This window comes from Mirounga angustirostris, unplaced genomic scaffold (assembly GCF_029215605.1).
Source record: "Mirounga angustirostris isolate CCGP_5_RB_7025 unplaced genomic scaffold, mMirAng1.0.hap1 SCAF_8, whole genome shotgun sequence".
NCBI lineage: Eukaryota > Metazoa > Chordata > Mammalia > Carnivora > Phocidae > Mirounga > Mirounga angustirostris.
In genome coordinates, this window is record NW_026991716.1 from 48,314,744 (window position 1) to 48,458,922 (window position 144,179).

The window sequence follows — 144,179 nt, forward strand, 5'->3', positions numbered from 1 at the left end:
CAGACACGAGTATCTAAATTTCATCCTATAAATTCATTTGTCATGATTTGAAAAATCCTTTAGAACAGCATCTTTTAAAAAATCTAGATTCCTATAATATTGTAAAGGGTTGATGTCATGTTTCATGCACATTATGTGTACACACACATTTGAGAGTAACATGAGCCGTTTGTGAATATTGTGCTAATTCCCGAGAAACCGTAGAACCATACACTGGAACAAGAAGAACAAGAATCCATGGGCGACAAAGGTCTGGAGAGCTAAGTTATCTTTCCTCCCCGCCCCCCGCCCCAGGAGCTTCTGCTGCCCCGATCGTCCTCCCTCTCCAAGGCAGTGCCTGTATCTGAGGTCAGCAGTAACACCCCCTACAGACGTCTGCAGCTTTGGGTGTGCTTACCTGTAGTTTGGAGAACACAGGGCAAACGATGGAGGTCTGCAGGGAGCCGAATGGTGTTAGCCAACTGCCGACGTTCAGGGTTACAGGTGGGACTGAGCCAGTGCTCAGAGCCACGTGACAGAGAGCCTTTTAAAGGGCCAGGCCCCGGAACCCCCAGCATGGGTCTGTGGCCAGCACTGTGGTACTTGCTAAGTCACCGTACAGATATTACTGTAGTGGGTTGAATGGTTGCCCCCAACAGATACGCTCATATCCTCATCCCTAGAACCTGTGAATGTGGCCTTCTTTGGAAAAAGGGTCTCAACAGATGTGTTAAATTAGGGATCTCAAGATAAATCATTCTGGATGATCCAGGTGGGCCCTCCGTACCATGACAAGTGTCCTTGGAGGCGACAAATAGAGGAAAGTCAGAAGGAGAAGAGAAGGTCATGTGAACACGGAGGCGGAGAGGGGAGTGCTATGGCCACAAGCCAAGGAGAGCTGACAGCCACCAGAAGCTGGGGGAGGCAGGGAAGATTTCTCCCCTAGGGCCTTCAGAGGGAGCACTGCCCTGCCGAAAACTTGATTTCAGACTTCTGGCCCCTAGAGTTCTGAGAGGATCATTTCTCTTGTTTTCAGCCACCAAATTTATGGTGATTAGTTATGGCAGCCTTAGGAGTTTAGGCTAATTACAACAATTACTAATAATGTTGAACATTTATTAGGACTGATTACATGCCAGGCCCTTTACTAAACCCCTTTCACAAGCATTATCTCACTTAAACCTCACGACAGTCTCAAGAGATAGGTGCTATTATCATCCCCATTTTATAGATGAGCAAACTGAGGTTCAAAGGGGTCAAGTAGCTTGCCCAAGGCCACATGGCTGGTAAGTTGGGATTTGAACCCAGGTCTCTCTGATTCCAAAGACCTCTTTTAAGCACACACAGAAACCTCCCTGCTGTGTCATGGACCCAGCTGTAAAGGAGACACACCCTACACTTGGTGGTTTTGTCTGTGCAATGTGGTCTTTGTCCTCCTTCTTAAAAAGGGGCCTGATTGGGGTGCCTGGGTGGCTCAGTCAGTTAAGCGTTTTCCTTCAGCTCAGGTCACGATCCCAGGGTCCTGGGATCGAGTCCCGCATCAGGCTCCTTGCTCAGAGGAGAGCCTCCTTCTCCCTCTGCCTGCCACTCCCCCTGCTTGTTCTCTCTCTCTCTCTCTGACAAATAAATAAATAAAATCTTAAAAAGAATCTTAAAAAGATTCTTTGAGCACCCTCTCCCCAACCCTGGGCTCTTTACCACCGCCTCAGAAATGAGATATAAATTACAATGGGCCACTCTTCTAACTCAGTGGATCATGGGAACACTGTTTCTGTGTCATAAAGAAACATTTTAGGCATACACAATCACTCATAGTTCTTTGCATCTATTTAGCCTCGGGGTCATTCGGGTTTATTTGAAGATGTTGCCAAGATGAATCAAAAATCTGGGGAAACTCTTTGTCCTTGGAGAAGGACAGCAGTAGGGATGGATTCTTGTTACTTTCTTTTTGCTGATTTTGCATTTGTGTTAAGACTATCTCACTGTCCCAGGAAAAACAGAAAGAAAAGTTTGTGTTCTTGAGACTTAAAATATATTCTCTGAGCTCGTGTAAGCTAGCTATCAGAACTTCAACACTGGACTCTGGTGATGGTGTGATTTTGGAAACAAGCATTTCTTTCCTTCTCTACTTTTGTCCTGTCTTTTGGGGATTAGAAGGGACTTCTTCGTCTACTGACAAACCCAAATACTGTGTGTGTGTGTGTGTGGTAGTTGGGGGAAGAAGGTCTGGTTGAGGTGGTTACTTTTATTTTGTTACCCTTTATTTCTTTTCTTTCAAACAAAATCTACCCCATTTTACAGGTGGAAACGTTGAGTCTTGGTGCCTCGAAAGGATTTTCTCCAAGATAATTCAACCAGATAGACTTAATTACAAATGCTCTGCTTGTCTTCTCAAGAAGCCCTTCCATTTAGTGAACACCAGAGCTGTTATACAATGAGTTCTGAGGCTAATTTTAAAGCAAGTCATGTGTCTCTCCCGTTGCTCTGACCCAAATATGAGACAGAGATTCAAAGTTGCGCACAAAGAAAACCAAAATCAATAAGGAGGCCCTATATGAGCACTTTGGTTGATTCAGGGAATGTGCGCCTCATCTTTCAGCCACTGCAATGCTTCCTCACTTGGGAATCATTCGCTGTTTCACTCAGGACCCTGCCCCCCGCCCCCCCGAGACTGTGTGGAAGGGGACCTGAGTCCAGAGCCAGGCCCAGGGACGACTTGGGGTCACTGCTCTCTCCAAACAGCAAGAGATGCTCATCTAACCTCGCTCCCAGAGATGGCTTTGCACTGGGCTAAGCAACAATAGCTAAGAGGTTAGAAACCCTTGTTCTCTCTTTTTTTTTTTTTTTATTCTTATGTTAATCCCCATACATTACAACATTAGTTTTAAATGAAGTGTTCCATGATTCATTGTTTGTGCATAACACCCAGTGCTCCATGCAGAATGTGCCCTCCTCAATACCCACCACCAGGCTAACCCGTCCTCCCACCCCCCTCCCCTCTAGAACCCTGTTTGTTTTTCAGAGTCCATCGTCTCTCATGGTTCGTCTACCCCTCCGATTTCCCCGGCTTCATTCTTCCCCTCCCGCTACCTTCTTCTTCTTCTTCTTTTTTTTTTTTCTTAACATATATTGCATTATTTGTTTCAGAGGTACAGATCTGAGATTCAACAGTCTTGCACAATTCACAGCGCTTACCAGAGCACATACCCTCCCCAGTGTCTATCACCCAGTCCCCTCATCCCTCCACCCCACCCCCCACTCCAACAACACTCAGTTTGTTTCCTGCGATTAAGAATTCCTCATATCAGTGAGATCATGTGATACATGTCTTTCTCTTTTTGACTTATTTCACTCAATATAATACCCTCCAGTTCCATCCACGTCGTTGCAAATGGCAAGATCTCATTCCTTTTGATGGCTGCATAATATTCCATTGTATATATATACCACATCTTCTTTATCCATTCATCTGTCGATGGACATCTTGGCTCTTTCCACAGTTTGGCTATTGTGGACATTGCTGCTATAAACATCGGGGTGCACGTACCCCTTCGGATCCCTACTTTTGTATCTTTGGGGTAAATACCCAGTAGTGCAATTGCTGGATCATATGGTAGCTCTATTTTCAACTTTTTGAGGAAACTCCATACAGTTTTCCAGAGTGGCTGCACCAGTTTGCATTCCCACCAACAGTGTAGGAGGGTTCCCCTTTCTCCGCATCCCCGCCAACATCTGTCGTTTCCTGACTTGTTAATTTTAGCCATTCTGACTGGTGTGAGGTGGTATCTCATTGAGGATTTGATTTGGATTTCCCTGATGCCGAGCGATATTGAGCACTTTTTCATGTGTCTGTTGGCCATTTGGATGTCTTCTTTGGAAAAATGTCTGTTCATGTCTTCTGCCCATTTCTTGATTGGATTCTTTGTTCTTTGGGTGTTGAGTTTGATGAGTTCTTTATAGATTTTGGATACTAGCCCTTTATCTGATATGTCATTTGCAAATATCTTCTCCCATTCTGTCGGTTGTCTTTTGGTTTTGTTGACTGTTTCCTTTGCTTTGCAAAAGCTTTTTATCTTGATGAAGTCCCAATAGTTCATTTTTGCCCTTGCTTCCCTTGCCTTTGGCGATGTTTCTAGGAAGAAGTTGCTTCGGCTGAGGTCAAAGAGGTTGCTGCCTGTGTTCTCCTTTAGAAACCCTTGTTCTCTTGAGGGGCTGGCGGTGGAAGGACAGGAGAGGCGGGCAGCTGACAGGCCGGCGCTAGGAGGCGCTAGTGCGGACAGAAGGTGCTGGCCTCATCCAATGGAAGGTCACTCCCGGTCTCACTTTTCTGAGTCCCTGCCTTCTGTCCAGGTGTCCTGCACACAGTCTCCCCCCGGAGCTTCTCTCCTTTCTCCTTTCTCTAAACCAAAACATGCTCCCAGGGAAGGATCTGATCAATTCTTTCGCATCAGGAGAAGGGACAAACTCGTATCTTCCCAGGGGCATATGCATTTTGAGGACCTAAAGCAAAACTAATGAGTCTCTGTGCAATTTCTGAGGTCAGGGAAGTCAGGTAAGAGGGGCGCGGCCCGCTCTGGGGGGCAGGCAATGGTGCAGGTGTGCAGGAAGGTCAGGGTGCGAGCAGGACAGGCATTTCCAGAGACGAAGACTTTCATCCTACCATAAGACAGGGCTCCGGGGGCAGGTGGAGGCGGCCATGGGAGCTAAGGAGGCAAAGAGTAGAAAACCTTGAGCTCAAAACTCTGTGCTGGAAGTTATCTGCTTTTTCCTACAGAAAATAGAGGTAAAACTCACTCATTTATTTATACTTTCATTCATTCATTCATTCATTCATTCATTCATTCAAATGAAATGGTATTTGCTATCAGAGAGGCAGTAGAGAGAGCCATGAACGAGATACAGAAGGCCTCTCTCTACCTGCAACAATGGAACTTTCTCTCCAACTAGCAGGGTGAGGCTAATAACATATAATTTCACGTGGTTCGAAGTGCTTTGAAAAGACAAAACAGGGTAAGGAGATAAGAGAGCGGCAAGAAGGGTGCATGGGGTGGGGGTGTTTAGATGAGGAGGCAGGTCAGGCTTCCTAGGTCAGGTTTCCAGATTTCGCAAATAAAAATACAGGACACCCAGGGCGCCTGGGTGGCTCAGTTGAGCGACTGCCTTCAGCTCAGGTCATGCATGATCCTGGAATCCCAGGATCGAGTCCCACATAGGTCTCCCTGCTCGGTGGGGAGCCTGCTTCTCCCTCTGACCCTTCCCGTTCTCATGCGCTCTCTCTCTTTCCCACTCCCTCTCAAATAAATAAAATAAAATCTTTAAAAAAAAATACAGGACACCCAATTGCATTTGAGTTTGAGAGAAGCGATGACAACTTTTTCAGCCTAAGTGTGTCCCATGCAATATTTGGGACATACAAGTACTAAAAAATTATGCATCATTTATCTGGAGTTCACATTTAACTGGGTGTCCTGCATTTTGTCTTGTAACTCTAGCCCATGAGACCCCCATGAATGAGGTGAGGGAGAGTTCCAGGAGAGAAAACAGGAAGGGCAGAGATTTCCAGGCAGAAATGAGCTTGCTTTGTTCAGGGAGGCCCATGTGGTTGGAATAGGGGGGACCCCAGGGAGGTGGGCAGGGGCCAGATCATGTGGAGCCACAGGCACATGTGAAAAGTTTGCATTTTATTCTCACCTGTGGGATTTTTAAAAAGATTTATTTATTTATTTGAGAGAGAGAGAGAGCATGCGCGCACGTATGGGAGAGGGAGCGCAGACTCCCCGCTGAGCACCCGACCTGGGGCTCCATCCCAGGACCCTCAGCACTGCAATTACTCGTTTCCATGAATATTTCAGTTGAGTATTGTGTTTCCCAAAGCAAACACCACTGGCATTGCTAAGACCAGACTAGGAGAGTAGGAGAGTAGGTGAACAGGAGAGTTGGTGCTTCTGCCCTGGGGGAAAGTGAGCAATGTTTCCCCTAAATTTGCTTGACCTCACCCTTCTTCCTCATTCACTACTGCCTTCAGTTTTCCTAGCACAGGACAAAGTCTTTCATCCTACCATAAGGAATGAGCTGAAACACTACCGAGGGAAGGGATTTAGGGACTCAAATTCTGACTAGTCTGTAAATGACTACCAGGAAGTGTTTGGAAAGTGACGAACGGGAGAGCGTGTAGCAGGAGTCAGGGGAGGACGGCAAGAATATGAACAGGGGGAATGTGAGGGTGCTCACGTCAAGCACTGGCAGGGTGAGTAGCTTGCCTAGCTCTGACCCTGAGTACCGGCCGAGTAGTATTGGAACCAAACTGTCACCCCTTCTCTGTATCTAGATGGCCAAGAATCTCTCGTGGAAGAGATACTCAGAGCCAGGCTGGCGGCAAACCAATACTGCCAGATGGCAGAGCAGTCAAAATATTGTGCTGTGACGCCCACACTGTGTTTGGGTAAAGGCTGAACTTACATTCCTGCAGCAGACCTCGGTGGGCTCCGGTCTGAGAACGTTTCCTGCCGCCTCTGCCATTTTCCTCCGCGACTCACTGAGTGACTCATGGCTCATCTCCAGCAGTTCGTTCCTTGCAGAGATTTCTCTCTCCCAACCAGCCTCTTCTCTGGCCTTCTAGTAAAAGAGGCCCTATGCTGAAGAAGGAGGCTTGGCTGTATTTCTGTGAGAACAGAAGAGCCCTACCTAACTTTCCATGGAATGCGGGGTTTGGGACCCAAAAATAATCTTGTGAGGTAAACAGAAAAGCAGCCTCAGGTCCAAGTGACAGAGTGTGGACTTCTGTCTTGTATCTTTTCTCACGTATGACGGACTGTTAATTCATTTGAAAATGATTTAATGACTTGTGCAAGATCTCATAGCTGCTTGCTGCCCTCTAAAACAAAAATGTTAGGGGTGCCTGGCTCAGTTGGAAGAGTGTGTGGCTCTTGATCTCGAAGTCATGAGTTCGAGCCCCACGTTGGGCATCGAGATTACTTAAATAAATAAAACTTTAAAATAAACATGTTCTTTTTCTAGAAAACCATGGTTTAGAAAACAAGACAGTATCTTCAAGAGGGAAGGGGGTTTCTCCCATTGTTGCAAAAGCATTTCTTTCAGACAGGTTGAATCACTTGCTGGTGGACTGGTCGATTCTTCCCCCAAAATGTAATGACTCCCCCATTATACGAATGATAAATGTTTACTGCAGGAACTTTGGAAAAGTTAGAAAAACACAAAGGGGACCATAAATATCACCTGTAATCCTCCCACTGAGATATAATTGCTGTTGACATTTTGATGTTTCCTTCCTGTCTTTTTCCGTATACAGATGACTGTATTTTAACAAATTGGAAGAAAATGTGGTATAAGCTGATTGATAACTTGTTTTTTTTTTAACTTGTTTTTTCATTTAATATTATTTCCGTGATTATTTTCTCACATCAAAAAATGTTTTCATCATCCTAGGGGTCCCTCAGTCTACTCATTTGGACTTTTAGGTTGTCACCTTTTTTTAAAATTATACACACCATCACAATGGGTATGCTTGGTCTTATAAAAACACAGTGATGTTTCCACCCTGTGGTCTGTCTGGGCCTTGGTTTGAGAAAAGATTGAAAAAAGGAAAGAAACAGAGGACGTTGATAGGCTTTAGCTTGATTTCCCTCCGTCTGCTGGAGAAGGGAAAGAAGTGAAGCCAGGATTTCCAGAGTCCCACCCTAAAGGCTGTTTCCCTCCCCTGCGCTCTTAATTCTGTTCCTCCAACTTATCACCTCCCTGTCTCTGTAGCTCCTCGGCCTTCTCTCTGCCCTGCCCTGCCGCCCCTCATGGCCACCCCAGAACTGGACTCAAAAGACCCTCCCTGGTCCCTCTGGCTGCAGCTGAGTGTTTGCTGCATCTTGACTCAGTGTCTAAAAGTTCTTTCTAGGAGCAGCGAATGAAGGATCAGCGTTCGAATATCTGAAGTTGTGCCTATAAAACTCTTCGGTTTGCACCTGCTTTGCCTGTGGGTGCACCCCACCGCCTGGCTCTGCCTGACCAGGGAAGTGGTAAGAAGCTCAAAGAAAATTAACAATAGTGTGACCTCTGGATTTCTTTAATTTCTTTGCTGGACAAACCCACCATCCCTCCATTCCTTTCTCATCAGGCACTAAGTGTGTGTGAGTTCTAATAACTAGAAAAATCGGGATGATCATAATTCCCAAGCTAGAATTTGAGAAGCAGATGAGAAAGGTCATAAAATCAAATCATGCTCAACTGAGTGCTTTAAAAACAAAAAAAACACCTTTGTTGCAGGATTCCAAAAATAGTTCCCAATGCTGCCCTTCACCTTCACAATTATTTTAGTCTTCTGTTCTAAATCTGAATGGCACAGAGCAGCAGAATTTGTACATTAAGTTCATAAGGGAACAGTCAGCTCATTAATTCTTAACATTGGTGGTATTTGACTATTCGCTGTCATATGCTCCGTTCCAAAATCTATCTGGCCCGCTTTTCTGAGATGATTAAGATGTCGTATTGAGGGCGCCTGGGTGGCTCAGATGGTTAAGCGTCTGCCTTCGGCTCAGGTCATGATCCCAGGGTCCTGGGATCGAGTCCCGCATCGGGCTCTCTGCTCCTTGGGAGCCTGCTTCTCCCTCTGCCTCTCTCTCTCTCTGTCTGTCATGAATAAATAAATAAAAAATCTTAAAAAAAAAAAAAGATGTCGTATTGATAACCTGAGGGCTATCAACAACACAGTGCCCTTCCTATGTGAGACAAGGTTATAGCCCCCCCACGGGAGGGTGTGGTTGACAACGACACTAATCATCTCAGGTTCATTCGTTCACAAGTTCATTTATTCAAACATGTGAGACTTTCCTAGGTGCCCGGCAAGAGAAAAAGTGCCTTCCAGGAGGGAGACAAATAAATATTTAATATAAATGAAAATGTTACAAAGCAAAATAAAGCCAAGTAAGAGAATGGAGTATGTGTGTCAGAGGGGAGGAGTGGGGGGCAGTGATATTTTAGACCTGGTAGTTAGAGAAGGCCTCTTTGGGGAGGTGGTATTTAAGTGCAGGAACCAGTCATGGAAAGAACTATGTGGGGATGAGCAGCAAGGACAAAGACCTCAAGATGGGAGAGGATCCATCAGAGAGCTAGCAAAGACTCGAGGGTGGCTGAATGCATTGTTGGAGGGTGGGGGAAGATCCGAGGAGGCTGGGGGCCAGCTCAGGGAGGGCCTATAGGTCATTGGGAAGACTTAGCATTTTATTCACTGTGAAGCTATTGTCCAGAGGTGGCCCGAAGGCAGGGGGAAGTTAGTGACCCTTAGTCTGCTCTTCTGTGCTCTTTCCCACGTGCTGATTGACTTCAGACTCTCCTGGTCCCTGAGCCCAGCAGACTACTTCAGGTCCCAGCAGGCTGGAAGCATTGAGGGATTCTGGGGAGAGTCTCTGTGTCCTGGTCACTACGGCTGTCAGGTCCACTGTCTTGGTGGTTTTATAATTCAGATGAGCTGCTCTGGCATCCTAGGTCTATTGGAAACAGATTCGGGAGTCCTGGGTGGCTCAGTCGGTTAAACGTCTGCCTTGGGCTCAGGTCATGGTCCCAGGGTCCTGGGATCAAGCCCTATTTTGCTCCCCTTGCTTAGCGGGGAACCTGTTTCTTCCTCTCCCTCTGCCTGCTGCTCCCCCTGCTTGTGCTCTCTCTCTGAGAAACAAATAAATAAAATCTTTAAAAAAAAATAAATTCAATCAATTAACGTATAATGTATTATTAGTTTCAGAGGTAGGTCAGTGATTCACCAGTCTTATATAACACCCAGTGCTCATTACATCATGTGACCTCCTTAATGTCCATCACCCAGTTCCCCATCCCCCCACTCACCTCCTCTTCAGCAACCCTCAGTTTGTTTCCTATGATTAAGAGTCTCGGGGTGCCTGGGTGGCTCACTGGTTAAGCGTCTGCCTTCGGCTCAGGTCATGATTCCAGGGTCCTGGGATCGAGTCCCGCATGGGGCTCCCTGCTCGGTGGGAAGCCTGCTTCTCCCTCTCCCACTCCCCCTGCTTGTGTTCCTGCTCTCGCTATCTCTCTCTCTGTCAAATAAATAAAATCTTAAAAAAAAAAAAAAAGAGTCTCTTATGGGGGCGCCTGGGTGGCTCAGTCGTTAAGCGTCTGCCTTCGTCTCAGGTCATGATTCCAGGGTCCTGGGATCGAGTCCCGCATGGGGTTCCCTGCTCGGCGGGAAGCCTGCTTCTCCCTCCCCCACTCCCCCTGCTTGCGTTCCCTCTCTCACTGTCTCTTTCTCTGTGTCGAAAAAAAAAAGAGTCTCTTATGGTTTGTCTCCCTCCCTGATTTCATCTTGTTTTATTTTTTCCTCTCTTCGCCTATGATCCTCTGTTTTGTTTCTTAAATTCCACGTATGAGTGAGATCATATGATAATTGTCTTTCTCTGATTGACTTATTTCACTTAGCATTATACCCTCTAGTTCCATCCACGTTGTTGTAAATGGCAAGCTTTCATTTTTTTGATGGCTGAGTAATATTCCACTGTGTATATATGTATATATATATGTGTGTGTTTATATATACCACATCTTCTTTATCCATTCATCTGACGATGGACATCTGGGCTCTTTCCATAGTTTGGCGACTGTGGACATCGCTGCTATGAACATCGGGGTGCAGGTGCCCCTTCGGATCACTACATTTGCATCTTTGGAATAAATACCCAGTAGTGCAATTGCTGGGTTGTAGGGTAGCTCTATTTTCAACTCTGAGGAACCTTCCTACTGTTTTCCAGAGTGGCTGCACCAGCTTGCCTTCCCACCAACAGTGGAGGAGGGTTCCCCTTTCTCCGCATCCCCGCCAACATCTGTCGTTTCCTGACTTGTTAATTTTAGCCATTCTGACTGGTGTGAGGTGGTATCTCATTGAGGATTTGATTTGGATTTCCCTGATGCCGAGTGATGTGGAACATCTTTTCATGTGTCTGTTGGCCATTTGGATGTCTTCTTTGGAGAAATGTTTGTTCATGTCTTCTGCCCATTTCTTGATTGGATAATTTGGGTGTTGACTTTGAAAAGTTCTTTATAGATTTTGGGTACTAGCTCTTTATCTGAGAAGACATTTGCAAATATCTTCTCCCATTCCGTCGGTTGCCTTTTGGCTTTGTAGACTGTGGAAACAGATGAGATTTTTAAGGAAAGCAGACTTTATTTCTGCTACATTGCCATTCACATAACCATCAACTATTTTGTGGGGATAATTCCTTCTGAGTCCCCCCCTATAGACCATGTGAACAATATGTATTTTCTCCAACCCCAGAGAACCATGCTGAGTTTTAGAGGAGGTTAGATAATTTGACAAGGTCACATTGTGTTTTAATTCAGGCTGCTGTACCAAGGTACCATACACTAGGTGGCTTACAGACAGCCATTTCTTTCTTATAGTTCTGGAGGCTGGAAGTCTGGGACCAGAGTGCCAGCATGGTCAGCTTCTCGTTGCAGACCCTCTTCTGGGTTGCACAACGTCTTGGTGTATCCTCATGTGGCAGACAGCAGAGAGACGTGACTCTTCTAAGGACACTAATCCCATTCATGAGGGCTCCACCCGTGACCTCCTCTACTCCTAATTACCTCCCAAAGCCCATCTCTTAATACCATCATATTGGGGGGCAGGGTTTCAACATGAATTTGGGGGGCCCCAAACATTCAATCCATGACACATGATTATTGAGTGGTGGTGGGATTTAAATTCAGATCCAGCTGGCTGGAAAGCCTGTTTTTACTATCTATCGCACTGGCTAATCCTTCCTGAGTACTTTCATTCATCACGACATTTATCAAACATCTCCTGTGTTTGGAGCTGTACTGGGGATGTAGACATGGATAAGAGGCAGTTTCTGCCCTCAAGTGTCTTAGAAACGAGTGGGCTGTCTGGAATCTATACTGTGTCTCCCAGAACGGAGATCACACAGGCACCCCCACTGCAAATACAGACACCGTTCTGGACTTTCTGACATGGAGATTTGTCTTATTCTTCTCATTAAAGAAACCTGCCAGTGGCCAAGCAGGTTGTGACGTGGATGAATAGCACCTGTTGACCCATTTATCATTGGCTCACATTAGCACTACCTGTTCACATTGGATTTCACTTTAATTTGGATCCTAAACTGTCACTTTATTATTATTATTATTATTATTTTAAAGATTTTATTTATTTGACAGAGAGAGACAGCAAGAGAAGGAACACAAGCAGGGGGAGTGGGAGAGGGAGAAGCAGGCTTCCCGCCCAGCAGGGAGCCCGATGCGGGGCTCGACCCCAGGACCCTGGGATCACGACCTGAGCCGAAGGCAGACACTTAATGACTGAGCCACCCAGGCGCCCTCCTAAATTGTCACTTTAAAAAGTCTTCAGGGGGAGGGCGACTGGGTGGCTCAGTCGGATAAGCATCTGGCTCTTGGTTTCGGCTCAGGTCATGATCTCAGGGTTGTGCGATCAAGCCCCGCATTGGGCTCTGCACTCAGCCGGCACTCTGCTTGAGATTCTCTCCCCCTCTCCCTCTGCTTCTCCCTGCCACTGAAATAAAGAAATAAATCTTAAAAAAAAAAATCTTCAGAGAGATCAGCCTGGGATGCAGGGCTAAAATGACACGTTGTCAATGTAGAAGCCCACCGGTCACTCAGCGGCAATGCAACTGAGGGCAGCAAGAATTGGCCAGTCTTGGAGTGAGTGCTTACAGAATCATCAGAGCCCGGCGTCGGACTCACGCATGTGCGGGGAAGGACTACCGCTCAGGGGAACACATAGTGCTATCAGAAGCTTCCAGATGACTTTCTAGAGAAGGCGTGAAACTTCCAGTGATAGCTTATTCAGCTCAGGAAAATACGAGTCACCGATTTAAACACATAGGTAAATATGCCAATATTCTTCCATATGCCTCAAAATGATCTCAGTTATAACAGAGATTAGTCTCAATGACAGTACCTTGGTTGTTTCCTTCAGAAGAATCACCACAATTTGTAATTATTTTCTCTTTGTCTTTCTTCCAGAATGAGGTGATCTTTTCATTGTTGTTTCCCCAGCAATGGGCAAAATGCCTAGAGCAGAGTGGGCACGTGCAGAGGAAGAATCTGGAGGGGTTGGAGGAAGCAGGAGTCCATGGCCAAGATGCTGTATACCTACCTGTGGCCAGAATGATTTGGAACTGTCTTTCTTCAGTGTCCGGGAGAAGCTTAGACTCAAAAGTTTTACTGTGATGCTGAAAAAGATAAATGCTATGTAGTTGCCTAAGGAAATATATGTTACTGTTAGTTTTTTAAAAAAGGTTTTATGAACAGGGCACACCTAGGTGCTGCAGTCGGTTAAGCGGCTGACTCTTGATTTCAGCTCAGGTCATGATCTCAGGGTTGTGGGATCGAGCCCCACATTAGGCTCCACTCTCAGGGAGGAGTCAACTTGTCCCTCTTCCTCCCCTTCCCCCTCCCCCCTGCTCTCTCTCTCTCTCAAATAAATAAATAAAATCTTAAAAAAGGTTTTATGAACATATTTTTTTTTAAAGATTTTATTTATTTATTTGAGAGAGAGAATGAGAGACAGCACAAGAGGGAAGAGGGTCAGAGGGAGAAGCAGACTCCCCGCTGAGCAGGGAGCCCGATGCGGGACTCGATCCCGGGACTCCAGGATCATGACCTGAGCCGAAGGCAGTCACTTAACCAACTGAGCCACCCAGGCGCCCCATGAACATATTTTTTTTGGAAAAAAATGTATTAAATTTACAGATGTTACTTGGTGTTAACTTTTATGACTTGGTGGTTTCTTTTATTAAATGGCATCCCAGAATGAAGGAAATGGTATAAATAAGTAAAAGCCCTTTAACTATTCCAAAGCTTTAAATGAGACATTTTAATATTTGGGGATCTTTCTGAGTGACTCTCCCAACGTTCTAATCCATTAACTGAAAACCCTCACTAGACAATGGGTATTTTCCAAATAATATAAACCACATGGGTATAACTTGTGGGCAAATTCTCACCTGGTTGGAAAGGAAGTAGCCAGCACCATTTGAATACATGCAGCCGTTAATCGTGGCTGAGAAGAGCTGGTCCTTGGGGCTGCTGTTGGGCAGGGGCCTCTCCCTGCATAGTGAGCTCTAAGGGCCAGCATCCGTTTGGGAACGGGAGAGCCCATTCCTATGGAGGGAAGCCGGGCCTATCCTCTCTGGGACTCTGCTTCATCTGGAGAATGATGGCTGTCAATGCCTCGACAGAGGGAGGAAAGCGCCTCTGGCCTCACTCAGTCACTGCTTGGTGCTCGGCATGTGACCTAGGTCGTTCAGGCTGGGGTTAACAGAACACAGCAGACTGGGTGGCTTTTAAACAATAAACATGTATTGCTCACAGTTTTGGAGGCTGGGTAATCCACAACCAAGGCACCAGCAGATGTGGTGTCCGGGGAGGGTCTACTTCCTCACGGATGGTCATTTTCTCGCTGTCCACGTGGCAGAAGGGAGATGCTAGCTCCCCGGGGTCTCTTGCACAAGGCAGTCATCCCAATCCCAGGAGCTGTCCCTCCTGACAATATCACCTCCAAAAGGCCCGACCTCCTAGTACCATCATATTGGGCATTAGGCTTCAACGTAGGAATTTGGCAGGGACGGGGGTAGGGGCAGGGAGAGGGGACACGCACATTCAGACCATGGCCCTGTCCCCACTTGACTCCCTTCCAGGACACCTGAACCAGCAGGGAATGCTCTCAGGGATTTGGAAGGCTGGTGAGAGCACCACTTCTACTTCACTCTGATCAGAAGAAAAACTGCTGTCTCCAGAACAGTGTTCCTTCTCTGGTGCTTTCCTTGTACCCATGGTTCACTTTTATTTATTTATTTACTTGTTTGTTTGTTTGTTTTAAAGATTTTTTAAAAATTTTTATTGTTATGTTAATCACCATACATTACATCATTAGTTTTCCATGTAGTGTGCCATGATTCATTGTTTGCGTATAACACCCAGTGCTCCATTCAGTACGTGCCCTCTTTAATACCCATCACCAGGCTAACCCATCCTCCCACCCCCCTATTTTAAAGATTTTATTTATTTGACAGAAATAGAGCGAGAGAGGGAACACAAGCAGGGGGAGAGGGAGAGGGAGAAGCAGGCTTCCTGCTGAGCAGGGAGCCCGATGCGGGGCTCAATCCCAGGACCCCAAGCCCGATGCGGGGCTCGATCCCAGGACCCCGAGATCATGACCTGAGCCGAAGACAGCCGCTTAACGACAGCCACGCAGGCGCCATGGTTCACTTTTAATCCTTTTATCTGAACTTTGTGCTTTCTCCTCATCTTTCCCTGCCTCTGCTTCTTCAGAAACCTCACTGCAAATCCCACCGCAGGTCCAGGGACACAGTCGGCGCCCACTTGGGTCTGGGGCCAGAGAGTTTGCCAAATTCCTTGATCTCATTTCATAAAAAGCCACATTTAAATCATGAATTACTTTCAGTATTGTGGTAAATTTAAAACATGCTGTAAAAGACAATTTTCCTATTTAATATCGTTTTGTGACGCCACTAAATTTAAATGTCCAATTCATCTACTTTTTAAAGAAATTTGAGTTTCCTTACCAAAAGCTATTATTAACTGAGCTTCAACCAAGGATAACTTAGTGCAAATAATTTGTGTTGAATAGATTTAAAATCTGATACAAAATTGATCGGCGTGCACCTTCTTCCTGTTTACTTACCTGTGTGGTCTTTCATCCTTGATAATAAGTGACTATTACTGTAAAGCTCTGTGCTAGAACCTCATATTTCATCTCTGCATTTCACCTCAGCCATCTGTGCTAAGCATCTCTCTCTCTCTTTACAGTGCAGGAAACGGAAGTTCAGGGGAGTGAGGTCACTTGCTTACAATCCCACACTAAATGGCAAAGCCTGGATTCCCACACATCCGCCGTGCGGCTTCCAAGGACACACGGACCCCTTCCAGCACAGGCAAGAGTGCCTTCTGTGCTCTAAGACATGTGTCCTACTGCACCCAGTTCTAAAATAAGGGTGGGGTTTAGGGTGTAGCTTGGGGCCACCACAATTCCCTCTTCCCAATCCCTTAGGAAAGCTGAAGATTTGGATCTGACCGCTCTCTTGTAAGGGCATCACATGACTTCTGGCCTTGGTCTTCTCATCCGTTTTACCCAGCGCCCCGAGAGCAGAGGGCACCCCTGGGCAGGCAGGAGGGGCTCTGACACGCCTGATCACATAGGCTTACAAAGGACCACCAGCCAGAGCACTTCATGAGGGGGTGCAGGAGGGCATGAGGTTGTGGGAACCTGGTTTTGATGGTTTGTTCCCAATAGGTACCTGTTTCACTGGGAACACTGTCAAGGGGAGGGCATACAAATTGCTGGAAAGTGCTAGCTTGGCTGAAACATCGTCACGTTCATCAGTCACAGGAAACCCTCATCTATGCTTGTTATTTGAACATAGAATGCCAGTCGTAATATGTGCTGACATAATCACTTAAGAATTTGTTTCCAAGCCAACATGGAATCCCGCCTGTGGTCCATTCCTTTAGGTATCCCAAGTTTTCAGACTTCAAATGCCAGTTCTTTGGCTAGAAGGACTTTTCACAAGGGCGGAGGCCCCCTTTGAATCTGCTCGACAGACTCCCATAGGTTTCTTTTTTTTTTTTTTTTAAAGATTTTATTTTATTTATTTATTTGAAAGAGAGAATGAGAGAGAGAGAGAGAGCACATGAGAGGGGGGAGGGTCAGAGGGAGAAGCAGACCCCCTGCCGAGCAGGGAGCCCGATGCGGGACTCGATCCCGGGACTCCAGGATCATGACCTGAGCCGAAGGCAGTCGCTTAACCAACTGAGCCACCCAGGCGCCCTTCCATAGGTTTCTAACTAACAGGTGAGTCCCAAGGCTCCTTACAAGCACTTCGGGCTCCTCCTCAGTGCTGGTAAGGGAGAGCAGGAGGGCAGGTGGGCAGGAGGCATAGTGAGGGATAATCCTTAGAAGGCCTAGTTACTACCCCCCCCTGGGAGCTCTTAGCCACATGCTACACATTTCATCCATGGGAACACCCAAATTCCACCCTCTTCACCCTTGACCTCACTGGAAGAATAAGCACTTTCTCTCACACAGCCACTGGTTCCATCAGCAGTGCCCTTTAGCCGCGTCAGCCATGGACTCCTGTACTTTCCTACAGACGCAACGCTGTCTCCCAGATGACCCTGTCACCACCTCCTGAAATCTCGATGGTCCGCGAAGGCTCGGATGGAGCCCCCACCCTCCCAGAGCGCTTCTCGGTCACTCTGCTAGAAGAGTTCTCTCTCCGTGGACTATCACAGTAGTTGGGTACATCCACCTCATGGAACTCACCACAGAGCCCCCTGTGAAATCATCTGTGTGGGTGTCTGATCCCAAGCTAACAGAGGCTCCTTTAGGAACGGAAGCCTTATCTCACAGATCCCTGCGTACCAAGCACTCTCCCGGTGAGCCAGGTAACATTCTTCAGAGGTCTGGTCAACACAAGAACACGAACGGGCAACAGAGGGGGCAGTAAGCACCATTCATGAGAGTCTGGACGATCCGAAAAAGGGGACAACCCCTGACGACCGTGTGATTGGTTCTCTGCCATCACTACCTCATCAGGCACAGGGCTCCACCCTGCTTGTCCCTACAACGTCCACCGCAGAGCCTGAGCCATCTGCCACAACCTTAGACCACAGGCCGGGGCCAGACATCATTCGAAAACGACAGCAAAAATCGGTCCCGGGGAAATTTCTCCCTTTGGGTGAGTGCCATCCCTATGCTGGAAAAGAGGGAATGAAGCTCACAAAAATGTCAAAGATGACAAAAAATGCGCTTTAAGTTGGTGTCTAGAATGAGAACTAGTGCTATGAAAGCAGAGAGCAAACGACTAAGGTAACCACTATCTTGGTCCTGTTTTCTCCAATGAGGGCAGGATCTTCCAAATTGAGAGTGCAGAGAAACACCTGCTTAGTACTTGAAGTCTAAGACTGATGTGGGGATAGTGGGAGACACCTGTTTCAAAGCAGATCACATGGCAGGACTGCTGTCAGGACTCGGGAGAAACCATGAACAACAGAGGACCAGATCCTGAGAAGCACTGCCCTACCTTCCCAAGGGGGAAATAAAGTAGCTTCTAGAAACTCCAGAATGGTGAACTTCATGTAAAACGCTGGCAAAATCTGGAATGATACAGACGATAAACATTCTGACTGCTAACAACTGCTGGTTTCTTTCCAGCTCTTGATTCAACGTCGTGTCACACCAAAGTAACCTCCTTTTTTGTTTTTCTTGATAGGATTACTACAGCAGCCAACCCAGGAAATAACGAAACAATAGCTGAGAGTTTTAAGAGACCAGTGGGGTGGATTGAACAGAACATAATCTTTTTTTTTTTTTTTTTTTTAAGATTTATTTATTTATTTGAGAGAGCGAGAATGAGAGAGAGTACATGAGAGGGGGGAGAAGCAGGCTCCTCGCCGAGCAGGGAGCCCGATGCGGGACTCGATCCCGGGACTCCAGGATCATGACCTGAGCCGAAGGCAGTCGCTCAACCGACTGAGCCACCCAGGCGCCCCTGAACAGAACATAATCTTTTTTTTTTTTTTTTTAAGATTTATTTATTTATTTGAGAGAGAGAGAATGAGAGGGAGAGAGCACATGAGAGGGGGTAGGGTCAGAGGGAGAAGCAGACTCCCCGCCGAGCAGGGAGCCCGATGTGGGACTCGATCCCGGGACTCCGGGATCATGACCTGAGCCGAAGGCAGTCGCTCAACCGACTGGGCCACCCAGGCGCCCCTGAACAGAACATAATCTTGAAGGCGATAGCTAACACTGAGACTTTACTCTGCGCTTGATGTGCCTCCAAGGGCTTCTGTCCTGTATTTGCCCGCAAGTTACACAGGTAGAAGTCCAACCAGGCAACCAGGCCCCCAGGTTGTGCTTTTCGCATTAGGCTACAGTGCCTTTCCGCATGCATGGTAAGGCTGCTAAAAAGAGGGGAGATGTGAACCCTGCCCTTCCCATACAGGGGGGCCAACCTGCCCTTCCGCTTCCCTGTAAGAGGGCGAGAAGGATGGGAACGCATCTGGCCTTGCTCTGCCCTCGACCCACTTACTTCTCTGAGAGGAGGAGGGTGACCTTCTGGTTGCCAAGATGGGGAGATACAGTGAGTATATTTTCCTGGCACGGCAACGTCATCAGGACAGAATACGACACTGCAAGGGGACCTTGTAGTTTATGGTGGGTCCATTACTGGGCTGATAATCAAAATATTTGAATAACCAGTTCATCACCAGACCAACAAACGCCACAAACCACTGGTGTGCGAGGGCCAGCCCTGGTCAGTTTGCGTCAATAGGGTTATTGGCCAGGGTAATAAACCCCGTTGTGGTATTAGCATCACCAATCCAGTCTTTCCAGTAAGAGATGAACTGTTTTGATTTTCATTTATCTGATTTCTAGGTCCTGTTTTTTCTTTCTTTTTTTTAGGTCCTGTTTTTTCAATATGTGCTGGACTTGGAGGGAAGGGCAAGTATATGACTAACTATCACCACCAAAACCCCAGGAGTCCTCTGTACTTTTCAGACAGTATCCCCAAAATTAAATGCAGTTTCACATGACATTTTTAAGGTGATACTGACAAATTAGAAGGCACTCAAAAGGTAAGATCCAGCCTACACTGGGGACCACGTGTTATGCAGGAGATGGAAAGACGGGGGCCATTCAGGTCATGGCTCATGCATACGTGGTTGGACCTGTAAGTCGGACTGTGGCAGGCTGGGGGAGGGGGGGGGCAGAAAACAATCTTTGGCAAAGAAAGTGGTAGAGCTTTGGGAATAAGGTGGGCTCCCGTTACTCTAGAGAAGGGTCAGCAAATTATGGCTACAGCCCTTCTGTTTTGTGAGTAAAGCTTTATTGGAACCCAGCCATGCCCATCCATACACATATGGTCTATGGCTGATTTGCACTTGACAATGGCACAGTCGAAAGTGGGGTAGAGACTGTAGGGACTGCAAAGCCTAAAACACGTACTATCTGGCTTTTTACAGACCTCTGGTCTAGACCTAGGAAAGGAAAGCAACTAACAGCCTGAAGGTGTGTGTGTGGGAGGAGGGGTGGGGGGAAGAAAAGAGGAAGAGGGAGTATGTTTGGAAAGCCGGGACCTTTGGCTGGGGCGCCAGAAAAAGGCAGAGAGGAAACAATTAGGGTGGAACCACCACCATGTTTTACTCTGTGGGGGTCCCTCCTCATGTGAGCTGAGCTACAGAATACCCTTTCCAACTGAATTACCTACATCTATTGGGGTGAGTTCCAATTTTAGTATATGTGCTGCCGAAGCGAGCACTGGGGGGAGTTCCTAGAAGGTGGAGAGAGTGGATTTTTCTCCTGCCTGTCCGAATTGGCAGCATATAAACAGTAACATTATAAACACATGAGCACAGGTAATCAAAAACGTTTTAATGATTAATGTTTAGACATTATTTAACAGTGTGGGTATATTCAGATGAGCTAAAGCACACTTCGACAGCACACTACTGAATGTTATAGTTTCTGTATTGAAATATGTAAAGACATTTGCAAACTAGTACCTAGGAAGACATACATTTACAAATATACACATTCTAGATTTGATAAGGTAAATGTAAACAGATGCTGTGACTCCCTCCAAACAGAAAACCCGCAAAACTAATAAGAGAACCAATCAGCTCCCTGTAATATGAATGTGCAAAATTAAAGCATGGTAAACTGATATTTACATAAATATCAAACCAACAATTAGTTTATACATTGTCAATGACCTTCTAAGATGTGTCACGAGTGGTTCAATGACTGTTTTTTCTCCCAGTGGAGAAGGTATTCAGAGACTAAATTCCAACACTTTAAAATGACACGCACAATAGTCCTTATCTGTTTGACCACTGCCTCCAGGGTGAGAGACATGATTTTATGATAAGCAGTCTCATTTTTAAATAAGCAGTTCTACACAGGTCTTTAGATCCTAAGCAGAAAAAGAAAATTACAGGTACTATTAGATTTACACTAAACAAATGATCTCTATGCAATTTCCCAGTTCTCTTACATTGTAGCTATCTGTTTAATTTTACCTTAAATTTTTTTTAAGGTCCCTTTTTCCCCCTTCATTCATTTTTATAAGCTAGGCACATTTTAAAAGAAGTTTGTGTCAAAACAGAGAGCAGTACAGAAACCAATCCAAATTTGGACCCATTGCTCATCTATGGAATTCTGTCAAATGGTAAATATTCAATTATCTCTTTTGAAAAGTATACATCCTCTCTTTCACGAGTGGAAAGCAAAGTGGGCATTGTTTCCTGTATAAAAACACTTAGCACTTCAGAAATTTTAAATGTCCTACTCATCCTACATACTTTCCAAAATCTTGAAGACAAAGAATATATATTTAGGTTTCATCAAGACTGCTTTAGAGCCCCCCCCTTACATTATCAATAATGGCACTCAAAATAAAAAAATAAGATCTGTTAAAAAGTTAAACTGACCTTCCACTAGATTTGAGCCTGCCTGATTTAAAGCCAATATTATAAAACTGAAGGTGCCGTTTCTGATTTCACACGTACAAGTCACTTGAAATTATGTGTCACACGCTAGTTTCACAAATCACGGTCTTTGATTTTTTTCTGAACAGAGCTATTAAAAACGAATAAAAACTTGAAACATACCTAATTTAAATTAATAAGCTTTGGGCCCTGCTTTTTAAATTTTAAGGCATGTGTGTTTGTCTACTGTAACAACATTGTACAAATTTACAATCACATGCATGATCTACAGTAAAAAAAAAAAGTGTGGATTACAGTGTTTTTAAACTGTGAATCACAATTCAGCACCTATCATGTTATAACTAATAAGGCAACAGCAGTGTTGTATACTACAATAATACGCCCTCCACAGTTTAGCGCAGTGGTCGGTGAGAGCCCAGAAATGTTAAAAATCTTATGCCTACGTGTCTAATCTGTATACATTTTCTAGGGGTTTTGAACTGATGAAAAGAGGTCCTACATGAATCGCGCTATTGTAGGCCGGACTAGTTACAGCAGCTGTTAACAAGCATCGGGCACAACTCATACTGTGCTTACAATCAGACGATGGGTTTTGGAGGTTTTTCAACTCTTCGGCGTCAATCCTTCCGTTGCTTCCTCGGCTTCACGTTGTTTTCCAGGGAAGAAAAGCTGTTGGTGTGTCCGTTCACAGCAGCCACGGACCCGTTCTGGTGGTCCTTCAGGTGCTCTTTCCTCCGAGAGGCCCCCTTCTTGTTGTAAGTCTGAAATGCATCAGGGCAGATGGGCCGTGTGACTGGGTGCTCTGCTGGGGGTTGGGGGGCACCCCGCTTCCCTAACTCTAAGCCTAGACTCCTGGCACCGAGATGTAAGGTCCGCCATCAAGCAACCCTGGGAACATTTTTTGCCACTGGTTTCAATCACTCCTCTTTTGAGGCGTAGCCTGAGGTAAGTTCACAGGGGAATGCGCTGCAATGTAAGGGCTATTCTACAAACGAAGTAGAAAATTCAAATTATCCTTCACTTGGCTGTGCCCTCTCTGTATCTGGATGGCAGAGGATAGGGGCTACATGGCCATACCAGTTTCCCCCCCTCTGTGGTACCTCTTCCCATCACTCACATCTCTCACCTTCAGAATTTGCCCGTGAGTTCAGCAACTGCTTTGGCCCGTATGTACAAAGTGCTACGCTGCCAAAGCAGTTAAAATAGTATGATTTCAGTTTTGTTGGGTCCCATCCCGTAGCCTCCCTCACGCCTGATGAATGTCCCAAGGTAGGGCATACACCGTCCGCGCGGCAGTCCAGGAGCTCCCTCGACCGTGCCACCACACCCAGGGGTGTGGGGCCTAAGGTGCAGGTGGGCACAAGGATGGCAATGTGGTGACGCCCCCAGGTGGCTGCTCAACCAACTGGACTTCACTGCCGCCACGTCCCTGGCCTCTGCCCAGGCTCCTGACCTCTGGTGCCTGCCCAGAACCAGGCACTGCCCACGGGAGCAGGAACACACCTCATCCAGAGGTAATGGGGAGCTGCAAAGTGACCCATGGGAATAATCGGCCCACTTGGACCCTTCTGTGAGTAAAACTGACCTTACATCATGCACTTGGGAATGAACGGAGCCCCCAGTCCTGAACAGTGGAGGTGTGACGGAACTACAGCTGAGGGCTGTGATGGACATGTCTTTGGACATTTAATGTAGCCCCAGAGTTCAGGGCAGCAGGGCTGTGGGCCTGCTGGTGGAACTCACCCATCACATGTCTGCACTAGGCTGTGAGCAAAGCACCACGGAGCTTGCCGAACAGCTCTGCTTTCCCACATGAATCCCAAGCTCCCCTGCCAAAGGTCTAGAACCCCGGAAGTTTGGGACAGACTTCAGCATCTCCTATGTTGGCAGTAGTCCCCCTCCCAAAGGTAGGGGCTGACCTGTCACTGTGACTAAATTAGAGCCCGCTGCCTGGCACGCAGCAGGGGTTCTACAGGTCGTCCCCCTTAAACGAACAGAGGAGGGCCTTTGCTGGAAAGGCCACGAGTCCCAACTGCCACGGAAGAGTGAGACTTACCTGAACGTAGAAGTTTGTGAAGAGAGTGATCAGAGAGATCATGTATCCGATCTGGAAGTAGAGCCACCCAAGAGGGAATGTGCACGGCCAGAGGACCCCGCAGCTGGTCTGGATGATTGTCAGCACAAACTGCAGCTGGTGGGAGAGAGGGCCACAGCTGAGCAGCACGGCCACAGCCCATGGACAGGGCGCCACGCCAGATGGGCTCTCCATCCAGCACGACGAGTCCGTGAACGAACACTCACGGGCCCTTCTGGAGGCGAAGTCCCTTCACAAACACTAAGCAGACATTTATGCATAAAGTTCTCCTAAACTATATATGAGCCTTTGTCATATACATTTTTCTCCGCTTCCTACTACTTAAACCACCTTCTCTAAAATTCCGAGAAGAGTTAACAATACTACATGGTATACATGAAAGTTGCAGAGAGTAGATCTTAAAAGTTCTCATTGTAAGGAAAAACCCTATAGCTAGGTAGAGCGACTGTGGCTGTGACCTGAGCTTACTGTCACAATCCCTACACACACCTGATCAGTACGCCATACACTTCACAGAATGTTACAGGGCTAGTACAGCTCAGGGAAGCTGGGGAACAAAGGAAAACTTATCTAAACCTCCCCAAACACATAAACTTTAGGGACCCTGTATAGAGATGCAAAGTATTTTTTTGTATGCTTTATATTTTTAAGGGAGAAAGGAAGGGTGTGGAGTATATGTTTATTTTATTTTATTTTTTTAATTTTATTTATTTATTTGACAGAGAGAGACACAGCGAGAGAGGGAACACAAGCAGGGGGAGTGGGAGAGGGAGAAGCAGGCTTCCCGCCGAGCAGGGAGCCCGATGCAGGGCTCGATCCCAGGAGCCGAAGGCAGACGCTTAACGATTGAGCCACCCAGGGGTCCCTGGAGTATATGTTTAAAGAGAACCAGTGATGTCGCTGTGGGATGTGCAATTCCTATTTCTCCCTTTTTTTTTTTTTTAAAGATTTATTTATTTGAGAGAGAGTGTGAGCAGGGAGAGGGGTGCAGAGGAAGCAGGAGAGAGTTCTCAAAAAGAACCCCCGCTGAGCATGGAGCCCAACGCAGGGCTGGACCCCACAACCCTGAGATCATGACCTGAGCTGAAACCAAGAGCCGTACGCTTAACTGACTGAGCCACCCAGGTGCCCCAACTTTTCCTATTTCTTATCCATATGCCCTTTTGGTTTGAAGAAGGCTGGTCAACAGATTTAAACTTCTATCAAGATATAATGCTAAGTCCAGATTATTTCTGATGAATAAATCTTTTTTTTTTTTGGATGACAGATCACAGAACAACTGCTTGGAGAAACAGGGGAAAAGTGTTAAAATGAAGTGTGGCTACTGAAGGGTGAGTCTTCAAGAGGAATAACAATACTAGGGGGGGAAGGGTTCTGCCCACTGGATTTCTGGCCCAGCCCCCAGGGTTTCTCTGTAGAACTGTTCTTTTCCCCCCTTCTTCTCTTTTTTAAGGTAAGTATTCTAAGCTAAGGAATAACTAGGAGGGGTGCTTAAAATAAATCTAGGCAAACTGGGTGCAATCTTCTACCTCAAAGGGAAGAGCTTAATGGGAAACCAACTTCCCCAGTCTGTTCTTGTAAATTCTGCTTTTGCAGGCCCACAGCCGTGTGGTATAAATCAATCTCCACATCACTTCTCAAGCGTAACAAGAAGGTTAGAGAACAATTTTCCTGCCTCACAGGTGGGTGGAAAAAAATTAACAAGGACTAGAGAGCAGCTGGCAAAGAGGTGATAATGAAATGTCAAACACGTAAGTAGCTCAGAGGATCTTCTCAGATTTTTTTTCCCAGACTGTTATTTTTAAATATTGAAAAATCACAGTTGACTTGGAAAGACTGGAATCAGCTTGGTTTCTTTAGAGAAATACGCTGATAAGGCAAGGCTAGGGCTAAGGCTTTACTGCCTAAACCCCTCAGTCAGCTGGCTTTGGACTACTGCCTCAGTGTCCTCATCCATAGAGTGGGGATAACAACATGAGATGCGGCTACTGGAATAGTCCACGTAAACCTGCTTTCTTAGCATGAGTGCCTGACACAGAGTACACTCAACCAAGGTCAGTGTTTCACATCTGTAGTAATAGTAATTAGTTCACGAAAGAATTCACAAGGGGAGAGAAACAGGCGTCCGTCATATCCTGACAATTCAGGGAAGCTTCCGAAAGGACGTAGGACATGATCACTGGGTGCCAACAGCTGCTGGGTGGCCCTGGCACGGCCAACCTCGGGAAGCACAGCAGGTGCCATCCTAGCCAACAGGTGCTTTGCTGCAGGGGGCTGAGAGGTCACCGGGCACCTATCTTACTGACATCCTCGCTGCCTAATGGCTACAAGCATCCGGGACTCTGCTACCCCACAGCTCCTTCTAAAACTCCCGGAAACACGGGTCACAGTGGTCACTCTGGATTCTGGATTATAATTAGGAAACACACAGGCAACACATACTTTGTGCACAAACTAAGGACGAAGGACTGAACTTGAAGTCAGGAAATCAGCTTCTTGTCCTCATTCTACAGCCCAACTAGCTGTGTGCTCACAGGCATAGTTTCCTCCTCAACTGAAAGAAAATTCTCTGCTCAGCCTGTTGCAAGTAGTTTAATTGGATCAAAAGAGAAAGGGTGGGAAAGGCACATATTAGATACTATTAAAGAACAAAGCCAGGAAGAGGGGTCTGCCAGGCAGCAAGTCCTGGACAAAGAGGCTGAGTCACTTACCAGTTGCCCCTGAGTGATATACTTCTTCCACCAGAGGTATGGGCGCACGGAAGGGACGGACGACAGACCGTAGTACGAGTACATGAGGACATGGATGAAGCTATTCAGTGTGGCACCGAAGTAAGCTGAAAAACAGAGGGGATTTGGGAAGGAGAATGCATCAGTGTTTTACACATAACAAGATTCTGTTCAAATCTGAAAAACAGATGCATTCAAACAGGGGCTGGCAAGCACTGTGTGAACCAGTACTCGGAATTCCGTTTCCACTGGGGCAGGCAGACTGGGATGCTTTAAGGCCAGGGTCAGCTGGGGCTGCCAGGCAGGCATCTAACATAAGAGTCAGGAGACCACCTCACAGCTTTGTTGCCAGACCCCCCATCAACTCCCAGCGCAAGGTGCTTTTCTTTATGTGCCGAGTGCTTCAGGCCTGGGGAAGATAGCTGATGGGCAGGAAGTTCAAAGCTGGCTGTCTAACACACCTGCTGAAGTTGGAAGAGGTCTTGGAGGCCTCGGCCTCCTTATTATTCCCCAGGACTGCAGGGCTGAGACCACATATTTTTTCAATAATACAATCCAGAGTCCAGTTCCTTGGAGATAAAAGACTCCTCTTTTATTGCATGCTTTGAATTTCCAGTAGAACCACCAGTTCTTTTTTTAGCCTCTCTGTCCTCCTCCCCCACAGCGGGCAACCCGACAGAGCTCGCCAGTTCTCCCACACACAGTCGGAGGTGCATACGGCTGGGGTCAGGGAGGGAGGTTCTACCTCTGGCTATCACAGTAACTGACTGTGTGACCTTGGACAAGTCACATCCAGGTCCTGGTTGTTTCTCTTGGGCCCAGTGCGGCTAGTTAAAATCTGCCATCCTGTGAGTTCTTTGAAAATGTAAAGAGACACTGTTTCTATTATAAAGTTAAGTCAGATAATCCAGAGCCATGAGGTGTGACGGTGGGAAGAAAACATGAGAGGGCCGGGGCCTGTAACCTGAGCGCTACCAAACCTTTTACTATCTCAAGTTTCCTCCCAAACCACAGGGAGCTGGGTTTGGTGAGTCACCTTTCTGGTTCTAAAATTCTATGACTGTGTGAATCTTGGTGGGCCGGGTTAATCCAGGGCAAAATCCTAGGGAAAAAACCCACATGAGCAGACCCAGAGGTTCTCATATTCGTCAGTGCTAGATGGCAGAAATTTTGATCAGGACATTTGTTAGAACTCCCAAGCTAAACCTAGAGGAGACAACTTAATCTCTGAAAATTATGAGAGACCTCAGACCATAAGCTTTCTAAAAACGACACACATCCGTCTTTGGGAATTTACTTCAAATTTCGGTGCTTGCCATTGAAGATGCCCTGCTAACTGTGCTTCATGGAACATGGCAGGCTCATATGTGCAGACTTCCTCCTGTGCTCTTCAGCTAAAGCTGCGTTTCATCATTAGTCTTGTTTCCTGGGACTCCCTCAGTGGTGTGGTTCTATCTATCTGGCCTGCCCCTCTCAGTCAAATATCTTCCAAATTGTAGAGAAACAAGGACTAGAAATAACCTAGAACACCTACCCTCTATGACAGAGGACACTGTCCCTATTTCCCTATAAGCCCCAGGCTGGGGATTTGGTATCTCCCTCACCTTGCCAAGTCAGCCAGAAATAGGTTTCGTCAGCTTACTGAGTGCACAGGCCACACAATCATTAAAGCAACTCGGACACAAAGTTCCAGTGTTTGACCTAGAAATCCACAGAAAGAGCACCTCCTCTAAAAGCCTTGGTTTCAATTCAGCCTCTCTGCTCACACCTGTCCCCAGCAACCCCCCCCCCCCATGTAAGACTTACAGTGGCCGCAGGGGACCCAGTTCATCACAAACCACCATATGTTCAGCATGGAGGCGTGGTGGTAGACGTGCAGGACTGTGATCTGGTGGTTGTTCTTCCGTAAGATGAAGAAGAAGGTGTCCATGAATTCAATGAGCTTGGAGAAATAGTACCACCAGAGGACACGGATAATCTAAGAGGAAGAGATCATCAATGTTTCTCTGGACCATCACCCCGGACGTGTTTTACTAACATCCCAGAATCCCAGGTTCACTTGAAGCCTGAGCACCCCACTGGCTCCTAAAGTCCTTCAGCAGCTGGGAGCTCTGGTCATTCTGAGAGTGTCTCTAACCAAAGGATACTGGGGGGGTGGGGGGGGGAGGTGTGGAATGATGACAGGGAAAGTTTTAAAAGCAGCACGGCCATCTTTCAAGACTAACAAAAACAGGAGGATCAAGGTTCAAAAAACCCCTGAAGCCTGCCTAGTCCCTTTGGAAGGACCTGTGAAGCCATCGGTATAAAAAACCCTCCCGAGAGGCGCTTCTGATTTCAGGGGCTGGCGTGGGGGCAGGTGCCAGGATACAAGGCGAAGAAGAAAAGGAATCAGAACTTTGTGTGTCAGGTCCCTGCCCAGTTAAATACGTCACACAGTTCTAAGGAAACAACTGCCCATCTGAACTTAAAGCAGCAGCTTTTTATTTAGAACAAAACACCCAGAGTGGAAGTCGGAATCTCAAGACCACCCTCAGCACTTTAAGGAATGATTACAGCATTTAAGACGTTATTCTTATGATCCTGTTTATATGAATGCTGACAAATGCATGTAGTGTTTTTTTTTTTTTTCTGGAAACCTAAAAAAAATTTTTTTTTCAAGATTTTATTTTTAAGTAATCTCTACACCCGATGTGGGCCTCCAACTCACAATCCTGAGATTAAGAGTTGCACGCTCCACTGACTGAGCCAGCCAGGCGCCTTTTCCTAGAAACTGTTAACAGGAGTTACTTTTACTAAATGAAACTTTAGTTTTCATCTTATATCTCTCGTGTTGTTCAACTTTTCATACCATGTGGACATAGGTTTTTAAAAATTTTTTTTAAAAATGTCAACAGGAATTATCTTGGGCAGTGAGGATATGAACCATTTTGTCTTTTGTACAATTTATTTTAAAAAAAAAAACCTACTTAAAAAAGAGAGACCATACCTTCATATCTGCTTCTCCCGCGCTGCGAGTGCCTTGACAGAAGAAGTTGTACCTGCCTTCCCATACTCCTTTCACTAACTAAAAAAAAAGGATAAAAAAGGAAAAAGCCCATCACCAACAAGATCAGAAATATGGAAAGCCCTATTCAATTAAACTTCATCTGTTTCAGAATCTATGACAATTGACCTTGGGCTGGCTGAGGCAAGTCTGGTCTTTGCTCCTCAGCAAAAAGCATGACGATGGGGAGTGTGAACACCAGGAAGTCTCCATTTCACGAGGGGTGGCCTGGAAGTCAGTCACTCCAGGGTGCCGCCTTACCAAGCTGGCAGTCTCCACAGTTCTCCATTCCCTAGGCTGTCCCAAGACCCGGACCAACCTGATGGCAGGCTCCAGTCCCACACGCAGTCTCCAGGGAGATCACACCTTCACAAATTCAGCCCTTCCCTAAACCAGCACTTCTCAAACTTTGAGCATGGCGTACCGCCAGAATCCCCTCAGGGGCATGTAAAAACAGGATCACTGGGGAGTGTTTCTGATCCAATAGGCCTGGGGTGGGGTCCAAGAATTCATATTTCTAACAAGTTTCCAGATGATCCTGATGCTGCTGGTCCAGAGACCACACTCCAAGAATCACTGCTGTAAAACCTAGAATGATTTAGTCAGCCTCGCCTTCGTTATCTCCTGTTGCCGTGTCATCCGCTGGGCCCAGGAAGCAGAACTCTGCAGTGTCACAGAAAGGACCCCAGAATCAGGGGGTATGCAAGCTCTAGGTTACAGGCCTGCAGTATCACCAGTTCTCTATGGTTTCCTCATTTATCCATAGCGAGGACAACTGGCTAGATGAGATTTAAGGACCCATTGTAACAGTCCAGAGGGAAGGTTTACTTAGAACACTTGTGCACGTCCACACTATTTTCTAAACAAACACCTAGGACAAGGTGCTATTCCTTGTTCATGTGAACTGTAGCTTCCTGCTTCCCAAAGCCTATGGTGATCTTGATTTTTCCTGTTGACCTTCTCTCTGGGGGCCAATTGGCACTCTATAAATGGGGAGAATTCTGAGGTGGCCTGACTTGTGCCTGATCTCATCTGGTATCCAACATAAAAAACTGGCCCTGGGTCTCAAAGTGTGTTCCCCAGTCCAGCTCCATTAACACCACATAGGAACTTCTAAGACATGGAAGTTCTTGAGCCCACCCCAGAATCAAAACTCTAGGGGTAGACCATCAAGGTAGGGCCTTAGAGTCATAATCAGAGAGCTTTTGAAAATGGAATACTGTGGTTTCCAAAGTGTGGTTCCCAACCCAGCAGCATCAGAATCACCCAGGAATTTGTCAGAAACACAAAATCTCAAGCCCTACCCTAGACCTTCTGAATCAGAAATTTCTGAGCGCGAAGCCCAGAGGCGTGGCAACAGGCTGTTTCACAGGGGACTTTGACGCAGCTAAAGTTTGCAAACCACCGGCTGAAAGCCTTGGTTCCCACTCTAGTTACATAACAGGACCACCTGGGAGCTTCTAAAACCTGCTAATGCCTGGCCTCGCCCCAGATCATGAAACCAGAATCTTGAGGGGCCTTCACAAAGCTCTTAGAGTACTTCCAACCTGCAACTAGGAATGGGAATCACGGGTTTCATGCTGGGTAAGCAGCAAAGGGATTACAAGGGCCTGAAGACAAACGGTTAAACTTGAACCCAGTTTGACCTCAGAAATGCCAGAGTGGGCATGGCAATTGCACTCTGAATGCCCTTCTTAGAAACTGCTTTTTCTTCTACTAACTTCCTTTCTGTGGTTTGCCTTCTGGCTTTGTCATCTTCTATACATTAAAAAGTATTAAGCATTAACATGGTTTTCAAGGCCAAAGACCAACACAGGCGTTTGGAGTACACATGGGGGAGGCATTGTTTTTCGATGAAGAGTTCGCATTAGGAAGCAGAAGGCCAGGGAGCCGGGACGAGTTAGGCTGCCGTCCACCGAGGCCCAAGATCTGAAGCGAGCCCGCTAAGTTCCTCGGGCCCTGGGTGTTTTTATGTAAAAAGGTGAGGTTGGACTAAATGATCTCTAAAGGTTCTAATTTTCTACAATTCCTATGTTAGGACTTTTAAAAAACAGACCACACACAAACTATGCTATACTTCACTATCTTTGAAAGACCAACATCTGCAAGGTAATTTACTAGAAGGTATGTCGTCCTTTTGGACAATATTCTGCTCTCAAGTCACGGCAGGTTAAGCACCCCACATGCAGACCCATCCCGAGTTCCAAGGATCGAGATAAAAAGCCTGAACCTCAAGTGGGATCGGGAGCTGGGGGTGCAGGCTTGTGTGCCCTCAGAAGACCTGAGGTGGAGAGAAGAGACTGGAGTCTCCCCGCCCTTCCTTCTACCCCATGAGGGAACCAGTGAATTATCTTCTGTGGCTGGAGGTTACGGAAAGGGAATGAACGGTTCTTGAAAAAATTTTCACACGACTACTGCAAATGATAAAAAGGATAACACAGCAAAGTGCTCCATGAAGATAAATTTATGCAATTTAAAAGATGCCTTTATTTAAAACGATAGCCTTACTTGGCAAAATTAAAAACTTATTAACCATGATTGCCTCACTAGACATGCTTTTTGAAATGTTAACATCTTGTCAATTTAAAATTCTAGAACCTACCATCACTGTTTTCCAGATATTTTGGTCTATCGTGTCCTGAGACACTCTGGGTTGGTTTGCTTTTGCCAATTTTAGAACAGGATGGCTGGTTGAGGTACAGATCACTGCATTCATGAATGCCTACCTTGGTAGGGGAGGAGACAGGCAAGGGAGCTGAGGAAGAATAGAGCTAATCCTTCCTTGTATTCCTGTAGGCACCTTGACCTCAAGGGTAGGCACAGATTGAGGAAGGACCTGTTAACTCTAGCAGAGGGGACGAACACATCCCTTTCTTTTAAAATGTCTTTCAGAAGGCATCCAGGTTGGATTGCTTTGCTCCTTAAGCTAATTACTTTAAAATTCCATTTGTCCCTCTTCCTATAATAGGAAAAAAAAAAAAGACATGTGTATCTAAAACACCCAGCATCTCTGGAGACTAAAGAACTCCAGGTCTTGGGGGGTGAACTTCCCCCAAACTGAAGCATTAAAACAGGTACACAAACCAGAAGCTTTCATCCAGCTTCAGGGCCCTGAACCCACCGTCCCCTTCTCCCAGGAGGGGCTAACTACAGCCCCCAGGGCACCACTGCCACTCGGCACTTCCACTGGGGCCAACCACTGAATTCTGTGTTTAAGACCCTTCAGTGACTCCCAGTGCCTTTAGAACCAAATCCCAAACCCTAGGTGCAGCATTCAGTCTTCCACTGCTCTCGGACCTACAGTCAGATGGGCCCTCTTTCGTTCCTTGCCCACTGTACAGCGGCCAAGGGCAAAGTGCACAGGTTTGGGCACTAGTCAGGAGGACTTTAATTCCTAGCATCCCACATTTAGCTAGGTGACCTTAGACAAAGGTCTGTACACCTCTCTATACACCTCAGTTTCTTCACTCCCCAAATAGGATAAAAATAGCAACCCCGCCTCTTCAGGCTGCCATGAAAAGTAAATGAGATGGCTGGAGTGTACAAATGCTTACCCTACCCAACCTGGTACATAGGATAAACACAACAAATGTTAGCAGTGACCATTCGCTTATTCTTTTCAACTGGAATGCTGTCTACACCCAGGTACTTCCATCTCTAGCTCTTAAAATCCTAACTATCCTTCGAAGTTTGCTTAGCTATTTTTTGTTTTTTAAATATTTATTTATTTATTTTAGGTACAGAGATAAGAGAGAGAGTGGGAAGAGGGAGAGAGAATCCTCAAGCAGACTCCTGGATGAGCACAGAGCCTGACATGGGGCATGATCTCACAACCCTGAGATCATGACTTGGGCCAAAATCAAGAGTCAGATGCTTCACCAAATGGACAACCCAAGAGCCCCTAAAATCCTCTTTTCTTCATGATTGCTCACTTGGGCCTCCAGTCTGAAGTCTGTCCTTCCTCTAAGCTCACCCTGCCATGGCTTATAGTTACCTGCTCATATGCTCCCTTTCAACCCTTTGTTAAAGGGTCTATTTTAAGCTCTTTGGGAAGCTCACACAGGTGGGGACTGTGGCTCCTGCATCCACAGAACCCAGCACAGGAACCTGCACACAAGACGTGCTGAATAGTTGCTAAACTGATGACAAAGTTTGAGGCCCTACTTTTCACCTCCCTCCGCCAAAATCAAGGCCGAATATATTATTCATAGCCAAAAAAACAGCCCCAAACCAAAAAGATGTCATTTCTGCTTTGCAAATGGAGAAACTGAAACACAAGAAAGTATTTTGGTGAAACTTGGACTTGACAATATTCATCTGAATTCTGTTCACAAGACGGAAGAACCCGTCCCCATCAAATGTCATAATGCGGGAATATGGGAAGTTGAATTCTCAAATATCCTTGGCTTCAGAAGGGATAGAATAATTTCACACACGAGGACCAAGCCCCTGAGTTAAAGTTTATTCATCTAAGACTCTCATCAATTCTCTATAAAATGGGCCTCTATCAGAAAGTTCTACTCCCTCCATCCCCCATAAGAGGGAAACAGCATGGGCCCTGCTGTTCCAGCGCCCCTCTAGGAACACATCAGTGGACACAATGCTCCAGTCAAAGTCACCTTGGCTACCGTTTCCCTTCAGGGCTTGGGCCTGGCTTCCTTTCAGAGAGCTGCTCTGGTCAGTTCCCCAGAAATTCAACACACTGCTGCAGGCACTGCAAAGCGAGAGGGAGGAGGCTGGACAAAGGTGAGGAACTGAGAGTAGGGATAGGTCTCTCTATCTTGGGCTCCTGGGAATCAGCTCAAGAGCGCACAGGACTATACCTCAGTGAAAACGGGGGCCACGACGAACAGCTTGCCACCATCCGCACAGTTCCGTACACCACCAGCTACTCCAAGAGCAACCAAGTGTGCATTATTTACTCTACCTGGCTTTTCCCAAGTAATCAAAATACAAACAGCACCACTGCAAACCATATGTGCTTTCTCCTTCCTGGAGTAAAGCAAACTTTAATTAGGCAAGGAGCATGGAAAGAGCTAGAATTAAAGCCGAGCTAGAAGCTTTCTCTTCTTATAGGACAAATTCAATAACCAAAGGTTGTTTCATGCATCTTTTCATTTAAAGAAGAGAAGTTAGGCGAGTATCACAGCTAGGTCTGGATGATGCAGCTCATGGAGTGAATCATTTTTTTTTTTTAATTTAATTTTATCTTATGTTAGTCACCATACATCATTAGTTTTGATGTAGTGTTCCACCAGTCATTTTTGTGTAACACCCAGTGCTCCATGCAGTACATGCCCTCAATACCCATCCCCTACCCCCCTCCCCTCTAGAACCCTCAGTTTGTTTCTCAGAGTCCATAGTCTCTCATGGTTCATCTCTCCCTCCAATTCCCCTCCTTCATTTTTCCCTTCCTTCTCCTAACATCCTCCATGCTATTCTTTATGTTCCACAAATAAGTGAAACCATATGATAATTGACGTTCTCTGCTTGACTTATTTCACTTAGCACAATCTCCTCCAGTCCCATCCATGTTGATGTAAAAGTTGGGTATTCATCCTTTCTGATGGCTGAGTAATATTCCATTGTATATATGAACCACATCTTCTTTATTTTTTCATCTGTTGAAGGGCATATCGGCTCTTTCCACAGTTTGGCTATTGCGGACATTGCTGCTATGAACATTGGGGTGCATATGGCCTTTCTTTTCACTACATCTGTGTCTTTGGGGTAAATACCCAGGAGTGCAATTGCTAGGTCATAGGGTAGCTCTATTTGTAATTTTTTGAGGCACCTCCACACTGTTTTCCAAAGTGGCTGTACCAACTTGCATTCCCACCAACGGTGTAAGAGGGTTCCCCTTTCTCCACAACCTCTCTGTTTGTGGCCTCTTGCCTTGTCCATTTTTGCCATTCTAACTTGTGTAAGGTGGTATCTCAATGCAGTTTTGGTTTGAATTTCCCTGATCTAATGATGATGAACATTTTTTCATGTGTCTGTTAGCCATTTGTATGTCTTCTTTGGAGAAGTGTCTTTCATGTCTTCTGCCCTTTTTTTGACTTATTTGTTTTTTGGGTGTTAAATTTGAGAAGTTCTTTATAGATCTTGGATACCTGCCCTTTATCTGGTGTCATTTGCAAATATCTTCTCCCGTTCTTGGGTTGTCTCTTTGTTTTGTTGACTGTTTCCTTTGCTGTGCAGAAGCTTTTTATCTTGATGAAGTCCCAAAAGTTCATTTTTGCTTTTGTTTCACTAGCCTTTGGAGATGTATCTTGAAAGAAGTTGCTGTGGCCAATGTCAAAGAGGTTACTGCCTATGTTCTCCTCTAGGATTTCGGTGGATTCCTGTCTCACATGGAGGTTTTCATCCATTTTGAGTTTATCTTTGTGTATGGTGTTAGAGAATGGTTGAGTTTCATTCTTCTGTATATAGCTGTTCAATTTTCCCAACACATTTATTGAAGAGACTGTCTTTTTTTCATTGCATATTTTTCCCAGCTTTGTCGAAGATTATTTGACCATAGAGTTGAGGGTCCATATCTGGGCTCTCTTTTCTGTTCCATTGGTCTATATGTCTGTTTTTGTGTCAGTACCATGCTGTCTTGGTGATCACTGCTCTGTAATATAGCTTGAAATCAGGCAATGTGATGCCCCCAGCTTTGTTTTTTCAACATTTCCTTGGCAATTCGGGGTCTTTTCTCATTCCATACAAATTTTAGGATTGTTTTATTCCAGCACTTCGAAAAATATCATTGGAATTTTGATCAGGATGGCATTGAAGGTATAGATTACTCTGGGTAGCATAGACATTTTAACAATGTTTATTCTTCCGATCCATGAGCATGGAATGTTTTTTCATCTTTTTGTGTCTTCTTCAATTTCTTTCATGAGTGTTCTGTAGTTCCTAGAGTATAGATCCTTTACCTCTTTGGTTAGGTTTATTCTGAGGTATCTTATGGTTTTTGGTGCTATTGTAAATGGAACCGTTTCTCTAATTTCTCTTCTACAGTTGCATTGTTAGTGTATAAGAAAGCAACAGATTTCTGTGCACTGATTTTGTATCCTGCCACATTACTGAATTGCTGTAGAAGTTCTAGTAATTTGGGGGTGGAGTCTTTTGGGTTTTCCTCATAAAGTATCATGTCGTCTGTGAAAAGAGAGTTTGACTTCTTCTTTGCCAATTTGAATACCGTTTATTTCTTTTTGTTGTCTGACTCCTGTGGCTAGGATTTCTAGTACTATGTTGAACAATAGTGGTGAGAGTGGGCATCCTTGACGTGTTCCTGATCTTAAGGGAAAGGCTCTCAGCTTTTCCCCATTGAGGATGATATTTGCTGTGGGTTTTTCATAGATGGATTTTATGAACTTGAGGTTCATAACATATAGGTTCCCTCTATCCCTGTACTCTGAAGAGTTTTAATCAGGAAAGGATACTGTGTTTTGTCAAATACTTTTTCTACATCTATTGAGAGGACCATATGGTTCTTCTCTCTCTTCTCTCTTATTATTGTGTTCTATCATATTAATTGATTTGCAAATGTTGAACCACCCTTGCATCCTGGGGATAAATCCCACTTAGTCGTGGTGGATGATCCCTTTTTTTTTTTTTTAAAGATTTTATTTATTTGACAGAGAGAGACACAGCAAGAGAGGGGACACAAGCAGGGGGAGTGTGAGAGGGAGAAGCAGGCTTCCCGCACAGCGGGGAGCCCAATGCAGGGCTCAGTCGAAGGCAGACGCTTAACAACTGAGCCTCCCAGGCACCCCGTGGATGATCCTTTTAATGTATTGTTGGATCCTATTAGCTAGGATTTTGTTGAGGATTTTGAATCCATATTCATCAGGGATATCAGTCTGAAATTCTCCTTTTTGATGGGGTCTTTGCCTGGTTTGGGGATTAAGGTAATGCTGGCCTCACAGAATGAGTCTGGAAGCTTTCCTTCTGTTTCTATTTTTTTTTTTTTTTTTAAAGATTTTATTTATTAGACAGAGAGAGACAGCAAGAGCAGGAACACAAGCAGGGGGAGTGGGAGAGGGAGAAGCAGGCTTCCCGCCGAGCAGGGAGCCCGATGTGGGACTTGATCCCGGGACCTGGGGATCATGACCTGAGCCGAAGGCAGACGCTTAACGACTGAGCCACCCAGGCGCCCTGTTTCTATTTTTTGAAACAGCTTTAGGAGAATAGGTATTAGTTCTTCTTTGAATGTTTGGTAGAATTCCCCAGGGAATCCATCAGGCCCTGGACTAGTTTTTTGGGAGGTTTTTGATCACTGCTTCAATCTCGTAACTGGTTATTGACCTATTCAGGTTGTCAATTTCGTCCTGTTTCAGTCTGGGCAGCTTATAGGTTTCTAGGAAGGCCTCCATTTCATCCAGATTGCTCAGTTTATTGGCATATAGTTGTTGATAATAATTTCTAATAATTGTTTCTATTTCCTTGTTGTTAGTCGTGATCTCTCCCCTTTCATTCATAATTTTATTAATTTGGGTCCTTTCTCTTCTTTTGGATAAGTCTGGCCAGTGGTTTATTGATCTTATTAATTTTTCAAAGAACCAACTTCTAGTTTTGTTGATCTGATCTACTATGTTTCTGGTTTCTAATTCATTGATCTCTGCTCTAATCTTTATTTCTCTTCTAATGCATGACTTAGGCATTGTTTGTTGCTTTTTCTCTAGTTCTTTAAGGTGTAGAGTTAGTTGGTGAATTTAGGATTTTTCTATTTTTCTGAGTGAAGCTTGGATGGCTATGTATTTCCCCCTTAGGACCGCCTTTGCAGTATCCCATAGGTTTTGGACTGATGTGTTTTTGTTCTCATTGGTTTCCATGAATTGTTTAAGTTCTTCTTTGATTTCCTGGTTGATCCAAACATTCTTGAGCATAGTGGTCTTTAGCTTCCAAGTGCTTGAATTTCTGCCAATATTTTTCTCGTGATTGAGTTCCAGTTTTAACACACTATGGTCTGAGAATATGCAGGGAATAATCTCAGTCTTTTGGTATTGGTTGAGACCTGATTTGTGACCCAGTATGTGGTCTATTCTGGAGAAACTTCCATGTGCACTCGAGAAGAATGAGTATTCTGTTGTTTTAGGGTGGAATGTTCTGTATGTATCTATGAGGTTCATCTGGTCCAGTGTGTCATTCAAAGCTCTTGTTTCTTTGTTGATTTTGGGCTTAGATGATCTGTCTATTGCTGAGAGTGGAGTATTGAGGTCTCCTACAATTAACGTATTGTTATCAATATGACTCTTTATTTTGGTTAACAGTTGGCTTATGTAGGTGGCTGCTCCCATGTTGGGGGCATAGATATTTACAATTGTTAGTGCTTCTTGTTGGATAGACCCTTTAAGAATGATATTGTGTCCTTCTGTGTCTCTAACTACAGTCTTTAGTTTAAAATCTAATTTGTCTGATATAAGAATTGCTACCCCAGTTTTATTTTGAGGTCCGCTGGCATGGAAGATGGATCTCCATCCCTTCACTTTCAGTCTAGATGTATCTTTAGGTTCAAAATGAGTCTCTTGTAGACAGCATATAGATGGGTCCTGTCTTTTTATTCAATCTGCAACCCTGTGCTGTTTTATGGGAGCATTTAGGCCATTTACGTTGAGAGTGATTATTGAAAGATATGAATTAATTGTCATCATGTTGCCTGTGAAGACCTTGTTTTATAGATTGTCCCTATAAATTTCTGTTGTATATCACTCTTGGGGTCTTTCTCCTTTTATAGAAGTCCCCTTAATATTTCGTGCAGGGCCAGCTTAGTGGTCACATATTCTTTCAGTTTCTGCCGGTCGTGGAAGCTCTGCATCTCTCCATCCATTCTAAATGAAAGCCTTGCTGGATAAAGTATTTTTGGATGCATGTTCTTCTCATTTAGTACCCTGAATATGTCTTGCCAGCCCTTTCTGGCTTGCCAGGTCTCTGTGGATAGGTCTGACGTTATTCTGATGTTCCTCCCTCTGTATGTAAGGAATCTCTTCCCCCAACTGCCCTTAAGATGGTTTCCTTGGTTCTAAGATTTGCGAGTTTTACTATTACATGCCGGGGTGTTGGCCTGTTTTCCTTGATCTTGGGGGGGGTCCTCTCTGCCTCTGGGACACAAATGTTTGTTTCATTCCCCAGATTGGGGGAATCTCAGCTATGATGTGCTCCAACATATCTTCTAGTTCCCTCTCTCTCTCCACCCACTCAGGGATTCCAATAATTCTGACATTGGAACGTTTCATGGTGTCACTTATTTCTCTGATTCTATTTTCATGGATTCTGAGTTGTTTTTCCCTGGCCTCCTCTTTTCCCTTTTTATCTATTAAGTCGTCTGCCAGGTCACTAATTTGTTCTTCTGCCTCGCTTACCCTAGCTGTTACATTATCTAGATTAGACTGGATCTCACTGATAGCATTTTTAAGTTCTGCCAATTCAGCTTTCATTTCTGCCCTTAGAGACTCTGTGTTGCCATTAATCGATTTCTCCATTCTAGCTACTGTCTTCACAATTGCTAGCCTGAATTCCATCTCCGACATCTTTGTTATATCTGAATCCATTTGTAAATTTGTGGCATAAGTCATAATCTCTGAGTCTTTTCTGTTTTGGGGGTTCCTCCTCCCAGTCATTCTGTTGAGGGGTGGTTGAGGAAGCATAAGTCCAAATTACTGACCACCACCCAAGCAAGATGCACCTGTTTTCTAGGGACCTTAGGGTTGCTGGCCTCTTGTTTTCCCAGCCTATCTTCTGGGGGAGGGGCCTGCCGTGTTGTTACTCAGGAAACCCTGTTTGGGCAGAGTTGCCCTGCCCCCTGTGGTGGCGGATGGGCTCAGTGGAAACCAGTTTTTGGGGGCTTTTGTTCTCTGGGAGCTTTCCCTGGTGGCTTTCCGCATCTCTTCCGAGAGTCAGAGCAGAAGAGACCGTTTCCAACCCTCTGCCTCAGAGCAGAGAGATCGCAGTCTGTTCTTCAGTGAGCTCTCCAGGCCACACTGTCTCTGTTTTTGTCTGTGCTGCTATAAACTGCAGCGTCCTGGGCTGTGCGCCCCTCAGCAGCGCTCCCAGTCCTGCCTCCAGGTTGGGGCACGTGTCTGCCCTTTGTGCTTCTAAAACCGCCAGCTTCCCCCAGTTCGCATGTGCGGCCCCGCCGCTCCGGGTTTCCATCTGGGGGGCTGCCCTAAAGTCCTTTCCCTGCCGCTACCAGTCTGCGAACCTGTGCCCGGTCCCCAGCATGGCAGGCTATCACTCACCGGCAGTGTAGGATCTCCATGGCCAGGCTCCCTCCCGCTGCCATTTATCGTCCAATATCTGCCTGCGGAATCACGGCTCCCTGCTTTGTACCTTGAAACCAACCGCCTGCAATATTCTGTTTGTAGAGATCCAGATCTTCTTACACCTCAGGCTAATTTCGTGGGTGTTCAGAGCGCTCTGGTAGATATCCAGTTCAATTCTGGGGACTGGTTGGAATGGGGTCCCCTACTCCTCCGCCATCTTTTCCCAGGACTCTGAAATCAATCATTTCTAATGGTGAGAGGTGACTTCTCATCTAACACCACATTTAGCCACAAATGTGGTATAACCTTTAGCATGACAACCATTTCCAGGGCACCTTCTGGAATTCTACCAAAGCATCTCAAGAAACAAGGTCATTTAGCATTTAAAGAATAAGCAGAAGAATGTCATCTTGGGTGGCCATTATCAGCTTTTCACCCCAATATCTCAAGATGTCAGAGCCACAAAATAACCCTTTTTGAAAAGGGCTGGCTGGTTTTAGTGATAAGGGCCTGGTGAGCTGTGTGGTTAGTACCCCCAAGCAGACCTCCATCCAATAAAAGATAAGAAGAGACTGTCTATACTGGAATTCAAACTATATCTAGAAGAGGACCCAGGGACATTTCCACATAACACCAAGTGTGTGGGGTTGACATCTGCACAGCCCTTATTGTTTCTATGTGGATGCTCAAGTGTGTATTTTTTAGAGTTGGTACAAGCCACGTTTTTAATAAGGAAACGGAGATGAGAAATGATACAGATGCCCCAGAGTCACATAGCTTTTTGGTGGAACCACTAGGACCAGCAACCAGGAATTCTGGCTCTCAGTTTAACTGCAATCTCAAACAGGAGTTCCATGTTCCTCTGACCTTCCTTGCTTGTTTTTGAATCCTTAATAATTCAAGAGCACAATGGGGGTACTCTACCAATGAAGCAATCTGAGGAAAAGTAGACTTTTACCTGCATCTTTACTTCAGCAGATGTTTGGTTTAAAATTAACCACCAGCTGCTCCAAAACTGAAAGTATCTAGTTCTTCCAGGGTTTAGCTAGCCGCTCTTGGCTGTGCTATTATGGAACAGGGTCAGGTCAAAGCATGTGGCTTTGCATTTCAAATCTTTCATGTCCAGACCATAAGGATGCCCATTAAAATAACTGCACACTCATAACCTCCCAAAGTGTTTTGTTTTGTTTTCCTTATGACCAGGAATACCCTTGGGTTACTGCTGAATGGGATACTTTCAGTTAAGTCATAAGGACAGGCTCTGTACACTAGAGAAGGCTTTAGAACAAAGCACAAAGGACCAGCTTGTCCTCAGCCCAAGCTGAAACAGGGATGTCTGGCATTTTCCCCTGGACCCTAGACCCTGTCCTCTTATGCTGGCAGTCCTATTCTCTCATCTCTCAGGCCTCCTGAGGAGTGGCTTCTGCTAAGTAGCTGCCATGCATCCAGCAAGAAATGCTCATTTTTCAGTTCATGGGGTGTTAGTGGTTAAGGAGAGGAAAACATCAAGCCAAGACTCAGCATCTCGAGATAGTACTGTACAATGGTTTGAGGCACAGACCTGAATTCCTGGCCTACCCAGGAACTCTCCCTCAGCAGAAAGGGCAGTGACAGTCCAAGGAACAGTAAAGGAGTTAGCCCAGTATCTGGCATAGGAGGCACTATGTAAGTCTTTGCTATGATTTTAGCCAGATGTTTGCTATTTCTGCTGCCCACTAATGAAGGCCCATGACTAGGTCTGAAGTGGTGTTGCTCCTATTGTGTACTGAGGCCCCGGCCAGGGCATCCTTTGCATAATTTAAAGAGACTTCTCCAGCCCACCTACTGACTCTTGTTTTGCAGATTAATTCTGCTTTGGTTGAGGATTTGTCCAGTGACATGTTCCTTGTTATACCAGCTGCCAGTGGCCCAGTTACCAAAGGTTTGCAGAGTCAGTTTATAGAAGTCAGGCCTGGCTTTGGACCAACTCCGAAGCTTGCACTCTAATGGAAGGTAATCCTCCCTTTTCTGCTGGGTGTGAGGAGTGAGGGGATGGCTGTTCGGGTTGTACCCTTTCTCCATTTGCCCAATATAAGGCATTCTCTCAGGGCATTGCCAGATAAACTGAGATGAACATAACTGAATGGGTGCTTCCACTCCCTGACAAAAGTTTCCTTCTGAGTAAGGAATTTCAGTGGCAAGGGAACAAAGAGCAAGAAGTATTTTAAGGCAATGATCAGGCCTTTCTGAGAAGTATTAATCTCACCAGATGTTTCAATTTCTCTATACCTCTTTAAATGAAAAAAAGCAGAATAGTAAATATTTTTTTTTGGAAGTACTTTGGTAAACATAATCTTTTTTTTTTTTTTTAACGAAATTCAATATTCAACTACCAGGTCTTTTAAGTGTTTTTCCAAATCCTATTTCCCCACAATAACATTTCTATTTTAGGAAAGCCTGAAGGGAAAGAAAAACAACAAGACAGTTTAGAATATAATGTTTCCAAATCAACTGCTCTGTGGTTCTATTAGGACCTTCAAAGCCAGAGCCCAGGGAGGAACAGGCTGTCAGGTGCCTGGGGAGATGCTTCAACTGTATTAACCCACAGTTACAGAGGAGGGTTAGAAGGCACAAGCAAAACACCCATGCCAGCAAATGTCTTTCATCTTTCCAATAAAGCAGCATCAGAAATCTTCAAAAGAAGACTCAAAGAAAAAAAGTACTGATGTCTGGTTCTGGCAATGCAGCAAACTGACCAAAAGCAGAACCAACTCCCCCACTATAAAGACACACAGAAATGCTACATGAAACATACCAAGTCCATCATCACTGATGCCTAACTATACGGTGAGGCCCCCTCCCCAAAACATTATGCAGAAAGGAGGACGTTAGCTTACATTTAAGTCCTTTTAGAATCTTTCTTTTATTTGAGGAAGACACCTTACCTGAGATGACCCCACCCAGCAATACTAGCTCGGGATGCTTATCCAGGACACCAGACAAACCATTTTGTTTTTAAAGAAGAGATTTAGTGTAGATTTAATAATTATTCCCAGAGGAATAATGTGGCTGAAAGCAAATGGTTAAGTTTGGAGATAACTGTCATATCTAGATCACAGAGGGGGAAAAAAAAACACAAAAAACCCCCATGATGTTCCTATGTTATGTAATGAGGAAAAAAAAGAAAAGAAGTAAACCTTCAGAAATAAATGACATATAGTCATTCACAGTAAAAACTCAATAGATGGATGGAACAGCAGAGTACACACAAGTGAAAGTGTGAGTGAATCAGATGAATGCAGAGGAGAGAGATAAAGGGGCACATATATGAAAGAGAGGCTATGTGGAGTCAGGGACTGTCTAACACGGGTCTAATAGTAGAGGGGGGAGGAGAGGCCAGAGTTGAGCAGAGGATGGCCGAGTACTTTCCTGAACTAATGAAGTCTGTTAGACCAAAGGCTCCAAAGTCCTGAATGAGATCAATAAAAATAGATGGCTACCCAGCCACACAACTGTTTTATTTTCAAACGCAACTTAAAAATTATCCAGAACAAAAATGATTGCCTACGAATGAACAAAAACAGGACTGCAGTGACTTCTCTGGAATGAATCTTCAAAGTGCTGAAGAAAAATAATCCAGAATTCTTTGCCCCACTTAAATACTATTCAAGCTTAAAGACCAACAAAATGATGCTCAAGAGTTGAGCCTTCACAGCGAACTACTCCAAGAGAAGGAAACGGAGCCTCAAAGGGAAAAATGGATTTCACAGATCAAGAGTGAGCACAGCAAAGAGCAAGGCCTGAATAAAGATGATGACAGTGTAGGATGTTAGCAAACGCTGGGATGACGGAACATGATGGAGACATACAGGAAAGGGGGATCAGCACGCAAACTTCCAAGGTCCTGTGTGACTCAGGAGGGTGGAAATAAGAATTCACTGTAGACTTTATGAAGTTGAGGAGGCATATTAAAAACTTACGGTCAACACTATAATACAGAATTAGAATGAATGACTATTCAATCAGTAAAATGAAAAAAAAAAAATTCAATAGAAAAGAGGAGTGAAAAAAGAAAACACACCTACACACCAAAAAAAGGTGATAGAAATTATTCCAAAATAATCACTATGCTAAATGAAAATGGGTTACATTTCCCCACTAAAAGACAAGAGACTATGAGATTCAGTCGTTAGAGTCCTAGATGTATATCTAGTTTAAAAAAAAGGAATCACATTTGCACAAGGAGACCAAGAGTACTCCATACAACACTATGAACGGGAAACCTGTACGTCCATGCAAAGAAAGCTGCATAAAATGGTATAATAAATTCTAACACTGAAGTAATACAGAAATTAAATTAACTAAATCTCTATGATTCAACATGGATTCATCTCAAAATATAATACTGACTAAAAGAAAGCTATCGAAAGAGTATAAACAGTAAACCATTAACATAAATTTAAAAAATTTCTCAGAATATACTATATATTGTCATGTATACATACACATGTATTGAAAGTATAAAAACATATCCAGAGAAGAAACACATGAACTTCAGAAGAAAGTTGTATCTGGGAAGGGGCTGTACTTCAGATGCATTTTTATATTTTTTTAAATTAAATTCAATTAGCCAACATATAGTTCATCATTAATTTCTGATTTAGTGTTCAATAATTTACCAGTTGCATATAACACCCAGTACTCATCACATGCATTTTTATAATATTTCCTTTTTTTAAGATTTTATTTATTTATGAGAGAGAGAGAGAAAGCGTAGGGAGAGGGGCAGAGGGAGAAGCAGACTCCCCACTGAGCAGGGGGCCTGATGTGGGGGTTTAACAGATTGAACCACCTAGGCACCCCTAGTATTTTCTTGACCAATAATAAAAGGTCAATATTTGTGAGGTATATAGATATTATTTATGTGATTTTACTTTCCATATTTTGAAGTAGTTCTGAAATTACAATTTAAAATAAGAAATGCAAAGGGGAAGAAAGAGGGAGTTTTGGATCTATGCCAATCCAGATCCATCTATCCAGTCAGATAGCAATCATGGTTTTAAAATTGCATTTTAAATGTTCTGAATGAGACTGTTCTCTCACTCTATTCACAAAAGACAGTTCTAACTGCAACGTAATAAACATAAACAAGTACTCAAAAAAAAATCTTATTTGTAATCTGTGATTTTGTTTAAAGTAAAACCGTGGGCCAGGCATTTGCTTTCTCTTTTTCTTTTGGCATTTGCTTTTTTCTACCCTAGTGCTCACGATACATGTGATGGAGCCATATTAACAGAGGGAAGAAACACTAAAATCACAGCCATCTTCTATGTCAGTGATGTGTGCGCGAGGGACAGGATGCTGAGGCCACACCCAGCGGAACACCTGAGTGGAAAGCAATGTGTCATGTTCCTTGGGAATAGTGGGAAGGCAAAAGAGGCTTAAGAATCACTTCTCCGTAGGGGTGCCTGGGTGGCTCAGTCATTAAGCGTCTGCCTTCGGCTTGGGTCATGATCTCAGGGTCCTGGGATCAAACCCCGCATCGGGCTCCCTGCTCTGCAGGAAGCCTGCTTCTCCCTCTCCCACTCCCCCTGCTTGTGTTCCTGCTCTCACTGTATCTCTGTCAATAAATAAAACTTTTTTAAATTTTATTTTATTATGTTATGTCAGTCACCATACATCATTAGTTTTTGACGTAGTGATCCACGCTTCATTGTTTTTAAGAAATCATCACTGCTCCGTAGAGCTTGGGTCCTGACTCCGTGTGCTTCTGGCTTCACAGGAGAATTGATTCTTGCGTAGAGTCCTTAAGAAGGAGATGGAGACTGTCAAACGGAGGTGGCCTTAGGTCTAAAAGAAGAGGGAGTTTCTTGGGGGTAGAGACCAGAGGAACGAAATACACTGGTGTTGGGGGGTTTGAGTAGAACTATGCATAACATGCAGGCTGACAGCTCAAAGTGCCTCCTCCTGAGGAAAGGGGCCAGCAGTTCTTAAAGTTCAAAGCCTCGTGTCCTGTACAATACTGACCCTGTTTCCCCTGCAGGTACCACTGAGATCAGTGCACAACACCCAGGCCGATCAACAGGGATGCTCCCTTTTGGACTGTAACAAACCAAGCAATTCGATCCTCTCAGCTGAGGGGACACAAGAAGCCAGAAGCAGGAGGAGAGCAGACACACCAAAACGGTTACACGTCGGGAGACAGCAGGTGCCTGCGTGGGACTCCCACGTCTGACATGTTAACAAAGGAGTTAGAAGTGTCTCAGACAGCTTGCTGGGGGGCGGGGGGCAGTGGGAACGAGTCCAGCTTGGACATCTACCGCATCACGAGGAAAAGCCACATCGGGCATTGTGTGGTTGGGGATTCTCAAGCTGGAGCTCAGGGACTTAAGGTAGCTTGGGGAAACGGGGGCTTCAATGAAGACGACATATGCCCTCCATCTCAGAGGGTAGAAAGGCACCCAAGAATTTTACATTTGCTACGAAGGGCACAGATTTACAATGCTGAGTAACTAACACAAACTAAGCTTTTTTAAAAAAATTTTTTAAATCTTTTTTATTTTTATTTTTAAAGAATTTATTTATTTGACAGAGAGAAACACAGCAAAAGAGGGAACACGAACAGGGGGAGTGGGAGAGGGAGAAGCAGACTCCCTGCCAAGCAGGGAGCCTGATGCGGGATCAGTCTCAGGACCCTGGGATCATGACCTGAGCCGAAGGCAGACACTTAATGACTGAGCCATCCAGACGCCCCAAAGCTGTTTCTCTTCTACTAACTGAAATTTTATTTGAGCCTTCACCACTGATTGTGATTTTATTTTTTTTAAAGATTGCATTTATTTATTTGACAGAGAGAGCGAGAGCACAAGCAGGGGGAGCGGCAGGCAAAAGGAGAAGCAGACACCCTTTTGAGCAAGAAGCCTAATGCCGGCCTTGATCCCAGGACCCTGGGATCATGACCTGAGTGGAACGCAGACGCTTAACCGACTGAGCCACCCAGGCGTCCCCCTGACTGTGATTTTAGATAGCACCTCATTTACTAAGTAAAAGCCAAAAGGCTTGCCATAAAGTCCTGTACTTTTTTTTTTTTTTTTTAAAGATTTCATTTTTATTTATTTGACAGAGAGAGACACAGCGAAGAGGGAACACAAGTTGGGGGAGCGGGAGAGGGAGAAGCCGGCTTCCCGCGGAGCAGGGAGCCTAATGCGGGGTTCGATCCCAGGACCCTGGGATCATGACCTGAGCCGAAGGCAGACGCCTAACGACTGAGCCACCCAGGTGTCCCAAAGTCCTGTACTTTCAATCTAAAACACACCACTGTTCAAAAACACTTCTAATCAGGGATCTACAATCATTTTCCCGAAAATAAACACTAAGTTTTGTTTGAGATAACTACAAGTAATGCCAAGTCTCTCCTTGGGGAATTAAAGCCACAATAAAAGGTTACAATTCTAAATGGGAGTGCTTGCAAATGTTTATACATGGCTTAATTCTCCACCCAGAGATTTAACAAGAGTTTAGTGCTGCGAGACATTTGTACTGTAAGCCTGAAAGGTGGTCCCTCCCCTAAAAACGTATACAAACTGTGCTTACCCTTGGAGGGCAGCTTTCCTCCCCTGTTTAGCTTTAAAGCCTATATTACGTAACAGCAAAAAATAGGGAGGATGTAAGTTTTGATTTCCATTTCAGCTACAAATGTAATAACTATGAACAAGTCTAAACTTTTTCTAGATTTTAAACTCTGTTTCACAGTTTTCAAATCGTCATTTATTTATTTTCCTTCTTCTGGTAATTTTAAAGTTATAGTGACTCTCCCCCTTTCACTTCCTTGTTATCTCCCTTCTTTCAAGACTTCTCTTTGTCTCCTTTAAGTGACAGTTAATTTTATTTGTATTAGCCTAGAACTTGCCAAGGCAGCTGTGAATTCACACAGGATAAAATAAACACAACTATCCATGACTACTTATTTATTTTTTAAATTCCTTACAGACCCAAATATGTAGATAAGCAGAAGGGTAAATAAAGACTAATAATCAAGACTCTGCCAACTGTGTGACCAAAGGCAAACAGCTCCAGGTCTTGGGACATTTGGCTGAAATGAGAGGCCCAACTGGGATCCATGACCTCCTCAGTTTGTTCTGTCACAAAACTCCATGATTGCCGTCCTAGGTTTTACTCATCAATGGAATATAAATGCCAATTAAAAGAAAATAACAGCTAAGATGAAATGAAAAGCTTGACAAAGGATAGGTTATAATGGTATTACTGATGGGTTTATGTAAATACAGGAAAAAAAGTCACAAAAATCTAATGTAAATACCACGTAACAAGTAGTAAAATGTAGGGCTTATTTTCAACTCTGGAATACCTGATGTGGGCATATTTTTAGAAAGTGGATTTAATTTAAGGAATTACTGCTGTATGTACTCTAAATCATCAGTTAAAAATGTTTTCCTCCACTGTATATTTCTTGAGTCTCTTCATCCAGTGCTCAGACGGCTCAACCTCACCTCTAGTTCTCACTAAGCTGTCAGAGGAAAATCTGTATTTCCTCCTACAGTGCTTCTGGAACCCTCCCAATTCAGTCCTATGACACAGCAGCAATTTATACAGCACTGTTCTTCCCCTCTTTACCCAAGAATGACCTGTTTGAGAGAGGTTAAATTCTGACGTTCTAGCTCTATCTCCAGGGCTTGAGAAACCTGTTAGGCAGATCCTTAAGTTCTAGAAGACTTAATAATTTAAATATTTTTTCTCTAGAATAGTGCTATGCATAACAATAAACTCTATAAAAGCTTTCTTTCCTTTTTTTTTTTTAAGATTTTATTTATTTCTTTGACAGAGAGATTGAGAGAGAGCACAAGTAGGCAGAGCGGCAGGCGGAGGGAGAGGGAGAAGCAGGCTCTCTGCGGAGCAGGGAGCCCGATGTAGGGCTCGATCCCAGGACCCTGGGATCATGACCTGAGCCGAAGGCAGATGCTTAACGACTGAGCCACCCAGGCACCCCTATAAAAGTTTTCTTAAGGAAAGGGCTGTATCATCTATCAATTATGGGAAAATAAACCGTTCACTCTGAAAAACCTGACACCTTGCTGCAGTTTGTCCCTTGAACACAGAGATGTGCACAGTGCTGGGCCCAGGAGTCACTCCTGTGCTCTGCCCCTGCCTCCAGTCCTGCAATATCCATCTGGGAGGCTAATTAAACTGCCTTCATTCTAGAATAGGACAGAAAAAAGCGAAAAAAGGGGTTGTAAGCATTTCACAGAGTATCAAGCATAAAAGTCTACTACTCTAATCATAAACTCTTTAGCTGGCTTATGCAACATACACGCAGAACAAGCCACAGACCTCCCACAGGTGCAATCAATACCTCCCACGATCGAACAGTGTTTTGCACCGGTGTGACCACCCAGACACCCTCTCGCACACAACCACACGCAGACAGGGAGACAGGATGGAGAGGCCTGAGGCTGACGGAGAATTCATTCTTCCCTCTAAACACCAATTTTAAGATTCATTTTGATTTCTCCCCTCCTCCCCTTATCTTCTTTACTACTCCTTGGGGAATTAAAGCCACAATAAAAGGTTACAATTCTAAATGGGAGTGCTTGCAAATGTTTATACATGGCTTAATTCTCCACCCAGAGATTTAACAAGAGTTTAGTGCTGCGAGACATTTGTACTGTAAGCCTGAAAGGTGGTCCCTCCCCTAAAAACGTATACAAACTGTGCTTACCCTTGGAGGGCAGCTTTCCAGCCGTTTAGCTTTAAAGCCTATATTACGTAACAGCAAAAAATAGGGAGGATGTAAGTTTTGATTTCCATTTCTTTCATTTTTATTTCAGCTACAACGTTTGCCTTTGAGATCATCAAATATGGTTTCCAACCTCCCAGTTATACAGATAAAATAATTTGGCCCAAACTTACAGACCATTCAGATCTTAAACACAGATCTCACCATCCACTCGTCTTAGCTTTTAAAAATGCACTTGTCAAATCTCAAAGCTATTTACAGTTATCAGATCAGGTGAGAGGCTTGCCAAAAAACACACCCAAACACAACTGCTACCCACTTCCTTCCTCCCCCACCTCCAAACCAGAATCCTGCATTTATTAAATGCTTAATAATAAAATGTTCACAGATCTGTTTTTCACACTTTGTTCATTTTCCACCCTGTGTTCTGCTTGCATAAAAGTATTTCTAGAAAATGATATGAAACATCACAAATCAATAGCAAAGGCTTCTATTTTAGATATTCTAGAAGGCATATTTATACAAACAACTCTGGCATTTTGGCAAATCAATTTTAAAACATACTCAAAATGGATTAATGTATTTGTTCTCCCAGTCCCCCCATCCCACCCCGCAATGCAGCTGCCCTTATTTAGGAACACCATTGAGGACGGTGATCAGAGCACATTTAAGGGACAGACCTACCTCACAGAACATATAGAGAGACAGCAATGTGAGGCCAAGGTTATACACCACTAAAATTCCCCGGCAAGAGAACGGCTGCCTATTCTTCATGTATTTTGGTCCCAGCCATACAATTAGTAAGTATATGACAGAGCAGATAAAAGTAGGTATATAATTGTCCAGAAGAAACCATCCTTTTACTCTGGTATCTGGAAAATAATAAAAGAAAAATATTTAGTGATTAATAACACTGATAAAAAAACAACCACAACTTTTTTTTTTTCAAACACTAAAAATCTTCCCTCCCCATAATTTTTTAACAGTCATCTAATACTCAAGTTCCTAATCCCAACAAGGCCAACTGGAAGAGGAAGCAGGAATTTTCAATACTTGTCATCCAAGGTGAAGCTCCTTATAACATGTTCTGAATAACATGTATATCATATGTGGTTTTTGCTAAGTAAAAAAAATATATATATATATATTTTTTCCAAAGAATCTTAAATAAGCAAGGAGAAAGCTAAATTTTCCACTAACTGTATTTACTGACCAGATGTGCTGAATGCTGCACAGGATAATAAAACTCCAGAAATGACAGGCTTTTTGAACTCCAGAGTTCTCACCTGATGTCAAGTGCCTGCCAGCCTGCCCGGCATGTGCAGACTCAGAGAAAATGGGCTATTCATCCAGCTTAACGACAGTCACTGATGAGAGAGGAGGCATCTGCTCTGAGTGCAATGGTCAACAGCAGAGGGGAAAATAAGAAGGGGTGAGGTAGTAATGACCAGGGAAGTGATTATTTAAGGAACCACGGGAGCAGCAGCGGCTTGAGAGAGTAGACCTGCACAGATTCAAGGGAGCTACAGAGGGAGGAGAACTCTCCCCTGTGCTCCCATCCTCTTTCCCCTGCAGGGATGAGGAGAATTAGCTCCAAGTAGCTGCTGGGAGCAATCTGCCAGCCTCTCCTTGAAAGGGGGTAAACGCCCTGGCAGCCAACCCCCCCTAGGTGTTAACCTGTCCCCTGCAAGTCAACTTCATCCTGTGGCCGACTCCCAGGAAGCCACCTCTGCAGCATGTTCCCCTCAGCATGCTGCTTTGATGAACCCCCAAAACCTATCGCTCCTCAATCTTCTCTACCGTCCAAGGTCACCTACTCTGGAGCTCAGAGGCACATGCAGGTTTTGCCTCTGCCATCTTCAGAGAGGCAGCAGCGAGCAGGGACAGGCTCTGTCCCCTCTTCAACCTCCCGACTGGGCCCCGCTGCTACTTTCTCCAATGCTTTTTCTCTTGATCTTGCAGGAAAAGCACCCATCCACTTGGGGAACAGGTTGTCCGTCTCCTTTCTTGCAGACATTCTAAATTCTCCTGGTGTTTCTCTGTAGTGCTCCTCCCCTGGCTTCAGAGGGAGATGCCCTCCACCCTCTCCCCACTACTTATGCTAAGGTGGCTCCAGTGGACCTAAGGGGGAGGTTCTTAATGCCTTGTGTTCTCAACTCTGGGCCCTGGCTATCAACTGTGAGAAAACAAGTTCCCATTTAGCAACTAACATTAGGCGGTTACATACGTTTGTGTGCACACATAGATCACAAACGTAGTAACTGCACACACAGAAACCTCCCATTTCCTTTCACTTAATGAAACAACTGTGGCCGTGGAGCTCTGAGGAAATGACAGTGGGGCAAAAGGTGCTGGGGAAGTTTCCTTGTTCTTAAATCCATGCAAATGAACAGATTTTTTTCCTCCTCTTCAGCAGGTGATGTCTGGAGCTTCTGCAGTCATGAAAGGTGGAGGGACTTTTCTGAGGACAGAACTGCTGATATACTGAGAATACAAAGTAGAAAATGACAAGAACAAGTGTACTTGGTCCCTGAAATAACTCAGGGGTTGCTCAATCTTGGTAATGTAAACTGATCATTATTGTTTCAGCCATTCAAAATTGGATTCTTTTGTCCCATAAGGTTGAAATAAGGCATCATCTCAACACAAGTAAATACAAGATGATCTAACTTGTTTTTCTCATTTGGCTGTATGCTAATTTACTTAACCTTTCGCCTCTTGATGGGCACCTAGATTATTCCCAGTCTTGACAAGCAATGCTGTAGGGAACACCCTTATTCCTATCTTTGCATAAATGATCAAGATAAGCTCTAGGATAAAGCCTCAGGAGTCAAACAGCCGAATCAAAGGGCATGTGCTTTTCGATTTCAATGGAAGACACAATTACCCTCCAAAGAGGTCATACCAATTAGACTCTTTCCCCACATCATCACTGTTCTCAAACACATTTCATTTCTACCACACTAAGAGATGAATTCCTTTTGCTATTTTCTTTTGTACTTTAAAAATCATAAGTGAAACTGAAAATCTTTTCATCTGTCTAAAAGCTTCTTGCAATTTTTTAATGACTCTGTGAACCTATAAAGTTCCTTTTTTATAGATACATCAGGAGACATTACAGACGATATTCAAAGAGAGCAATATGGAGCTGATTTACTTCCTACAAGGAAACAAATGATGAAGTATAAAAAAGTGAGGTCAGGTGTATATATTTACCCACTGATGTGACACAACACAAAAGGCCATTAACAAGCCGTTAAAACTGTAAGAGGGGAAAAGTTTTAAACTACTCCAGCAGTGCATTTTGGAAACTGGTCTCAGCTGCAGACTCGCAACAACTGAGGAAAACATACCACGAGGTGAAAGGCGCAGCATTCTCAGGCTGCAAGCTTTCCAGCATAATCTGAACCCCAGCTACAGCCAACAGAGGGTCACAGCAGCTGTATCTCTGTGCCGATAGCCAGGGACACTGCACCACCTCAAGACCATTGTCACAGGACTTCTCCAAGCCCCTTGTTATCCAGGACAAAGTGTTAGTCTTATCATAGAAGACGCTAATGTTTTCTAGAATCTCTTCATGCAATATTTATAAGTGTCTATAAGGGGAGGGGAGCAAAACCAAAACCACCTTACCTCGGGGGCCTAGCAATGCCTTGAAATAGGTACTAAGTGATGCATCAAAATTTTCCATTTTAAAACCTATTAAGAAAAACAGACATTGATTAATCTCTACTCAAAATGCTTTTATACAGTGCTTTTTCATAAAAGAACAAGAACAAATCCTTTTCAAAGAATATGCTACGGACAAGGTTATGCTGAAACTTTTTTTTAATTCCCAAAGTAACTTGTGTGCTAGGTCTAATTTGAAAATCAAAAGGAAAGACAGAATCCCGTGAATTCACTTTATAAATGAAGTGCCAGTTTTCTGAACTTCTTTTCGCAGTTCCATAAAAATGCTTTCTGTGAAGCTGGAATCTCAGTGGGGAGAAGAGTGGAACTGGATGGAAAAAGGTGGCAGACGGGAGAAGATTCCATCTGGGCAAGAACCAAAGCTTGAGGTAAGCCTGTAGCCAAGATAGGAAGAGCCATGTTGGAGAAAGGAAGGCCCCGGTGAATAGATGGTTTCCTCTGCTTGCTATTTTCATTAATTATTATTTAAAAATATTTCATGTCAGTGGTAAAAAAAATATTTAAATATTAAAAATGAAAAGAGGTGCCCCCCCCCCCAAATAATCTCATCACTTCACTCCAACCACAATCCTAAAGCCTCACTGTCAGAAGGAGCCTATGGTAACATTTCTTGGACATACCTCGAGACTTTTCTCTTCTGAGCACAAAAGGGGTCATGCCAACGGGTTTTTTTTTTATAATTGTGGATTTCAACCCATTAATAGATGATTAGGTCAACTTAGCATTAAAAAGTAGTTACAATAATATTAATCAGAGTGCTTTGCCCCTAGTGAGAATGAATATTTTCATAAATCTTTAGTGTTACTGTATCACATAAGTATGATGATATATACCTAAGTACCGTGTGCTGTGCTGAGATATAAAATATATTCTTACTGTGGAGGTTACAGTGAACAAACAAACAGAAAACAATGTTATATCAAGAAGAGTACATATTACTTGCTTTCACTTAATATAGTCTCCTATCAGTAGTTACAGATTTACCTTCATCTTCTAAGATTTTATAGCTCCCCACAACTCCCCCCCTATTTAAGATTTACATTTACAGTATAGCTAAGCATCTTTTCATATGCAATATCAACTAGATTTTCTATATTAAAGTTAGAAGGCATACATTTACTCTTCACAGAAATAACCACAAATATTTTACTTTCCAGGGCAAAGGCAAAATTGGTTTTATTAACTAAGTAAGCTGTTAATCATTTAATGATATTTTTCTTCCTTGGCTTACCACACTGAAGTATTATGTATTCTTTGGCTAATTTCATGGATAAACTTTCCTTCATCCATGGACTAGTTACATCTGTGTCAATCCAGCCGGCAGTGAGACAGAGACAGGTGGAGCCACCAAGAACACTTAGAAGGAAGTAGTTACCAGGGTTCTGTTCTGACATCTGCCCCAGCCCTCCGGGGCGGGGAGTGGAGTGCGCAGGGAAGGTACTGACTCCCTCAACCCATGGCTGGAAACCAGGAAGCCACCAACTTCCACACATCCAAGTGCCAACAATTATACACAATCACAGTACTAGGTCACCTCTGAAATTCTGAAATTAAACAGTTTTTTTTTAACATACTGTACTCCTAAGACCATTCTGGTCCTGATCCATTTTCCTGCCCCAGACTGAACCTCTTCATGGGACAGAAATTCTAGAAAATCTTGAGAATTGGTTAAGCTTTACATTTCCTAAGCAGAATTCCTCTTAAAAAGAATGCCATCCATTTCAGGATGCTTTATCTATTCAAAGTCCTGCAGTTGGGAAATAATTTTATTGTATCTATTTTTTCGTCATCTACCGAAAATCATCTAGAACACATAAGTTTTAGAAGACAAACATGATGTTTTTGTGAAATCGAAATCATTCTAATACAATTTAACTTTATCTGTGAGGGATGGTAGGCCATGTATATGGAGGTCACGGGGTTCCCTTTACCCCCAATCAAAAGCAAACAGGCACCAGGAGGAACAAGGTTGTGAATACCTTGACTACTGGACTGAATTACTGATGGACAAGCTGCCCACCGGGGACAAATCCACCTTCTTCCAAAACATTTTAAATCTAAGTCCTGCTTTTACTTAATGAATATAGAGCTTACTAATGGATCATATTACACATACAAAAATCAGGTATTAAGGCTGAGAGCAGGTATACAGGCCTAACAGGCTGGCAGGTGATTAGGTGGCTAAGTGCTGGGCTCTTTATCAGACCACTTGGGTTTTTTTTTTTTTTTTAAGATTTTATTTATTTATTTGAGAGAGAGAGGGAGTACGTGCTCATGCATGAGCCGGGGGAGTGGCAGAGGGAGAGAGAGAAGCAGACTCCCTGCTGAGCAGAAAGCCAGACACGGGGCTCAATCCCAGGACCCCGGGATCATGAGTGAGCTGAAGGCAGATGCTTACCCGACTGAGCCACCCAGGCGCCACAAGACCACCTGGGTTTGAAATCCTTTTTGTCCACTACTAGCAATGTGACTTTGGACAACTTATTTAACCTCTTATCTGTAATATGGTGGCAAATGTAAAGTAATTGCCTCAGAGGTTAAGAAGCTCAAATGATTTAATACACATAAGATCCCTAGAGCAGTGCCAGGCATGCAGTAAGCCCTTGATAAAGGTTTCCTACTGCATGTCTGCAACAGGTTCAACTCCATGAGGAATACTGCCAACCATCAGTGGCCACTCGTGCTTCTCAGCAAGGGCACTGCTGGCCTTCTGTCCCCGGCCCCTATGTATCCCTAATGCCATCAGTGAGCCCCCGGTCATCATGACAACCCACCCACAATGTCCCCTTCAAGTGCTAACACCCCCAGGGGGACAGCAATGGAAGGTGGGTGAGTTGATAGCATCACATGAGAGAGGAGCGGTTAATATGAGGCATTAAACATGGAAGATAAGGCTAAAATGAACACAGTGATTAGATATACAAATATCAAGCACCTACTGTGTACAAAGGATGGCTGAGCAGGGATAAACACAAAGGAGCATACCTAGACACCTAGAACAAACTAGACATTCATAGCGCGGAAAGAAGCCAGAGGTTATAAACCAAAAACAAAATAAAACTCATCCCGCGAATGAGCAGATGTTAGAATGATGCATACTACAACAAGCTGTATACTTAATACTATGCTGTCAAGATACCCTTCAAATAACAGTATTCTGGGATCATTAGGAAAATACCTGACAAAGCCATAAGGCAATCATTCTAAATTTTAACCAAGAGGCCTCCCAGAGGGGCTGTAACCAGTTGCGCTGTGTTTTGTAAATGTAAGGAGGATATAGAAAAGGTGGACACAAGTAAAAAAAAAAAAAAAAAGTCAACTATGACAGGGAACAGACCTGTGGGAGAAAGTTGGGAGGTGGGGAGAACATGAGTGGTCTTGGAAAAAATGAGGCCCAGGAACTGGTATAATGACCTATCAGTGTAAGAACAATGCCTAGGACATCGTTCAATTTGGGAATCTAGGCTAACATCACAGCAACAAAGAGCAGCTTGATTAAATGTAAGGTAAAATTTCAGCCCAAGCATCCTGAAGTCAGCAGCAGGTTACCAGAAGCAACTGTGAAATTTAGTATTTGGAGATATTAAAGAACTCTGTTACAAGCCATCTGTCTGGCGCAATCCCCGCCTAACCCCATCTTGGACAGAGGCCCCGAGCAAGCTGGCAGGCGAGAGTACTCCTGTGACTCTAAGATGGGACAGCTCTACAAAAGCGCACACAACACGTGATTTTCTCAGTCACAGCACTTCTCTTCTTGGACTGCATTTCTTCACGCGAGAATTCTTAGCTTGGGTTGGTAGAACTTCTCACAGTCAAACTTAGGAACACGTGAAACAGCGAGCAAAACATTCTCTGCAAGAACATACGTGGAGAATAACAAGAGAGAGGCGGCTTACTCCTGAAAGGTCCACGGGGATGGGGGAGAAAGGATGGGCAGAGGTGGCCCCTGGCACGCAGGTCCTTACTCAGTGGAGTCCTGTCTGTGAACCACAAGGCCTGCTTCCGGGCTGGACTTGGCCTTGTGCAATGATTCCCCCAAACTCTCCCTCTCCCATGCTCACAGCTGGATGTGGATGGTAACCCTGTCAGACGCAGGTGTTTTGTTTTTACACAGGTTACCAAGGGACTGTCGCCAAAGGTTTACTTTCATCGTTTACTCAGCATCAGCTCACATTTCTGTCTGACCAGCCACGTTATCCGGCATCCCTCCATACCATGTATTCACTTTCTCATTCATGCCGTACGCTTACCAAGTGCCTACTACGTGCCAGGCACATGGGCCCTGACGGATGCCGCAGGGAACAAGATGAAATTCCAGGCTGGCAGAGAAACACACACGTATAGAATCTGTTATGTAAAGGGACTGTTAGCAAGAAAGTAATACAGCAGGGGAAAGGGGGTGGGATCATGGGGCAGGATCTACTTCGGAAGATGTACTTAGAGAAGGCCGCCCCGAGGAGGTGACAAGACAGCAGACACCTGGATGGACAGAGCACCAAGGCAAAGGGCATTCCAGTTAGAGGGACAGGTGAATGCAAGCGCCCCAAGGCCAGGGTGTGTGTGGCATGTTCAAAGACCACAGGCTAGTGGATGACAGCAATGCAGGAGGCCTCCTGTCCTCCACTCCCTGCCTGGCACCCGGAGCTTGCTCAGTGGCTGTCCACAGACAGCAACCACATGGCACAGCTTGCGAGAGCACGTGGCCAAAAAGGTTGGGAGCAGAAGATGCCAAACCTTAATTGCTCTCACCACCACCGTCTCCTCATCCTCCTGGCTGCAGGCTGCTTGCCAGCACCATGCCCTTTTCCTCCTCATCTCCCTTGCTGAGCCACAGGAACAGTACAAAAGGTCTCAGCAAATGAATTCTCCACGGCCAGGCAGGGCAGGCCGCCCTGCTGGGTGAATTGGGCACTTGCCGAGTGGACGGTGGGCCCAACTCTACTCTTTGGTATTTTTCTCAAGGAATAGGAGAGACAAAGGGCCCTGGACAAACCCCTGACGCTCTGCAGAAGACACTCAACTATGCTGCCAGGTCTGCGCACTGCCTGACGGTTGCAGTCCCCCTTCTCCCAGGCTGCCCAGGGGCCAGAGACATCCCTCCTCGGTAATCCGAGTCACCCTACGGGCAGCTTGGGCAAGCTGGGCCAAGTGGGAACACAGCTGCTCCGTACAATTGTACTAGCAGGGACCAAGCCCAGGCACAGGGCCCATGGTAGAGGAGCTTTGGTCCGAAATGAAGCAAAAGAATAAGCCATTCTTTGATCTGGCTGGTTCCCCACACAGACAGGAAAAGGGGTGGTCAGCACCTCCCAGGAACCAGGCCACACTGACATCAGGCCAAGCATCGCTTCCCCATCCTCTGTAACCCCAAATCTCTGATGCCCACTCAACCTATAGGGTTTCTCAGAATTACAGGTCATGATGGAAAGCAACAGGGTCTGTTAAAAAAAAAAATTCTAACCGTAACAGTATTCAAAGTATTCACTAGTTCATTCATAGGCCACACAGAAAAAATAATGACAATAAAAATGGGATAAGGGTAGAAATCAGAGGCAAGTAAATTAGAATAGATTTTATAGGGGCACCTGGATGGCTCAGTCGGTTCAGTGTCCCGCTCTTGATTTCTGCTCAGGTCATGATCTCAGGGTTGCGATATCGAACCCTGTGTTGGGCTCCACGCTGAGCGTGGAGTCTGCTTAAGATTCTCTCTCTCCCTCTGCCCCCCCCCCCAAAAAAGAAAAAGAATAGATTTTAAAGAATTCCTCTTTTATGCACATTTTCCAAAAGATCCTCTTAGTTGCAAGCCACTTCCCATTATCAAGTTCTGGGGTGTGGTAACCATGCGACTGTATTATAATTGTGCCTCACTGTAAGTATCTCACTAAAAAAATTAATTAATGGGGGCTGGTCACTCCTATAAATTACCCTAGATTATAAGAAGGTGTGAGACAGTTCAGCATACCTGCACCTGAATCAATTATTTTAATTTTATTTTATTATGTTGTGTTAATCACCATACATTACATCATTAGTTTCTGATGTAGTGTTCCATGATTCATGGTTTGTGTATAACACCCGGTGCTCCATTCAATATGTGCCCTCTTTAATACCCATCACCAGGCTAACCCATCCCCCTCCCCGCCTCCCCTATCAATTATTTTTTTAAAAGATTTTATTTACTCACTTTGAAAGAGAGAGAGAGAGAGAGCACACACACAAGCGGAGGGAAGGGCAGACGGAGAGGGAGAAGCAGACTCTCCACTGAGCAGAGAGCCCCAATGATGCGGGACTCGATCCCAGGACCCTGAGATCATGACCGAGCTGAAGGCACACGCTTAACCGACTGAGCTACCCAGGTCCCCTGAATCAAGTATTAATTCTGTGTCCTGGAGCAAGTTCCTGCCACACATACTAACAGTTACAGGAGTGAGGTGCACCTCAGGCCTGAATGCAAGAAAACATCGGCACTACCACAGCACGAAATGCAGAAACCTGAACATACTGATGCAAGCAGAACACAAAAGGGCAAAAACAGCATCCTCCAAAGAGAGCCCTGCTCATGTGGAAAACCCATCTGTCAGCTCCCTCCAGGAGCAGTATGCCCAGGTGAATCATCTGCGTGAGGTTAAATAAGCATTAGTGTGCTCTTTGATCTATTACAAAAAGAGTTTACTGGAGGCTTGTCTGAGAAAAGATACCACACTAAGCTTTAAGCAAATCAGTTGCACCCCCCTCCTTTCCATTTGGCTCCCAAGAGGGACCACAGAATGTGAGAGAATGGCGGGGTGGGGGTGGTGACAACAGAGGGTGCTGGGGTTAATGAGAGATGGCGTTGAAAGTTCTTCCATCATAGCTCTCAAGATGAGTTTTCGGTCTCACCATGCTCAGCAACTGAAAAGTATTAAGATCTTAGGGCAAATCTGTTTTAAAAGACATCAAGATTTTTTAAAAATTTACTATAGTAAAGAATGTTAATTTCCTAAACTCACAGGTAAGTAGTAAAGATCTCTAGGGTCAAGTCTTGGCTCTTCTTGCTGCTAAGGTGATGGTAGTAGGCAGCAGTCAGTTTGCTGTGAAAACTCCCTTTCCTACAAAATCAGTCGAGTCAGACATGGCTTTTGGCTTACAGATGTGTTTACTGCAGACATTTAACAACTGTTCAACATAACCTCCTCATCATACCCGGTTTTATTTATTCTTTGAATTGTCACAGTTCACCTAAACCCGAGCCAATTGAGTTGACGAGCTACAAGGGGTCAGGATGAACTCTCCCTTCACTTTCTCTTCTACCCATTCATCTCTTTAACAGTCAACTTGTGTTAGGCAGGCATGGGAACTTTCTTCAAGCTGACTGCCAATAACACGAAAAATTAAATAGTGCTTTAATTTGGTAGTCACAACACTCTTTCCTGCATTTAGAAAGGTTTTTCTAAGGTTGGAAAAAAATCAGCCCCACAATGAGAGAAGGAACATAAACCATACCTTGCTCAAAAATGTTAAAATATAAAATATAAAAACACTGTCATAAAGACCATAAGGGGAAGAATGTCTAAGTACTAGCAAGCTTCCAGATATGAAAGTAGACTGACAAGAGAGGGCGCCTGGGTGGCTCAGTTGGTTAAGCAACTGCCTTCGGCTCAGGTCATGATCCTGGAGTCCCGGGATCGAGTCCCGCATCAGGCTCCCTGCTCGGCAGGGAGTCTGCTTCTCCCTCTGACCCTCCCCCCTCTCCTGCTCTCTCTCTCATTCTCTCAAATAAATAAATAAAATCTTAAAAAAAAACCAAAAAAGTGACAAGAGAATTCCTTTAGAATTCTCGAATTTAAATAGATAACTCCAGATTAAATCTTGGCTCAAGAGAACTTATCTGCCACATCAACAGTGGTATTGTCACTCTGCCAACCCACGAATCTATGCTTATTCTTTTTCCTGTAGAATTCCCATACTTTCTAACTTCCATTCTAAGGGCGTAACAAACTCTTAATACTCTGATACAATCATGTTGCTTACCATACACCACACATGTAGGGAGAGAACGCAGTCCTATTCAGGGCTTTGGATAAGTAACTGCAAAATTAGGGCACTAATACGCACTACAAAGGATAGCTTCAGGTTAGCTCTATGGTTAAAGAAATCTCAACAGCCTCACTCTGGTATAGTGTCCAACGTGGGGGTGGGGTGGATTTTAAATGTTGCAATAATCAATTTTCCTTACTACAAAGATTAGATAGGTTAAAAGAGAAGTGCCTATCTCTCACTCCTTGGTTGCCACCAGTTAATTAAGAAGTACTATTTTTTTTTTAAAGATTTTATTTATTTATTTGAGAGAGAGAGAATGAGAGACAGAGAGCACGAGAGGGAAGAGGGTTAGAGGGAGAAGCAGACCCCCCGCTGAGCAGGGAGCCCGATGCAGGACTCAATCCTGGGACTCCAGGATCATGACCTGAGCGAAGGCAGTCGCTTAACCAACTGAGCCACCCAGGTGCCCCAAGAAGTACTATTTTAACTACTGCTAGAGAAGGACAGTCTTCTAAACCAGTGGAGTCACCCCCCTGTGGCTTTGTTTTCAAGTGAATTATCTGTGGGTCTTTCCTCCATGCTCTCCCTTAGTCTTCACTTCCAACCCCTTCTCCCAGGCCCAGATTAGATGTTACAAAGACTCCCCGTTGGCCTCTTGTAGCTTTGCAGGTCTTGACAACTCATTTAGCATATATCAACTTCAACTTTGAGAGGGCTTGGATACTTACGTTTTCAGGTATTATGGGAACACACTCTGTACCTCCTTAGGTAAGCCCAAATCCCTCAAAGGGCAAGTACTCCAATTTGTTCTATGCATGCAACAATTATCTATTGGTGATACTATAAATGAGGAGATAAACCTATTATGAAATAAAAGAGGGAAAACAGCATCATGCAGTGATACACAGGAGCCCCCAACGGCAGCTTCCTAAAACACAGACTAAGTCCTACTTACAGAGGTGTTCCCCAGAGAAGAGCTCTAAAGGAGTTGTTCTCCTCATAAGGTGTGAAAGAAACTATAACAAAACACCAAAAATGATTAACACACACGCTCCCCTCTTAAATAGTCGAGGGAATTTCTTCCCCACTCGGGAGAGATGTATTTTTCTAATTTTGGAAGGCAAGACATAAATATAATCAATCTGAGAAATTCAGGTGTAGATGATTTTTTTCAGCAGTGGGAAGAGGGAGAGTAACAAAACCTTCAAACTTTTTTCTAGGGGAATCCTTATTCACAGCTAAAGAACAGCACATGCCATCAAATTCAAAGCTCTTTCCGCAGTTCCAGGAGGGGGAGAAAAGGGCCCCACACGCCATCCCACTTACCCAACAAACATTTGGAGAGGGGTTCACTGAACGAAGTTACTCTTGTAGGACAACTTGGTCACAGAAGAACAAGAAGGGGTAATGACTTTTGCTTAGGTAAAGCACACTGTCATGTGGAAAAAGACAATGCTAATCTACACACACAACTCCCCTTGCCAGTGGATGAAGGCCAGATTGCTGCAGATGGACTTGGAACTCTGCTCTCACAGAGTTCTGCTGACAAGAACTAGTTAATCACCACAAGGCTGCAGTGCGAAACAAGGCAAAAGATCAAGCCCTGGGACTGGGTCATCCCTGGGACTGGTTTTATTTCTGTGCTCCCAATAATTCTCAGAGAATGACTGCCCTTCTCTCTACCAGTCATCTGAAAGGTGGCTGACTCACTGAATTAACAAATACTTAACAAGTGCCTACCATAATGCCAACCAGCATACTGCTTGACTGGGAGATCAACAGATACAGATACAGATACAGACACTACAGATCTACTACTGACCCCCCCCTTCTTGAAAGTAGTATACAGTGTGCAAAGACACCTGTTGAGTCTGTCACTTCTGGGTAGCAGTGGTTAGGAGCACACACCCTGGAGCTGTACAGCTTGCGTTCAAATCCCTGCTCCACCACTCACTAGCCATGTGATCTTGGGCAAGTGACTCACCCTTTTATGCCCTGGTTTTTTTATAAAATAAATGTAATTACAGGGGCATGTGGCTGGCTCAGTCAGTAGAGCATATGACTTTTGATCTTGGGATTGTGAGTTCAAGCCCCATGTTGGGCATAGAGGTTACTTAAAAAAAAATTTTTTTTTTAAAGTAATTTAAAGTAATTTTAAAGTAATTTTTTTAAAGTAATACCTTCCCTCATGTTATTAAATAAATACATACCAAATACTCAGGATGGTGAATGCCTGGCACACAATATAGGTTGCAAACATGTTTGTATTATTATCATCTTACAAAGACCTTTGCCATTACCAAATTCACATTCAATAGTTACGAAAAAGTTTTGCTAAGCCACGAATCAGAGTTCCCTGGAAAGGCCATGGGCAATGAAATGTGCCCACATCCACCACTCACAGCTCTGATATTCTCTATTTTGGATGAATCACATGCCATAATGATTCCTGTGAATATGGAGATTTTTGAGTCTCTAGATAAATTCCTCTGGAATGTTAAGGGGATATTGTCATTGACTCCTCTGTGGATGGAAGAGAAAATCAGTATGGTTCATACCATCTTTAGCACAGTGGAAGGAGGTCTGTACCTGAGATGCTTTTTTTGTCCTCCTAGCAACTAACACGTAGAAGATGCCCAATAAATTTATTCATTTACTACAACTGGGGAGGTGGCTGAGTTGACGAAGGTCACAGGACTTGGGTAGAGACAAAATGTGAGGCCAAGTCTCCTACCCTATGATCTACTGCTCTTAAAACAGCCCATGTAGGGGCACCAGTTAAGCATCCAACTCTTGCTTTCAGCTCAGGTCATGATCTCATGGGTCGTGAGATCCAGCCTCACGTCAGGCTCAACGCTCAGTGGGGAGTCTGCTGGAAGATTCTCTCCTTCTGTCCCTCCACCTACTCGTGTGAGTGCTCTCTCTCTAAAATAAATAAATCTTTAAAACAAAAACAAAACAGCCCATGTAAACTTTCACAGAAGCATCTTCATATACTTATTAAAAGGATGGTGACAATATGTATCAACATCCATGAGAGTAAGATAATTAATTTTATGTTAAATAACATTATCAAAAAATAACATTATCAAGTTAAAAAACCAAAAACCAGTTGTATCCACCTATGCTGCTCAGTAACAGAAGCCAAAGAAATCTTCCCTAGAGGGGAAGATGATGGAAAAAGGGGCAGCAAAATCCTCCTTGCCTCCTTTTCATATGCCTGTCACCACTTCCACTGTATCTCAATCAGTGATTAAAATTACAGGCTTATTGTTTAAATGATGTGATTATCAGTTATACTGTAATTATCTGTTCATTTGTTCACAATCCCAATTAAGCTCTAAGCTCTTTAAGGGCAAACCTCTGATGTTCCCATTTGCAGCTCCAGAGAGCCTAGATCCGATGCCTGACAGGTGGCTGATTACTGGTTGAAACTACGAATGAATGAGGGAATGAATGCATGCCTCCATGCCTTTTAGAGTTTCCTATCAAAGAGTTCTCAATTTTGTCTGCATCGAGAATCACCTAGAAGCTTTAAAAAACAGACACTGTGATCCCACCCCTAGAAATTCCGATTCAGTAGTCTAGAGGCTGAGAAATTCATCTTTTTGAAACGTTACTTGGTTAATTTAGATGAACAGCCTTCTCTGGGAACCACTGCTATATATATATATATGTGTGTGTATATACGTATATATGTATATATGTGTGTGTGTGTATGTACATATAGATTAATAAATTGGGCTTTTGGATGCTAATAAATCCCCTGCAGTTCTTGAAGTTCTGTTGCCCAGACGGTATCCATATATTGCATTACACTGACAGAGTCTAGACAAGGACTATGGTCTCAAGGACAAACTATTTTTCCTTCTAACAAATTTTGTTACAATTCCCTGTTTGCTCTAACTCCACCACGACTGCTCTCTGAAGCTGTTAAATCTTGCAGTAATTTGTTCCTCAGCAACAGAGGCAAGGCTTAGAAACTCACAGGTCAGTGACACTGAGAGGGGAGGTTCTTCAAAGTCAACTCTCCCTTCTCTTGCTGGCTTTCCATTTGGTTCCAACACATGACCAAGGCACCAAGTGGAGCTCGGCCCTAAAGCATAAATGCTGCCTCTACCCCGATTAAATTGGAACTGGGAAGGAAATGAAAAGGTCTGTTTTAGTTATGAAATTGGTTATGAAATTTGGTTAGAAAAAAATATGACACTTTTATTTATTTATTTATTTTTAAGATTATTTATTTATTTATTTGAGAGAGAGAGAATGAGAGAGAGAACATGAGAGGGAGGAGGGTCAGAGGGAGAAGCAGACTCCCTGCCGAGCAGGGAGCCCGATGCGGGACTCGATCCTGGGACTCCAGGATCATGACCTGAGCCGAAGGCAGTCGCTCAACCAACTGAGCCACCCAGGCGCCCAAAATATGACACTTTTATTACCAGAGTGAGGCTTAACGAACAAGGAAGCTAAAACTTATTGATTACTGCAAATCCAGCTTTTCAAAGACTCAGTAAGGTATTATCCTCATTTTTAGATGAGGAAACAAAAGTTCGGAGAGTTCAGATAACTTGGTCAAACAACAAAAAGGGCCATTTACTTATTCCGCAGGTTATAGACTTGGGGTGGCCAACTGTCCTGGTTTATTGGAACTTAAGGGTTTCCCAGGTTACAAAATAAGTAGGGGGGGGGAAACAAAAACAAAGCAACCCCAGGAAAACCCCAGGCACACTGAGAAGAGCTGCTTACTCTACTCTGTCCACATCTTGGGCTCTTTGCAATTCACCATGCAGCTGATTTTTTTTAAAGTACATCTTCAGGCTATCATTTTGTCAGTTTATGTATTTCAAAATGCCACCTATGAAAATGAAAACCACAAACCTTTCTATATCTCACAGTACCCAAGACTGGTTTTTTTCCTGTAAAAAAAGTAAAACTGCTTTTATGATACAATATAGCATGGAAATTTTTCTACATAAGAATTTCTGCAAACTTTTGTTTCAAAATAGCAGTCGAGCCCAGGAATGGGTAGGTACTGACCCCTGGGCCTCTCTGCACGCCCTCGAGCCCATTGGCACAGCTCAAAGGGCTGCCAGCCGGCTGGGATGGGCTCCTCCCAGAGCTGCACACCAGGTCAAGTGCTCTGGCCGGAAGGGAAGGCAGTTTCACAATTTTACAACTTCCTCCTTTTGTATAGAAGCCCAGAGACAGCCAGTTGGCACCACTGAGAAGTAGTGCGCAAAGGGTTTTCATATGTCAGGAGGACCACCTAGCAGAAAGTCAGCATTGCTCAAATAGCTCTGGCCCTGTCTCTTGACAAGATCCACTAACACTCACTAGGATGGCTATAAACATAGACAACTGCAAATGCTGGTGAGAATAGGGAGAAACTGGAACACGCAGACATTGCTGGTAGGACTGTCACCTGATTCCTCAAAAAGTGAAACACAGAGCTACCTTAACATCAGCAATTCTACCTCTAGGTAGATACCCAAGAGAAATGAAAATATATGTCCACATAAAAACCTGCACACAAATATTCACAGTGGCATCATTTACAATAGCCAAAAAATGGGAACAATCCAAAAATCCATCCACTGATGAACAAAACACATCCACACAATGGAATGTTCTTTAGCCATTAAAGGAAGGAAGTATTGATACATACATGCCACAACCTGAATGAACCTTGAAAACATTATGCTAAGTAAAAGTATCCAGACACAAAAGGTCACATATTGTATGACTCCACTTACATGAAATGTCCACAATGGGCAAATCCATACAAAGAACACTAGTTAGTGGTTGCCTGGAGCTGGGGGAAGGATGGGGGTGGGGGGAGTGTAAAGTGCTGACCTATGTGGTGTTTTTGAGGTAATAAAAATGCTTTGAAATTAGATGCACTTCAAATAAAAACTTTAAAAAAGTAGAACTACTTTTAAAAAAAAGTTTAAAAATTTTGCATACTCAAGCCTACTTCTAGAAATCCTTATACTAAGGAAATAAAAGCTGAAGTGCATTACAATTTACCTATAGGACTGTCATCAATGACATATGTAACAGAAGAAAAATGAGGGGTGGGGGTGGTTTAAATATCCATCTAGAAGTACCAGCTAAATAAACTGTGGTACAAATATGTAATATTAAGCTACCATTAAAACAAAATTATTGGTTATTTAGAGAAATGAAAACCTATGCTTACACAAAAACCTGTACCTGGTTCACAGCAGCTTTATCTGTAATAGCCAAAAACTGGAAACAATCATACCATGAAACATTACTCAGCAATAAAAAAGAGCACTCTATTGATAGACATTAACAACCTGGAAGTTCCAGAGAATTATGCTGAGTGAAAAAACCCAATCCATTTATATAGCAATTTTGAAATGACAAACTTACAGAGGTGAAGAAGAGAGGAGTGGCTGCCTGCGGTTAGAGATGGTGCGAAGGCAGGAGGGAAGAGATGTGGCTAGAAAAGTCTGTAGCTTGAGGGTAACAATGTAAGTATCCTGCTTGTGACACAGAACTACAGTTCTGCAGGGGGAAACTGGGAAAAAGGCACTTGAGATCTCTATTAATCTCAAAATAAAAAGTTTAATTAAAAAAAAGATCCGGGTGCCTGGGTGGCTCAGTTGGTTGAGCGACTGCCTTCGGCTCAGGTCATGATCCTGGAGTCCCTGGATCGAGTCCCGCATCGGGCTCCCTGCTCGGCGGGGAGTCTGCTTTGCCCTCTGACCCTATCCCCTCTCATGTGTTCTCTCTCATTCTCTCTCTCTCAAAATAAATAAATAAAATCTTTAAAAAAAAAAAAAAAAGATCCATATGGGGCACCTAGGTAGCTCAGTTGGTTAAGCGTCTGCCTTCAGCTCAGGTCATGATCCCAGGGTCCTGGGATTGAGCCCCGTGTTGGGTTCCTTGTTCAGAGGGGTGTCTACTTCTCCCTCTGCTCCTCCCCCACCCCACTACTCATGCTCACTCTCTCAAATAAATAAAATCTTTTTAAAAAAATCCACAAAAGTGAGGAAAACAAACCAATAAGAAAGATTAAACATTTGATTTTTTTTTAATTAACAAATAATATATTATTTGTTTCAGGGGTACCGGTCTGTGATTCATCAGTCTTACACAGTTCACAGCACTCACCATAGTACATACCCTTCCCAATGTCCATCACCCAGCCACCGCATCCATCCCTCCCCCTCCACTCCAGCAACTCTCAGTTTGTTTCCTGAGATTAAGAGTCTCCTATGGTTTGTCTCCCTCTCTGGTTTTGTCTTGTTTCATTTTTCCTCCCTTCCCCTATGATTCTCTGTCTTGTTTCTCAAATTCCTCTATCAGTGAGATCATTTGATACTTGTCTTTCTCTGATGGACTTATTTCGCTTAGCATAATACCCTCTAGTTCCATCCACGTCATTGCAAATGCAAGATTTCAATTTTTTGATAGCTGCATAATATTCCATTGTGTATATATATACACCACATCTTCTTTATCCATTCATCTGTCGATGGATATCTAGGCTCTTTCCATAGTTTGGCTATTGTGGACATTGCTGCTATAAACATTGGGGTGCAGGTGCCCCTTCAGATCACCACATTTGCATCTTTGGAGTAAATACCCGGTAGTGCAATTGTTGGGTCGTAGGGTAGCTCTATTTTCAACTTTTTGAGGAACCTCCATACGGTTTTCCAGAGTGGCTGCACCAGCTTGCATTCCCACCAACAGTGTAGGAGGGTTCCCCTTTCTCCACATCCTCACCAACATCTGTCATTTCCTGACTTGTTAATTTTAGCCATTCTGACTGGTGTGAGGTGGTATCTCATTGAGGTTTTGATTTGGATTTCCCTGATGCCGAGGGATATTGAGCACTTTTTCATGTGTCTGTTGGCCATTTGGATGTCTTCTTTGGAAAAATGTCTGTTCATGTCTTCTGCCCACTTCTTGATTGGATTATTTGTTCTTTGGATGTTGAGTTTGAAAAGTTCTTTATAGATTTTGGATACTAGCCCTTTATCTGATATGTCATTTGCAATTATCTTCTCCCATTCTGTCGGTTGTCTTTTGGTTTTGACTGTTTCCTTTGTTGTTAAGCATTTGACTTTAAAAAAATTCAAATACCATCCCCTACATCCCCACTCCAATCCAATGACACATGGCTGTGACTTTCTGGCATGTGTAACCGTAAAGGAAGGTTTGTGCTGGAAAGGAACTCTCTGAACTAGGACTCCATTCGTGAAAGCTTAACCCCTGACCAAAGTGCTGGTATTTTAATTAAGTTTAATTTTCAGTCTAATGTAGCTTCTTGGTAAATGCTTATTTATATCCAGACTACTCAGGCTATGGGGAATACTGTTTTGATTAGTGTCATGTTCTGATTCACTTTAAGGGATCACAGAGCTCACATGGACCAGTTTTCATAGAATAAGAAAATCACTAAATATATCAAATAAAATCTTCCTTGGGGCACCTGGCTGGCTGAGTCGGTAGGGCATGTGACTCTTGATCTCAGGGTTTTGAGTTCAAGCCCCACACTGGGTATAGAGCTTACTTAAAAACAACAACAACAAAAAAACCCAAACACTAATAAAATCTTCCTAAATAACACTTATGATTTTATGATTTTATTTAATAAAATTTATGATGATTCAGAGGCATTCTGTGATGTTTGAGTGTTTCAGAGTCAGAATTATGAATGCCAAATCCCATTTTTCAGGCCTGCAGATGAGAAGGCATAGATAATTTGGATAAATCTGTAAATACACTATGCCTCTATGGTTTAAATAAGTTCCTGCAATCGGTCATTTCCTTGCCACTTTCCATTCTCATAAATGGAATGTAGAAAACTTTAGATAGCAATCGTTGAGAGATGTCAGATTCTAGATGTTAGATATTAAGAAAAGCTTACTGCACTGTGAAAAATAAAAACTGTGCTTTCTTCTATTTTTTGGATCATTTTCTTGTCAATCCACTGAGAAACAAGGTGGTTCAGAAGCACTTTTATAACGTGGACGAGTCCCATCATTGTGCTTTTGCGGTTCAGTGGGGTAAGCGCTGTGCATCCGTCACACATGTGCTCAGCAGTGGCCCTTCTTGCTGCTGACAGGAGAGAGTTGTTCAACTCCCACAGCTCTCCAGAGGACATGGGCACTCCAGAAAAGGCTGAGATGACTTCTCCTGTAACCCTCTCTGGAAATTCCCCGGCAAGATTAGATCTCTTCCTAGCAATGCTTTTCTTCTTTTTACGAAGTGCTACTTTCAACAAATGCACCATGGTGTTTAAAACCCCCTCGACAACCATTAAAAGTGAAATGCTGAGAATCAGGCCCTACAGTGATTACACTTTAGTGGAACTACAAGTATTTTAGCACGTCATATTAATGTAACTGAATATTCTGACTGGCTAATAACAAGATTTCCCCCTTCATTTCAATTCTCCCCAAGTACCAGTATTCAACTCTGAGCTGTCATAAAAGCCATATTGCTGTAACAAAATGAAAAAAGGGAAGCCAGCGATCAAATTAACATGAAGTCAATTAGGTGCCCACCTACAGCCAGAACACCAAGGGACAAATGCTAACAAGTCCCAAAATGAAAATTAAGAACATAGTTAAGGAGGAAAAAACAAACACCTACTTGTGTATAGAACTTGTAAAAATTCTTTCCTGGAGAAGCCTGTCAGGTGAAAATTTTAGGAAAAGAATTTAGGTTGCAAAATGCCTTGTATCATTGTTTAACAACATGCCTTTACAGAGCACCAAATGTGTTTATGGCCTTGTAGTAGCTGGTAGAGAGAACATGGTCCTTTCCCTGAAGTTCAGAGATCTAGCTGTCATCCAGTTGGAATCCACATCTTTTAGTTCATTTCAAAACACAAATTTAGCACAAATCAACAACAACTCAACACCCTCCCCCCTCCCCCCGCCACCTCTGAAAGGCAAGAATATTTAATTGGTGGGGAGGGGAACACATATAAAATGATATAAAATATCCCACTTTGATCTGGAAAAGCTATCACATTTTCCTACAAGGAACCAAATGAAAACAACTAGAAGAAAATGTGATTACAGAAGCAGTGACATGTTTAAAATGTACTATGGTTTTTTCCACTGATTTTTTTCACAGACATGAACAATTTAATATATGCCACCAGGGAGGAGAAGGGAAGGGAGAGGGTCCCAGGCCAGGCTGCTATAACAAAATACCATAGGCAGGTGGTTTAAATAACAGACATTTATTTCTCACAGTTCTGGAGGCTGAGACATCCAAAATGAGATGCCAGCAGATTAAGTTCCTGGTGAGGGCACTCATTCTAGCTTGCCGACAGCCTCCTTTGAACTGTATCCTCACAAGATAGTCCAGTGCTCCTTGGTCTCTTCTCTTCTCACAACGGTACTAATCCCATAATGGGCATACTCATGACCTCATCTAGACCTAATTACCTCCCAAAGGCGGGTGGGTGGGCGTGTGTGTGTGTGTGTGTGTTAGAACTTCAATATATGAATTTGTTGGTGGGGGGCATACACAAACACTCAGTCTATAACAATTTGTTGGTGGGGGGCATACACAAACACTCAGTCTATAACAAAGAGGCAATTTTCCATTTAAGACCTAACAGGAATGATTTCATTACAGTGTCTAAAGAAAACTGCTACTTTTTAAAAACCTGGTCTCTAAGGTGAATCTTTTTCATTCATTCAAGTTATCAAAACACATAATCTCTATTGACAAAAGGGCTGTGTTCTAGAAGTTAATTTATAAACTCATCTTCTGGTCTTCGGAAAATCTATTTTCTATAGAAATAACGTTATATTAGTAGTTATTAACCTTTTGTAGATCTCATAACAACTGTAAAAATCTGATTAAAGCAAAAGAGAGGGGCGCCTGGGTGGCTCAGTTGGTTAAGCGACTGCCTTTGGCTCAGGTCGTGATCCTGGAGTCCCGGGATCGAGTCCCGCATCGGGCTCCCTGCTCGGCGGGGAGTCTGCTTCTCCCTCTGACCCTCCTCCCTCTCATGCTCTCTGTCTCTCATTCTCTCTGTCTCAAATAAATAAATAAAATCTTTAAAAAAAAAAAAAAAAGCAAAAGAGACCTTTTCTCTATCCACAAATGATAAAACAGACATTTAGAGTCTTCCAAATCCTCGAGATCCCAGTCCCCAAATTAGGAACGCTACATGTAAGTGGTTGATAGATCTCCAGATGGGCACTATGCCACTTAACTCATAATGAAGTGGCCCCTATAGGACTCTAGATTCTCACTATTTCTAGGAGAATATAAAATCTGTAATATGTATAATTTGGGTTACAATCCTGTGCTCTGACACAACACTGTAACTTATGATGCTTGAAAAGCTGCTTGCCTGTACAGACCTCAGTTTCCCGATCTGTAAACACTGTGCAAAGTAATGCCCAATACTCATGGGGTTGTTGTGAGGATTAAGTGAGGTTATCTAAAACACCCGCACAGTGCATCAGCACCTTCATTCCTGGCAGCTATTTTTAAGATCAGCAGCAAACATCCATCAAACATACATTTAATGCATTGTGACAGAGAAATCCACAAGACAATAAACCTGCCTCCAGAGATGTCAGAGTCTAGCAAAGGGAGAGAGAAGTGATAAATAACTGTAATAGTGATAGAGGTGCCTGACAAAGGATGTATGGGGGAAATGGGAGGATAAAAAAAGAACAGTCAATTTTACATAGGGACAAGTGGGTCAGGTGAGGCTTCAGTGTCATGTCTGGGTTAAGGCTTGCCAGTGGAGGATGGGACCGAGGGGAGGGGAGGGGAGAGAAAAATGAAAGATGATGCTGGAGCAGCAAAGAAGGGCTCTAGTGTTTATTTTAAACTGGGGAGGTGGAGTGAGAGTGGGGGTGTGCAGGAGGCTGGAAAGGTGGTGCGGTGAAGGTCACGTCACTTTAGAAGACCACTGCTGTAGCCCACATCAGAGGCGGAGGACATCGTCGGGCCAAGTTGGGGAGGGAATGCAGGGGCCAGAGAGAAGAGATGTCCAGAGGTGGGCCTGGTGAGGAGAGGCAGGAGTCCAAGCTTCTGGCTTCCCACTCTGCACCCTGGACTACTCAAGGAGTCAGGGAGCACAGGGGCAAGCAGGCCATGAGAAAGGAACAGGGAAAGTTCTGACCATCTAGAAATGTACTGGTCCACTAATCTTATTAATCACAGATCGATTATACAGTTTCATATGTGCCTGCTGAGTTAGGAGGCTCACCATACAATCTGAATGCCTGGAGTGCAAATTACTGAAAATTCACTGAACTGATATGTTCTCTTATAAGGGCACCATTTGGAAGGTGAGCTGTGCATTGAGTTCAAGACGTTAAGCATAAGAAGGTTGACGCTTATGCTGAGACCTATGCTACACATTTGTTTAGGGATTTACATACTCGTGTCCAAAAAAAAAAAAAAAGCCAGTTATGCTCTAAGATGAATTACAACACACTTCTTGAGGCTGATTTATTTAGCAAACTGCTAGTTCCCTTTACTAAATGGTTTGCTAACGACTGCTCCAAGGGAGTTTCTCAAGTCACTTTCCCATCACATCAACATCCAAGAGAAGCTAACAACCATGGAGAACCTAACTAGCCCACCATTTCAAATGATTTTTTCCTTATTTTCAAGGCCACTTTTTTGAAGATCATAATGATTATAACAATAGCAACACTCAGTCCCTACTATGTGCCAGTAGTTTTTCTGCTATAAATTTACAAGGATAAACTCAATTCTATCATTTTTCACACATCCCCTCTGCACAGAGTACACTGAGGCAGAGGGCAGTTGAGTCATTTATCCAAGCTCACACCAATAGCAGACAGAGGGACTCCAGAGCCTGCTCTTTTAAGAACCACACCTACTCCCTCCCCAGTGTTACAGGAAAAATAAAAGGATGTTTACTGCAGGAAATCTGTAAGGTTTTTCTGTATCATTTTAAAGTAAAAACAAAAAGCAACCAAGAATGTGGCAGAATCCATGTTCCCGTTGTACCATTTATTAGCAGAGTGATGGTGGGCAAGTTGACCTCTGACAGCCTCAGTCTCCTCACCTGGCATATTCCCTTCAAATGGGACTAAAAATAATACCTTCAGATGAGATGGTTCATGTAGAGCATTTAGCATGGAGCTATGCTAAAATTTTTTAATAAACATACAAATATTTAAAATATGAATCTATGGGGCGCCTGGGTGGCTCGGTTGTTAAGCATCTGCCTTTGGCTCAGGTCATGATCTCAGGGTCCTGGGATCGAGCCCCGCATCGGGCTTCCTGCTCTGCGGGGAGCCTGCTTCTCCCTCTCCCACTCCCCCTGCTTGTGTTCCCTCTCTCGCTGTGTCTCTGTCAAATAAATAAAATCTTTAAAAAAATAAAGTAAAATAAAATATGAATCTATTTCTTTTTTCTATGCTTTAAAAAAGCACATCTTGCAATCCTGCATTTTTACACTTTAGCAATAATTTCCATCAGAAATCTGAGTTCTCCAATATTTATATAAATGCTTTAATTATTCCCCCTATTATCAGTCATTTAATCTGTTTCCAATTTTTACTATTCTTAAATAATATTGCAATGAACATCTTTGCACATAAAACTTTAGCTGTATGTTATTTCCTTGGGTGAGATCCCCAGAAATTGGTCAATATATTGCAAAATTTCTTTCCAAAACATTTTTACCTGTAACGTTCCCACCAGCATTGTCTACAGAAGCAGCCTACATAACTGAATCCTGACCAGGACTAGGTAATCAATCTCAAGGAAAAAAGATTTTTTTCCCTAATTTAGTCTAATATAAAATTTTCTGTGTATATATCAAAAATATAAATCCTACAGAAATTCCAATGGTTGAATAAATACTGAATTATACACTGAAAATATGGATAAATAAAGAGCCATTTCTGGGTAATGCTCAAAACAGAAAAAGGAATAATAAATACTGTGTATCCTCCACTTTCTAAAGGATTAATCTGTGAATATAATAAGCTGGTATTTGTTAAGTGGTCACTTATGTAAGGAATCTTTATTTCTCTCAGGTTATTAGTAAGTGGAATTGGCTGCATTCCACAAAAACTCCCCCTCAAACCAAGGAACTAAGTCTAATTACCAATTTGTAAAACCCCCTCTAGGAGAAGCATTATATCTTACATAAACAACAGTGATCCTCAAGAACAAGCGTGGATTTTAAAAAGCATAGTTAAAGCATTTGTTAAGTGTCTATTTTGTCTAGGGACATGGACCATTTTTTAATTTTATTATTTTATTTTATTATGTTATGTTAATCACTATACATTACATAATTAGTTTTTGATGTAGTGTTCCATGATTCATTGTTTGTGTATAACACCCAGTGCTCCATTCAGTATGTGCCCTCTTTAATACCCATCACCAGACTAACCCATCCCCCAAGCCCCCTCCCCTCTAGAACCCTGTTTGTTTCTCAGAGTCCATAGTCTCTCATGGTTCGTCTCCCCCTCCGATTCCCTCCCCTTTATTCTCCCCTTCCTACTATCTTCTTCTTTTTTTTTTTTTTAACATATAATGTATTATTTGTTTCAGAGGTACAGGTCTGTGATCAACAGTCTTACACAATTCACAGCGCTCACCATAGCACATACCCTCCCCAGTGTCTATCACCCAGTCACCCCATCCCTCCCACCCCCCACCACTCCAGCAACCCTCAGTTTGTTTCCTGAGATTAAGAATTCCTCAAATCAGTGAGATCATATGATACACGTCTTTCTCTGATTGACTTACTTCGCTTAGCATAATACCCTCTAGTTCCATCACGTTGTTGCAAATGGCAAGATTTCAATTTTTTGATGGCTGCATAATATTCCATTGTATATATATACCTCATCTCCTTTATCCATTCATTTGTCGATGGACATCTTGGCTCTTTACACAGTTTGGCTATTGTGGACATCGCTGCTATAAACACTGGGGTGCAGGTGCCTCTTCGGATCACTACATTTGCATCTTTGGGGTAAATACCCAGTAATGCAATTGCTGGGTCGTAGGGTAGCTCTATTTTCAACATTTTGAGGAACCTCCATACGGTTTTCCAGAGTGGCTACACCAGCTTGCATTCCCACCAACAGTGTAGAAGGGTACCCCTTTCTCCGCATCCCCGCCAACATCTGTCGTTTCCTGACTTGTTAATTTTAGCCATTCTGACTGGTGTGAGGTGGTATCTCACTGAGGTTTTGATTTGGATTTCCCTGATGCTGAGCGATGTTGAGCACCTTTTCATGTGTCTGTTGGCCATTTGGATGTCTTCTTTGAAAAAATGTCTGTTCATGTCTTCTGCCCATTTCTTGATTGGACCATTTGTTCTTTGGGTGTTGAGTTTGATAAGTTCTTTATAGATTTTGGATACTAGCCCTTTATCTGATATGTCATTTGCAAATATCTTCTCCCATTCTGTCAGGTGTCTTTTGGTTTCATTGACTGTTTCTTTTGCTGTGCAAAAGCTTTGTATCTTGATGAAGTCCCAATAGTTCATCTTTGCCCTTGCTTCCCTTGCCTTTGGCGATGTTTCTAGGAAGAAGTTGCTGCACCTGAGGTCAAAGAGGTTGCTGCCTGTGTTCTCCTTTAGGATTTTGATGGACTCCTGCCTCACAGTTAGGTCTTTCAACCATTTTGAGTCTGTTTTTGTGTGTGGTAAGGAAATGGTCCAGTTTCATTCTTCTGCATGTGGCTGTCCAATATTCCCAACACCATTTGTTGAAGAGACTCTCTTTTTTCCATTGGACATTCTTTCCTGCTTTGTTGAAGATTAGTTGACCATAGAGTTGAGGGTCCATTTCTGGGCTCTCTATTCTGTTCCATTCATCTGTGTCTGTTTTTGTGCCAGTACCATACTGTCTTGATGATGACAGCTTTGTAATAGAGCTTGAAGCCCTGAATTGTGATGCCATCAGGTTTGCTTTTCTTTTTCAACATTCCTCTGGCTATTTGGGGTCTCTTCTGGTTCCATACAAATTTTAGGATTATTTGTTCCATTTCTTTGAAAAAAATGGATGGTATTTTGATAGGGATTGCACTGAATGTGTAGACTGCTCTAGGTAGCATTGACATCTTCACAATATTTGTTCTTCCAATCCATGAGCATGGAACGTTTTTCCATTTCTTTGTGTCTTTCTCAATTTCTTTTATGAGTATTTTATAGTTTTCTGAGTACAGATTCTTTACCACTTTGGTTAGATTTATTCCTAGGTATCTTATGGTTTTGGGTGCAATTGTAAATGGGATCAACTCCTTAATTTCTCTTTCTTCTGACTTCTTGTTGGTGTATAGGAATGTCACTGATTTCTGTGCATTGATTTTATATCCTGACACTTTACTGAATTCCTGTTATGAGTTCTAGCAGTTTTGGGATGGAGTCTTTTGGGTTTTCCACATAAAGTATCATATCATCTGCAAAGAGTGAGAGTTTGACTTCTTTGCCGATCTAGATGCCTTTTATTTCTTTTTGTTGTCTGATTGCTGTGGCTAGGACTTCTAATACTATGTTGAATAGCAGTGGTGAAAGTGGACATCCCTGCCGTGTTCCTGACCTTAGGGGAGAAGCTCTCAGTTTTTCCCCATTGAGAATGATATTCGCTGTGGGTTTTTCATACATGGCTTTTATGATATTGAGGCATGTACCCGCTATCCCTATACTCTGAAGAGTTTTGATCAAGAAAGGATGCTGTACTTTGTCAAATGCTTTTCCTGCATCTATTGAGAGGATCATATGATTCTTGTTATTTTATTAATGTACTGTATCACACTGATTGATTTGTGGATGTTGAACTAACCTTGCAGCCCAGGAATAAATCCCACTTGGTTGTGGTGAATAATCCTTTTAATGTACTGTTGGATCCTATTGGCTAGTATTTTGGTGAGAATTTTTGCATCCATGTTCATCAGGGATATTGGTCTGTAATTCTCCTTTTTGATGGGGTCTTTGTCTGGTTTTGGGATCAAGGTAATGGCCTCATAAAACAAACCTGGAAGTTTTCCTTCCATTTCTATTTTTTGGAACAGTTTCAGAAGAATAGGTATTAATTCCTCTTTAAATGTTTGGTAGAATTCCCCTGGGAAGCCATCTGGCCCTGGGCTTTTGTTTGTTGGGAGATTTTTGATGACTGCTTCAATTTCCTTAGTGGTTAAAAGTCTGTTCATGTTTTCTATTTCTTCCTGGTTCAGTTCTGGTAGTTGATACATCTCTAGGAATGCATCCATTTCTTCCAGGTTATCTAATTTGCTGGCATAGAGTTGCTCATAATTTGTTCTTATAATTGTTTGTATTTCTTTGGTGTTGGTTGTGATTTCTCCTCTTTCATTCATGATTTTATTTATTTGAGTCCTTTCTCTTTCCCTTTTGATAAGTCTGGCCAGGGGTTTATCAATCTTGTTAATTCTTTCAAAGAACCAGCTCCTAGTTTTGTTGATCTATTTTACTGTTCTTTTGGTTTCTGTTTCATTGATTTCTGCTCTGATCTTCTCCTCCTGGGTTTAGGCTTTATTTGCTGTTCTTTCTCCAGCTCCTTTAGGTGGAGGGTTAGGTTGTGTATTTGAGACCTTGTTTCTTGAGAAAGGCTGGTATTGCTATATACTTTCCTCTTAGCACTGCCTTTGCTGCATCCCAAAGATTTTGAACAGCTGTATTTTCATTTTCATTTGTTTCCATGAATTTTTTAAATTCTTCTTTAACTTCCTGGTTGACCCATTCATTCTTTCCTAGGATGCTCTTTAGCCTCCAGGTATTTGAGTTCTTTCCGACTTTCCCCTTGTGACTGAGTTCTAGTTTCAAAGCATTGTGGTCTGAAAATATGCAGGGAATGATCCCAATCTTTTGGTACCAGTTGAGACCTGATTTGTGACCTAGGATGTGATCTATTCTGGAGAATGTTCCATGGGCGCTAGAGAAGAATGTGTATTCTGTTGCTTTGGGATGGAATGTTCTAAATATATCTGTGAAGTCCATTCGGTCCAGTGTGTCATTTAAAGTCTTTATTTCCTTGTTGATCTTTTGCTTAGATGGTCTGTCCATTTCAGTGAGGGAGGTGTTAAAGTCCCCTACTATTATTGTATTGTTGTCGATGTGTTTGCTTTTGTTATTAATTGGCTTATATAATTGGCTGCTCCCATGTTAGGGGCATAGATATTTACAACTGTTAGATCTTCTTGTTGGACAGATCCTTTAAGTATGATATAGTGTCCTTCCTCATCTCTTATCACAGTCTTTGGTTTAAAATCTAATTTGTCTGATATAAGGGTTGCCACCCCAGCTTTCTTTTGGTGTCCATTAGCATGGTAAATGGATTTCCACCACCTCACTTTCAATCTGGGGGTGTCTTTGGGTCTAAAATGAGTCTCTTGCAGACAGCATATCGATGGGTCTTGTTTTTTTATCCAATCTGATACCCTGCGTCTTTTGATTGAGGCATTTAGCCTATTTACATTCAGGGTAACTACTGAAAGATATGAATTTAGTGCCACTGTATTGCCTGTAAGGTGACTGTTACTGTATATTGTCTCTGTTCCTTTCTGGTCTATGTTACTTTTAGGCTCTCTCTTTGCTTAGAGGACCCCTGTCAATATTTCTTGTAGGGCTGGTTTTGTGTTTGCAAACTCCTTTAGTCTTTGTTTGTCCTGGGAGCTTTTTATCTCTCCTTCTATTTTCAAAGACAGCCTAGCTGGATATAGTATTCTTGGCTGCATATTTTTCTCATTTAGTGCTCTGAATATATCATGCCAGTCCTTTCTGGCCTGCCAGGTCTCTGTGGATAGGTCTGCTGCCAAGTTAATGTTTCTACCATTGTAGGTTACAGATCTCTTGTCCCAAGCTGCTTTCAGGATTTTCTCTTTGTCTCTGAGACTCATAAGTTTTACTATTAGATATTGGGGTGTTGACCTATTTTTATTGATTTTGAGGGGGGTTCTCTGTGCCTCCTGGATTTTGATGCCTGTTTCCTTCCCCAAATTAGGGAAGTTCTCTGCTATAATTTGCTCCAATATACCTTTTGCCCCTCTCTCTCTTTCTTCTTCTGGGATCCCAATTATTCTAATATTGTTTCATCTTATGGTATCACTTATCTCTCGAATTCTGCCCTTGTGATCCAGTAGTTGTTTATCTCTTTTTCTCAGCTTCTTTATTTTCCATCATTTGGTCTTCTATATCATTAATTCTTTCTTCTGCCTCATTTATCCTAGCAGTTAGAGCCTCCATTTTTGATTGCACCTCACTAATAGCCTTTTTTGATTTCGACTTGGTTAGATTTTAGTTCTTTTATTTCTCCAGAAAGGGTTTCTTTAATATCTTTCATGCTTTTTTCAAGCCCAGCTAGTATCTTTAAAATCGTCATTCTGAACTCTAGTTTCGACATCTTACTAATGTCCGTATTGATTAGGTCCCTGGCAGTCGGTACTGCCTCTTGTTCTTTTTTTTTTTTTTAAAGGTTTTATTTATTTATTTGACAGAGAGAGAGATAGCGAGAGCAGGAACACAAGCAGTGGGAGTGGGGGAGGGAGAAGCAGGCTTCCCGCCGAGCAGGGAGCCCGATGCGGGGCTTGATCCCAGGACCCTGGGATCACGACCCAAGCCGAAGGCAGACGCTCAATGACTGAGCCACCCAGGCGCCCTCTTGTTCTTTTTTTTTGAGGTTGATTTTTTCCATCTTGTCATTTTTGGACCGTTTTTTTTTTTTAAGAAACTCAATCTCCTAACCCAACCACAAGGGAACCCTTGTAAAATAGTAAATTTGATTCTAGTAAGATAGGCTCATTGAGCACTTGTCAGACGCTCAATGACTGAGCCACCCAGGCGCCCTCTTGTTCTTTTTTTTGAGGTTGATTTTTTCCATCTTGTCATTTTTGGACCGTTTTTTTTTAAGAAACTCAATCTCCTAACCCAACCACTAGGGAACCCTTGTAAAATAGTAAATTTGATTCTAGTAAGATAGGCTCATAAAACTAGCTTTAAAATAACTAAATGTTTAAAAAAACCCAAGCCCCAAAACACCCCAAATGTTTATGTATTTAACAACTTGAGGTATGAAGACTCTCAGTTGGGTTTTTTTTACCTGTGTACACAACATTTTGCAGAAGATAGGCCATTTTTGCTAATCAGTAGCAGAGTGAGCCAAATTCAGTTTATGTCATTACTAGTTTTGTCAATAAAGTATCATAAAACAGCCTTATTTTTCTAATCCCATGTGGAGACACTGAGTGAGCACTCAGAAAAATATTTTGACTTGCTCACAGAGAAATTTCATATGCATTTCATGGGACACAAATTAGAAACCCCAAAGAGTCTCCTTGCTTGCACTTTTCAGCTCAATCACCACATCCAGAATAAATAAGTGGCATAGGACCCAACAGCTTCAATTTAGAATGAATCAACTCCTACTTGGGTCACAAAAATCCTCATGATGACAAGTGGCACACTATCTAAGAATTAAGTCACAATGAAAGGAAAACTTGATCAGCAAAATGTTGGGCAGGCACTAGGATAAGCTATCCAAGGTCTAATAGGATGAAATGGCATTAACTCTGGCCTAATTTTTCCCAGCATCAAACAAATCTCCCATCATTATAGATTTTAATGCCTCAGTAATGAGTTAAGAGGATTTCATTATGAAACCATAGTATTCTTCCTTTAGAGAGTCCCTGGTTTCAGGATGGTAACATTAAAAACAGAAAACACGACAATGATAATCATAATTGTAACTAACACTGAACACTTAGTACTGCTAAGCAGGATACCATGCACTTCACATGCACCATTTAATCTTCTCATTAACCTTGTAAAGGGTTATTTTTCTCAAGTCACAGGAAAGGAAATGGAGGCTCACATACCAGACGTGCTCTGCACACTACCCCTGAGCCTGTGCCTGCTTTAGGGCCGTCAAACCGTGGCCCTCTGTTTCCACAACTTGAGCTCTTAACTGCCTCTTGTAAGTGACAAAGTTTAACTTTGCTAGGAAATTAAGCAAGTGCATTAAAATAGCAACCCACAAATACCTGTAACACACTGCTGGGTCCTAAGTAATAATGTATTGTGAGGAACAATTTATACCCAAGGCAACCTAACACCAAGACAATGGTGTACAATAGTGTCAGTAAGCAGATGGTTATTACTGATAGCAATGCTTCTGTGACACACATTTGATTTGGGTTTTCTTTCCCATATAAATGAATCATCATAAAGACTTTGTTGTCCTATAGACAGCATAAATGATGTCATATTAACCTCAGGTAGCAGGCCTGCTTAGAAATGACATAAAAGCAAGTAATAATGAAGTGAATAAAGTGAAAACTTCTGGTAAGGGTGTTCTGGAGGATAACATGATAGGGAATGAGGAATGTGTCCATCATGTTTAGCACTTGTCAGTTTTCTAGAGCCAGGATGAATAATGAGCTTTTCCCATATCCCTTTAAAATATGGATGTGCAGGCATATAAAAAGATTATAGATATATCTCATCTCTAGATATTAATTACATAAATTTGTTATTAAAATACATATTAAAAAACATGGATATAAAAAAAACACATGGATATGTACAGTTAAAAGATTTAAAAAGAAAAAGAAAAACCAGGCCTATGGCAGTGAGTTTGAAATAACTAGGTTTTGGCAAGACAAAAAGTTGAGGGATGAGCTATCATAACAACAAACAAAACATCAAAATTTATCTCCAAAGAAAATAAAAAAGAAGTATTAGCTTGGGTGCCTGGGTGGCTCAGTTGGTTAAGCGACTGCCTTCGGCTCAGGTCATGATCCTGGAGTCCTGGGATCGAGTCCCACATCGGGCTCCCTGTTCAGCGGGGAGTCTGCTTCTCCCTCTGACCCTCCCCCTCTCGTGCTCTCTCATTCTCTCTCTCTCAAATAAATAAATAAAATCTTAAAAAAAAAAAAAAAGAAGTATTAGCTTGAGGTTTGACATATGGAAGAACTTCCAGATATGTGCAAACATTAGAAAAGGCCTGCATGAATAAACCCCCACCTCCCTGGGGGTACAAATTAACCTGCATAAATAACCCCCACCCCTCTGGGGGTACAAATTAACCTGAGGCCAAGGACTTTTTTCAGACACCGATAACCCAACTCCACACAGACTGAGAAAAGGTAGGAAAACACTGTGCTAAAGATCACCTAAGTCTCCCGACTTTGCCCCACCCTACAGGCCTACTTTGTAGCATGAAAATCCCATCCCACGGTTAAGTTCTTTCAGGAAGGTCAGTGTACAACTTCTCTTCCAAAATGCCATTTGTTTCCCATTCAATTTACTACTGCCCAACTTTTCACATGTTTAGATGTCCTACCCAAGCACAAAACAATTGATGGAAAGATACAGCAAAGTAGAATCATCTGGGCATTATTCTTCAATCTGAAACAAATTCTAGGCTGCTACCCCTTACACTGTCATAAGCCAAATGTATGATATTTATATCCAAATGCTGGTTTTTTTCCCTTTTAAAGTGCCCATACCTTATCTATCACTCGTGGAAATTTACAAAGATCATAAGCCACGTGTAGATACTTATGCATGCCATCTGTTTCCGGGCACTCTCTTGGATGGAGTGGACCTTAAGAGTCTCTAATTGTCTAATCTAACTGGAATCACATACACGTGAAAAGTTAACACCACAAAAGCACCAGGTAGGAGGAGAGCTAAAGGGGTGAGGGCTACGGTGAGGAAGCAGAGATCTGGGGCTGGGAGGTTTCCCCAGAGCAGTGCCTTGGCCTGACATAAGATTAGTAGGTGTGCATAGGCCAAGGAATGAGGGAAGGGTATTCCAAATATGAAGGCACAGAGAAGTGGGGTGCCATACTCTGGAAGAACTACGATACTGGGTGAGCCTGAGGAACATCTCTAATTTTACCTCTACTATATCAGGCCCATAGCTGACCTGCAGGTGATAACACCACCTTCACTAGAAAATCATGTCAGCAATGAGTTAAAGCACTTTAAAACATGTGAGAGCCCCACAAATATTTGTTAAGTGGATTGCTTCTGAACAGGATGCCGGGGAAGCCTTCACACAAGTGGCATATGACCAGGTTAATAAGGATCCTTATTAAGGATTTTTCAAGGCGGTAGGTAGGTCCAGGAGGCGGAGTGTGGATGGGTATTTCACACTGAAGGCAAAGCACAGAACGAGGCACGGAGGCATGAAAGGACAGACTAGGAAGAAGGCTCAGGGTACCAGAGCACTTCAGTCACCTCCTCACCTGTTGATACCATCCCCCGCGTTCCTTATCAACATCCTCTTCCCATCTGTACGACAAATCCAGACTGAGGACTTCCAGGCATCCACTCCTGTCCCCTCCCATCCATCCCCACACTGCAACAGAGTATTTGTAAGCCACCAAATTTGATCAGGCCACTCCTGCCTGAAGCATCTCAACTGTGCCCTTTGATCTTGGATACAATCTACAGTCCCTCACTTTGCTTAGTGCCCTCTTCATGCACTAGCTCACACCAGCTTCTAGCTCAGCTTCTGCGTCCCCTCCAGTGCTCCACCCCCCAACCATACCCGCTTCCTTCCCCCTTCCCCACTGCAACCTTTACTCTGGCAGATCCTATGCATGGAAGCACCCTCGTCCACCTGTCCCACTTCCTGCTTCTCTTTATTTATGCCGCAACCCTCCTAGAACAGATTGGTCACTCCAGAGAAATCTCCCCTGACTCCTCCCCTTAAAGCCCAAGTCTAGGTTAGGACTTTCAGTTTACTTTCCAATCACACCCCAAACACCATTTAACAGTTAGTATGTAAGTCCTTGAGGGCTGTGCCTAGCCTGGTACACCAGGTACCATCAGCTCAGTGCGCGGCACACAGGAGGTGTGTGGAACAGGTGGTATGCTGGGTTGTGAGGCTGGACAGCAGACTGGGGACAAGATGGGGAAAACTTTGGAAGCCAGTAAGTCCTTAGAACTTTATTCTGGAGACAATCAGGAGAAGACAGCTGAGCCCTGCGGTGGCCTTGCTTGTCAACACCGCTGGACTCCATCACTAATCTCAGCACCAACCAGAATGGCTGACTCAACTTCAAAGAAGCAGAAAGAAACTCCACATCTGCTTCCCACCTCCCCCTGCTTCCACCTGAGTGAGCAGGTCCTCAGAGCAGCAATGCTGCATCATTACCCAGCAGGCCACAATTACAGAGCCTTCCACCTCACTTGCCTCCTTAGAAACTTGGGTCTGCCCACCTGCTCACTGCAGCGAGCAGTTCTGGGTGACACTGACTTATGACCATAAGAGATTACCCCCACTTTAGATGGGCTCCTGTTTCCACATCTATTCTCTAACTTGGGACCTCAAATTTACCCCACTTTGAAAGAGGACATTCCTCCCCCTCTTTAAAGCAAGTTCCTTCCCACCCACTCCCCCTCCCCATTCCCCCCACGGCAGTCATTTTGCTTCTGGTGATGACCACCACCAGATTCAGACCTCTGATCCGCCCCCCTGCCCCCAGCTCTGGCCCCTGGGAGTGCACTTCCCTGCTCAGAATGGACATCACAGTCAGCCATTCCATAAATACTCTTGATGCTGTGTCCACCTCTGTGGAACCTTAATCCTAGGGAACTCCAACTGGAGGAACTGTTGATTTTGCTGAGACTCGAAATGTCAAGATGAATTCCTAAAAACTCCCTCTCCTTAAGTCATGTCACTTTTTACATGCTACTACCTGGATGAACCTCGAAAACATTATGCTAAATGAAACAGGCCAGATACAAAAGGTTACATATGTTGTATAATTCTACTTATATGAAATATGCAGAACAGGCAAATGCATCAAGATAGAAAGATTAGTGGTGGCCTAGAGGCTGTGGGGGCAGGGGGAAAAGAGTGACCCCTAATGGGCCAGGGTCTCCTTAGGGGGCGACAACAATGTTCTGGAATTAGAAGTGATGGGAGCACAACATTGTGGTTGAACTAAACGCCACCGAATTGTCCACTTTAAAATGGGTAATACTATGTGGTTTTCACTTCAAAAAAAAAATTCAAATGCTTAAAAAAAAAAATCATTCTTTTCCCTTCAAATTCACAAAAAGTAGCTTTCCATCTTCCCACCTGCACTCTGGATCCTTTCCTGCCGCTTTCAAGAATTTATTTAACTCCAATTTTCTTTTACCTTCAATTTCCTCTGTCTATAAGATTCTTTTTTCTGCTGACAAATCTGTTCAAGTCTCCCCAACCTAAAAATCCTTCCCTTAACCTTGTTTTCTTCTTAAATCTCATCTAGAAGCAACTCAAAATCTCATAAAAAGCAGCCAGTATCAACAGCCTCCATTTCTTCAGCTCCAACATTCCCTCTAGTTCCCTCCCCAGTGATAAGGCAGTCTACAGACAGTGAAATCTACCTGCTACAACACTTCTAAAACTGACAAAATACACCAAAAAACTCCTAAAAATGAATGGAAGAGACTGCAAGAAACTGAGGTCAAGAAAGAGCCAGGCATGAGTCATTAAAAAGAAGCTGCCAGACACCCTTGGAGCTGCACTGCCCAATAAGAGGGACATGAGCCCCATGTAGCTATTTAAAAGTAAATTAATTAAAATTAAACTAAAAACTCAGCTCCTCAGTTGCACTAGTGATATTTCAAGTGCTGAATAACTGCCTGTGGCTACTACTGACTATTATATTGGACAGTGCAAAATATACCTCCTGGAAAAATCTTGGTATGTAGAAATAGTGCTGTTCACTATGTACCTGATGTAGAGATCACAGAACCAGAGGCTATGAACATTTTGAAAGAATCCTCTAGAGTAAAATCAAGGAGAGGTGCATGCAGTGCTTACTAAACGCCAACTAGAGTTCTACGTCATCAGACATTACAAAAAAAAGGTCAGAAGAACCTTTCTTTGACACATGAAATTACAAAGGTTAAATGGAGTAAACAGAACAAGATGGAGAAGTGGGACAGGATGCAACAAATTTTTATTAAAGCAAAAGCATTGTCCAAAATCAACAGTTAAAGAAAAAGTCAAATAGGCAAATAATATCAAATAGGCATGAACAAAAAAATAAATCAGCTATTTTAAAAACTATTCCAAAAAACAGTCAATTTAAAGGCCCAAATATTAATGTATAAATAGCAAACAGAATGGGACAAATAAAAAAATAAAATGAACATCTAAAAAGCTATTTATGCAATTGAGACCTTAGTTTCTTAATTTAGTCCTTTCTGCTTTGGATTTTAAAAAAACTGACCACTACAGTCTTCCATGAGCATCCACACAAGCAACCAGTATTGTCAGAAGGCATGGATTTACTTCTAAATATTATCCTAAATAGGGTACCCCACACATTTATTTGATAAAATGACCTAAACCAGCCTACCTAATGATGTTCAAATATGAAGGTGACATTCAGGAGGTAATAGCTGCTGAAATAAGAAAAGAAGAAAAAAAAAGATGTTTTCATAGCTAAGTAGAAAGGCAGTCCTTATTTTAAAATTAAATAAATAGGATCTGATTAGAACAGGTTTCTCAAAGTATAGGCCAGACACCCCTGAGGGTCCTTGGGCCCTTTTTCAGGGGTTCCACAGGACCCAAACTATTTGTGCTATATTATTAAGAGATTATGTGTTTAATCTCATCTCTCTCATCATTGTAAAGTGTCTTAGAGACTACATGATGTGTGATATGCCAAAACATTGAATGCAGAAGCAGATTAAAGAACCCAGATGTCTTTCATTAAGCCAGATGCATAATATGTTGGTAAAAATGTCAAAACAATGCCTACTTGCACTAATTTTTTTGTTTTGGAAAATATAGGTTATTTATGTTATCATGTAATGGACTCATTATTATTTTTAGATGTATTACCATTTAAATTATTTAAAAATAATTTAAAAATAATTTCTAATAGAGTAAATACCAAGATATAACCCACATAAATGAAAGCTCTCTGAAGTTCTTAATTTTTAAAAGTTGTAGGTCCTAAGACCAAAGGTTTTGAGAGCTGATGTATTAACAATTGTGTATAGAATCTTTCCCTCTCTACAAGGTTTTACTACTAAAAAGATATTATAAATTTAGCTTCCCAATTTAACAGTGAATATCCCAAATATACTTCAAAAAGAATGTCTTTATACTTTAGTGGGAGTTAAATTTCACTTGGAGTACAGAGTTTAAAAACTGCACCCTCAAATACTTGAAGCTCATTTAAATGTAGTCATTCTGAAAGCAAGCTAACGATAATGAATGAAACATAATAAATATATTTTAAAGTACCCCATGAGATTAGAGGCTCTTAACTATAGGAAACAAACTAAGGGTTGCTGGAGGGGAGGTTGGGGGGGGGTTGGGTAACTGGGAGATGGACATTAAGGAGGGCACATCATGTAGTGAGCACTGGGTGTTATATAAGGCTGATGAATCACTGACCTCTACCTCTGAAACCAATAATACGCTATATGTTAATTAATTAAATTTAAATTAAAAAAAATAAAGTACCCCATGAGATAATTAAGTTCTTACTGATTCCTCACCAGCTCATCAAGTTATATATAGTATGGTATGATGAGAAACTCAACACCAATCAGACAGGATGAGCTGATTTTCACATTACTATGTGGGCATAAAAACTCTGAAAGTTTCTTTAGTCAAAGAATGATACTGACTCCCCCTCCAAATGAGGCTACTCCTCGTGGACGCTCTAACTCACCAAAAACTAAAATTTAAAGTCATAACTAACAAGAGCTGCAAGTTTCCTGTGGCTCAATCACATTAGGCAGCTCTGCAAGGAGAATATGTCCATTCATCAACCACGACACAAAAGCTGAAGTACTTATATATTCTTTTTATAGAAAGAGAAAAGGCTAGCTTAGAATGAAAGTCAAAAATTCATTTTCCTGACTTCAATTTGCCACAACAAAACACCTTGTAAAAAACCACACTTTCCATTTGTCTGCTGTCACTTCAGTTGTCAATTTTCACCAGGTCCTCGTTAGACTCATTTTGCAATTCAGTTCAAGTTAGCATCATGCAGGTTTTTCAAAACTTCAAAATGCAGCCTCCTCAGACAGAAAGCTTCCCCCCGACAGGCTGCAGCATGGTCACTATCTACTCCCAGCATCACCAGCTGGGCTGTGTGCTCACCTCCTTTCTTCCTCTAAATGAGGTGTCAGGTGCAGGTATGGCCCTGACATTGTACAGAAATATTCTAATTACCAGAAGGAAAGCAGAGTCCCAGCTGAAGGAAGAAAAAGCAGGTCAGCAGAGAGAGACAAAGAATGGATATGAACAAAAGAGGGAGAAAACTGCATGACACTCCCTTCTCCTCCAAAATAAGAATCTAAGAGTGACATTTCACCTCTCCAAGCATGACTTCTTTCACTGTTTGAAGCGTATTTGTTTGGAACAGAGCAGTGTCAGTGAGAGAACAAATCTTGTGTGAAGCTTAACACTTACTTGCTCAAAGGTACATTACCTACTCCCATCTGTTAGGAAGAAACTCCATACTTTTCATCCAGAGCTCAGAGCATTCACCTTTAGGTCATAGCCACAGAGCAGGTATTTTTGTAAGTTTCTCTCCACAAAATGTTTCCTCTATTTGCTTTCTTAGTTTGGACAATGTTACAGAGGTGCCTATAAGCCAAGCAGACTTGTTTCACTAGGGGAAACAAGAATTCAATTCAAAGAAAAAGTTGACTTGTTAATGGCACCGAACGAGACCAACACTTTCTCCTTCCTCTCCTTTTCAACAGGGCTTCAAACCATCTTGCACTCCGTTTCCGCTTTCTGGATGTTTGGGGGGGCTTTGTCTTATAGGGATACCGATTAATGTAAATGACAACCTACAATTTAGGACACATAAATCTTAATCAAAGGGCAAAGGGAAGGGAGAACAGAAAGTTTAGTTGGTCTAGCCAGAATAAATGAGATTTGTTTCACTCTTATGTCCTTTTTTGAAACTTTTTTCTTTTTTAGATTTTATCTATTTATTTGACACAGAGAGAGAGAGAGCACAAGCAGGGGGAACAACTGAGGCAGAGGGAGAAGCGGACTCCCTGCTGAGTAGGGAGCCCAACACAGGGCCCATCCCAGGACCCCTGGATCATGACCTGAGCCGAAGGCAGACCCCTAACCGACTGGCAACCGAGGCACCCCGTATTTCCTTTTTTGAAGAATTAAATATAAGTAACTCAATGAAATCAAAGTGATTTCATGTGGTTTATGGAAGTCATTATTAGTCATACCTCCTATCTTCAGAGGCTTTAAAAAAATTTAATTATATTTAGTACAGTCTTTACTGAAACATCTTCCTTTTCTTCTTTTAAGCTCCAATTACATGGTGCAAATGCCACCAAGTAAAGGGCAGTGATCAAACAAATAAAACAGCATCAACAGGCAGTTGATGGGAAGGGAAGGCAAGAAAAAAAATCTGTCATCTCAATACGTTCTACAGTTGCCCTGAAATAGTTTCTCTCCCATTTCTCAGGAAACAGGCTGTAATTTCAATCCCTACAACCAAGCTCATTATGAAGAACAAAGGAATTTGGAAACCAAGAACTTTCAGGATGTAACCACGCCTAAAATAGGTGTATACATAGTTCAACAGCAAATTGATACTTCTAAAACAGCTATGGAAGTGATACAGCAAGAAGCATCCATGTCTCTTTGTCCAGCACAAGCCAAGCTTTGCTTAGGGTTCCATCCTACCTGACTCAGTAAGGGAGATCTCACAGTTTCAGGACCTGGAAATAGGACCCCAAGTGACCAGCACGGTGACAGACCAACCTGAACCAGAGAGGCTTCTGGGAAGGTGACCTGCAGCACAGAACATAAAATATGCAAGACAGGGTCACAGAAGTATGTTATTTTTATTTTACTTAAATGTATTGGTTATTTATTTAGTATTAATTGCCTTTATTAAAAAGTTTGGTATATAGAATCCGAATGGCAGCAGAAATAATTTTGGTAAAGCACTAGGAAAAACTTAATTTTAAGGAATATAACATAACTGGATTTTTTTTACAAGGGTTGCTGAGTCTCTACGCTGGAGAAATTTAAAGAAACAGTACAGATAAAAATCATGACCAGTGACACCCAATCCTGCATCCCAATCCTAGACATCGAGGGCCAGTTTGCATCTGCTCTCTCTCCACCTCCACACATGTAAAGCTCCTGAACCTCAAACTCAGTAAGCCAGAAACTGAATTCATCATACTTCTCTTACAATCTTCTCTTCCTTCTGATCCCCATATTTCTGTTACCAGCTCTATAACCTTCCCTGGAGTCTAGCCCCGAGAAAGTACACTCCATCCCTCACCCACCCTGGATACCTGGCCACCCAGGCCTCTGGTCTTGTAGAAGTTCTGCAATTTCAGCCTCCCCTCCCCCAACCCCCTCCCCTTCCAGGCTCACCCCATCACTTCTCTACCTGCAGAACTTCCTCCTAGCCAATCCCTGTAACAAATGGATCTGTCCTACTGATCCCTCTTAAAGCACAGCTCTCCTTCACTAGGCAAACAAATAACATTGTTTTAGTTTTCCATGGCTACTGTAACAAACAGCCACAAACTAAAGAGCTTAAAACAAAACAAACTTCTCTTACATTTCAGGAGATCAGGAGTCTCAAATGAGTCTCAGACTAAAATCAAAGATGGCAGCAGGGCTGTGCTACTTTCTGGAGGCTCTACAGGAGAATCATCCTTCCTGCTTTCATTTCTTGTTTCAAGGTCCCTTCATCCATCTTCAAAGCAAGCAACACTGGACCAAGTCTCCTTGTACCACCACTGTTCTAGTTCTCTTCTCCTTGCTCTTCCACAATTTAGGACACCTGTAATTACACTGATTTCACCTGGATAATTTGGGATAATCTCCTATTTCAGTTAGCTGATCAACAACCTTAATTCCATCTGCAACCTTAATTCCCCTTTCCCTGTAACCTAACATCTTCACAGGTGCTGGGAATTAGGACACAGCCATCTTTGGGGTGCTGCTATTCTGCTGACCACAACCACCTGATACAATGCACCAAGACAGGCAAAAGTTAAAAAAAAAATGCAGAATTTGCTGTCAAGAAAATCACACTAAGTCCTTTGATACCAAGTGTTAATTGGCTCCCTGTTGTTTAAAGAATTAAGTCTAATCCACTTAGTCTTACATTAAAGGCTTCCATGATTTCAAAATACTTCTGCAGCATTATCTTCTACTACTTCCTTGTAGTACCCTACACTGGACTCAAACTACAGAACTCAGGAGCACCAAACACACCTGGGATTCTCCACAGTCTCATGTAATTTGCTCTATCCAGAGGCCCTCTCCATTCTCCTGTGCAAATTATTCTCATTTCTTAAGACCCAGATCCAAAGCCTCTTAGCTTCTCTTTATCTCTGCCTTCTCAGAAGCCCACAATGCCCTGTTCTGCCAAATTGGCAGATCCATCAGTGACAAAAGAGAACAAGTTTAGGCAGAGGTAGTTTTGGGTGCTGTTCTACAGCTAGCTGGGTGACTCTGGGCAAGCTATTTCAACTTTCAACCTCACTTTCAACATTTGTCAAGTGAAAAGGCAGGCTAAGTTATTTCTAAATTCTTTCCCTTTTTTTTTTTTTTAAAGATTTATTTATTTAGAGAGGGGGAGAAAGAGAGAGAGAATGTGTGGGGAGGGGCAGAATCTTTTGAGCAGACTCCGGCTATGCTTGGAGCCTGCCCTGGGGCTCGATCCCATGACTCATGAGATCATGACCTGAATTGAAACTGAGAGCCGGATGCTCATCCAAATGAGCCACTCAGGTGCCCCTCTTTCCCAGTTCTTAAGCTCCATGAAATTGACAGGACTTGTACCCACTTCTCTCCATCCCCAAAGCCACTGTTCTGGTCATCTAGACTGGATTAATGCACTCCCTCCCGATGGATCATCTCTGCCTCCAGTCTGGTACTGCTCCTCACTCCCCAAAAGCATCTTTCTGGTTACTCACCTCCTCACAACCAGTTAAAAGCTTGCAGGAAAATGTCCAAACTCCTCAGTGTGGCCCCCCCAGGGCCCATGTAATCAGGCCTCTGCATCCTCATCTGGTTTTCCTCACTGACTTTTTCAGTTCCTCACATGCTCCTCCATCCCCCAGCCCCTCTCTCAGAGCCTCTGCTAGAATACTCTGCCTATTTCCTTTCCACCAGACAGATTCCTGCTTATTCTCCAGGCAACCTTTCCTGATCCTCCCCATATGAATTAGGTGTCCTTCCTGTTCTCATGGCACCCTGCACTCAACTCATAATTCCCATCACTGTAGTATTGACACCTATTCACTTCTCAGTATCCTCCCCCTGAATCTAAATTCCACATGGGCAGGACTGTCAAACTCATCTACCACCTGTGGTATAGATTGGGGGTTACTGCCTAACTTCTGTATAGAGTAGCAGGACTTCTAGCTGCTTATGGCCAGAATCAACTGAGACTTTTCCAGCTTCTCTTGCAGCTAATGTAGTCACATGTTTAAGTTCTGGCCAAGGAGACAAGCAAAATTATCTAGGGGCAGTTTCTGGGAACCTACCCTAAGAGAAGGCATGGATGACTCTTCTGCCCCTTCTTTGTCCCTTCAGCCTGCTGGCTGGAAGATGGGGCTATCACACTCTAAACCTGCTGCACAGTGAGCTAGCAGTGAGCCTATGGATGGTTAAACCAGTCCTGGACCACCTCTGCAACCTTTTATGGGAGATATAAACTTCTACCTTATTTTGAGATCCCCCTGCTGAAGCCACTATTGTTTTAAAATCTGCATCACTTACAGCCAAACCTTACTGTAAAAGACATGGCCATTTCCACAGTACCAATAATTATGTTGACTCAAGTACACACCTCACCTCTTCCGCTGGATTATAATCTCTTTGCCAGTGGGTGTACGGTCATGTGTCACGGCAGGATCTATACTCCTTAGCAGAGGGTAGCACACAAGATTCCTCAATGGTGAGGGAGTGTGAATGATCAATGAATTAATGATCGTGTGGCTACTGACACAGGCAGGCTTTGTCCAACCTATACAGTCTACTTCAACCTGGAATCCACGTTGTGGCCAACCAAAATAAGGTTAAAAAAGTGTGTCAGCTTCCATCACTATTTTATCATGAAATAGCTGTATGTCAAGATACCAGAGTTTACTCTATTCCTTCCCTGGGCACAGTGCCACAGGTGTGGTCTCTCACTGGCATATTCTACATGAACGCTTGGAACACATGAAACACAGACTGCCAATTGCAAATAATCACACGTGTCACCTTTGCTCCTGGCTAAGTGGGAGGTCCGGCAATTTGTACGGTCTGAGGGTTACTGCTGCTCTTCTCCCTCAGCTAGGAGTAGGAAATGGTAACCCTACAGGCAGGGAAGCCAGCTCTCCACAGTCCCCTGCTAGGTGGGCTCCTCATTCCTGAAATATTATGCATTCTCAGGCTATCAAGGTACACTCATCTCCACACAGCCATGAGCACAGATTACTGAACTGATACTTGAAAGCTACATCTTTAGAGACACAGTCATGCAAATAATTGCTAGACAGCTACCACCCGCCTGATGGTCTATACGTACCGAGGACACAGAGATAAACGTGCCAGACACTGAGCAAAGAGAACAGGAAAAGCCATTCTTACATTAAGAATGAGGAAACTGAGGCACACAAAGGTTAGGTATTAGAACTAAGGTTAAACAAGCAGGAAGGGGTGGGAACATCTGATTCAATCAAAAGGATCACAGGCTCTAGGGTGTGAGGATTTGACTCACGAAGAATAGGGCTTTTTCTGCTACTAAATTCACTTTACTTTTGTGTTTATTGTTTTTGCTGGGGAGCACCTGGTGAGGAGGCATTCAAATACAGCCTGTGCAGAGTAGAGATGGGGACAGACGCGCATATTTGGAGAAATGGAAGTCTGTGGTGTGTTGAGAGTGAGGAGTGCACACAGGAAAGTGGCAGAAAATGAAGCTGGATCAAGAACGGCCCCGGAGAGAGAGAAAATGAAGCTTTTAGGATGGAGTGAAAGATCCTGTTAACATGTCAGGATAACACTGTGACAAGAGAGTAGGGACCAGACCATAGGGGAGACAGGAAGGAGACAGGGAGAAACTACAGTTGTCCAGTTAGGAACCAAAGTGCTGCAAGGTTTGGACGATGGGAGGGGAAGGGGCCGCAGAGAGGGACAGAGAGGAGCCTGCAAGGACAATACTTGGTGACTGACAGCTAGAGTGGGGGAAGGAAGGACATGGCTGATGAGAGAGAAGGACCCAGACACCACTGCCAGCTCGAAGGCTTGGGCAAACTGGTGGATGGTGGTGCTCCTGACCAAGCTGGCTAACAGGGCAGAGAGGTTTGGAGGGCATCCAGGTGAACCTAGCTGATGAGAAGTGGAGTCTGAAGCTCAGAAGAGGTGGATTAGAAAGAAATGAGATGGAAATTGGGTGGACAGTCAAACCTATGGTCACGTATATCACCCACTGAGATTGGTCTTCCAACAATACTTTGCAATTACTCACCTAAATCTTGAATTTTGGGAAGCCCTTTAAAATATGCCAGTCCCATTTCTCAAAATGATAAACTCAAGCATGAAGCTCTGTACGAAGGCTCAGTGAAAAGCACCCCTCTCACTGTGTACTGCATTCATAGCCGTTATCCTTTGGGGCCACTGAGCCTATTGCAAACCTACCACTCCTTGCCAAGTAAACAAACAGGAGCTGCTCTGAAGAGGAAGCAAGCATAGTATTTATAGCATTCTCCTTGGGACATGGAAGTCCTGAGATACTGTGTTTAAGGGGCTCTTTGGAGAAGCTCTGACCTGTTTCACAGGGCAACCACTGTCTCCTCTGCAAGCATGCTTCAAGAAAATCAATGGCCAAAGTCCATCATGGACATCCAGATCTTTTGCATGCCTCCAATGGCTGTCTTAAAGACTAAGCTTAAAGCGTCTACGAAATGCTTCATATTCCTAAACATCTAAGTCAGACTGCCAATTGCAAATAGCTGGGAGATAAACATTTAAGGGGCTTTTAAGCTTTTCTGCTACAGGCAGCTACTTATAATTCTTATCTGATTGCAGTCTCTTAACTGATGTGATTACTTGAATATTCAAAGTAAATTATCATGTTCTTCAAGCTAATTCATATGAATACACAAAAGCAGCATCATAGCCTTGGTTGAAATTAAAAGAGGGTGGAAAAATATAATTTACAAAGATAGGTTATGCAGCCCCCAGGAGAAGTCTTGAAGGATTTAAATTCGAGCCTGTGTAACATAAGTAAGGCAAGTGACATGAAAACACATTTCTTTGTTTAAACTGAATCCAAACACCCACATTTTACAAATGTTACTTGGGTATGGAGGTGAATGAGGAGAGGGAGAGGCAGAGTTCAAATGTGTTAAAACACACACACACACACACACACAGTTTGGGGCGCCTGGGTGGCTCAGTGGGTTAAGCGTCTGCCTTCGGCTCAGGTCATGATCTCAGGATTCTGAGACCGAGCCCCGTGTGAGCTCCCTGCTCAATGAAGAGTCGGCTTGTCCCTCTCCCTCTGCCCCTCCCCCTGCTTGTGCTCACTCTCTCTAATTTAAAAAAAAAAAAATCTGAAAAAAGAAAAGTTTGTCACAGTGTGGCACTTTTAAAAGTAAACACAATGTAGTAATCATTTATTCATCTCTTCTACAGAGTGTGTCCAAAGCCAAGAGTTACCACCTGGTCACAGTCCATGTTAATATGTAGGCCACTCTGAATTTTGTGATTCTCTTGTTTTAGGAATTGTGGTACCCATAACCATCATAATGTTGTTAGATCTACTGACCCACACCCAGAAAGAAAATCAAAAGTTCTAAGAGAGTCTAATAATCCCAAGAGAACTAAGGGTGGTGATAAACGTGTCTATCTTGAGCCTGAACAGGTGGCCCTTAAGGGGCCCTGTGTCAGAATGACCTACTAGATGTTTTCAAACTGCACATGACTTACACCTCAGTCCAAGGGAAATCAGACAAGCTGGAGACAGAGGCTCCCTAGAGGATTTGGGTGCCCTTCCCTCCCAGCCCACACCTCTCAGGTCTTATACGCCTTGTAAATCAAACCAGCTGCAGCTGAGGACAGGTAAGGAAACTGATGCTGGATGCCCATGGCCAGTCACACCAGTCCAGCCTACTGGCACCTGAGCTTTTGAGCACGGATTTTTTACACCAATGATTCTAGAGCTCTTCCAGAGCTACACAGTACCTGTGCTTCTGATTACCTGATTGCAGAATTCTGAAAAAAGGACTCGGAGAAGAAACAAAAGGTTACCCTTTCAAGACTGATGATAAATGTTAAGAATTAGCTTTCTTTGTCTAAACCTTTGTTTAGTTATTGTCAAAAGTTCTATATTGGTTATACTGTCAACCTCTCAGAATGTAATGATGAATAAGAAACTCAACTTTGTTTCCTCTAGTTCTCTGTCTAGAGCTGCAAATGCAAAGATGCCTGCCTGGTCTCAGAGGCTTCCTGTGGCAGGATGGCTGGGAGCGGACTATAGCCAGACTGCCTGGATTCGAAACCTGGTTCTGCCAGCTAGTGGCTGTGCAGCCTTGCACAGGTCACTTCACCTTTCTTAGTTTCCACATCTGTAAAATTGGGGTACCTACCTTCTGGGGTTTTGTGAGGCCAAAATAAGTATCGGTAGAGCACTTTAGAAAAGTGCCTAGCATGTGCTATTGAACAGCTATATTCAGCACCCACAGAATAGGCTCATTCTTTTTATAAGTTGCAAAGTACTCCATTGCCCAGCTGTAATTTATTCTTCTGAAGGACATTTGTATCTTACAATTGTATCTTACAATCTTTTGTTATTGTATCTTACAATTGTATCTTACAATCTTTCGTTATTACAAACAGTGCTTCAAAGGACATCCTATACAATAGAGAGATCTTTTTACCATGATCATCAAATGCAGTCCCCTACTTAACTTTCATATTTAATACTGACGGTTTGAACACCCTTCCAAAGTAGGCACAGGTATTACCACCTCCAAGTTCTACCCAGTCATAAGGGGCAGAGTTGGAACCCCATCCAGATGTGTGGCTGCTAACCTGAAAGGCAGCTGCTTTAATTCACTTCCCACAACTTTGCTTACTTAAAACAAAACAAAACATACTAGACGCTCTTATAAATGTACCTCAGATCCACAGTAAATATTTAGAAGTTCTGTAGGAAAGAAAACTCAAATTTTCACAGAGGTTCATATCTGCTCACAAAAACGGCAGATGGAGGTAACAACTTCTGTAAATATAAAAGTAATTTATTTCTTCTGCCAAAGACTGGAGCAGAAGTACCCTGAACACTACCGCCTGGGGACATACACCACACTGCCACACTCCCAGAGAAGTAAATGAATAATTATCGAATTTGGTATCATGAGAACTATTCTTTGGGGAAAGAGAAATTCATAACAATTACTCTGTAGTAGCATTTGCTATGCCAAGACAAGAGGAGAACAGGTACTCTGGGGTTCAGCATAACAGATACAATAAAGACCTGAATGGCCAATTCTTCAGCATGGCTTTAATTAGGTCTTTTTTTTTTTTTTTAAGATTTTATTTATTTACTTGACAGAGAGAGACACAGCAAGAGAGGGAACACAAGCAGGGGGAGCGGGAGAGGGAGAAGCAGGCTTCCCGCCAAGCAGGGAGCCCGATGCGGGGCTCGATCCCAGGACCCTGAGATCATGACCCGAGCCGGAGGCTGACGCTTAATGGCTGAGCCACCCAGGCGTCCTAATTAGGTCTTTTTAGTATGGGCTTATAAAGATTGTCCTGACAGGGTGAAATTGTTGACAATGGGGACAGGAAAGGGCAACTTCATGGAGATGGAAACTGTAACCAGCATGTGCTAGCAGGAGGGTGCTAACGTAGTAGAAGGATTATACTTAGAAATTGCAGGTGTTTCAAGAAAATGGTTATTCTCCTAACGAGAGAAAGCATGACAGTACCAGCACTAAAAACAGTTTTTAAAAAGAAATGATTTCCTAAATCCCTGTCAGCAAAGACATCAAACAAAAGTACAAATGTCTAATTTAAGAAAGATGGTTACACATCACTGTACTTCAAACACAAATGGCAGGGGCCTGGGGAGGAGGAAGGGTGGGAATTTAGTCTTTCTGAACCAAACAAATCTCAAAGGAAATACACACGAGTCAAAAAAAAAAAAAATTCCCATTGAGGAACTACGCCAGCAGGAGCCCAGTGGGAACCAAACAGTTTGCTAATGATAACATTTATGGGTTCAAAGGGGGATCATCGGGGATATGTGTGGGTGAGTGGGGGGGAGATTCCATTACAAATACTCAAAATTAGGTCAGGTTACCTTCCTAAACAATTTACTTTGCTAGGCCAGAACGCGTCCAGCAGTTAAACTTAACCCCTTAAAGAGAAAATTGTAACTTCCATCACTGATTTTGACATTGCTTTTCTAAGACCTAAATGCTTTCAACTTCCACTCTCTACCCCTAGTCAAACAGACAAGGGATTTGCTTTTGGCAAAAGTGAAAATAAAAAATTTTAGTTCTTGGAAGTCGCCTTAATCTTTTAAAGAAGAAAAGACCAATACCCAGAGTTGACTTTCTCTTGGTTGGTGGCAAGTTAGGATAGGAAGCCATGGCAGCCAGGTTCTATACAAGGGTGAGGCCCCCCTACTTAAACAACTATGCCTTCCCATCTTCTCAAATTACTTCAGTTGTAATAAAGAATTATGTATGTGCTTTACTATAATCCTGTATCATGAGGCATCACTGATTTTCCTATCTGTTACGCAAGCTGGGTAAGTCAGCTGATGGATAGAGCCCAGAAGCCTTGGTTCTTTTTTTTTTTTTTTTAAAGATTTTATTTATTTGACAGAGAGAGACACAGCGAGAGAGGGAACACAAATGGGGAGTGGGAGAGGGAGAAGCAGGCTCTCCGCAGAGCAGGGAGCCCGATGTGGGACTCGATCCCAGGACTCTGGGATCATGACCCGAGCTGAAGGCAGTCGCTTAACCAACTGAGCCACCCAGGCGCCCCCAGAAGCCTTGGTTCTTACTTCTGGCTCCAGCTGCATGAGCTTTATCAATACTGGATTTTCCTACTCTCACCAATGATACTTCATTAAAAGTTGAGAAGCATCCCGATTTCAGTAATATTAATGTGTGAAGTGCCTGCAGTGATTTTAAGAGGTCACGGATTATAACCTGCATCTCTACCAAGATATGTTAAAACATGAACAACTCCGAAAATGGATAAAATGGGGAAACACGTAGTTGTAGAAGGGCAACAAAAAGAAAGTGGCCAACAGAGGTGTGTGTGTGTGTGTATGTGTGTGTGTGTGCAGCGAAGCAGCTTGTCCAGATATGTATCTGGGCCATTTGCATATTCCACCTGATTGCAAAGCTTCCTTTTTCTTCCTCTATAACACCACGTTTCTTTGACCACTCAGTCTTATGAGTGCTCTTCGTCTTGTTGGCCCTCAAATCCATTGGTCTCCAGGTCTCATAGGTCTTATCCTAGAAATAATCTAATACAATTAATTTGCTCTCTCCAGCCTGTGCTCATGGCTGTAGCGCCACCTGGGGCATTCTCACTGCCCTGGCCACCTCTAACAGCCTCCCAAACCATCTCCACCGTCCTAGCATCCGTCCAAGCCAATCCATCCTACACATTCTGGTAAGAGTCATACTCCTGGAGCACTGCATTCATAATGTACTCCTAGTTCAAAAGCTTCAGTGCCACTCTGTAACCTCAGGAGAGAGGGCAGGCTAGGGGCTCAAGATGACCTGGACTCGAATGTTCTGTGACCCTGGCCAAGTGTCTAAACTTCGCTAAGCCTCCAATTCTTCATCTGTAAAGTGGGAAGGCTCACGGTACCAATTAATAGCAATTGGAATAGCAATTGGGTTTGACACATAAGAGCTCAGTAATAAACAGCCATTATTATCATCAACAACTTGTCTTTCTAACCTTTTCTTCCACTTCTGTACTATCAGCTTCAGCCAACTGGGCTACTTGCTTTTTGCCCAGTGATTCCACAGATGTTTGCTCTCCAAACTCCTTCTCTCCTGGAATGCCTGTCCTATCTCTTCAAATCAGTAAGATTCCTCTATGACATTTAAGGCTACATTCAAATGTAGACTCAATTCTACCTACTTTAATCCAATCATCTCTTTAGTACTGACATCTTGGAGGCCCTTACAGTTCACAATGTGGCTGACTTCCCCCATGTTCACACTGGCCCTCACTGAAGGTATGGTAGCAGCCCAATAGGTGAGGTGAGATTTAAATCCACTTCCTCAGTTCTGGGATGGGTCTCCCAGGTTATCAGATTTCCATTGTTTTAGTTATTACTTCAAGTAACCAGGTTTAAGTTAATCACCTCAAAGCCAAGGACCCTCTTTGAAAGGTGGTGGGAAGTGAAGTGCCTACATGAGAGTATGTTAATGGGGGTCCAGATCGTTGCTGGCAGTCATCTTGCAAAACCAGCCTATGGACTATGGATAGAAAGTTTTGCCCTGAGGATTTTTCAAGTCAGGTAGTCATTTAAGCCCATTTGAGTCAGGTTTTCTGTTTCCTGTACTGAAAGCATCCTAACCAATCTTATAGTGGTAAGCACTGATATGTCTAACAGATAGCTCTGCCACATAAAGCTTTCCCAGACATCCTCACGAAAGTCCTCCAGAAATCTGTGTTTGACCCCTTTTTAGTCCAAGGCATAGATTTAGTATGGGTATGAAAGGATTAACACATCAAGTAATTCAGGAAGACGTTTGGAGTCAGAACTGTGTCATTCAACTTTGTATATAACCTCTCCTAACATACACAAAGTACACGTAACTGATAAGTCAATGAATAAAAAAGGCATCTAGAAAAAAAGGTAAGGGAATAGATTTTAGGTAGATCTGAAAGATGACAAGCTGTTAGGCTGACTAGGTTAGATTTTTAAGTTAAAGTGTAACAGAGTTACACAGATGGCACACAGCCGACTGAACAAATCCTAGTGACTTCATAGGGATACCGGAATTTGTACCTGTGAAAACCTAAAGTTTTGAATATTTTCCCAGTTACTTGAGATTCTTGAGATTTATTCTTGGCTACATCCTCCAAATCTCACTGCCCCTTCCCCAGGAAGAAAAATAAGGAAGCATTTATTAAACCACTATTTGGTGGACCCCAAGCCGAGCTTTCATTTGTAGCTCCTGAAATCTGTAAAAATTCTGCAACAGAAAACACCCATTTATACATAAGAAAATTGGGTTAAGGGAATGAGGACAGTATTTGAAGTCATAAGGCACTTTTCTTGAAAAATCTGTCACATTTTAATATGCTTTCTACTTTCACTTTTCAGCGAAGTTCCATATTCTGTAAAATTAGCCATCTGTAGCCATCAATAACATTTTCCTTTTTGTCTTCAGTTAGAAATGGAAGAGGAATGAAAATGCAAAAAGAGAAACGGTACAAGAAAAGCTCCCGGCAATGAGAAGTTATAATCTGGGGTAAGAACCTAAAAGGGCCATGAGCGACATTTCTCCTTCAAGTGCGGAGCTTTCCGGGAGAATCCCAGGAAGCATCTGAGCTGACTACAAAAGTGATTCACTCGTGTCCTAACCGAAGATGTAAAGTTAGTGTTCGTCCACAGCCATCGAATGCAAAACCGGCTACGTCGGTATCTGCAGATTCTGCACCAAATGCTGTTGGCTGAGATGTGCAAGCAAAACAAGTGCAAACCAACAGGTTATCTACCAAGCAGTTAGGTGAACAAGTTACCAAATCTAACAAGCCAACATTAGCTCTTCCGTACAACCCTAAAAAGCACTTCCTGCCACGGGTCCGTTATTTGATAATTAAGGTTGCTTCCTGGCCACAATCCCCCCGCCCACCGCTGGCACCTCTCGGTTCCCCAGCCCAGCTAATAAGTCAGGCACCGGATTCTTCCATACCGGATCCCCAGGTATGGAAGAATCGTATTCCCGGAGCACCAAAGTTGGCATAATGCATTCTACAAATTTGCAATCAAGAAACGGGGAGATGAGCTTAACTATAGTCGTGAGAAGGGGAAACCATCACCCTTAAAGTGCAAGAGCACGGAACGGTTGCAAGAGACGGTTTAAAAAGAACAACTCTTCCTCCAGGCACGACTCCCCCCGCCCCCACACCCGGACGCGGGGACAGACGCGGCAGAGAGGAGGGAATCTTACAAGCGTGGAAACTAAAAGGGCACTTTTCCTTACAAGTCTTAACAGCCACAACCCTAGGGCTTCGCCGCCCCAGAGCCGCTCCCGCGCCGCGCGCCTCCCTCCCGGCCCGCCGCTCCCGCGCTGGGACTCCCCAAAGGGCCGCCCAGGTCGCCCTCGGGTCCCCCCCCCCCCCCCCGCTTCCCTGCCGGCCTCATCCCTCTCCGAGTACCGCCGGGCTGCTGTTCTCTGGTTTTAATAAAACCCGAGTGGCCCTGACCTGGCGGGCTTCCCTCCGGCAGGCAGACGCGAGGAGAGGAAGGGGAAAAAGGAAAGGCCGAGAGTCCCCTCACCGCCGGCTCCACGAGCTCCGCGCCGGGCGAGGGAGGGCGCGCCCTGGCTCTCGGTGCCGAACCGACCCGCGACCCGACAGAGGTTCTCCGAACTCAGTGACGTTTCGTTCCGCCCCGAGAGCGCACTCGCTCTTCCGGAGGGCGCTTCCCTGCACTTCCCATCCGCGAGTTCATCCCGACAGGGAGGGCGGACTCGAGCTGAGAGCCATCCCTCCCGCCTGCGGTCTGGGCACAGCGTGGGTCCCCGCGGCGCCTGTCAGCGTGCAAACATGCCCGCCGGATGCTTCCCCTCGCCGAACAGGTGAGACTGCAGCACGGTGGGAACTCCCGAGGCGCCCAGCCTCACCCTGGCGGCGGGCACCGCGCTCCCGCGCCCGCCGTCGGTGCCCGGGGAGCCGGGCTGGGGCCCGCCGGAGCCGCCGGGCTTCTCCTCCACGCGGATCGAGCGCGGGGCCGCGCCGGCAGCCGTAACTCTGCCCTGGGTCCGGTCCTAACCGCGGTTCGCAGCCCTCGCGTCCGGGCCGCGCGCTCGCGCGGGTGTCATGGCCGAGCGGCGGCCCCCGGCAGAAGTTTCCAGGAGCTGACGGCTTACCTCGTAGTCCGAGGGGCAGCAGCAGCTTTGAGAAGCAGCGCGGCGGCTGCAGGAGCGCCCGTGGCCAACGGAGCCGAGGAGGATGTTAGAGGGAGGCACCGGTAGCGAGGAACCGCCGCGATGGGAAGAGGAAGGCGCCGGGTATCTACAATCAGAACGTGGGCTGACCGTGACGTCACAATGGCGCGGCCAGCCAATCGGGGCCCGAAGGCTGAATCAAGCGCTATGATGTCATGCGGCCCTGGAGCCAATAGCGAGACAATAGAACTTTCGTGATTGTAAATTCCAGAATCCGAAGCAGTGGGGAGCCAAAGCCCGGGTTGGTGCCCTCGGGTTCACGTGTCTCCGGGCAATTTTTCCCCCCCTTTCTTCCTAATAAGCCTGCGTGGAACGCAGAGCCTGCGCAATAGCAGCGGTGAAGTTCCTAATGCCCTGAACTCTGAATCTCTGAAAGCCAGGCTGGGCAAGGTTGTGTGGCCGCATGTGGACGACAAGAAGCCCACTTTCGGAGCCATCTCCTTTTTGATTCTGAAAGGGATCCAGTTTTCCTTGGTTTTAGCTGAAAGGGTTAAATACCTACGGAGACCACCGGAGCGAAGGTCTGCAGTTGAACCAGGCAACAGCGAAAAGCGCTCAAAATTGATGTTATAGCTTAGCTCCCTTGTGGTAGGTTTACTGTGATTTTTCTTGGGGATTCTTATTTTTCCTCAGAGGTCACTACCAACTTCATTTCTACTCTAGGAATTATTCCTGAGGCTTTTAAAAGGAGGAGAGGTGGTGAAGTAAGTGACGCCTTTTCACCTAGACATTTGTAAGCACTTAAGGCAGAGTGCTTTGTGCTCAAGGCACACAAATAGATCCTCGCTGTTTTTCACTGGTGTTGAGTAACTTCAGGGCTTTGTCATCCTAGTATTCCACACTTTCCCTATATCAAACCCCAGAAATTAAGCCTTTCTCCTTGCGCCCTCTTACTACATGTCCATTGACGCAGCATGGTCAACCATTTAATGTAAGCAAATTCTTTTACATAATCACAATTTAGTGTTTATCAGGTACCAGCTGTGGTCCCGGCACTGGGCCATTGCAGTGAGAACATAGGTGTACAAACTGTACACAAATTAGGTTATTTAAACATACACAAATAATTGAGACTTTTGATAGTCAGTTGTTCAATTCCACAAACACTGAGTGGCTTCAGTTTGTCAAATAAGATGCTAGGTGTTAGGAATAAAAAAAACTTGAAGGAACCACTCTGCCTGTAAAGTGATACAGTCAGGAAACAACCACCATGCAGTGGTAAATGCTACAAGGGAAACCGAGATAACACAGATTAACTAAGATTTCTGATAAGGGACATGTGAAAAGCATGTGCTAGAAGCATAGAAGAGTTTGGCAAAGATATTTTATTTATTTATTTTTTAAAGAGTTTATTTATTTGACAGTGAGAGATACAGCGAGAGAGGGAACACAAGCAGGGGGAGTGGGAGAGGGAGAAGCAGGCTTCCCGCTGAGCAGGGAGCCCGGTGCGGGGCTCGATTCCAGAACCCCGGGATCATGACCTGAGCCGAAGGCAGATGCTTAACGATTGAGCCACCCAGGCGCCCCGGCAAAGATATTTTATTTATTCTTCACTCTTCTGCTAGCAACCCAAGGCCAGAGTTGGTTCAGCTCTCTGTTGCCCTATCCAAGTTCTTTCCTAGTTTTAAAAGTTTCAAATTTAACTTGGTATTCCAAAAATCTCAAGTTTTACAATACACTCAGTTGTTTTTATTGTGCTCACGTATCAGTAAAATGTTTTAAGCCTGTACTGCCAAAATATTTGTGTTTATTTTTAATTATGGACTTATATAACCGTCAAATCATACATTTAATATTTTTTCTTATGTTAAGGCAAAAGTAACTACCAAGTTCTAATATTTTATGCATGTTGTTTCCCGACTGTACCATCTGGCTCAAGCTTGTACCCCCACTTTAAAGACCACCGCTTCAGGTTTAAACTCCATTTGAAGGGGAAACATGTTGAATTTTGCTCACTGTTTATCCACAGATCTCAGTACAGTCCCTGATATATAATAAGAGCCTAGTAAACATGTTTTGAGTGAGTGAATGAGTGAATTCTTACTCACTATCACCATCATCCCTCTGGTGCTTCCATTTTCTGTTCTATATTTCCAACCCTCTGTCAGATCGTGTCCCAGGACTATTGATTCTTCTTAAACCCAAGGTAGTAAAGTCATGTTCTCTTTCTTCCTCCAGCTGGAGAATTAAGTTTCTGAATACATATATGATTTAGGGAGAATTCCCCCCCTCCCCCCAGCCTGCAGCTCATCTTACACCATACAGTGTAAACTACCATGACCACAGTATGAATTATTGTAGATTGCAGCACTATCACATTCATGGATAAAGCTTTAAGGAAAGCAATAGAACTGAAATGACTCCCTGACTTGAATGTGGGGTTTTTTTTCCAAAATAAATCAAAAGAATGCCTAAAATTCAATATCAGCATTCAAGAAAAGTATTTTAATTAGTGTCAGAATCAGATTCTTGGCCAACCAGGTTCTAGACACTGTGCTGGAGCCATCCCAGTCCTTATAACCAACCTATCAAGAGTAAACCCAGGTAGGGTGCGGTAAAAAACCCTGTAACTCTTGCCTTTTTCTTTACAACAACCATACGATAGTCCCCAAGAAGTGATTGTTGAATTGTTTTCATTAAATAGTTAACTATTTTATTCCTTTTTGTCTTCTTCCTCCTACTTTATTTTTAAATTCTGGTAGCATTTTTCCTTCTGCTCTTAGTTTTCATCGATGGTTTGAAATCTCCTCCAACCACACACTTCCAAGCATATTGGAAAGTTACTTCAGGGGCGCCTGGGTGGCTCAGTCGTTAAGCATCTGCCTTCGGCTCAGGTCATGATCCCAGGGTCCTGGATCAAGCCCTGCAACGAGCCCTGCATCGAGCCCCGCATCGAGCCCCACATCGAGCCCCACATCGGGCTCCCTGCTCTGCAGGAAGCCTGCCTCTCCCTCTCCCACTCCCACTCCCCCTGCTTGTGTTCCCTCTCTTGCAATATCAATATTGCTCTTGAGAAAGAAAGTATTTAACATCCTGGGAAATATGTTCCATTTTTATAGCATCTGTAGTTGAATTAAGAAATATAATTGAGGGGTGCCTGGCTGGCTCAGTCAGTAGAGCATGTGACTCTTGATCTCAGGGTTGTGAGTTTGAACCCCACGTTGGGTGTGGAGGTTACTTAAAAATATAATCTTAAAAAAAAAGAAATACAATTGAAAGTTTCATTAGAATACAATTCTTATTAATGAGACTTGTTTCATTTCAGGATGAAATACTTTATGTGCTTAGGAGGTATTTGTGTAACATAATGAAACCTGTCTTTTAAGACAAGGCATAAGTCTATGTTTGCCTCTGGACATTTGAAAGTTGACTAAAATATAGGACAAGCATAAGCTAGTTTATGCTAAGGATGTCACTATGAAGTCTCTGTTGGCTCCTACTCCCCCCCCCCTTCTCGATGATCTTACTTTTTTCTTATCTGCTAATTTGTATTTTCTGTTACCTTGTTGCCAGGGGTTCCCATTGGCCTGACTTGTCTTTGTTAGAGGCAGATAGATTAAAGGCAGTTTCCTTTCCTCCCCAGAACAAGGAATCTTTTCTACACTTCCATTGTTACTCTGCTGCTACTCCTCTTCATTGTACTGGGATTTATCTCTATTCTTGTCCTTGAGTGTTCATCCTGATGGGTGTGAACTACTTGAAGGCACTGCCCATGCCTGGTCTACCATGTTTTCCCAATGGCTGGTAGAACCTCTGGCAAATAGCAGATGCTCATAAATATCTGTTGAATGAATGAACAATTTGAACTATTTCTGGATTCTCTAGTTTTTCTTCTCCACTTCCTTTTATATACTTTTTAGTACTCTATCCAGGAGCAACTGGACAATGAAAGGGGTCTGTGTCCTCAATCCTCTCTATATACATTTACTTCCTAGGCATTATTATCATCCTCTTTCATGACTTTGGGTTCTATCTCTACTGACTCCCAAATGTATTTCTCCCAAATGTATATTCTCCGGAAGTCTAGACTTATATACGTAACTGCCTATTAATGACTTTTCTTAGATGTCTAAAAGGCATCTCAAACTGAAAATAATAAAAAATGAACTCTTGATTCTCCCTCAAATCCATAGTTTTCCCCAGCTTTGTAAATGACAACTCTATTCATTCAGTTTCTCAAGCCAAACACCTTAGAGTTATGTTTAGCTTCTGTCTTCCTCTGACATCCTACATGCATGCATCAGGTAAATTCTGTCTACTCGATCTTCAAAATTTATCCAGAATCTTATTACTTTTCACCAAGTTTACCACAACCACTGGTTTAAGTTACCATAAACTGTTGCCCAGAATTTTCCAATAGCCTGGACCTCTACTGCTTTTGCCTCCTGCAGTCTATTTTCAACCCAGCAGCCTGAGTGATCCTCTTAAAACCAAAGCCAGATGGTGTCACTTGTGTACTTAAACCATCGATCAACCTCTCATCTCATTTAAGAGTAAAAATCAAGGGCGCCTGGGTGGCTCAGTCGGTTAAGCGACTGCCTTCGGCTCAGGTCATGATCCTGGAGTCCTGGGATTGAGTCCCACGTCGGGCTCCCTGCTCAGCAGGGAATCTGCTTCTCTCTCTGCCCCTCCCCCCTCTCATGCTCTCTATCTCATTCTCTTTCTCAAATAAATAAATAAAACTTAAAAAAAAAAGAGTAAAAATCAAAACTCTTACAATAGCTTATAAGGTGCTTCATGACTTAGCACCTGTACCATTTCTCTGACCTTCTAAAGCTACTTTGTCTTCTACCCGCAATCACCTCCTTAGCACTAGACTTGCCTCAGGGCCTTTATCCTTACTCTTCCACCATGCCTAGTATAATCTCACCCCAAAATCTCCAAGACTTACACTCTTGCTCCATTCTGATCTCTCTAAATATCATCTTCCTAGAGAGTTCTCCTTAAACTCTCTAAATTTGCAACATCTCCCTCCCTGCCTCCCAAATTCTGGAAACTTTTTACACTGCTTAATTTTTCTCCTTAGCACTTATCATTGTCTGACATACTATATATTTACTTTTAATATTAAGATGGAATTCAAATCTCATTTCTCAACTTCTTCAAATGCTTAGCTATGTTAAAGATAAGATTTTAAACCAGTACAGATTCTCAATGTGTCTTTTACTTTGCTGGTTATTTCATAACGTTCATAACTTGATTTTTTAAAATTCTTTAACACATGAAAGAGTTAAAGATTTCTAGGGAGTAGACAAAAGCAGACAATAACCAAACTTCTAGCCAAAAATCATGTGCAACTGGCCAAGAGCAGCCATGTGGTGTCTATTGTTGAGGAATATGTTCTGGTTAAGCAGTGTGTTCTGCAAGTGCTCCTTATGATTTTGGTACTGGTGATATGCTACAGAATATGCTTTGCCCTTATTCTGTCATTCACAAAACAGGTTCTCCATATCAGAAGGTTATCATATCATATATGATTTAGTCATGCTAAAGATCATGTGATATTTTAGTTATATGTATTACAAAAGGCCTTGCTTTTGTGCACTTGCAATATCAGACATGCCCTTATATGGCAAAAACTGGTCATACAATTTCTTTTTTTTTTTTTTAAAGATTTTATTTATTTATTTGAGACAGAGAGAATGAGAGAGAGAGAGCACAAGAGAGGGGGGAGGGTCAGAGGGAGAAGCAGACTCCCTGCCTAGCAGGGAGCCCGATGCGGGACTCGATCCAGGGACTCCAGGATCATGACCTGAGCCGAAGGCAGTCGCTTAACCAACTGAGCCACCCAGGCGCCCTGGTCATACAATTTCTTTTCACAATCTCAAGTTCACTGTTTGCCGAGAGTGAATGAATCGTGAGACTCACCTGAAAATCTACAAGTGTGTGTGGCAGTTCAATTATTTTTGCAAACTATTTCTTGGCATCTGACTGTGAAGCACATTTTTTTTTTCAAATTTAAGTGTATTCCCTAAGGTTAGTTTCACTGAGTCAATTCTCTTTCAACTAAAGAGCATTACAAGATTGTCTTCTAATCGGAATGATTAAATGACACACTGCACTCTGTCAGATGTATCTCAATAAAATGAACTCAGGTATAAAATTTAAAAAGCTGTTAGATACCCTAGATGCATAAAACTGAGGCAATTTTAGGCTATTTAAAGTCTAGAAATAAAAGGTATAATAGTATGTCATTACTTTTGCATTTTGCTGATCAATAAGATTAACTTCTACATAGTCTTAAACTATAGCCTTTTCTTGATTTTTTTGTCTCTACCCCTCCTACCCTTTTTGCTTCCTTGAATGTGACCTAGAACAGAATGTTTCTTTCCTATTCTCCCCATAATCGGAGCACTCTGTGCAGGTCTTTTTTTTTTTATTATCACTTATAATATTAATATTATAATTATTTGCTTATATCTCTCTGCCCCAACTCAAGGCCAGAAAATGTGTCATGTATCATCTTTGTTCCTCTAGCTTTGTGCTATGCCAGATATTTAGTAGACATAAAAGTTTACTGAACTACACTCTCAAAAGACCATTTACTTTCTTCATGATAAAGACAGCAAATAAGACATAAGAAGCTGTTTCACGGTATGCAAGGAAGACTTTTAGAGTCCCAAATTCATTTCATCAGCTTAATGTGCTCTGATAATATGACTGGAACTTTTTTTTTTTAAAGATTTTATTTATTTGTCAGAGAGAGAGAGATCACAAGCAGGGGGAGCTTCAGGTAGAGAAAGAAGCAGGCTCCCAGCTGAGCAAGGGGCGCAATGCAGGACTTGATCCCAGGACCCTGGGATCATGACCTGAGTCAAGGGCAGACGCTTAACCTACTGAGCCGCCCAGGTGTCCTGTGATTGGCAACTTCTGAAAGTGCTTCCAGTGATCTCTCGCACCTGATCTTCATTCCCAAGGGCTGGACCTAGTAACTTGCTCCTAACAGATGGAAAGAACATGGAAAAAATAATGGAATGGCTTTCAAAGATTAGTTTAGGAAAAAACTGACTGCTATCTTACTGGCACTCTTTGTCCAGCTTTTTGGATTGCATACTTTGATGAAGCAAATGTGCCATGTTGGACATGCTCACAAAACAAGAAACTAAGTATGGCCTCTGGCCAACTGACATCTAGGAGCTGAGGTCCTCAGTATGATAGCCCACAAGGAACTGAATCTTGCCAATGAGCACATGAGTGAACTTGGAAATGCCTCCTTCCTTAGCAAAGCCTTAAGATGACTCCAGGTCCAGTCAATATCTTGTAGACTGTGAAAACCCTGAAACATAAAACCCAGTTAAGTGAGCAATGCCCCAATTCTTCACCTATAGAAACTTTGACAGAAAAAAATATCATTTGAAGCCACTGTTTGGGGATCATTTGTTACAAAACAATAGACAACTAATGCAGATAAATCAAGAGTTTTACTTTTTAAAACAGAATCAGAGGGCGCCTGGGTGGCTCAGTCGGTTAGGCGACTGCCTTCGGCTTGGGTCATGGTCCTGGAGTCCCGGGATCGAGTCCCGCATCGGGCTCCCTGCTTGGCGGGGAGCCTGCTTCTCCCTCTGGCCCTCCTCCCTCCCATGCTCTCTGTCTCTCATTCTCTCTGTCTCAAATAAATAAATAAAATCTTAAAAAAAAAACCAAAAAAACAAAACAGAATCAGAGAATAATCGAAATAAAGTTTATTTACTTGTCGGAACAATCAATGTATGGCTCGTATTTTGATAACTATGTCAATATTTTAATTATAAGAAGTTGCCTTTCCCAATGTGCTTTTCTCATATCACAGGAAAACATTTACATATGTGGGAGTAGGTTGCCAAATTTCAAAAGGAGGAGGTAGAGATCAAGGCAGGCCACTTGGTAAACAAAGCAAGGTACTGCTCTGTGGAATGAGAGCTTACTTAGAAGGGACCAACATTCTCAGCCCAACATCAATACATATTTTTCAACTCAGAGGGCTAGTCAAGTCCTTCAAATTTTCATTTTATTTATTGCTTTGAATTAAGGCGTTGCAGGTTAGTAACTAATAAAACACAAGCAGAAAAACAGACACACACATTATATAAGAAAAATAACACACTGTACTTTCATTTACTAATAGGTAGGCCCAATTAGTTTATTGGATCAATTAAGCTCTGAAAGCATGAAAGCCTGGAAAGTTTCCTTGTGGTCAAGAAAAATTCCCAAAGACCAGGGATAAATGGTGCCACAGTGGATGTACAGGACAAACATAAAAATACAAAATTCATATTCAGGAAACACTCATGAATGCTCAATTCACTTTTTAAATTATCCTGGGCACCTAGTAGCATATCTGGAAATCAGTGGATGCTAAGTATATATTTACTGAATATTCTTTGGGGACCTGGTATATGCCAGGAATTGAGATAATAAAACTACAATACTTGGTAAAAAGTGACATGCCTTAAGAAATGCAAAAAAAGTGCTATGAAAATTCAGATGTTGCAGAGGATGAGAAAAGGGGATTGAAGCATCAGGGCCTTTACAAAGGCTATACTCTCTCCTTAAAACTGCTCACCTCCCCCTTTTCCAGGTTTCAACTAGGAAGTCACCCTTTCAGATAGGTCCTTCCTATTATCCTGGGTAAAATCAGTCTCTCTTTGCATTTCAGTCACTAGTTAATACTTAGTTCACAGCACTTTGCACAATCTGTAATTGTTTTGGTTGCTTATTTTTATTTCTACATGCCTAATTAGCCTTTTTTATTCCTACCTGCCTAATTAGCCTTTGAACTTTAAAATTTGTTAGAAACAAATCTGCCTTGCCCACTGGGGTGTGTCAGGCATAAAGTAGGCACACAATAGATATTTGTTGAATGACCGAACGTGAAATATGAAGTTTAAAAAAGGGTACTGGTGTAGGAGTGGAAAAAAGCTGCGTGTCCACACAGGGATGTCCAGACAAGAATTCCAATAACAGCTCTCACTCGGAAGAGCAAGACCCTGTTTGCACCACACGCTCAGGGCACCTAGAAGGGATTCTCAGGAGGTGGGGACGCCCTTAGCCGGTGGCCTGGGGGGCAGGCGCAGCTTCTCCCTTCCCCACCCCCACCCGCTCGTCTGGATCGCAGCCCTCTGGGGCCCCTATCACTTCCGGGCCCCACACGCGCGCCCCTCCCGTGGAACCAGAGCCCGCCCACCGGGCCCCCCTCCTCCACCCTCTGGGCGTGGGGACCGTTGGCCGCCCGCCGCACAGGGCGGTGCCGCCGCCGCCCAGCGCCCCTCGGCCGCTCTCCCCCCGCCAGGCGCCCTCGGCGTCCCCGCCCAGCTCCCCCGCCCCGGTCACCCCATTCATCCCGCGGCCGCACCCGCCAATCACCGCGCACCAACAGCGCCGCATCTGGCGATGGGGCGGGGCCTCGCGAGGCGCGCGCTCGCTCCTTCCCCGCCCCGAGCTCGCCCCCAGGCCGGGTCATTCCCGGGCATTGACCGTTCTCTTCTCGGTGCAGCCCCGGCCCGGGACTTGGGGCTGGGGAAGCGCTGAACCAGGGAGCGGACGGTTGCGCCGTCCGGACTGCGGAGTCTTGGGATCGGAGGATGACCGGGGGCCTTGGGGGAAGAACGGAAAGTGGCCTTGACACCGGGGGTCCCCGCGCCCCTCACATCCAGATGGGCGTGTGTTACGTTCCCGGTCCCGAGACGCGCGACTGGGTGCAACTGTGTGGGGTGGGAGAAAAGGGGGAGATGAGGCAGAGATGAGGCAGCAAGAAAATGTAGTCTGTGAGCACCTCAGCCCAAGTCTGGTGCTGGGGAAAAGCCTCTGCAGAGAAGCTTTAAATCGTTACTCACATTTTAGTCATTTTTTTTTTTTTTTTTAATAATCCGTGAATTCGGCTTCTTGTGTAGACTTTGTTAACGTGTGTCCACTGCCTAGAGTGAGGTATAACAAAAGGCTGCTCCTGTTGAGGTTAAAATTATATTTACTTGTATCCTCATAAATTGTGAAATTGAAAATATTTCTTTTGGAATATTTCATAAATGGGCTCCCCCCCCCGTCTGATTTATCTTTCATAATATCTTATTCACCAGGAAAGATAAGGGGATACCTAGTGGCTTTTCTAGCGGTGGCAAAAGTCTCCCTCACCCCCTCACCCCGCCCCCCAAACACTTAAAGGCACAGAAAGCAATTTGATTACAAACCGCTGCTAGATGTTTTCACTTCTCATTTAATTCTCCTAACCAGTCTGTAGGAATAGGTATTATCACTTCTTTCAGATGTCAAAACAGGCTGCAGATTAATTTGGCCAAGGTCACAGGTTTGTAAGTTATAAAGTTTGGGCCCTTTCCACATTTCTTTCCCAGAGATCATGAAATTTCAATCCACAGTACGTGGAAGGTGGAAAGAAATCTAACGCTTTTGGAGTCCTTAGCTAAAGACATAGCCAAGTGCAAGCACCTCTTGGAGGTGGGTTTGTGTTTCTTGAGAACTCTGTTAAGTGCATACTTTTCATGCCAAAACTTTGAAGGGTTCTGGAAGGAGAGTTCCTTGAAGTTCTGAAACGCGGGGTCACGTGTCGGGCTGATGCCTTTTGCAACCCTTACTTGACCTGAAACAAAACCCCTTTTCGTAATTAAGTGTTGCCAGGAGGGACGCTGGAAGGCTGCCCGGGTCTTGTTCAGGGACTTTAGTCTTTGTGGCAAACAGAGTACAGAAAAGTTGGATTAAAGACAGAGTAAATTAGGTCACAGAACGCTTTTTGCGGGTAGAAAGTAGCAAGCTATGATCAGACTTTTAACTCAATCCGATTTAACAGATTGGCTGAGTATATCTCCTCCATGCTCCATGCTGTGGGTATACAAAGATGAGCGAGAAGCTTTTCCCGCCTGCTGGAAAAGATCACAATTGGGTTAAGGCGCATTAGTGAGTTAGTGTATGAATAACAGTAAAGGAAGACAGCACATAAAGTGACAATAGGTAAATACAAGGCAAGAATTATGGATGAGCTCTCACCAAGCAATGTAGGTCAAATGCAGAAGAAGGAAAGGAAGGCCCCTTTAGGCCCAAGCTGAAGACTCAGGACTTTTCTTCACCACGCAGCCAGAATGGCCTTAAAAAAAAAAAAAAAAAAAAAAAAATCCAACCCAATATCCCTCAACATCCTTTAACATCCCATTGCACTTGGTCCTAAATCCCAAATCCTTCCTATGATGTGAAGCCCTGCATGAAGCATGTCCTGCTTACCTGCCCATCCTCCCAGGGCACCACTGTCTCTACTTGCACTGTATTCTTCATCTCTTTGTTTCTCAGAGATGAAAATTTTTCTCATCCCAGGCCGTCCCCTCTGCCTGGTCACTTCACTACCCTGTCCCCTTTTTGTACCCCTTTTCCTAGCTCATCTGTTCTATCTCAGCTTTGAGTTGTTTCCTTTGAGCAGCTCCCCTTCTAAATAAAACCAACTGTTATAACTCTCATCAGATCCTTTTGTTTCCCCATGCACTTTTCAAAATTTTCTAAGATATTGTTATTTGTGTGATGATCTCTTTCACATCTGCCTGTGCCGGCCTTGTACCATTTTTTCTCATAGGGCTTATAACAATTTATAAGATACAGTTATTTCTGAAATTACTTGTTTTTATGTCTGCTGGCCCCATCTGTTTTAGGCTCCGTGCAAACATGGTTTTGTTTCCTATCATATTCAGCCATTAGCAATGGTTGGCCCATTGTCAGTGCTCAATAAATATTTCTTGAATTAATGCTCCGAATCTGTCCCTCTAGAATCCATGTTGGGGAATAGTGGGAAGCGGGCTGAGAAGGTAGGCAGCTCAGATGCAGGGGGCAGAGAGAAGCATTTCTACCCTGTCGGTTAGATCCTCACTGTTCAGTATGGAAGCCACTGGCCACATAGGGGGATTGAGCATTTGCAATATGACTGAGGAACTGAATTTTAAATTCTGTTTAATTTTTATTAATTTACATGTCCTAAAGTACATGTGGGACAACGTGGCTATATGATTCTACTTTTTTATAAATTTTGTGAAATCTGAATACAGATGAATTTTGGTGACAATTTATCATCTCAACTGGATTTTGACCTCATACAAAAGAAGATTATAAAAGATCTCATTTTTCTCTAAGGATTACATGTTGAAGTGGTACTATTTTGGATATATTGGGTCAAGTAAAAAATATTTTTAGAGTAATTCTAGGTATATACCCAAAGAATTGAAAGCAGGGACTCAGAGGCTTACTTGTACACCAATGTTCATAGCAGCAAATAACTGAAAGATGGTCACACCCAAATGTCCACCAACAGATGAGTTCATAAGCAAAATGGGATATATATATTTGAATATTATTCAGCCTTAAAAAGGAATGAAAATTTTTTGTTTGTTTAAAATAATTTTTTATTGCCCAGGATATTTTTTTGTGTGTGTCTTGTTTTTTTTTTGCTTGTTTTCTTTTTAAATAACTATAAATTCAAGCTTAGGGGAGTTTGCTTTGCCTTGAAAAAACAAAATAAAAAACAAAACAAAAAGCTGTTCTATCATTTGATAACCTGATCTCATTTGAAGAGAGAGATGGTAGTTATCTTGCAAGAGTAAAATTTATACCATGAATGATGCAGGTCTAAGTCTGGTGGCACTAAAAGGAGACGATAGCATTGTTGACAAAATTATAATCTGCTGGTGGCATTTGCGGAAAAGAAGCCCTTGCAAATTTCTAAATAACAGTAAACTCTGTTAGGAAATTCTAAAGTGTCTTACAGGCCAAAAAGGGAATGAGGTTAGTAAAATGCCTCAACAGAGTTTGAATAAAATACTGGGTTTGAGAGTTACTGGAACTTGGATATGTAAAAATAGGGTGGTAGGCTGGGTCACGCTTACAATGGTCTCAAGTTCAAATAAACTACTGTGACAATACACCACTTCACAGGTCACACGCTTCTCCGCTTCTCTGGGGCTGTTCTTCCCTTCAGTAGGTGCTGGCAGAAGGTGTGCTCAGTTGCTTCCCAATGTAGATGCCTAGGCCCAAAGCCAAAACATGAGAGAGGAAGAGAGACGGAATGAACACCTTAAGGAATTCTGCGGAGAAAATACCCCCTTTCTTCATGGCCCCACTTTTCCTCATGCTTAAAGAGACGGAGTGTTTGGGGTGTCTGAAGTGGAACTCCTTAGGTGGAATGTTTTCAGGTCTACTGGACCAGTCGGACACCCAGTTGATGCTTTTCTTTGAAGCATCGACTTCTTTCTCTCCTTCTGGAACTTCTTCTTCTGACTGAGAGCTATGGTCCTTGCTGGTGTGCATCTCCACATCAAACATAATCTGCCCATCTTCTTGTGGGGAAGGGTTGTCATAGTAAGAGCTGGCTCTTGAACTACTCTGTCCTGATTCATGTTGTGCATCCAAAAGAATCTTCTCCATGTCTCCATCGTGGATAGAGGATGAGGAAGGTACATGTTCTAGCCCCCCATTTTTCCCATTGCCATTATCATTGCCATTGCTGCTGTTCATGGGTAGCTACACCCAGGAACTGTTGAGGCCGGCTGGCGGGGGCAAAGGCTGTTCACCTTCCTCGCAGTTGTTGTTGTTGTTGTGCGGGGGCGGCGGCTGCTCTACTAAATGAGACGACATTGTCAGGCGGCTAGAAGAGCTGTGGCCGCAGCAAGACCGCCTCTTAAAAAGGAATGAAAATGGGGCGCCTGGGTGGCTCAGTTGGTTGGGCGACTGCCTTCGGCTCAGGTCATGATCCTGGAGTCCCTGGATCGAGTCCCGCATCGGGCTCCCTGCTCGGCAGGGAGTCTGCTTCTCCCTCTGACCCTCCTCCCTCTCATGCTCTCTGTCTCAAATAAATAAATAAAATCTTAAAAAAAAAAAAAGGAATGAAAATTTGATACATGCTACAACATAGATGAACCTCAAAAGTGAAATAAATGAAAAAAGCCAGTGGCAAAAGGACAAACATTGTTTGAGTCCACTTATATGAGGCACCTAGAATTCATAGAGACAGAAAGAAGAATAAAGGTTACCTGGGGCCAGAGGAATTGGGGAGTTACTATTTAATGGTTATAGAATTTCTGTTTGGGATAATGAAAATGTTCTGGAAATGGATACTGGTGATGTTTGCACAGCATCGTAAATACACTAAATGCCTCTGAATTGTACACTTAAAAATGTTTAAAATGTGAATTTTATGTATGTTTTAACCACATTAAAAATTAATTTCACTTATTCCTTTTTACTCATAAAAAATGTGGCTACTAGAAACTTTTAAATTACAAACGTGGCTTCCTCATTTATGTTTTATTGGATAGCACTGGGTTAGACAATGGAGGACCCTGGGAGAGGATGAATAAATTTCTGTGGTGAAGGGTTCACTAATGTCTGTGGCACCAGGAAGGCTGCTTGCAAGGAGGGCAAGAGCATAGCACATTATGATGAATCCAAGAATTTAAGATTTGGCGAATAGGTTATGTATAAAAAGATGCATATGGAAAAGCCTGGATGGGCAGGGAGAGGGGATGCACAATAGGACTTAATCCAGAAAGGGCTTTCTTTGTGGCTAAAGTGGGAACCTTCTAGAGATAGTGTTTTCTCTGCAGTAACAGGATAACTTGGCATTTATCCCAGCATGATGTTTCTTAATTGTCATGGGATCAAATGAATACCATGTGTGAAAGAGCTTTTTAATCTGAGGTGAGAGGTACAGGTGAGGTGAGAGACAGGGTGAAGTGCAGGTGAGGTTAATCACAACAATGGGATTTCTTCAGTGTGTTTATGGTGATGCTTTTCAGCTGCTCCGGCTTCTGTAAAGAAGTGCTGGCTTGGGAGGTTTTCTCCTAGTGCCACAGGATCTTTTGTATATAACTGTGAGAAGGATCATCCATCTTGACTCCCTCGGTGATAGAAACCCACTCCTCCAAAATTGTATTGCTCTTGGAGAATGATCATCTTCACACGTTTGACATTGTCCTGTTACTCGTGAAGTTTTCAGTCACCCAGAAGCGAGGTAAGTGCTGACCCCAACTCAGGAATGTGTCCTGGGCTCAAAGACTAGTCGTATAGGAGAAGGTGAGAGGACAACAATGGGAGACAAATTTGTTCAATTTGGTCTGAGGCTCAGGGAAGCCAGGGGGAGTTAGAAGATCCAGAACTGCTTGAGCGCTGATCTTGTGGGTTCTCAGGAGTTTGAGCTACACTGGTCCCCTGGACCTGACTCCAACACATCCTTCCAGCCCTTCACCCGTTTAGGAAACAGTCCAGTTCTTTGGGCTTGCCCCAGATTAAGAAGAGCCATTGCTGGGGCCACACCACCAGGTCCACCCAGGTCAGAAGGATGTGGGCCTCTCTAGAATTAAAATTTCACCTGAGTTGAGCTGAAAATGGCTCTGACGCTGGGACTATATGGGGGAGAAAGCCTTGTTCCCGGAAGAAAATTCCGTATACTCAGAATATGAGTTTAATACTCTACAAAACGATGCAGGGGCATTCTCTGCCCAAAAGAAATCAGAAGCATGGTAGAGCTGCTATAAAGTTTGCACCAAAGAAGCTTTTTATCTCTCTGTATATTTATATTTATTGCTGTTTTTAGGTTTAGTGTGGCTTTGTTCTTTTAAAAGATCCCTAAAAGGCCTAGGGTTATGTCCTGGTCTAACCAGTCCAATATTGCTCGAAAGTCAGTTCCTGGACCGTGTATAGCATTGTGCTGGTATGGGATGAAGGAGTAGGTTTTTAATATCATCCAAATTCCTACAGCCTAGCTCAGGTGTAAATAGTGCTTTCGGTGGGAGTTTACCCTTAGCCCTGATTGTGTTGGCCAGATCATGGCTAAGAGTTTGCATTATGTTTCTAGATATCACAAGTCATTGAGTTACTAGAGTAAATTATTTCTTTTTGTCAGTTCTGAAAAGAAAGCTATTTCTGTGCTCCGTGTTTCATGGCTAGGTTTACTCTCCACAAAGTAGGAACTAGAGGTAGTTATCTGAAAACAGAGAAGATCTACTTTGGCTTGAATCTTTAAGTCACAGCTGGTTTAACTCAACCTAGTAACGATTCTAGCATTCACCGCTTCCCACTTCAATGGGACATAGGAGTGTTACACAGATTCCCAGGAAAAAGGCGAGGCATGGGGAAAAGGTACTCATCTATTAAATGCTTGAATTATCCGAGATTAACTATTAAGATTGGGCTCCAAACAGGATACTACTAAAAAATCACTATTTTATAAATTAGCAAACTTCTTGGGGTGCCTGGGTGGCTCAGTTGGTTAGGCGTCCGACTCTTGGTTTCAGCTCAGGTGACGATCTCAGGGTTGTGAAATCGAGCCCCATGTCGGGCTCATGCTGTGTGTGGAGTCTGCTTGAGATTCTCTCCCTCTGCTCCTCCCTGCTCTGAGATTTTTTTTTTTTTAATTAGCAAACTTCTTGATTCATCTTATCTGTAGTGCCAGAGAATGTAGTTCAGCTGAAGGTGCTTAGGGATTAAAAAGGATACCTAAACCTTTTAATCTAGCAACACCAATGAATGGTAAAGTCAAAGTTCTTTAATTTTTTTGATGGTTCTGGGAGAGCCACATGGTCTTATATGTGTGTGACTATAATATCTGCACACTAAATTGTCATGATGCCAACATTTCTGCATTCTCGATTTCTGGTAGTAGTTGCTGTCGTCTGTGTTTTTATGATAGATTAATGGCATGGTTCTGTATTGTGTCTTGTCCTCTTGTCTCCTGACAAATTAAGCTATTTTGCTAAAATCCAGTAACTATTTACTCCGCTAATTAGAAGCCTTTACGGGAAGGGCAGAAACCACTGCTATCAGCTGTTTGTTTTTTCTGAAGAATTCATAAAATCTCAAACCCACGTATTGGTTGGTTCTGAATGAACATAGATTTTTACATCCTTTAAGCAATTACAATGTTTTTCCATGTTGCTACATGTTTCCATGTTGCTACATCCTCATGGGGGGGATGGGGCAGAGGGAGAGCGAGAGGAACAAGCAGACTCCTGGCTGAGTGCAGAGCCCGCCCTGATGCAGGGCTCCATCCCAGGACCCTGAGATCATGATCTGAGCCAAAATCAAGAGTCAGTCACTTAACCAACTGAGCCACTCAGCTGCCCCTACATTATCTTTTTTGAAATGTCCATTTAATAATAGCACCATAGCCGTTGTTTAAATCATTGCTTAAATCCATTGCTTAAACCACTGCAAATTTGTAGGTGTTGGACCAAATCTACTGAATCCAAAAAACTGGGGGTGAACTCAAGAATCTGTTACATAAATTCTGCTTTACTAGAGCTGGGTAAAAGCCATGATTCTCCATAGTTGTAAATAATTTTGCAGTAAATGTCTTTGTGAACTTTTGTTTTCCTTCTTTGAATAATTTCCTTATTTTTTGGTATGTCATTTTTTTCCCTAAATGCGATGAACCAAAAGTACATATAATGTTTAATCTATTTTCCTAACTTTCTTATATTTTTTCCCCATGTTAATCAACAAATACTTCCAACAATAATAGACTCGATTTTTACCTACATTTTAAATTCTACATGTGAGACAGGCAATAGTTTAAATCTAGGGAAGTTATGAGACAAAAGGCAAAATCTTTCTACACTCTTACTTGGTGGACTAGGTTAGGAAAGAAGGTGGTGGAGGTGCAAAGTGGGTTTGTAACCACACATATGGGAATAGTCTTAACTAATGGTAGTGAATGTTCTTCATACTTAGGGAGTGATTTCACATACTTTTTTTTTTTTTAAAGATTTTGTTTATTTGAGAGAGAACATGAGTGGGGGTGAGGGGCAGAGGGAGAAGCAGACTCCCGCTGAGCTGGGAGCCCCGTGTGGGACTTGGTCCCAGGACCCTGAGATCCCAACCTGAGCCAAAGGCAGACGCTTAACCAGTTGAGCCACGAAAGTGCCCCATAATTTCACATTCATTATCTGATTAAATTGTCTTAATCTTGTAAGGTAGGTATGATTATTCATACAGTATGTATATAAGGAAGCCAAGGCTTAATGTTGTTAAGAAATTGCCCAAAGCATGGTCATTGTCTGAATGTGTGGAAGCCTTCCTGCCTGTTCTTTTCTGTGTTGCCTCACATCATAGGATTTATTTATTGGGGGTATCCTTTTCTTAATAGAATGTTTGGAGAAATTTTCTTCTTTACCTCTACCTTTATTTCTGTTTTAAAAATTAGACAATTGAAGCCCAGTCAGTTTGATGACAAAAGTAAGTAATAGTAACAATGAGTTGCAAGGTACTGTACCAGGTACTATGGGGAGTACAAAGATGAGAGGGCACAGCCCAGGCCTCTAGGGGCTTTTGTCTGGAAAATATACACAGCATGTTTAAGACAAGAAGGGGGCAGGGACCATAGAAGATTTAGCTGATTTCTTCCTTGACAGTTGAGGAATCAGAGGCCTAACAGCAAAGATTCCCCACTTGAATTATTCCAAATAACCCCTCGATGCTGGTCTCCTTTCATGAGCTCTAAGCTCCTCAAGAGTGGGACATGGTTTCCTGATGCCTATTGTGTCCCCAGGGTTCATGCACTGTCAGGTACCGAGCGGGCACACATGAAAAGCATCTTGACTCCAATTTCTCCCATATACAATATGCCTGATGATGCTTTCCCCCCATTTAATGGGTATTTATTTAGTTTATGCCATGTGATAGGCACTGTTCTAAGAACTTGGGAAATCAGGGAACAGAACAGACAAAAATCCCTGCCCCTTGCAGAGTCAAAATGTACATTCATTGTTTTGCTCTCAAGGAGTATGATCCCCGCATGGTATATAGCATAGGAGAGATGTTGAGTACCTCCAGCTTTAGTTCTTCTGTACTCTTACAGCTAAAGAAATGCATGACTGCTGATAGCTGAAGAAGTTCCAGGTACCTCCCTGTCACTCTTTGTTAAACTCGACACTACATAAATCTGAATTTCAATAGAAATTTTAGGGAACTGTCTGGGCAAAGACCTAGAATGACAAAGGGCCTGCTTGAGGGTGGGGCTGGTGAACTAATGAGCTGGAAATTAGGCCTGGTTGAGATAGGAGTAGAGGGCCTTGGAGAAGCCATTTAGGTTTTGGGTAACTGAGAATGTTTTGAAGTTTTTGCAGAAGAAAAATAGTTATCTGTATGAGTGAGGTTTCCCTGGTGGCGGTGAGAAGGGTTCACCAGGGAGGACCAAGACAAATTAGTAGGGTCTTCCACAGAGCCTGTTAGGAAATACTAGACCTATAGCAGGACAGAAGAAATGAGAAGAGGGAAGAGAAGCTGCACAAGGAGAAACAATACAACTAAGTGGCTGCTGGAGAGAATCCGTGAGGGTGATAGACAGGTATCTGAGAGGATGTTAGTGACATTAGCCATTAAAAATGCAGGGCGAAGAACAGGCTTTTGATGGCTAGATGTGAATGATATAATGAATGCAATTTTGGATATTTTGTACCAATTACGTAGGACAATATCACTCATATGGTTGATGCCAAATTATTATATTTAATTCATCTCAACACATATTTCCAGAGTTTCTACCACTTGCTAAATGTTAGAGATCATACAAAGATGAGGAAGACAAGGAAAAAAAGATGAATAAGACAAATCTTGCCTCAAAGAGCTTTCAGTTTGATGATGGAAATACAAAAACAATAATAAAAGGTAAAATACAATATTTCATAAGAGAGGTATAGGAGCCATCAAGACCTAAAGAAGAAAAAGATTATAGTCCTTTAAGGGCAAGCTGTGATGGTTACGATACATTTTTTTTTTTAATTAAAAAGCATTTTTCAGCATGTTTCCAAGGGCTGTGGTTCGCTATGGCCATGGGATCTTCAACTGCACTGGAGAGCAACCCCAAGAGACTTTGATAGCACAGGTCTGTGTAATACCTACCTGCAGCTGCTAGAACAGCTCAGGGGAGGAAATTGGGCATTTTCCCCCCCTAAATGTCAAAAATATTCATTGAAATGATCAAGTTCAGAAGTATCTAATAAATGTTGACTCTGTGCACTCAAGTGTAGTGACTAGACTATGAAAATCTTGGTGAATTCCTTCCGGGAGGATGGCATGGGTTGCTGTTGGTTCACCATCCTGGAGTTTCCCTGGTGAAATCTGAAACCAGCCTCTGTACTCAGAGGGCAGGGAGAGATGGAGGAAACTGGGGGCCACTGCAGGTTTGTAGGTGGCAGGTTTAATACGCAAAGGGAAGTTGCATACAAGGCTTATCTTGGATTGCAGCAAGATGAGGAAAAAAAAAATTTTCTTGAGCAACAAAAACCGGTTTTATTTTTTTCCAAATACAGATACAGAAGTTTGCATGTTTTGCAAATATTGGTTCAAAGCAACAGTTCTGTACACAGCACGGTCTGTTCTAATAGCTTATAAACACATATATGTATCCACAGTGCAGTGTTGGCTCATCGCGCATCCACCTTGTGTAACACTCATTTAAAAAGCCAAAATGATTAGTCAAACCAGGACTGATTTGCCAAGGCAGTTTTTTGTAAGTGGATAGTTTTTCTCTAAAGGAAATTTAGGTAGTGTACCTATTTCTAAATGGTAACAGTAATCTTTGCAAATAACAGTTTCCTGTGCCCTGGCTTGGGGTTAATTCAGCTTGACTCAGAAATTGGGAATGGAGCCTCTCACATGGCTTTAAGTTAGAGAGGCACACAGGTTATCAGAACCAGGAGTCATCCCTACTTCCCTAATGACCCAAAAGTCACAATGAGTGAAATGGGATTATTTTCTTGACAAAATTTAAACAACAAACCCAACCAATAATGACCACTTGGCATTATAAGGGTAATTCAGTTTTTGCTTCCATCTTTGGAAAATAAATGAGATTGGCTCCCTTAAAGTTGTAGTTTCTCCAGATGTGATGCTCAAATGTATTTTCAGAAAAGAAAAATTGGTAATCTAATAATACAACAGTCATCATACTGCACGGTTGTGGCTCACACCCACCAGCCAAATCTTAAAAGTTTATAAGGTGGCCTTAACTGGGCAGTCATGTATACAGTGTCAATGTTCTCAATAACCAAATGACCATCTCAAGGCTGTGTCCTTGGAGCTGCCTCTGGGAGCAGGAGAGGCAAGCAGAACCCACATCCCAAGGACAGGGGAAGTGGGGAAACCCCTGAGTGTCTGGGTCTGGCTCACAGGTCAATAGGCAATCATGTCTTTTGATGATGTTCCCCAACAGATGCATGAGTGAAAATCCATGCCTATAAACAGCTAAGAAAAAGATGGGCAAAGATGATCTGGCAGATTTCAACTGACTGTAGTCTACACTTGCAGACTGGAGGTGTACATACTTAGGCAGTCTCTTCTGCTCCTGACACTCTGATGGAAACACCATAGGTTAGGCTTTCTTTAGGCTGGTCAGTCCCAAGGCAACTTGGCTGATGAGGGCAGCCTTTTTTTTTTTTTTTTAAAGATTTTTATTTATTCATTTGACACACAGAGATAGAGAGAGACAGCATGAGCAGGGGGAGATGCAGAGGGAGAGGGAGAAGCAGGCTCCCAGCTGAGCCAGGAGCCCAATGCGGGGCTCAATCCCAGGACCCTGGGATCATGACCTGAGCTGAAGGCAGACGCTTAACCGTCCGAGCCACCCAGGCACCCCAAGGGGGCAGCCTTTTTAAATACTGCAGTTGGGGCACCTGGGTGGCCTAGTGGGTTAGATGTCTGCCTTCAGCTCAGGTCATGATCTCAGGGTCCTGGGATCCTGCTCCGTGTCAGGATCCCTGCCTAGTGGGGAGTCTGCTTCTCCCTATCCCTCTCCCTCTGCCCTTCTCCCCCTCCTTCCTCCCCCCACCAGCCCTCATGCTCAGGTGCTCTCTCTCTCAAATAAATAAATAATATTAAAAAAAAAAACCCATTGCAGTGGACATCGTAAGCACTGGGACAAACCTCTTTTGAAACTCATAGGTTTTTTTAGTACTATTTTCCTGAGTTTATTTGATAAAAACAAAGATGTGTTTTCTTCCTATCAGCGGTAGGTTCTTCAGTAAGTGGTATGTGATAGCCAGGTTGTGTGGTAAACTGGCTGTTATTTCCTTCCACATACATAGATGTCTCTTTAAGTTCATGCCTGGTAGAGCCTGATACAGATAGTGTATTTTTAACTTTTCCTTAAAATATTCAACCATTGCCTCAGTAGACACACTCCAGCAAGTGTCAAGCACTACATCAGCTCCTGCTCTTTCTGACCAAGAATGCTTCAATCCATGTACCTTTATGTCCTTTCCTTGTTTTTTTGTAGTCGACTTTTCTCTTTGCAAAATAACCAGATGCTTCTTGTCTTCCAGCTTGGCAATATTTTTTCACATCTCTAGGATCAGAAGAATTAAGAGTCTTGTCCATGGTTCTCTTGGCTCTTTTTCTTTGTTGGAGAAGAAAAACTGTTTTATTTTCAGCATCTTTGCTTTATTTAATAATTGTGAGGTGGGCTTCTAATGACATGTTGATCATCAGTTGCAGATTGAGATCAGGAGGTGTGATTCTGTGTCCTCCTAATAGAGCTGTTGAGTCACTGATTTCAATTTGATCATCATTTAACCATCAAGCAGGAGCACCTGTCTTCGCCTGCCTTTGCTGGTCTCAGAACGAGGAGGGTTATTGGAAACATGAGCCAAACCAGACTTCCCACAATCTCTCGGCCAAAGCCTCTGCCCCATCCCAATATGCTTTGGCTAAGAATCATGATAGGGTCTCTATAGCAGGGAGTGTTGAATTCTGCTTTTATTTATGTTTTAATCTTTAAAATTTATTTATTTTTGCTTTTAAATATACACTGATTCCAGCTGTTTGGGTTGAGCATCTGTTTAGTTAAAAAAAAAACCCTACTTTTTGTATGTGTTTCGGTATATAAAACTAATATAGATTCATTGTAGAAAAGTTGAATTATAGAATGCTAAAGTTTGAAGAAAATGACCCAAACTACCCATCATAACTCACTAGTGTTGCTTTATTTCCTTCCTGTTATTTTTGTTTATAAAAACACAATTTATGCATATATATCTTAGCTAGAAATACATATACATATTCCTAGTTTTTCATTCTAATTTTGCTTAGCAGATTTTGTGTGTTTTACATTTAAACAACCAATCCTTTGTGCCCCGGTCACCTTTGGAGTTGTCTTTGTTTCCCTCCTGTTACACATTTACTCAACATTTGGACGTTTGTGTCTGGTCAGCATGGGACCTTTGGCCACATTTCATTAATAAGGCAAATGCCCAGAAGGAGGGAATCACACCACTTTTCCAGTTCTGATTAAAGTATCCCACTGCATAAGCTTTCACTTTAATAGCCTAATGTATAATTTGATTACTCTTCTGCAGGATAGGTCATGCCAGGAGCTGTGAATTTCATAAGACTTTGACCTGACCAGAGGCTATCCTATTAAACATGGGCTTTAAAAATGCAGGCTTTAAAAATGACTCGGAGAATTTGTCATCATTTGGTCAGATGCTCTGAATCCCCAGTTGCTGTAGTCCTATTTATTTAAACCCATGGTATTGGCTAGGGGTGGAGACTAGTGCATTCGGGGAGTATGAAATTAAGGGAATCACCTACCATCTCCCCCACATTTTTTTCTTTTTTGAAACTTTGCTCGTGGTGACTTCAGCAGAGCCCAGACCTAGAACTTCAGTTGTGAGACTGTGTTTCTAGAAACCATAGGGAAGTGGTCACTGTGATCGGTTCTCATCAGGTTCAGCTGGAAAGAGGGAAATAACATTTCTGAGCTTTGTTGATGCCTGGAATTTTCTAAGCAAGGCAGGTCGATAAAGACAAGTATCTGAAAATTCAGAAAAGTTTAAAAATTCAAAAAAATCCCTTTTTGCCTTACTCCCTTGAGGAGCATCCTGCTTAGCCGAATGAAACTGGCTATAATGTCCGCTGCCGCCATTGCCAAATCCATGCCCCATGTCCACTCAATTGCCAATTGTAAGCATTATGTACTTCTATGGTTAATTTAGACAAAAAAGCTTATGTTTTCAAAATTTCTTGTTTCAATCACTTTTGTTTTTCTGGGTAGCATTGGCTCAAAAGTGCTTCATGTCCTGACAGAGAAAGATGCTGTAACAGAGCATCACAAATACCAGTATTCTCCAATATTGTACCCGGTGCGAACTAGAAGAGAACACAGCACAGGTGCGTACATGTTGCCCTGACAACAGCAGACACTCTGGCCAACCGCAGAAATGGCTCTCTAGCTGAAGGGCTCAGAGAAATCGTCTTACCCGAGAAATCAGTGGTGAAACCAGGCGTGTGAAGACACCATCAGTCCAAGGGTATGCAGCCTCCGTGAAGTCAGGGCAGCATGCAGGTGCTGAGCTGGTCTTCTCTGATGCCGTGAACATCAATCACGTAACTGCTGGCCCGAGAAACCCTTGAACTACAGGCAGCTGTGGTTTGCAGCCTTTGCGATGGCAGAAAGTTGGAAACAGTCCACTGAGATAAATTAGAGAACAAGAGAACGAGAATTCCACCCAGTTGCTGAAAAAAATGAGGCATCTCTTTATGTTCTGACACAGGATTTTTTTTTTTTTTTTAAGATTTTTTAATTTATTTATTTGACAGAGACACAGCGAGAGAGGGAACACAAGCAGGGGGAGTGGGACAGGGAGGAGCAGGCTTCCCGTGGAGCAGGGAGCCCGATGCGGGGCTCAATCCCAGGACTCTGGGATCATGACCTGAGCTGAAGGCAGACACTTAACGGCTGAGCCACCCAGGCACCCCCACAGGAATGTATTTAAGGTTTTTTTTTAAATAAATGAAAAAGACTAGATTACATAAAGGCATATACATCATGATTCCATGCGGGGGCGGGAGGGGTGTGTGAAGAGTAATACTATATATGCCTCTTCCTGCATATACAAATCCTCTAAGGGCACAGAAAACCTGTTGACAGATAATGGGTATGAAAGCTCTAAGGAGAGAAGTGGGGGCAGGCAAGGGCCGCAGAGATTTTTACTTTTTACCTTATGCACATCTGTACAACTTGAATTATTTTTTTAAATTTTTTTTAAGATTTTATTTATTTGTGAGAGAGAGAATGAGAGACCGAGAGCATGAGAGGGAGGAGGGTCAGAGGGAGAAGCAGACTCTCCGCTGAGCAGGGAGTCCGATGTGGAACTCGATCCCGGGACTCCAGGATCATGAACTGAGCCAAAGGCAGTCGCTTAACCAACTGAGCCACCCAGGCACCCTTGAATTATTTTTAATACATACTATTTTAAAAATGAAAATGAAAAAGGAGATGAAACATTGTATCTATAGTTAACAATATCATATCATATACTTAAAAATTCAAAAGGGTAGATCTCATGTGTTCCTACCACAACAAAATAAAAGTGAGACAAAGGGTACTTACTGTTCAGGTCCTGAGTATAAATATTGCCTAAGCAGTCCTTGTGAAGTCAGTAAGTGTATTTCTTGGGTTGCCACTGTTTGCTCTTAGAATTACCAAATGTTAGCCCTAATTTACCTTTCACAGATAAAAGGATAACCTAGATTCATCACAATAGTAAGGGTTGAAGTGAAAGAGGGAAGGAACAAAATGATTTAACTCTCCAAGAAATTTACAGTCTATATGGAAAGAAGATGAAGACCTATGAGCAAATGGTAAACATTTTGTGGCAATAGAATCATTATGGGTCAAATTGTGGGTGTAATTCCATTTCTACGTTCCAGGATTTTATAATCTGGTAAGAGACCATTTAAACAAATGGTATATTTACAGGGTTAAATAAAGGGTGAAGCAATAAGAAGGGCAATAGAGAGAGACGTTTTGGGGGCAGCCTGGAAGGAAGAATTCCTTTTGCCTGGAGAAGTCGGGACGGGTTCGTGGAGGGAGGAAGGAGGACTTGAGCTGGTGTTGAAGGCTGTGTAAAGAGTGCTGGTCAGGGCGCCTGGGTGGCTCAGTTGGTTAAGCCAATGCCTTCGGCTCATGTCATGATCCTGGAGTCCCTGGATCGAGTCCCGCATCGGGCTCCCTGCTTGGCAGGGAGTCTGCTTCTCCCTCTGACCCTCCCCCCTCTCATGTGCTCTCTCTCATTCTCTCTCAAATAAAAAAAAAAAAAAAAAAGTGCTGGTCAGAGGTGGGGTGTGGGGAGCAAGGCATCAGAGGCAGCATGCCCAATGCAAGCAAAGGCATAGAGAAATGAAAATGCTTGGCATAACTGAAAAATGGCAACGCTCTCACGCTTAGAAGAGAGGAGGAGAGGGATCTAGGTGATCCGGGCTGGCCTGAGAGGGAAGGAGTGATGGACTGTGAGAAAGAAAATGCTCTTGGGCCACATGCCTCTGTGCCGCAGGCTTGGACCTGATCAGTGAAGTAGTGTGGCGAGACACTGAGGGTTTCTCAGTAGAGATGTGACAAAATCAGATCTGTGTCTTAGATGATGGATAGGATCTCTGACACACTGGGATTGAGTGGAGAGGAGAGCTGGAAACAGTGGAACAATGAAGAAACTTGCAGTTGATGGTTACAGTGTAGTGGAGATCTGAGCCAGGGAATCGCTGGAGATGGTTTTAGAGATGCTTCCGAAGCCAATTGATTGGAAGGGCTTGGGGACTTCCGAACGCTGTCATCAGAGTGTTTATAGGTGACATAAACATAGGCTGTGCTATCGGGGCAGGAGAGTCGGTTTTCAGATTGTGGCCTTAGCCAACTGAACTAGGGGAGTAGCAAAACAAAACAACACAACAAAACCATAACAACAAACCCTGAAAAGTGAGAGGAAACAAACTGAATCTCTACCTGCATCCTGACCTCAAGTAACTGGCTTCAAGTGACTCTGGTCCTTTGTGTTGTGAGCTGCAGCAGAGAAGCCGCACCTGAAACGCGCGGGGGGCCGGATTCAGCTTCTCCTCTCGCCTGCATCCCGGGCTGCTTCTCGGAATATTCTCCCAAGGGTCTCTACCTGAGGCTGGAAAGCCTTTCCTGGTTTGCACACTGTCTCCCCTTTACATTGTGTAGATCCTGTCCTTGGCTATGTTGGGAAAGAGCCCATTGCAGCTCAGGGTGGCGACTGTTGTGGGATGCTCTGTGACTAAACCCGAAGCAGGTGTTCTCCTGGGTTACAGACTTTCTATCAGCCAGGATTAACTCCCAATACTCTTTTGTTCCTTTAGGACGCTTACCCCTCCACTCTTGCTAAACTTGTCTGTGCTCAAACGATATCCATGCAAATCATTGGTTTCCATGTCTGGCAGGACTGGGTTGGATGTAACCTTTTGCTCTTTTTTATTTATTTCTTAAAGATTTATTTATTTATTTGAAGGGGGAGGGACAGAGGGAGGGTGGGAGAGAGAGTCTTAAGCAGTGAAGAGAGAGAGAGTCTCCACTGAGTGTGGAGCCTGATGTGGGGCTCAATCTCACGACCCTGAGATCAGGACTTGAGCAGAAACCAAGAGTCGGTTGCTTAATGGACTGCGCCACCCAGGTGCCCCTGCTCTTTTTTAAACTATGTATACACTCTCATTGCTTTCTCAAAATTCATTGTTTCCAAAAAGCTTTCTTGATCCAATTCTGTCATTCTACTCCAAAATCTCTGGGCCACTCTTTTGTCCTTATACTGTAGTAGCTGCGTTTATATTTATTTTGTGTGTGCCTTATTTCTGTTACTTGACTGTGAGCCTCCTGTAGGCTCTACCCTGCTCAACTTGGTTTTGGTGACAGCTAAATAGTATCAAAGAGAGATATTAAAGTGGTAAGGGCAGATTTTAAACAGTAATATATTATTGCAACAGGGAAAAGAGTCCAGTGTGAACTTTGATTTGTACAGAGGTGGTTGGGCATCTTAAAGAGAGAAAGAAGGAATAGGGAGGAGAATGAGTGAGGGCTCTGTATAATTAGGGAAGCGAAAACTTACAAAAAGCCAGAGGCTGTGGGTGGGTGTCCATGTGAAACCCATCTGGGTTTGCTAACTGGCAGTTACTAAAGTCAAGCTCCTACCTTCCCATAGAAACTGGGAGACAGTAGCCCGTTCTATCTTCAGGTGTTGGCTGAAATAAACAATGAATTCTTTTGGCAGCCTTGGGTTTTCTCAGGCAGATGCTTTAGGAGGGGCTAAGGTCATCCTAGGGATTTGGCTTTGAGCTGTTAGAAACTATGTTAATGTTTGTTCAAGTCATTATAGGCCAAGGTTGGGGCCTAGTAAGGAAAAGGGCTCAGCGAAACCTGGCTAGAGTTTGGGTCAAGGAGAGAATCTTTGTCAATAGGTCAAGAAAATAAAGAATGAATGGGAAAATATCTACTCTGATCACAATAGAAAGTCTTGAGACCAGGAGATGAATATTGTAAGGAAACAAGGGATAACTTTAATTACATTGCCTCACAAAAAGACTGCTAAATTTGAATCACCAAAAAACTAGGTTTATTGTCCATACTGTGTGCTGTTAAAATACAAATAAATAAACTGTTTAGTTCATCTATCTCTGGTCTCCTAAAATAAATAAAAATTAATATTGTGAGCTGTATTTTAGTTTAAATATCTTGCACATTATTAGTTCCTGATGAAGCACAGAAATAGTGGTGCAGATGGACTTGTTATTTAAGACATTGCTCCCTTAAAATTAAAGGAAAGTGACCTTTGCTTTCAAATATCTAGCTTGGTCATTTAAAAGTAGCTAAGGGGCACCTGGGTGGCTCAGTCGGTTAAGGGTCTGCCTTTGGCTCAGGTCATGATCCCAGGGTCCTGGGATGGAGCCCCACGTTGGGCTCCCCACTCAGTGAGAAGCCTGCTTCTCCCTCTCCCTCTGCCGCTCCCCCTGCTTGTGCTCTCTCTGTCTCTCTCTCAAGTAAGTAAAATCTCTTTCTATTTGAAATTGGTAATTCAATTTATGTTACCTGATATTCTGGTCTGCTGTGGTTTATAGCTAGTGACATAGTGACCCTTATTTTTCCACATGATGCTCCTGATAACTCTTTTCATTGTGGTCCAAAAGGCAACAAGGTAAAGGTGGGCATGTATAGGAATAAACTTCAAATCTTTATGTACTCTTTATTGAAAGTGAAAGTATTAAAGTGCTAGAGAATGCACAATGCAGTTGTTTGCAGGAAATGAGTTGTGTTGTGTTTGTTTTTTTTTTTTAAGATTTTGTTTATTTATTTGACAGAGAGAGAGAGATAGCGAGAGTAGGAACACAAGCAGGGGGAGTGGGAGAGGGAAAGGCAGGCTTCCTGCCAAGCTGGGAGCCCAATGTGGGACTCAATCCCGGGACCCTGGGATCATGACCTGAGCTGAAGGCAGACGCTTAACGACTGAGCCAACCAGGCACCCAATGACTTGTTTTTTGATTGAGATAGAATTTAGAGGACTGTGAAATGCACAATCTTAAGCATACAGTTAAACCAGTTTTAACAAATGCTTACACCCATAGAACTCATACCTCTATCAAAATAATCAAGGTGTAGATATATTTCCATCAACCAGAAAGGTCCCTCACACCCTTGCCCAGTCAACACCCACCACTTACAGAGGTAACCACCATTCTAACACATGAATTGATCAGCTACAGAACTTCATGTACCTGGAATTATACATTTTGTACTCTTTTGTGTCTGACTTCTTAAACTTGGTACAGCATTTTTGAGATTCATTCATGTAGTTAGTAGTCTGTTGATTTTTATTATTGAATAGTATCCCATTGTATGACTATACCACAGCTTGCTTATTCTATTGATGGACAGCTGGGCTATTTCCAGTTTTTGGTTATTCTGAATAAAGCTGTTATGAACATTCTCATATAAGGCTTTTTGTGGACATACGTCTTATTTTCTTTGGATAAACACTAGCATTAGCATTGCTGGGTCATGGGATTAGATGTATGTTTAACTATTTAAGAAACTTCCAAACAGTTTTCTAAAGTGGTTGTACCATTTTACATTCCCACAAGCAATGATAAAAGTGCTGTTTGAGGAAAAAAAAAATTGTTTGCTCCACACTCCTGCTAATATGTGATGTCTCCATTCTTCAAAATTTTAATCATTCTAGTGAATTTGCAATATCTTATTAAAGTGAATTTACACTTCCCTAACAACTAATCCTCTTGAGTACCTCTTTATGTGTTTATTAGACATTCATATGCCTTCTTTTGTGAAGTGTCTGTTCAAGTCTTGTACCCATTTAAAAAATTGGGTTATTGGGGTGCCTGGTGGCTCAGCTGGTTAACCGGTTAACCATTTACCTTCAGCTCAGGTCATGATCTCAGGGTCCTGGGATCCAGCTAGGGGTGTGAGGTTCCCTGTTCTGCGGGGAGTCTGCTTCTTCCTCTCCCTCTGCATCCCCCTGCCTCCTGCTCACACTCTCTCTCTTTAAAATCTTTAAAAAATTGGGTTGTTCATCTTCTTATTAATGCATTATAGGGGTACTTTATATATCCTAGTTAAAAGTCCTTTGTCAGATTTATTTATTATGAATACTTGCTCCTAGTCTTTGGCATGTCTATTCATTTTCTTAATGGCACTTTTTTTTTTTTTAAAGATTTATTTATTTGAGAGAGAGAGCAGTGGGGAAGGGCAGAGGGAAAGTCTTAAGCAGACTCTGCACTGAGTGCGAGCCCAATTCAGGGCTTGATCTCATGACTCTGAGATCACACCCTGAGTTGAAACCAAGAGTTGGATGCTTCACCAGATGTGCCACCCAGGTGCCCCTTAATGGCATCTTTTGATGAACAGCAGCTTTTAATTTTTTTTTATGTTTTAAAGACATTTTTTAATGGAAGTGTAACTGACATACAATGTTATATTAGTTTCAGGTATACAATAGAATATTCGATAACTCTATCCATTATGCTCTGCTCACACAAGTGTACTACTATCAGTCACCAAACAATGCTATTACAATACCATAGATGACATTTCCTATACTTTCACCCTGTAAATTATTCATTAGATAACTGGAAGCCTATACTGCCCATGCCCCTTTACCCATTTTGCCCATCCCCCCACTACTCTTCCTCTGGCAGCTATCAGTTTTTTCTTTGTATCTATGGGTCTGTTTCTGTTTTTTGTTTGTTCATGAGTTTTGGTTTTTAGATTCCACATACAAGTAAAATCATATGTTGTTTCTTTCTCTGACTTATCTCACTTAGAATAACACCCTCTACATCCATTCATGTTGTTGCACATGGCAATATCTCATTCTTTTTTATGGCTGATGTATATATTTATGTGTGTATATGTATGTATATACATACACATTACTACTTCTTTATGCATTCATCTGTTGATGGATACTTGGGTTGCTTCCATGTGTTGGCTATTGTAAATACTGCTACAAAAAACAAAGGAGTGCATATATTTTTTTGAATAAGTGTTTTTTTTTGGGGGGTAAATACTCAATAGTTGCATTACTGGATCATATTGTATTTTTATTTTTAAATTTTGAGGAACCTCCATACTATTTTCCATAGTGGCTGCAACAATTTGCATTCCCACCAACAGTGCTTTTTCTCCACATCCTCACTAACACTTATTATTTCTTGTCTTTTTGATTCTAGCCATTCTGACTGGTGTGAGATGATAACTCATTATGGTTTTTCTTTTTTTTAAGATTTTCTTTATTTATTTGACAGAGAAAGGGAGAGAGCATGAGCCAGGGGAAGAGGCAGAGGGAGAAGCAGACTCCCTGCTGAGCAGGGAGCCCTGCTTGGGGCTCAATCTAAGAACCCCATGATCGTGACCTGAGCCAAAGGCAGACCCTTAACCAACTGAGCCACCCAGGTGCCCCACTCATGGTTTTGATTTGCATTTCCTTGATGTTTAGTGATGCTGAGCATCTTTTCACGTGTCTGTTGGCCATCTACATATCTTCTTTGGAAAAATGTCTATTCAGGTCCTCTGCCCATTATTTAATCAGATTATTCATTTTTTTTGGTGTTGGATTGTACAAGCAGTTCATGTATCTTGGATATTAACCACTTATTGGATATACTATTTGCAAATATCTTCTATTCAGTAGGCTGCCTTTTTGTTTTGTTGATGGTTTCCTTCAGTGTGCAAAAGCTTTTTATTTTGGTGTTATCCTAATAGTTTATTTCTGCTTTTGTTTCCCTTGCCTGAGGAGACAATAAGACTGATGTCAAAGCAATTACTGCCTATATTTTGTTTTAGGACTTTTATGGTTTCAGGTCTCACATTTAGGTCTTTAATCCATTTGGAGTTTATTTTTGTTTATGGTGTAAGAAAGTGGCCCAATTTCATTCTTTTGCGTGTAGCTGTCCAGTTTTCCCACCACCATTTATTGCAGAGATTGTCTTTGCAATATTCTATTGTGAAATTCTATTGCAAAGAATATGCTATCCTTGCCCCTCTGTGTTGTAGTTTGATTGACCATATAAGTGTGGGTTTATTTCTGAGCTCTCTATTATGTTCCATTGATCTATGTGTCTATTTTTGTACTAGTGCCATATTGTTTTGATTACTACAGCTCTGTAGTCTATCTTGAAATCTGGGATTGTGATACCTCCAGTTTTGTTCTTTCTCAAGATTGCTTTTAACTATTTGGGGGTTTTGTAGTTCCATACAAATTTTAGTATTATTTGTTCTAGTTCTGTGAAAAATGCTGTTGGTATTTTGATAGGGATTGTACTGAGTCTATAGATAGCTTTGAATGGTATGAACATTTTAAAAATCAGTATTAATTCTTCAAACACATAGACCATATTATGTCTTTACGTTTGTGTTGCCTTCAATTTCTTTCATCAGTGTCTTATAGTTTTCAGAGTATGGGTCCTTCACGTGCTTGGTAAAGTTTATTCCTAGGTATTTATTGTTTTTGATGTAATTGTAAATGAAATTATTTTCTTGACTTCTCTTTCTGCTACTTTGTTATTAATGTATAAAAATGCAACACATTTCTGTATAACAATTTTGTATCCTGCAACTTTACTGAATTCATTAATTCTAATAGTTTTTTGGTGGAGATCTCAGGTTTTCTATGTACAGTATCATATCATCTGCAAGTAGTGACAGTTTAATTCCTTCCTTACCAATTTGGATGTCCTCTATTTTCCTTCTCTTATTGCTGCAGCTAGGATTTCCACTACTATGTTGAATGAAAGCGGTGAGGGTGGACATCCTTGTTTTTCCTAGAGGAAAAACTCCCTGTTTTTCTCTATTGAATATGATGTTAGCTGTGTGGTTTTCATATATGGCCTTTATTATGTTGTGGTATATTCCCTCTAAACCCACTTTGAGAGTTGAGAGTTTCTATCATGAATTGATGTTGAGTTTTGTCAAATACTTTTTCTGCACCTAGTGAGATAATATGACTTATATCATTTGTTTTGTTAATGTGTTATAGTACATTGATTTTGTGAATATTGAACCAATCTTGCATCCCTGGAATAAATCCCACTTGATTGTGGTGAATGATCCTTTTAATGTGTTGTTGAATGTGGTTTGCTAATATTTTATTGGGGATTTTTACATCTATTTTCAATATAGCAGTGCCTTTCCTATTTCTGTTTATATTTTATATAATTCCTCACTCACCCACTTTTCATCCTTCTCCCTGACTTCTGTTGTCATTCATATATTTTTTTTTAAAAGATTTTATTTATTTGACAGAGAGAGACAGCGAGAGCAGGAACACAAGCAGGGGGAGTGGGAGAGGGAGAAGCAGGCCTCCTGCCGAGCAGGGAGCTTGATGTGGGACTCGATTCCAGGACCCCAGGATCATGACTTGAGCCGAAGGCAGACGCTCAACGACTGAGCCACCCAGGCGCCCTGTCATTCATATTTTTAACTATTTACTTTTTTCTCTTAGTACACCATTTTCATTCTTGTCCCTGATACACTTGGTCTCAGGAGGCATCCCTTTGTCAAACTATTCCCAGGGAATCTGGACAGGCAAATCACACTGTGGATTCTTCTTTCTTCCAGGGCACATCAATTTTGGTACAAAGAAATCAGGTTAAACCAAGTGTCAAGGAGAACATTAAGGAGAGAAGAGAAGCTTTAAAATGAAGATCAAAGACAAAAGATGGTCTTTTATGCTCAGTCTTTATACTTTTTCTGGCTGAACTAAGCCATACCATGGTTTCAACACCACTCAGGTCGATAACTGCCATCTCTCCAACCACTTTGGGTAATGTCTTGGTTGGGACTTAGAGGAAGAAGGTATGGGTAAGGTTGTGAAGACGGATAAGAGGATACGAGATTAGAGAGAAGGGACATTCCATGCTGAGAAATAATCCTACCAAAAGCACAGGAGCAAGAAACAGGATGTGTGGACTTACAAATATTTTTAAATTGCTAGTACATAAAATGCCCAGTCGGGGTGGTGAGAGATGAGACTGTGTAAGTATGCAAAGGCCAGATCACAGAGGGCCTTGTATACCCAATTAAGGAGCTTAGACTTAATTTAGAAAATGAAGGAGATCATTGGGAATAACATGGACATATCATTTTAGGTAGATTATTCTGCTAAAGTGGGCAGGTGGATTTGAAGAGACACCTGCTGTAGTAGAAAACCTGAACTACAACACGGAGATAGGCATGGAGCTGGGAAATACATAGGCCATGTCATTGGCAGGACCTACCTCCCTAGATGTCCAGTTTGAGGAAGAGGAATAATAAGGTTAACATGGGTTTCTAGATTAGGTGTATGGAGGTACCATCATTAGAGTTAGAGCATATGAGAGGAAGAGAAGTTTTGGCAGAAAAAAATGAAGTCATTTTTGGATGAGTCTGAGGTGTTTATGGGATGTTCAGAAAGCAGCTGGATATAAATAAATATCTGAAAAGGAAGGGACCAGCCCCAGATGTCCTGGTGAGAGATCATCAGTTGCCTGAATCCAGCCGTCCCTGTAAGGTGCCCATTGGCAGGCAGGTACAGCCCGCCATGGGTAGGTGTAAAGCAAAGGAGATACTGATTCCCTCCAAACACTTCTATGAGATTTAAACCTGGCAGCATGATCCTTGCTCTCCAGCTGATTGCTACAAAAATGACAGATCTGATGGCTAGTTAAGAGTGAATTTTCAGGGTGCCTGGGTGGTTCAGTCTTTTAAGTACCTGACTCTTGGTTTTGGCTCAGGTCATGGGATTGAGCCCTGCATCGGGTTCTGTGCTCAGCAGGGAGTCTGCTTTAGGTTCTCTCTCTCTCACTCCCACTCTCTCTCTCAAACAAATAAAATCTATAAAAAAGGGTGACTTTTCATTGATGATCCTGGTACCTTTGATTCTAGAAAGAGTGTGGATTAATAATTTTAAAAACCTCTTTTCACATAACAAAACTGTTTCTGATTTTATTTTGTCCCTGGCAGACTTGTTTATTATAATTTATCCAGACTGTCTGGAGGATAAGTGGAGTGGCCCTAAAATGAAGACAATTTTCCCTTTGGTTGGAGGAGGAGGTTGGGGTGGCAGAAGGAGGACATGGTAAAGTTGGTGCAGAGGGCCATCAAGCAGGCTGCAGGTTCTTAGTTTATTTTATCTGGCCTCCATTTGAGGTTGCAATGTTTTTTCAGTCTTTCCTCATCTTTCCCATGTCAGATAAAAATAAAGAGTGCCGTTCTTATAATTTCATTAAATATTCAACATTACTGAGATGGTGCTATGTGCCCAGTACTGCTTGGAATATAAAAAGGACCATGACACAGCTCTTGTCCTTAAGAAACTCAGCCTGTAATGTTAGTTCTCAATGCTAGCTCTACTCTAGAATTATCTGGAGCTTTAAAAACATCCCAGACCAAATGAATAAGAGTCTCTGGCATAAGGTTTTGCTATTAGAATTAAAAAAAAAACTTGATTATGGAAAAGTTAAAGATAGAACTTCGTCTGCCAAGATAAAGATAGAATAGTATAGGGGCACCTGGGTGGCTCAAATGGTTAAGCATCTGCCTTCGGCTCAGGTCATGATCTCAGGGTCCTGGGATCGAACCCCACATTGGGCTCCCTGCTCAAGGGGGAGCCTGCTTCTCCCTCTGCCTCTGCCCCTCCACCTGCTTGTGCTTTCTCACTCTATCACATAAATAAAATCTTTAAAAAAAAAAAAAAAAAAAAAAAGAATAGTATAATGATGCCATTCTCATATATATATTATCCAGATTCAACAATTATTAACAAATGACCAATATTACTTCTTCCGTAATCTCTCTCACTCTTTATCACTATTTAATTGTTCTGTAGAAAATCACCGAAAGTATATCATATCATCTTTGATTACTTAGATATGTTATCTAAAATTATATATAAAGCACAATATCATAGCTAAAATAATAAATAAAATTCCTAATGTAACAAATATCCAGTCAGTTGTCACATTTCCCCAATTGTCTCAAACAACTTTTTGAAGTAGGTTTGTTTTAATTAGGATCCATGTAATGTCTACATATTGCATTGGTTACTATACCTCTTACCTTTATTTTAATCTAGAGGTTCCTCTGCACTCTTTTTCTTCTTTGTAACTTTTTTCTTTTCAAAAAAACTGGTCATTTGTTTTGTGGAGTTTCCCACATTTTAGGTTTTAAAAAAAATACACACACACACACACACAATTTTTGTTAATTATACCTCAAAGCTGGGGGAGAAAGAAACCTGTGTACAAATGGCTTCACTTGTGAATTGTATTAAACATCTAAGGAAGATAAAATTCTAATGCTACATAAACACTTCTGGAAAATGAAGAGAAGGGAATATTTCCCAGCTCATTGTACAAGACTATCAGGTCTTGATAAACACCAGATAAAGACATCACAAGAAAACTACAGATCAATGTCCTTCATAAACATAAATGCAAAAATTCTAAGCAAAATTTTAGTAAATCAAATCCAACAATATGCAAAAGGGGTGATACCTCATGATCAGCTGGAGTTTCCCAGGAAAGCACAGTTGTTTTTTCCCCTTTTAAAAAATTGTTTATTTGATTTTTAAAAAAAGATTTATTTATTTACTTATTGGTGGGGGGAGAGAGAAACAGAGTGAGTATGAGCAGGGGGAGGGGCAAAGGGAGAGGGGCAAAGAGAGAGGCAAAAGCAGACTCCCTGTTGAGTGCAGAGCCTGACGAGGGGCTCGATTACAGGACACTGAGATCATTACCTGAGCCAAAATCAAGAGTTGGATGCTTAGCCAACTGAGCCACCCAGGCACCATGAAAAACTGTTTATTTTTTATTAAATTATAATTAACATACAGTGTTATATTAGTTGCAAGTGTACAATACATTGATTTGACAGTTCTATGCATTACACAGTGCTTGCCAGGATAAGCGTAGTCACCATCTATCATGATGCAACATTATTACAGTAGTATTGACTATATTCCCTATGCTGTACTTTTAATCTCTGTGACTTATTTAATGTATAACTGGACGTTTGTAATTCTTAATGCCCTTTATCTACTCTACCTGTTCCCCCACCACCACCCTCTCCTCTGGCAACCACCAGTTTGTTTTTTGTATTTAGGAGTCTGTTTGTATTTTTTTGTTAGTTTGTTCTTTTCTTTATTTTGTTTTTTTAGATTTCACATATAAGTGAAATCATATGGTATTTGTCTTTCTTTGACTTATTTCACTTAGCATAATACACTCTAGGTCCATCCATGTTGTTGCAAATGGCAAGATATCATTCCTTTTTATGGCTGAATAATATTCCATTATACACACTCACACACACATACATACCACATCTTCTTTATCCATTTATTTATTAATGGACACTTGGGTTGCTTCCATATCTTGGCTATTGTAAATGCTGCAATAAACAGGGGTACATATATCTTTTCAAATTAGTGTTTTTGTTTTCTTTGGGTAAATACTGAGTAGTGGAATTACTGGATCCTATGGTATTTCTACTTTTACTTTTTTGAGGAACATCCATACTGTTTTCCACAGTGGTTGCACCAATTTACATTCTCACCAGTAGTGCACAAGGGTTCCCTTTTCTCCAAGTTGTCACTAACACTTGTCATTTCTTGTCTTTTTGAGTCTAGCCATCTGACTGGTATGAGGTGATAGCTCATTGTGCTTTGATTTGCATATCCCTGATGATTAGTGATGTTGAGCATCTTTTCATGTGTCTGTTGGCCATCTGTATGTCTTCTTAAGATGTCTATTCAGGTCCTTTGTCCATTTTTTAGTAAGATAAAACTGATCTTTTTAGGTGGGTGCTGAGTTGCAGAAGTTATTTTTATGTTTTGGATATTAACCCCCTATCAGATATATCACTTACAAATATCTTCTCTCAATCCCTGGGTTGTCTTTTTGTTTTGTTGATGGTTTCCTCTGCTGTGCAAAAGCTTTTTATTTTAGTGTAGTTCCATAGTTTATTTTTGCTTTTGTCTCCCTTGCCTGAAGAGGCATATCCATAAATATGTTGCTAAGGATAATGTCCAAGAGATCGTGGCCTATGTTTTCTTCTATGGTTTCAGTTCTTACATTTAGGTTTTTAATAAATGTTGAGTTTATTTTGGTGTATGGTGTAAAAAAGTGGCCCAGTTTCATTTTTTTAAATGTAGCTGTCCAGTTTTCCAGCACCATTTATTAAAGAGACTGTCTTTTCCCTACTGCATATTCTTGTCTTCCTTGTCATTGATTAATTAACTATAAAAGCATGAATTTATTTCTTGCTCTATATTTTTTTTTTGAAGTTTTTATTTAAATTCTAGTTAACATGTAGTGTAATATTGGTTTCAGGAGTAGAATTTAATGATTGATCACTTACATATAACACCCAGTGCTCATCACAAGTGCCTTCCTTAATACCCATCACCCATTTAGCCCAGCCCCTTGCCCTCCTCCCCTCCAGCAACTCTCAATTTGTTCTCTATAATTTAGAGTCTCTTATGATTTGTCTCTCTTTTTTTCCTCCCTATGTTTGTCAGTTTTGTTTCTTAAGTTCCACGTATGAGTGAAATCATATGGTATTTGTCTTTTTCTGACTGACTTATATCAATTACCGTAATACACTCTAGTTCTATCCATGTCCTTGCAAATGGCAAGATTTTATTCTTTTTGATGGCCAAGTAATATTCCATT

At 42.9% G+C, this 144,179-nt stretch overlaps 2 protein-coding genes, 2 long non-coding RNA genes and 1 other non-coding gene across 11 annotated transcripts; 1 reads left to right on the forward strand and 4 right to left on the reverse strand.

The window, feature by feature from the left end:
• Positions 1 to 3,252: 3,252 nt before the first annotated feature.
• On the reverse strand, positions 3,253 to 16,669 carry LOC135365570 (uncharacterized). The gene is made up of 4 exons (XR_010413654.1): positions 13,977 to 16,669; positions 12,929 to 13,202; positions 9,826 to 11,117; positions 3,253 to 4,682 (listed from the first exon to the last, which is right to left on the reverse strand). It is a non-coding gene; the product is annotated as an uncharacterized LOC135365570 (long non-coding RNA).
• A 3,735-nt stretch (positions 16,670 to 20,404) lies between these two features.
• Positions 20,405 to 105,297, reverse strand: ELOVL5 (ELOVL fatty acid elongase 5). Of its 7 annotated transcripts, XM_064597710.1 has the most exons (10): positions 105,144 to 105,296; positions 91,726 to 91,833; positions 90,475 to 90,651; positions 53,987 to 54,052; positions 51,038 to 51,225; positions 29,312 to 29,389; positions 28,132 to 28,303; positions 26,308 to 26,432; positions 23,558 to 23,692; positions 20,405 to 22,262 (listed from the first exon to the last, which is right to left on the reverse strand). In XM_064597710.1, the coding sequence occupies exons 4-10, from the start codon at positions 54,042 to 54,044 to the stop codon at positions 22,119 to 22,121; spliced, it is 900 nt and encodes a 299-aa protein (XP_064453780.1). In that variant the 5' UTR covers positions 54,045 to 54,052; positions 90,475 to 90,651; positions 91,726 to 91,833; positions 105,144 to 105,296; the 3' UTR covers positions 20,405 to 22,118. The 7 variants fall into 7 exon arrangements, with proteins under 7 accessions (XP_064453780.1, XP_045722973.1, XP_045722975.1 ...); XM_045867017.3 differs by lacking the exon at positions 90,475 to 90,651; XM_045867019.3 differs by lacking the exons at positions 90,475 to 90,651; positions 91,726 to 91,833 and having other exon boundaries at positions 105,144 to 105,297.
• Positions 44,134 to 51,030, reverse strand: LOC135365571 (uncharacterized). The gene is made up of 2 exons (XR_010413655.1): positions 50,336 to 51,030; positions 44,134 to 49,814 (listed from the first exon to the last, which is right to left on the reverse strand). It is a non-coding gene; the product is annotated as an uncharacterized LOC135365571 (long non-coding RNA).
• Positions 105,298 to 117,736: 12,439 nt separating the features above from the next.
• Positions 117,737 to 118,855, reverse strand: LOC123836988 (BCL2/adenovirus E1B 19 kDa protein-interacting protein 3-like). The gene has a single exon (XM_045866021.3). The coding sequence runs from the start codon at positions 118,695 to 118,697 to the stop codon at positions 118,158 to 118,160; it is 540 nt and encodes a 179-aa protein (XP_045721977.1). The 5' UTR covers positions 118,698 to 118,855; the 3' UTR covers positions 117,737 to 118,157.
• Positions 118,856 to 124,973: 6,118 nt separating this feature from the next.
• On the forward strand, positions 124,974 to 125,109 carry LOC123838081 (small nucleolar RNA SNORA44). The gene has a single exon (XR_006789416.1). It is a non-coding gene; the product is annotated as a small nucleolar RNA SNORA44 (small nucleolar RNA).
• Positions 125,110 to 144,179: the final 19,070 nt, after the last annotated feature.

Bases quoted from the DNA above. Each gene is read 5' to 3' on its own strand.
- ELOVL5 (XM_045867019.3), bottom strand. From the start codon at position 54,044: ATGGAAAATTTTGATGCATCACTTAGTACCTATTTCAAGGCATTGCTA. The intron at 29,390-51,037 runs GTAGGTCTGTCC...CTTTTTTTTTAG, and splicing joins CTCTCTATATGTTCTGTGAG to TTAGTGAAAGGAGTATGGGA. The intron at 23,693-26,307 runs GTAAGTGACTCA...CTCTCCCACCAG, and splicing joins ATATCACTCAGGGGCAACTG to CTGCAGTTTGTGCTGACAAT.
- LOC123836988 (XM_045866021.3), bottom strand. From the start codon at position 118,697: ATGAACAGCAGCAATGGCAATGATAATGGCAATGGGAAAAATGGGGGG.